The sequence below is a fragment of the Protomyctophum bolini genome, assembly GCF_963924005.1.
Source record: "Protomyctophum bolini genome assembly, chromosome: 22".
In the NCBI taxonomy this organism is placed as follows: domain Eukaryota; kingdom Metazoa; phylum Chordata; class Actinopteri; order Myctophiformes; family Myctophidae; genus Protomyctophum; species Protomyctophum bolini.
This window is the reverse complement of record NC_137883.1, coordinates 23,463,311-23,598,218: the sequence shown is the minus strand read 5'-3', so window position 1 is coordinate 23,598,218 and position 134,908 is coordinate 23,463,311. Positions and strand designations below refer to the sequence as shown.

General features: G+C 43.1%; 4 protein-coding genes across 22 annotated transcripts in view; 2 read left to right on the top strand and 2 right to left on the bottom strand.

Moving 5' to 3' along the window:
• The first annotated feature begins 23,774 nt into the window (after positions 1-23,774).
• On the top strand, positions 23,775-51,204 carry egfl7 (EGF-like-domain, multiple 7). Of its 4 annotated transcripts, none has more exons than XM_080756726.1 (10): positions 23,775-23,996; positions 30,608-30,911; positions 33,566-33,688; positions 37,083-37,195; positions 38,396-38,488; positions 39,472-39,538; positions 40,089-40,264; positions 47,287-47,363; positions 49,152-49,314; positions 49,990-51,204. In XM_080756726.1, the coding sequence occupies exons 2-10, from the start codon at positions 30,829-30,831 to the stop codon at positions 50,007-50,009; spliced, it is 915 nt and encodes a 304-aa protein (XP_080612852.1). In that variant the 5' UTR covers positions 23,775-23,996; positions 30,608-30,828; the 3' UTR covers positions 50,010-51,204. The 4 variants fall into 4 exon arrangements, with proteins under 4 accessions (XP_080612852.1, XP_080612849.1, XP_080612851.1 ...); XM_080756723.1 differs by having other exon boundaries at positions 38,393-38,488; XM_080756725.1 differs by lacking the exon at positions 23,775-23,996 and adding an exon at positions 26,518-26,781 and having other exon boundaries at positions 38,393-38,488.
• Positions 51,205-51,423: 219 nt separating this feature from the next.
• LOC308309537 (1-acyl-sn-glycerol-3-phosphate acyltransferase alpha-like) lies at positions 51,424-80,248 on the bottom strand. The gene is made up of 6 exons (XM_080755430.1): positions 79,637-80,248; positions 66,032-66,165; positions 60,301-60,476; positions 58,470-58,565; positions 55,886-55,958; positions 51,424-55,517 (listed from the first exon to the last, which is right to left on the bottom strand). Exons 1-6 carry the CDS (start codon positions 79,810-79,812, stop codon positions 55,339-55,341), a joined length of 834 nt encoding a protein of 277 aa, XP_080611556.1. The 5' UTR covers positions 79,813-80,248; the 3' UTR covers positions 51,424-55,338.
• An 8,698-nt stretch (positions 80,249-88,946) lies between these two features.
• On the bottom strand, positions 88,947-89,681 carry LOC308309713 (ubiquitin domain-containing protein 1-like; the record flags this gene model as incomplete). The annotated part of the gene is made up of 1 exon (XM_080755630.1): positions 88,947-89,681. One exon carries the CDS (start codon positions 89,679-89,681, stop codon positions 88,947-88,949), a length of 735 nt encoding a protein of 244 aa, XP_080611756.1.
• Positions 89,682-90,945: 1,264 nt separating this feature from the next.
• Positions 90,946-134,908, top strand: part of fnbp1b (formin binding protein 1b) — a gene marked incomplete at its 3' end in the record, with an annotated part of 101,696 nt that continues 57,733 nt past the window's right edge. For 9 of the 16 annotated variants that reach the window (XM_080755937.1, XM_080755928.1, XM_080755929.1 and 6 more), the window contains exons 1-4: positions 90,946-91,333; positions 127,025-127,140; positions 134,512-134,568; positions 134,859-134,908. The exon at positions 134,859-134,908 is cut by the window's right edge and continues 98 nt beyond it. In XM_080755937.1, coding sequence (XP_080612063.1) covers positions 91,310-91,333; positions 127,025-127,140; positions 134,512-134,568; positions 134,859-134,908 — 247 coding nt within the window. In that variant the 5' untranslated portion in view covers positions 90,946-91,309. Of the gene's footprint in view, positions 91,334-121,470; positions 121,962-127,024; positions 127,141-134,511; positions 134,569-134,858 lie in introns of those variants that run through there. The other 7 variants (XM_080755936.1, XM_080755933.1, XM_080755932.1 and 4 more) reach the window with 3 other exon arrangements.

Sequence of the window (134,908 nt, the reverse complement as noted above, 5' to 3'; positions counted from 1 at the left end):
TCGAACAGGGGTTTAAACCCCACCATTCTGATGAATATAGTGTAGCGGTGCGTTGTCATTAACATGCAGCTATGCCCTCCATGCCCTCAGTGCCCACTTACTTGAGTAACTTGACTGATTACTTAAAAAAAGTGAGCGACACCCACAGCCACAAAACTAGAGGTAGCATAAACAATGATCTGGTGCCACCCAGATCTTTTTTACCCAAAAAATATGGGTAAATTCACCTTCCGCAGTACTGCTATTCAGGTGTGGAATGCCCTGCCCTGCCGCCCGACATCAGCGATATGACATATGATATATGTAACATCATTGTGAAGCACAGTATTGAAAATAATCTTTTTCAACCTGGCATCCCTATATTTTGGCCACATTATTTGACACATTATGACCATCATATATTTGTGCTATTTGTCATATCAAGTGGTTAACATGTCTGAAAAACACAAGTGCGTGCGTGCGTATGTGTGGTCTCAACCTTTGTGAGATATAAGAAGGAAAAAAGTTTGGGAACCACTGCATTGACCATTGAGTATTAATCTCAGAAGAATGTGTAATAATAAAAGAGTAGTAATTTAAGTCAGGTGAGTTTAAACACAAGATAGAGCTATAGCTCATACCTTTTGCATACTAGAAGTAATAAACTTGTGCTGTAAAAGAAGAAAAAAACAACAAATTGGGGATTTTTTAACGTGTTCTTCTATGACAGATGTACAGTATATAAATTAGCTTCAGTCAGGTGATGTACGTTTTTAGATCATTCAGCTATGCTGATCGACTCAAGCTTATAGCTCGGAGTCAGACCAGAGATTCACAACCGAGATGAAACCATTTAGCTGAATTTATTCTCCATATCCGCGCCGTGTTGTGAGCTTGTACATCTGCTGTTTTCTGCGCACAGCACCGTCGTAGGACGAAGCATAAATTAAGCATTAAAGGGTTTCGTTTCGGCGCAAATCTTTGGTCTGAAGTTACGCCTCAGGAAGATGGGCATAAATCTGCCATCTATAAGCTGCCTCCAGAGGAGAATACACAAACAAAGGATCTGTATGTTCTGCTGTTTCTGTATTATTATTTTTTCTCCCTCACTTTCAGGGGTGGTGTGGCTTTCCTGACACGCTGAGGGGTCAAATGGTGTTCATTATGTTTCAGGATCAGGGCCCTTCCTTAGGGTCTTTGCTGTGGCCCATGGGGGTGGGGAAAGGGCACAGGGGTGTGTGTGTGTGTGTGTGTGTGTGTGTGTGTGTGTGTGTGTGTGTGTGTGTGTGTGTGTGCGCGCGCGCGCGTGTGTGCGTGTGTGTGTGTGCGTGCGAGCGTGCTTGAATCAGTTCTGACTTCAAAATGTCTTCACAAGCATGAGAAATTGACATTGTGAGGACCATTTCCTGATCCTCACAAGAGAAATTGTTGTTTAATGGTTAAAAAAAATAATATTTAGAGTTAAGATTACAAAAAGAGTTAGGTTTAAGGATTAGACATTTAGAGATTAGGTTCAGGGTGTTGGAATTAGAGTTTTGCCTGATTTATACTTAGTTGTGCTTTAGTGCCGTGCGCCGAAAATAGTTGTTGTGAGCTTGTAGCTATTTTCAGCTTTAGACTTTGGGTTGAAAATGGTGCGAAATTCCAAAAATGTAATTCACAAAATCACCATCCTAGTGAGTATAGTAATACAAACCTGTGCACGCACACGTGTGTGCGTGCGTTTGCTGAGGGAGGGTGTGTGTGTGTGGGGGTAATGAGGCCGTGGCCCCTGATGAAGCCCAGGCCCTTACAGGCAGAGATAAGTCAGGGGCAAAGAGGGATTTGAGTTTCCTTTGATAGTGCAAAAGCTGTAAAAAGAAGCAGCTCCGTGGACAGGCTGAAAGCTGAGAGGTTACATCCCAACACACACTCTGGGCTCCATTTTCGTCACCGCTAAATCCCTTATTCCCTAAACTTCTTTGCCTTTTTTTTTTTTTTACTATTTAGCAAAACATTTTTGAATAGTTAAAATGGCCAGTCAGAAAAAAAGGTCATTAGCTCTTGATGAGATGGGAAAGCGCCTCGTAGAGTTGAATTAATTTTTCCGTGAGTGAGAATTGTATTTGTTTTATAAAGGGAGATTTCCTCTTTTCTCTGAAAAAGTGTTCATATAAAAGCATTTGCATTTGCATGTGCATCTTTTTACATACAAAGCGAAATTATTTATTCACCATCCATCCATGGCATATTGATGAGGAAAGGAAAGGAAAGGTACTATGTTTACCCAGGGTAACTGGACTAAGCTCAAGAACTTGTTTACAGCCAGGCCCTGCTCATAGAACATTTCATGTTAGAGGTTCAATGCCTTGTCCAAGGGCACTTCAGAATCAGCGGTGGTAATTTTAACGTGCCGGTCCGGGGATACGAACTAGCGACCGATATCAAGACCGCTCCACAAACCGTTCGGCCACCGCTGCGGCTGTGCGACAACAGCAATATAATATACACAACATAATACTGGAGTTTAATGAAATAAAAAGAACAAGAAGTCAGATACCATAAAAACATAGAAATAAGGTTAAATAGTACTGGCAAATTGATCCACACTCTAATCCTAAAAGGAACATTAGCAGCGAAAGAACATTATGAGAAATGAGGATGTTCAGAAGTGGGGGGAGCGGGAGATAATTTAGTTGCCAACAGATATACAGGTATCTTGAAATCTGAAGGTTAGGGGTTCGAACCCCGGCTCCTCCTGGCTACACGTCAAAGTGCCCTTGAGCAACACGTCCGGCGACAACCTAGGTTTATAGTCCAGCCTGACAGCGTGTCGCCGCTTCGAATCCCGACCTTTGCTGCGTGCCACTCCCCATTTCCTGTCATTCTATTCATGTACACTATCAAATGAAGGCAGAAATAACTTTAAAGAAAAGAGTGTCCTAGATCTAGACTTCTAGAGCAAGACACTGAACCCCTAACTGGTTCGGATCAGATATAAAAAAAAGATGCCTCATTGGCCGCTGCAGTTCGTTGGAGCCATGTGTGTTGACGGGAGGGCGGAACATTTTACACTCTGGGGCGGAAGTGCGCAGAAGACATACTACGCCACGCTGCCACTCAAGTGACTACTGGCCAATCGCAGCGCATCTTGTCCAGGACTTGTCAGACCCGAACATCTGTTCTGTGATGTACACGAAAGCTTCCACCAACGTGGAAGCTTGGCCTCTCTTGAGAGCATTCACCCCAGAGCCGGAAGACCACCAAAATTTGGTGGTCCAATCCGGAAATGCGCCCAAAAAGGCAGAAATAGACGGTCCTTCCGGGTGCTTCAAAACGCCACTGAGCAACTTCCATGCTATTTTAGAAAAATCATGAAAATGTGTGCAAATCTTTGAATATATATGATATATTATATGATTTTTCTGAAAACTGTTCGGATTTAGAAGACATTTGTAGAATCGGCCTCAGGTCTTAATGGGTTAACGCATTTTGAGTGTACAAATGCAGCCAAATCTAGTTCTATTTTGTACACTCATCGGAGAACTCAAATGGATAAATGAACACTGGGAGTTTGTGTGTGTAGTCTGACCTCGAGTAAAGAGTAAATCTTAACAGGCACCCAAAGGAGAAGAATAATGTAGAGAGAAAACATTATTCGCTGTAGACATTGGAAAACCATCTGATGATTTTGGCTGAAGAGGAATATTATGTTTATACTTAAGCGCTTAAATTTACATAAAACCGAATGTGGTCCTCAGACTTGATGATCCGACTGTGCATATAACTATATGAAAACACTGGCTCTGTCACGTTATTTAGCAAAGTCTATAGTTTTATTTAGTTATTGTTTTCTTGGAAGGGGAAAATAATACATCTATGTCACTTTGCATCAGTTTCCCCACTAATTTAATTCTTTCATGTCCAGGAGAAAGGAGAGAGGGCATATGTGGAGGTCTAAAGGGGACGGGGAGAAGGTCATTTGCTAATCGCAGTATAAACAGAATCTATTAGCACTACAAAGACGGCACTCGCCCAAGTGCCCCCCTCTCTTCACCTCATCTAACTTTAGCGTTGATTAAACCAACCCCTTTGTAGTCCTGGTATGAATGAAACTAGTAGAATAGGACAAAAGTAAAGCTCTCCAGGCTAGATCGATGAGATCTGGTGAATTTATTAGAGCATCGAATTGGCATAAACATATACGTATAGTAGCAAAAGTACTCATTATGCACAATGTTTTACAAGGTGTAAGCATCTTTTGAAAATATAGCAGAACTTGTAGATCGGCTATTTTCAAATAGCAAAAGTTCAAATAGGGCTGAAGTGGTTAATGTATGTTTTGTAATAATAATGAAAATCTACAAAGTCACTCACTAATAACTTGTAGGGGAGTAAAAGTAAAAGCATTTAAAATTGTAAAAATGTAATTAGTTACTTTCCTGTGTGTGTGTGTGTGTGTGTGTGTGTGTGTGTGTGTGTGTGTGTGTGTGTGTGTGTGTGTGTGTGTGTGTGTGTGTGTGTGTGTGCTTCTCATTCGCTGGCGAATTTACCCACACAAGAATTCTGTAGGTAGATAAGATTACAGAAGAGATTATGTAGAAGAGAGTCTGTTTCCCTTCACAATGTCTGTCTCTATTTGACGAGACGTGGAGCATGGTGGGAATACCGGCCAGGGTATGTCCTTCAGTTATGGAATACCGGCCAGGGTATGTCCTTCAGTTATGGGAAAACCGGCCCGGGTATGTCCTTCAGTTATGGAATACCGGCCAGGGTATGTCCTTCAGTTATGGAATACCAGCCAGGGTATGTCCTTCAGTTATGGAATACCGGCCAGGGTATGTCCTTCAGTTATGGAATACCGGCCAGGGTATATGTCCTTCAGTTATGGGAAAACCGGCCCGGGTATGTCTTTCAGTTATGGAATACCGGCCAGGGGTATGTCCTTCAGTTATATGGAATACCGGCCAGGGTATGTCTTTGATTTATAGAATACCGGCCAGGGTATGTCCTTCAGTTATGGAATACCGGCCAGGGTATGTCCTTCAGTTATGTTTGAAACAAGCTCTTTCTATCCACATTTCAAGAATGTTTTCTAACAGGCCATCTGTCTCTCTGTGTTCTGATGCAGAGCAACTAATGAGCATGTCTGCTTGACCAAAGGCGCGTGCGTGCGTGCGTGCGTGCGTGCATGCGTGCGTGCGAGCGTGTGCACACACACACACACACACACACACACACACACACACACACACACACACACACACGCATGCTCGCGTACGCCCCATGTTTTTACTGTATTAAGCGCTGAATGGAAAAGAAGGAAAGCTTCCCAACAGCGTGGCCCTGGAGAAGAACAAGCACAGAGAGCATCAAACGGAGTAAGAAGACATATAGCTCATAGTGAGGAAGGAAACGTCCATTGGACACACATAAGCTGTAACACCTGTTCCTGTAAGCCTGTCTACTGTACCCTACAGTCTATGACTGTACCGGATGGCCCTTCTTCCACTCTGCTCCATTCACGCTCCGTCGCGCCCAAAACAGCCCATCTACAACAAGCAGTTTCTTTTTTAGAGATCTTTTTTGGGGCTTTTTCTGCCTTTATTGGATAGTACTGTACAGTGCTGTACACTACAGTATGGTGACAGGAAATGGGGAGAGAGATGGGGCGGTGACACGTGGCAAAGGTCGTCGGGAGTGGGAGTTGAACCCGCAACGTGCCGTCAGGCTGGCTTAGCAGTCTATAGGTGCCCGGACCGCTGCCTGCTACACTAGCCACCCGGGCAGACGCCTGCAGTTTTAAGCGCCATTCACACTCAGCACTCAACTATAACGATAACTATATCTCGTTCACCATTGTAGTTCTTTAATAGTTGGTGAATTTGCCGTCCTCTAGTTTTTAAAACTATATTGTTATAGTGATGCTGTGATCATGTCAGTTCTCATATTGTGTTTCTTGCTTGTATATTGGGTTTCTTTGCTTGTTTGTTTTGCTTCTGATCTGAATAGCACTTTGGTCAATCTTGGTTGTTTTAAACGTGCTCTATAAATAAAGTTTGGTTTGATTTGATTTGATAGTTAGTGTGCTTAATACAATAAAGATTAGTCATCCTATAGTCCTACATTCATAAACCGTTTAATACGTAAGAGTGCCATGTGATCCTGCAATTCAACTTTCATTTGAGTGAATTCCACGCCCACATTCCTCTGTGGCACACAGAGGTGTCGACATCGATGGACCGAAACCTAATTTCTCGTCAGAAGCGTTAACGTTGTTAACAACCACATCGAAGCATAACATCACATCAGTTCTGTTCAATCACCGCGGATGCAGCCTAAACGATTGGCCACGCCCGATCACGAGACACGCGCGTCCAATGCAGTGCAATGCATGTTGGGTTTGTTGGATGCATGACGGGATGCCGAGTTGAGGGTTTGTCATGTTAGACTTGAGCGAACCGGAGGCGCGAGAAAATTAAGTAAGGGATCCTGCATTCGTATAAGAATATAGAAGTGAGAGAGAGCCTGCATTCATATACAGCTTTAATATACGACACAAGTGGCAGATCCTGCATTCATGAGACGTTTAAAAAATACAATACAAAGTTTGTATTCTCATGCATCAAACGCTCTCTGAGCTAGCCTGTGTCCCCATTGTGTCAGCTGATGGCAGAGCCACCGGCGTCGGGTAAACATCCCCCTCATAATTCATACGTGCGTCTATATCGAGACCCAATGCAGGAAATGACTTCATGTCCCACATCCTGCAGTCTTCCTCCCCCTCTCTCTCTCTCTCTCTCTCTCTCTCTCTCTCTCTCTCTCTCTCTCAGGAGGCGAGCGTTCGCTGGGATGACGACGACTCACAGGAGAGAGCTCTCAAGACCGGGGGAAGATGGCGCTGGGAAAAATGGGCGGAGCCCACAGCGATGTGCAGAAGCTGATGTGGGCCGGCTTTAGCAATTTGGATGGTTTCATCAGCCCTATAGGTCAGTGAGGTTGACATGCTAATGGTTAATTGTAATTAGAGTATTTATTCAAAACTACGAATTTCAGTCAGTGCGTTGCCGTTTTCAAATGTAGAATATTTCCAATAATCATATGAAATGTTCAGATTCAGTGGACGGAGAGGTCAGGGCCCATAAAGACTTGAGATAATGAAATCATGCACTTAAATATTATTTGGACTTAGATAAACCTTTCTCCGTGGCTACAGATGGCTCCCTCTTTCAGTTGCTGTTCCTATTTGTACGTGTATTCGCTATGTGTACTGTCCTTATACTGTCCTATATTAGTATCTATATTGTGTTTTTGTATGGTTGTTTGTATCGTCTGTTGTGCGTTTGATTTGTAACAATGGAAACAAGTGTGTGTACAAGTGTGTGTGTGTGTGTGTGTGTGTGTGTGTGTGTGTGTGTGTGTGTGTGTGTGTGTGTTTGTGTGTGTGTGTGTGTGTGTGTGTGTCTGTCCGTTTAAGCACGGAATGTGATGAATGATGATATGATGATAAGAGCAACCCTCACTTTACACAAGTGTGATTTTTGAGGGGCTCCTATGCTCAGCTTTCCAGATTTGTGTGAACAAACTTTGAAGCTAAAAGTAAGGGAAGAAAATTGATGATGGAAATGTGAGGACGCAAATTGTGATTGGCCGGAATTACATTTGTGAGGATTTGATTGGTTGAGCACGGAATGTGATGTATGTATGACGGCCGAGCTACACCAGGCCTTTTAGCGTGCGCTTGCGCATTTACGCACAAACACAAACGCAGTTAACGCACTTATAGATCCAGTCCTATTTTAAAGTGAGCGTATGCGGGGCTCGTGTGTGCGTGTTTTACGCATGCACACACACACACACACACACACACACAATCGTTGTAGCTCGGCCGTGATAAGAGCGCCCCTCACTTCACACGGGTGTGATTTTTCTATTCTGTATCCATTTATGCGCATTCTGCCCGTAGGCCAAGACATTCCACGCCAAAGGTGGCCAATAACTCCTGAAACGTAGGTCATCAAATACAAATGAAAGTTTCCCTGGATTCCTTGGATTGTGATGCAACTACCATGTACAGTAGGCCATGGTCGTCTCCACCTATAACTGCATTTTTCACCATTTTGCATTTTCTTCATAACACACTTTATACTCCTACATATCCTTTGTCCAAAGCTCACATTCCGGGAGGGACCTATTTCTTCGTACCAAAGAAAATTACAAAAACAGGGTTTTGATATTCCATTTAGTTTGCCTGTAAATGGCTTCCAAAATTGATGATAGGGGCCTATTTATTTAAAAAAAAAATGCCATAAATCATTAACGCAACCACCAATAAAGCCCTAATTGTATAATTGTTTATTGAGAGGCCTCTATAGAGCACATCTGGGGGCACCACAAACAAAGTTACACCGTATGTCATAAACGCTACTTCCCCTCGCAGCTTCCTCTGCACCTGAAGGCTGCAACCTATGACTTACACCGGCCGCGCCGACCGCCCAGGCTAGGCAACCCAGGCTGGCAGAGACGTGCACTCTGTGGAGCACCACTTTCTGGCTCCTCTCTAAGTGCACTCTTCTGAGAGTGTGAAAACTCTGCACACTTGGACCTGGACCACACGGACCACAGGTAGGTCACCAATGTCACCAAACCCACCAACGCCATAGCATCGATGTAAATGTAAACGCTAATGAAGTTAAAAATGGCCATAACTCAGAATACAAGCAAGCCACGGCAACGGTCCAACTCTAATACTCTGGGTTAGTAAACCCACCGACATGTTTATATTATGTCCCAACCGTCCCAAGTTGGTGGCATCACAGGCGATTGGACGGGATTTAGATGAGGTCATCATGGTTACTATGGTAGCAGCCTGGGTTCCAACCATGCCCTAAGGACCAGGAGGAAGGCTGGTCTGTGACGAAGATGCATAAAGGAACTCTGTCTAGACGATAGAGTCTCTAGAGTACATGTTTATGGGCCTCTGGTGTCACCAAAGCCCAGAGGGACAGAGATACTTCGGGGCGCCTGGGGACATAAGCTTCAGGTGAGCTAGTTTCATTGAAAAGAGCGGGTGGGGATTTTCTGTGCCCTCTCCGGATCATATTTAGCTCAATGGTTCCAACGTAGGGTAGGGGGTACCCTCACAAAAAACATGCGGTAATCTTGGTCTCTATAATGTGGCTTCCCCCTGGTCAGCCCGGGCGTCTGATGGAGGGGAACCCCCCACCAGGTGATAAGAAGCAGCCTGCTCACTCCTCATGCATTGCTGCAAACTGATTAGTGAAGTGGGCAGGTGTTGTGTGTGCATGGTCAGGCAACTCCAGGGCTGATTAGGGAGTGGAGATAGGTGAGTTACTGCTAGTATTAAAGTGAGGTGGAATGCAATGTGAGAGTGGCCGGAGTAGAGAAAAAATAGCAGATCTACAAGCTCATATAGCGCGCCACAGAGTGGCGTGCTACGAGCTTGTAGGTCTGCTATTTTTGAAAAATCGAAGAACGAAAACTGTCAGGATGTAGAAGACATTTTTAGAATCTGATCTCAGGTCAAAATGGCAACACACACGCACGCACGCACACGGGTGGGAAGTCTTTAGCCTGATATGTTCATGCAACAGAATATGATTTGTCACCGACATCCTCAGACAAGCTCTTTGCTGTCGACATGTGTTTTTAAAGTTACACGACATGCTCTGAAACGCTACAGATGCAGTAGCAGGTGGCGGGACGCTGAGCACGGAGACAAATCTGTTCCACCATCATGTTCACTTTGTTTGGTATCCCTGAACGCAACTCAATCCAGGCTGAGGGTGGTCACGAAAACACTGGCGTTTGTTTAACTTGGGACCGTTTAAAAAAGAAACAAGCGTCTCAGTCGAGCTGCATGTTCACATGTGCAATCTATAGACCAGTTCTGGACGAACCTTTTCTGGATCAGGGCCTGCACTTTTCTGCCCACCATGACCACTTCAGTGGTCAGATTTTAAAATGCATTTTAATGGAATTTGAGGGTCAGCCCAGTCGGCCCAGTCCATCTCCTCGTCTATCAGCCTCCTGTGTGAGTCATGTATTATTGTAGCGTTAACACAGGGAAGCACCCGTCGGCCGGAAAATCTGCTTCTGGAGATTGAGTCGGTGGCTAAATGGCTCTTCCTGCCTCCCCACCTCTTATTCCCCTACTAATGTGACCTGTTAAACCTTTACATCAACAATGTCCTCATACTATAGCCTATGCTGACGCTATTAGTCTGCTTGAACTGGAGACTATACAGCCGCACGGCTATATAAGACGAGTAACGCTCCTTTGAAATGTCATTGTGCTAAATACCAAACGAAAAAATTCCAATTGTTATCGTGCATTCCCTTGGAATAAAATGTAACATATACAATTTAGTATTTATGTTTTGATCCTGGGAATAATAAACCACAACAGCAAAAATGCGATTGTACTGTGACTACTGTGACTTGTACTGAGATTTACTGTAACTGTGCGGGAGTAATTTGCATGTTCAGGCCGGGTTTGTGTCAATTTAAATCAAAGAAACCAGTCAAGATGAATCCTCTGTGGTCATTTATCCGTTTTTCTAAGAGTATACAAATGTGTCCATCTGCATTCAATGAACACGGATGATTTTACATTTTACGTCTCCCACAACAAGCCATGGTCCCCACAGCAAATTGGCATTTGAATCTGTGGAGAGCACACATTTCCAGTACAGTCAGCAATGCATGGCTGTCCCTTTGTGCATTCAGTGTGAAGAGAGAACATCATCTTCAGCGAGATCGACCTGTGTGTAGTGGTGGGTTTCTCCTTAATGGTTGTCATAACACAGCACGATTATGGCTTTAACGGGATTGCCTATATAAGTTTTGGTGAAGATGAAGAAGTTGATAGCCAATTCACAAGCTAAAAATAAAACTTTGTTTTAAGTGGACCAAGCACATACTTTAGCCATTTTCAACCTATAGCTTCATGCAATTCCTCACTGTGGCTCATGGTAGTGATGTGTGTGATATGGTACAATGTCTGCTCACCGTGTGTCTCAGAGGAGAGGAGTGCTGTCTGTGGACGGTTCGGAGGCCTATAGCTGCGCTGCGCCTACCAGGTATACATACATATCATCAGAATCAATCTTTATGGTCACATCACAAATATTCGTAGTTGTGCAGGCTCGTCACTGCAGCATACAGTACACAGCTGCAAACGTGCAACCGTGCCACAACGCCTGCATCTTCATCGGTAGACATCAACCTTTTCAACCCGCTGAAGGATATAACATATAGGGCTGTGCTCATTGAACACCCAGTGCAAACATACCTGGATGTGTGCGTTTTGGCTGGTGACTAGGGTGGGGCTTTCGGGGGGGAAGGTGGGGGGTTAGCCAGCCTGCAGGATTGAGATAATTTCAGAGCGGAGCAGATAGGAAGTTCCCTCACATCACTTCCTCTCTTTGTTTCGGGCTGCTATTTTCAAGGTTTTGGAATGCAGTTCCTGTCGAGAGGTGAAGGAATTCAAAACAAGTTCATTAACCCCTCTCTCTGTGTGTGTGTGTGTGTGTGTGTGTGTGTGTGTGTGTGTGTGTGTGTGTGTGTGTGTGTGTGTGTGTGCGTGCGTGCGTGCTGCTACGTTCAAAAAAGTTTGTAACAAATGTAACCAAAATGTACCAGAGAATTAGCTGTCTGCATTCTCCCAATGGATTGTAGTTTTAAACAGATTATTGCAATCACATGGCAATCACATCAGATTTATAACTCGGAGAGCATACAAACGCGAGTGACCAAATGGACCCGCACACAGGTCCATTTGGTCACACGTTTGTATACACTCTCCGGTCCAAGTTCAATTGACAGAGAGTCTTTGCCTGCGCAGCAGTAGGCAGTGATCTGTATGTATGGGCTTGTGTGGGAGACTGAGAAAGCGGCGTTACCACACCCTGCACACATCCTGTTGTACCAGCCCAGGCTGTCCTCGTGTCTCAGGCCAGGGTCCCCGAGCAGAGCAGCATGCATACCAGAGCCCTGCGAATCCCACAATCCCACAGCACGCTGACATAAACACAGAGCCCTAAAAGGAAGTGTGTGTGCGTGCGACCGTGCGTGCGTGCACAACTGTGAATACATGAATGCACGGTCGCACAGTGCAATAAAGAGAAACCGACTGTGAGTGTGTGTGTGTGTGTGTGTGTGTGTGTGTGTGTGTGTGTGTGTGTGTGTGTGTGTGTGTGTGTAACAAATAATTCAGGAATAGGGGGCCTCATCTTTATATCTATTAATCAAATTGATTGTATGTGCAACTTGTGTGCGTGTAATCCGTGTATGTTCACGCATACTTGCGTGAATGCATGTTACTTACAACTTAAAATATGTTAACATACAGTACTGTAAGTCACAAATTACTTATATACTATATTTCTGTACGAAGTTATGATGAAGATAAGATGCCTACATAGAAGAAAGGAATGTCAGTCACTCCTCAGAGATAAACAGACGTCCGCTTATCCTCACGACCTCGGCCCTCCAGAAAAAGACCTCAATCTCTGTATAACGACTCTCTAGGAAACTGCTTTCCAGCAGCCATGGGAGTCGAAGTGGAATACGACAGGCCTTTTTCCAAGTCCATTTTGAGTGTTGACATAGCGTCAATTTATAACTTTATGTGAGACAAATCAGGGACAGAAACTCCAGCGTGTGTGTATGTGCATGCGTCCGTGTGTCCATCTGTGTGCGTGCGTGGCATGCACAACGGCACACGCTACCATCTATAAAGGACGCAACGTTGATTCACAACTATTTTTACTATCACAACTAGACTCTCTCAGACAGTCCACTTGAGAAAACAAAAACAAAAACCCACTGTTAGAAGTACCGTCAGCAGGCACTTCTCTTGGTAGATGGTTTGTTTATCTTACCTGTGGACCTGTGAACTTTACTTCCCTTGTTTTATCACCTTCCCTCAGCCAGCGGTCACCCAGACCTCACTGCCCCGCTCTGTGACCCTTTCATCCCCTCCTTTATCGCCTCTCCTCCCTCCCGCATGCTGTCTGTATAGCAGTCTGCCCAATACTGTTGAACTGAAGATGGTTTGTTCACAGGACAACATGAACCCTATAGCGTTCACATTTTGGGGCGAACGTTTGAGGAAAAAGTGCCGATCTACACGTCACAATAACGCAATGCATTACTTAGCAGAGTCAAAGAGATAATAAGAAAAAGAACATCATAAGGATAATACTGGATGTAATGAAGTCAAATGTTTTATTGCAAATAAGATAGAAATATATTAAAGTAGACGGCATGATAACCTTAAGATGGCATGGAGCCCTGCATGGGGAACCGCTGTGGTCAACTAAGTATACATGGGTTTAAGTGGTTAAACACTGCGGCACATTAGAGGCCTACTGCTAATGTCTTTGACACGGTCATGACAGGCATGACTCATAAAGCTCACCACGGTATATACTGCCAGGCCATTACCAAAGTTAGCACTTATTTGTCAGGCTTGTTTGCAACCACAAGCATATTGTCGGGTTTAATAGACGGTCCTCGTTCACGCCTGTATGGGCTCATTGTTTCGACGTGACGTTTTAAATAGTTTCATCTAGGCGTCATTTTGGGCATTGTGGCCGAAACGAAATGTCAAAAGTGGTGCATTGATCTACCACAGTGGTTCTCAACCTGTGGGTCGGGGGCCCTAAGGTGGGTCCCCAGACTCCCCACATGTGTTTTTATTGAATTTGTGTCACGACAGTGAAGTGGCAATTTAAGGACTTTTAAAACCTTTATTACCTCAGACGGGAAAAAAAGTAAGAAATTAATGTAAAAAGAGCATTATTGCATCAAAGGTAATCAACAAACAATACTATAAAAACTCGTCAAACATTAGCAAAATGGTCAATTAATATTAGAAACACACATGATCTACAAGCTCACAACATCTCACAACACAGATGCATTGAGGGCTTGTAGATCGTCTGTTTTTGCTGCGCAACATGCTGGAATCATAATAACTATAACTATATCCTTCGTCGCCGGGTGGAGCAAATAAAGCTGAAACAATGTAAGCACACTTTTCAGCCGTGCTTCCAAAGTACATGAGATTCCATTGTGCTTCCATAATTATTAATAACGCAATGTGCTTCCAATGTGAAATGAGGAGCACCTTAGCGTCGAGTCTTCACTTCTCCATTGGTCCAGGGCCTACGTACACAAATACTGACCCACGAGTCAACCACATAATCAGTCATTATCAGTATAAATCTATTACTCTGAACATACTGATATCAATTATCATCTAACTTTCATCTCCATCCAGCATGATGAAAAGTATAAGCCCCATTGTCTCCATTCTCACGGTCCTCATTATTTCTTATTTTTTTCATTTACTATCATTATTATTACCTGTCTGATGGAATCCAAACAAATATAGTATTTAGTTTCTCTCAAACAAACACCCTCATGCCAACAACAGCAGAAACACTGCACACATTGCATTTAATCACTTAGGCTCTCTTTGTAAATGGTGCATTTATATAGCGCTTTACAAAGTGCATTACATCACACACACACACACACACGCACACACGCACACACACACACACACACACACACACACACACACACACACACACACACACAGAGCAGCTAAGGACACTTCAACACTAACCCAGGAGGAGCCGGCCTCGGGATCGAACCGAGAACCTTCCAATTCCCAAGCAGCCGCTGAACCACCCGAGCCACTGCTGCCCGTTTTTTTAAACTTGTTTGACAGTTCAACCAGAAAACATTTTTAAACTTTAATACAATTTATTCCTTATATATATATATATATCTCATGGCAATACATGTTGTATGTAAGAATAGAACATTAGATCACTTTCTAAGTGTAGGGGGAATTGTTCAGGATTGCTGCGGTCATGTGAACGTCTACACATATCAGGGTTCCAGCCAATAGCTGTGGGGAGATATTGGATCAAAGTCAACATGATCCAAGCATTAGCCTCATAGTGGGAGAATTTGATCACTTTTGTAAATAAGCCAATATATCACATGTGTTTCTGGGGTGCCAAAATTGATTACAGTTACTGAAAAGACCAGCTCAGTGGCATTGTGGTTAGAGTGTCCGCCCTGAGACGGGGAGGTCGGGGTTTGATCCCCGGCCGGGTCATACCAAAGACTGTAAAAATGGGACCCAGTGCCTCCCTGCTTGACACTCAGCATCAAGGGTTGGATTGGGGGTAAGTCCCTGTGACATACTAACGTCATGTCCAGGGGGTGTACTTGTATTGTCAAGGGGGTGTACTTGTACATCAAGCTGCCTCACGCTACAGAAACAGGAGATAGGCTCCTGCCCTGTGGGCCTCATGGCTCGGCAAGGCTACTTTACTACTGAAAAGAAGCACTGGGCAAGAAATGAATACGGAAGAACCATACAATATTGCATATTAAAAGTTACTTACATAGTACATTAATACATTATAGTCATTGATGGTCAAAACAAGACAAGGGTATTGATTTGTTTGTTCAATGGTCTGAAAATCCTATGCGTGCCGTTTGTCGTTTAAAAACATTAACTCATTTTTCAACACGCTTTTGTAAGATTTCAACACCCCGCAGGATTTGTTATAAAAGAATCCTTGAAGTCCGTTTATGTGCGGAACTGCTATTGTTTGGATTTCCACAAGGCATTAGGTAGTTATTGTACTGGTACACAGTAAAATCCTCAGTGTTACTTTATTCATTTTTAACTCATTAGAGTTTGTGGGTTCATTTGGTTCAATTTGTACACCGAGTTAAATGAACACTGATTTTACTGCGTAGGTGTGTGTGTGTGTGTGTGTGTGTGTGTGTGTGTGTGTACAGTGGGGTGACCGGGTTGGGGGAGGGGGGGGGGGGTGAGTATAGGCCTTGGCAGTAGGATATCCTCTTTGTCTGGTCAGCATGGAATACATACAGACCAGAGATCAATGTAGCATCACGTCAATCCACTGCTTTCTTTATTACAAAAACTAAAGGTTGTAGACAGTTGTAGTTAAAGCTAAGAATGTTGGATAGGTAGAATGTTGTGATTATATGATTTAGGACTGACATTTATCCGCTTGACCCAATAAATGTGTTGATGCACTCTCGGTTGTCTAGAAATACAGTACAAATCGTTGTGTCTGTCTGTCCCTTTTCTGCCCATTGTAGGATTCCTGATGTAATCAACTAGAGAGGGTTGGGCGGTTAAAGACAGATTTTTGGTTCCTAGTTCCTACCTACCCAATGAAGCCCCAGCGGAAACAAATTTCTTATACCGGTCTTTCTAGCCAGACGTTTTATACCGTAACACAACATCGCCATCTGTTCTGTTGATTAACTATAACTAAAAATACATCGCATGGATGCACCTCGGACGTATCCTCAGTGATGTATCCTGAGGTCAACGGGGTGTCGGGTCTACCAACATCATACCCCTCACTCATGCGACCCAGCCGGGGCTGATCAAATCCCGACTTACGTCTCATTAGCTACCCTCGATCAGTCCATCAGGGAATGAGCAAGTACCAGATTCTGGCGCATGGAAGGACTATAGGCTCTGTGGGTTGACTCCTGTCCGGGCCCCTCCTACGTTTCACCAGGTCCACTCCTGCTCTCACCAGGCCCAGGACCTGTGCGTTGCACCAGCACCAGGCACTCCATTCAGGAGTGGTGGATTATAATGGCCCTCCTAAAGGCCTCACCAAGGTTTGTTGGGCATCCTCCTCACGGAGGACACAGGCTGGGGCGCTAACCCATACTGCGGCAAGTCATTTTAAGACGATAATGTGGCTACTAATGTTCTCTTTGGGCTGTACATGACACGAAAACTACGGAAACAGCAATGGAGTAGGCTACAGACATTACGGCGATGGAATGCAAACAGTCAATCGCATTATAGTTCCCAATGGCAGTGATGGAAGAAGTATTGACATGAGTAAAAGTATCAATACTGAAACGTAGATAACGTATCGGCATCATGTACGGTACTTAAAGTACCAAAAATGTCCCATATTCACACATTGTGAGTTTGTACGGTAGATCTGCCATTTTCAAAAGGCCGAATTATAGGGCTGAAGTGGTTAGTGTGTTTAGTTAAGACAAGAGTAAAAGCACAATATTTGTCTCCGAGATATAGTGGACTAGAAACAAAAGTATTGAAATAAAATGCCTCATAATTGTAAGTACAGTAGAGCTACTTCAGTACATGTAGCCTACTAATAACTATAGTAACTACAAAGTACGTCTATAAACTCTACAGAAGATTACTATCAAACAACAACGCCACACACTAAAGCAACGTCTACTCCAGTAGTGTGCATGCAGACACTGACACACACAACAAGTATATTAAAGTATCACATATCTAAAAGCTCCAGAGAGTGGTAAACACAGCCAGTTCTGCTGTCTATGTTTGTGCCTTCACATTCCTTTATTTCTGTCGACACACCAACAGCCAGAAGAAGCTACAACACAGCACTGGATCCAAACTGACATGTTGACCCAGGGCTGCCAATCCCCCTGGATCCTGCAGGAGTCTCCTGGATCTCCTCTCCTAGCTAGCAGACTCCATTTCTCCTGGATTTGGTATAAGACTCCCCAAATTCACCAGAACAGAGGAAATTACATGTATTATGTTAAAATGGGCAGCGAATGCAATCATACAGAGATGTTCACTTATGTAATGAATGGTTGATTATTATGAACATTGCTTCAGTCATCAAATCAATTTCTGCAGACCTATTTTTTCATTACATAAAATAACATTGCAGGATCTTGACACAAGATAAGCAAGTAGCATACAGTTTAATGAACGGAGGCGTAACTTAAATAATAACGCATCAAGGTGGACATAGACATGGGGTTCTACCTCTTCACCCCCCCTCTTCGTTCATACCAAAATGTTTTTACATCCGCCGATACCGTCTCTGCCTTTGGTCATGTGACCAGGCTTTTCTCTTCGCAGATGAGTAAGCCTGGGACAGAGGCTACTCTTCGCCTATAGCACTTTGCCAATAGAAGCCTATGCTATGTATTGGACAGGCCCCATCGAAGTGAACGGAGTTGTCGTAACTCAAATAATAATAATAATGAATTGCATTTTTATAGCACTTTTCCAAGTGCTCAAAGCGTTTTACAATGGTTCATTCATTCATACATTGGGAGGTGAAGCGGCGAACAGTCGACGCCAGCGTCCTCACTTCCCACATTCTCACACAATGGTGGCAAGCTCACACTGACCAACTCATTGGAGGCAATGTAGGGTTCAGTGTCATGCCCAAGGACACTTCGACATGTAGACAGGAGGAGCTGGGATTCGAACCGCCGACCCAGGGATCATTGGACGACCTGCTCTACCTCCTGAGCCACAGCCACCATAATCTAACTCCACCCACTCCCAGCCAGAGAGTGAGGGGATCTTGTACAGATCTGAACTGCTCAGCCAGAATAGGGACGACGGCAGGGCTCATGTGATTATAGGTGGTTAAAAATTAACCCTGAGGAGTTACATTAACGCTGGAGGATTTGACTGTGTCCTAAAATAAGACCACATATCAGCACTCTATCTTGGACTGTCTCACTCATAATCAACCTCTGTATCATGGCCACAACACACCATACACCCGCACACCCGCGCACACGCACACACGCACACACGCACACACACACACACACACACACACACACACACACACACACACACACACACACACACACACACACACACACACACACACACACACACACACACGAGCGCACACGCATAATGCATACACGAACATGCACACTCATACAGGCTAAGGTGGGAAACCAAACTAAACCGCATGCACAATACACACTAAAGACCATTGTTGTGTCCAGACAATAAACAAGCAGTATGTGGTAGACTAGAGAAACTCCAGTTTCCAATATACGCTATGTTATATATTATATACTCTATGGGATATTTACTCTATGGGACGTCCTCTCCTTTCCCCATACATTTTGATGTGTTTTCTGCTTTTCTGCAATATTCTCCATCTTTACGTATCCTTCTGAATGTAATGTTATTCACTACGCTATTCTTCATTTGAACATTCACGCAGGTGTATCGGTGATATGCTTTGATTAAGATACTAGGTGTTAAATAGCTCTATATTCTGATAGTACCTCGTTGAGAGCATACACGGCCCAGGGGCCACATGCGGCCCCCACCATCACTTAATGCGGCCCTCAGGTTAATATCAGAATATTGATATTACTGACTTCAGCTAATTACTAGAACAATGTATTTGTATAGTTCATGAAGTTAACATAACTATAACAAAATAGATTTGAAATTAACTTTTCAGGATTACAGTTCACAAATAGCAAAAAGAAAAATCAGGATTTCAATTCAAATACAGTAAAAATAGCTGTAGATCGGCTATTTTTGTCACGACAGTATATGCAATGTGGCCCTCTGGAGTGAGTGTGGAACTATAGTGGCCCTCTGGAGTGAGTGTGGAACTATAGTGGCCCTCTGGAGTGAGTGTGGAACTATAGTGGCCCTCTGCAGTGAGTGTGGAAATATAGTGGCCCTCTCCTCCCCTGATATAGAGGGTTTGTTCAGTAACAGCCGTCTCCTTGTCTATCCAGCTCTTTAGTAAACAGACAATAAGCTACAATTTCTTCCAGTCGTGAAAATAGAAAAGTCACACAGGACACAGAATGAACACGTGAAATTGTGACGAAACAACAGCAGCGAGCAGCAGCAGGTCACATTTTGAACTGGAACACTATCAAATTGAAGCTGATAAATGGGTTCTTTCTCCTGATTGATTGGATACAATTGGTGACCTGAAAATGTATTTTCTTTTCATTAAAGAGCTGGAGGGAAGGGGAGACTCCTGTTACTGAACAAACACTCTATAGCAATCATTACTGAAAAAACTGAATATAGAGCATTTTAACACAAACATCTTCATTTTAACCAAAAAAACAAACAACAAAAGAAACAGTATATCTTTAAGCCAGCTCTATACGTTGTTGGATGCCGGTGTAGCGCGCCCAAAATAGCAGATATAAAAGCTCACAACGTGTCACAGACTCAACAATGTGGTGAGCTTGTAGATCTGCTATATGCACAACACTGTCATATACGATGACGTGCAAAATAAAAGGTGGGGTTGGCGGTATGGAGGGGCATGGCTGCCTATAGCTGCGCCTTCTGTTCATGCTCATGCCCCATTCAGGGTCACTGCTTCTGCCCTTTGGCGAAATCTGTCAGGCCCCCTTTGACGCATGTCCGCTTCCTGTCCAAGTGGGATTACTATTGTTCCAAAGGAGCAGACTCCAGAATCTCAGTCGCTCAGCCTTTTCCTGTTTCCTCTTTAAGAGGAAGTATTGCAATGCTTCATTCACCCCCCCCATCCCGCCCTGCCCCCCGCCACCGTGTTGCATCTTTTCTGGGCCAAATCTGGAACTCAACGACAACAAAACGTTGCATGTCGGCCAAGTCTTGATTTCAAAGAATGAAGAGAGAGGTTCTCTTAAAAAAGAAAAGGATATCATTCCCCTCCGTCTGCAGCACACACCCATGCATGCATGAGCACACGTGCACTCTCTCTCTCTCTCTCTCTCTCTTGCACTCACACAATGTATGCTCCATGGTATGCCAGTGTGGCACACCAAAAATAGCAGATCTCCAAGATCACAAGGTGTAGCAGGGCGCGCATTACGACATGCAGGCGTCGCTCTCACACGCACGCACGCGTCATTAATAGCTTTGTCCTTGGAGGTAGCAGGTGTGTGTTGAGCTGTGTATAGTCACCTGCGACCCCATATCGAGGCGGTCCCCATGACATTCCAGCACGTACAACACTTTTTGTTATCAAAGTGAAAACAGTTATTTTGTGTGCAGGGAGGAGGGTCGTCGTAGCGTACATTAATTCAATAGGTCCTTAACTGAACGCGAGCAATATAATACAGACACGGACAAAGCACTCTGAAACTCTCTTCTCTTGCACATTAGAGGTTACAAACATAAAGAGAAATTCAAGTGTGTGTGTGTGTGTGTGTGTGTGTGTGTGTGTGTGTGTGTGTGTGTGTGTGTGTGTGTGTGTGTGTGTGTGTGTGTGTGTGTGTGTGTGTGTGTGTGTGTGCGTGCGTACGTACGTGCGTGCAAGCATGAGGTTGGGCAACATACAAGACAAATGAACAACGGTGCGGCATGCATGCATGGACAGATTATCAACCAGGCCAGTAGAGCCAGTACCCAGCCAGGGGACCTTGACCCAGGGGGAGGTACCAGGAGGGACCAGTACCCAGCCAGGGGACCTTGACAACCAGGCACCCTTAAAAGATAATTGGCCCAGAGGCCTCTGTGACTCTTAATCCATCTCTGCATGCAATTCTTTATCTCTGGTTAATAAAGGACAGGGACGGCAACTTAACTTTGCATATACATTCGCTATCAAAATGAGAGTACATGTATGAATTATATTAGATTTCACTCAAACCCTAACAAATATTTTTGGGGGTTTTCTGAGCCTTTTATTAGATAGTCAAAGTGTAGAGAGCGTTGGAAACAGGGACAGAGACAGCATAGGAGACTGACATGCAGCATATGGTCTAGTCTAGCTGACCAGGAATCAAACCGGGGACTCCCTGTCAGACGTTAGAGGCTATACGTTGTATATGCACCCTGGCCATGACAACTCGGCTATCGTGTTACCCTTTCCCTTCTCTCTTGCATGATTTAATTCACACAATAAACAGAAGCAGAGCTCACATAATATGTCACGTGGGTCTTACAGAGATATGTGTTACAGAGTAACACATTGACAACTTCACATGCATGATGAATGCACTCACAGGCCCGTCACAAATATTACATAATCGTCTGATTGCAATTATTAGAGATAATCACAATTCCCTTTTTTTCTTTTTTTCAACATAATCGTCAAAATAATTTGCATGTTAAAGATGTTCAAGCAATTTCAAATATGGTCGAAATAGCAGATCTACGAGCTCAAAACGCATTGCTATGCCCTTGTAGATCAGCTTAAGTTTTATTATTAAGTTGTTAAATATGTCAGTCATTTCATTGTATAAAATGACTGACATCTACTGTAGATGTTATTTGTTGTCATTGTGTTTTTGTTGTTATCTGCCCTGTGAACTTTTTTCTTTTTTTTTTAAACTTAAATTTTATTTGCTGGTAAACAAATGACAGGCACAGTGCAAGGGTCCAAATACATCATTAATAAACAACGTATTCCAGTCCATTTATGAATGTCCATCATTGTTAACATCGGCGTCATTCTGTTGATTTCTATATTCAGTCCATTTCTCCCATTTTTCAATGAATAGTTCCTCTTAATTGTAGTCTCAATGTATGAGTTAGTTTCTCCATTACAAATATCTCCTCCACAATGCTCGGCCACTGCTCACAAACTGGAGGTTCTGGTTTGTACCATAGCCTTGTTGCCCTGTGAAACTTTAACGAAGCCTAAATGCCAAAAAGAAATGTAAATCGTTCATCGTAAATTATTTGAGTGGCAATTAACGGTCAAGTATAATTTCATAATGGTGACAGCCCTGTGCACCTCCTCAGTGATAAGAACTCATTACACACCACACGTCTCAGGTGGTCTGGGACGTACAATAAACTTAGCTAGAGCAAATTTCATGCAGAATAGAAACATTGCAGCCCCATAACATGACTGCATTTTGTCAAACTTGTCTCCCAGTTGCTATTTTGTTGATAGTCGAGGGCCCACGCGTTTAGCCAGATAAAGGCAGGATATGATTTGAAAGAGAAACAGACAGTGATTTTAGAGAAGTCACTGTCAGCTGCAGAGTGTCACACCTCTGGTAAAACACAGGAGAAACAAAACATAAAAACTAAATTCTCAGCAGAATCTTGTCTTGTTGCGTTCAGCCACAGTTTCACAGTTAACTTCACACAGATCTAAATCAGATTGTATTGGTCTAATCAACCGGGCTCTTTTTTGTTGTTGATTATCTGGCACGTTTTAACTGTTCTGAAAGACATTTTTTATATGCACACTGAAATGTTTAGTGATAAGTTATCCAGAGATTTAGGGGTCCATTTGGTTACATTTGCATACTCAGTCTAAATGAACATAAAACATTGTACTGTGCTCTGTACATAAGGCCATGGGCCATGATCAACCAGTGGTTGACAACATGAAAGGTTCCCCTTAAATCCGCTGGATCCGAAAACGTCATAATGTCCCAAGATCTAAATAGGGACTGAGTAGTAGGGAGTTAGTAGGGAGACCAACTACTGTAGACTGTAGGCTACATAACATACTGTACTCTTCCATACAGATGTACTAGTTATATGCTATTAAGATACTAATAAAGCCATATCGTGTCCCTATTCTGAGGGTGAACATTTTGGCAAAAATAGAAGTTCTTCGTCGTGAGAGCTCGGCTATTTTCGGCAAAAGGGATTCAGTATATGGAGTGAAATACTAGAGGATCCAGTATAGAGCCCTGTGGGACTACAGTGGACCAAGTATAGGCCATATAGGGTTTTTAAAAAGTGGTTGAAATCAGTTTCCTGCATTGATGGCAGCTTTAAAGATGCCTAATACCAGACCAGAGAGGACAGAGAGGTGCTTGAAAACGAGCCTCACAAAGCGGTTTGAGCAGGATGGGGAGTGTTTGTGCAGGAGAAGGATTTTATCAGCGCGAAACACTCACAGGAAGTCCGGTTTGGGGATTGTCCGTCCAATTCCTGCGTTCCACAGGAAACGCTGCATAAAAAGCAAGCGAATGACGCCCAAATACACCTCATTTCTCCGCGGCCGGTTCACGGGGAGCACCGACAATTAAGCACGTCTTGAGGGTTTTTTAGAATACTAATAATAAAAAACCCGTGGGATGACGGAGCTTTTAAAAAGAGAAAATGTATACGGTGGAAGAGTCAATCCGAGCCAGTCCACTGGGCCGGCACTGCAGAAGGCCTCTGACCCTCCGGGCCGACCCGCGCCCAGAGCAGACACCCACCTACCTGATGACTGCATACTTGGGGGGTAAGAATGTTACTTTGAACGTCTTTATCAGTGTTGCCATGACTGTCGGCTTATTATAAGCGCCTTTTTGGGCTTCTTTGTAATGTTTGCTTGTAAATTGGTATAGTGGTTGTGGGTCATTTAACCCCTTTCGACCTGAGATCAGATTCTAAAAATGTCTTCTATATCCTGACAGTTTTCTGAAAAAGCTATGTTTCTATGTCAGTCGTTCTTTGATTTTTCAAAAATAGAAGACCTACAAGCTCGTAGCGCGCCACTCGGTGGCGCCTATGAGCTTGTAGATCTGCTATTTTTCAATAGCTAAAGCATAACACCAAAAGGGGTTCCCGCGCAAATTGGGTTTTCTTTTAAACCATGTTCATGTCATGGACCCCCAAATTAAATATATTCGTCCCTCCCTAATCCCCATGTGAAAATATTGTGCGCCAGGCAGTCCCGTATACCAGATTTGTGTTGTTCAAAATGTTTAAAAAAATCGTCCAAATATTCCACATTTAATTTCAAGATCTGATCTACAAGCTCACTAGACTATATTCAAATAGCCGGTGCATATATGTATAAAGTGCTCATATGGCTTCTTTAAGGCGTGTTTTCATAGACCTATACTTGCTTATATTTCTCCCACAAATTCTGAAAAAACCCTGATGAAACCCCTTTCTGTATTAGACTATAGTAGCGTATACTATATTCGGCTGTTTCCCCAAACATGGGCTTTTCAGAAATGTTCAAAACTAGGGCTTAGTTAGTGGTTCATTCATAATGAACTTTGTATAAGTTTGTTTGTGTGCAGCGAGGAGACACTTTGACACTTTGAGACAATTTGTTCTGGATAGCCTATACTGTGTAATGCTGCCTGTTTTATCTTTTATTTTGGTATAGTGTAAACAAACACAAGAAGCATGCAAACGCCATGGTTTGGCCTTGAGGGTCAATTAAAGTAACATTAAAAGACCCATGGACCTACATCTGTAAAGCTGTCCGTGATCAGATTGGTCATGTTGGTTGGCCAATGCTTTGTTGGCCTTGATCGGCTCTAAAATGTATGTAGTTTAATTTACAGAATAGGCTATATATTAAGAGATAACAACCACACACACACACACACACACACACACACACACACACACACACACACACACACACACACACACACACACACACACACACACACACACACACACACACACACACACACACACACACACACACACACACACACACACACACACACACACACACACACACACACACACACACACACACACACACACATACAAAATGATGTCCATATGGCTTTAGTCAACCAATCAATCAGAGTAAAGCAATACCACAATGTAGAAAGAAATACAAAATGTGCTTGAGTAAAAATAGCCAGCTGATAAAGGTGGGGTTGCTTTTAATTACTCAGTGCCGAGTAGCTTAACCCATAATAATACATCACAATATAGGCTATCAGTTAATGGATGTTTTTACTCATATAAATCTACCTAACTATTAACTCAAATAATTGCAGTAAAGAGTAAAACGTATAGGTACTATATTTGTTATATATTTGCCAGGTGAAGTGAAGTATATTCAGAGGAAGTAGGCCTATGCATGACATTTTAAATACTAAAGTAAAGTAAAAGTTGTACTTTTAAGTAAATGTAGGCCTATCTGGTACTTTCTATCACTGGTTTAGCGGTGAGGGCTAAGCTCCCTTAGGACATCATTTCTACTTCTGGACAAACCCATGTATTTAGAAGGCTACATAGCTTGCTTTAGGGTTAGGCTGACTAGTGTTTTTAATTATTTCAGTCAGCAGATGTTTCCAGAAGCTGGCTGTGATCCTGGTTTGTATATAGGTCTATTTTATACGTTTGGAATGCCCCTCATAATCATACCCATTAAGCGTTAAAACCATGCAGGCTATACTTTGTTGTAAAACAAATAGTGATGTATTTTCTATTGTCCATCTTCATTTGCCATATCTATACACTCCGAGTAAGGGTTCATTATTTGGAATCCCCTACAATTCTACAAGCTCACAATGCAATGCACATAGATCTGCTATTTTTGTAATTCTTTGAACATTTAAAAATGTGTCTTTGCCAGGACTAAAGTGGTTAAATAAAGTCTATAGACATATTGGGCTCCACTTTTGTCACAGCGCTAAAGCCCTTATCCCTAAACTTCTTTGCCTTTTAAAAGAAAACTATTTTGCTAAACATTTTTGAATTGTTAAAATGGCCAGTCTACAAGCTCACAACGTGTCAATGTAAATTGGCTAGTTGAAAAGTTTAGCAAAATAGTAAAAAAAAAAAAGGCAAAGAAGTTTAGGGATAAGGGGTTTAGCATTGACGAAAATGGAGCCCCAAGGGTTCCCAAACCAACTTTTCCCCCCAAAAATGAAAATTAAATAATAACAATAATTTGGGGAAAACCACTGGCCTAACTCATGCAGTGACGTCGCGGAAGTGTCCCCCATCTGATCTAGCCTCTCAGATGCAGGACACCCACCCTAAAACCTCCATCCACCCCCATCCCATGCACGCTCCAGCTGTTCCACCTTACCCCCCATGCGTGCGCTGTGCGCTGCGCTCTGGTGACAGTCCGATAGATCTGGGTGGGATAGGCTGAGACTGTGCTGCGCGTGGATTCCGTGGTGGAACAACTGAGTTTGATGACCATAACAACAACAGAGCAAGCCGCAGATAGTGGGAAATTATTACACGCGGAGCCTGTGGAATATAGCGGGAATTACTTTGTTCAAGCACCTTTTCCAGTGGAATTAATCTTTGTTGTTGTATGTAAGTTGTGCGATTCGTTTATAAGTTCATTGATTTGCCGATTGCCCTGCAGACTCATATAGAGCTTTGACCGGCGTAGCCTAGGCTATACTGCTTATTATTATACTGATGTCTAATCCGTCTATATTATAACTTTTTATGAAAATGTTTATTTAGCCTAATTTGTGAACTAATTCGTAAGAGACAGAGACAGAGAGAGAGAGAGAGAGAGAGAGAGAGAGAGAGAAAGAGAGAGAGAGAGACAGAGACAGAGAGATGATGAGAAAGATGGAGAGATGGAGCTGGGGGGGGGGGGGGGTAGATTGCGTGTGAATTGCTACTGTATGAAAACGTGTTTGCTAGACATTATCTGGCCACAGTGTCCAGTTAAACAGCGCCACCCGTTGGCCATAGTAGCCTATAGGATTATAGGCTGTGTTCGGAGACTCCATTGATCTTTTCTTTCCATGTTGGGACGCACGGTGCTAACTACAGTATGCTGATATAATAGCCAATTAGTGAATTACAAACGCCCCCTCTATCGATGACACAATATTTAACTAGTCCAAGATCCGTGCAGAATGTCATAAAAAAGTCTGTTTTGGATATTCATTATATTAATATATAGCACCATGTGCACTCTTTTGATGACAACATTTTCCATCAGTTACAATTGTTAAGTAGGCCTATTGTATAATGCATGCCTCGAGTCTGAAATCATAGCCATAGACAATTGGACAGAGGAACAGTTCTACACCACATGCAAAGCTATTTGATGTGATTGCACTTTATGGTCAGAGTTTAGTGTGTGGCTTTTTGTATTGTCGTGTGTCTATTTTCAAACCAAGACGCAGTTGCAGTGCGCGCGCACGTACGCACACACACACACACACACACACACACACACACACACACACACACACACACACACACACACACACACACACACACACAGACACACAGAGACACACACGACACACAGTCAGTCACACACAGTCCAGTGAGTCTGGCTGCACGGTGATTTGTGAATGAATGCAGGCTATAGCAGTGCATGTCCAATCTCCAGGCGTTGAGCCAGCAGCAGCGAATCAGAGGAGCATGCAAACTGTCAACCAGGGCTTATAGCATCAATTGAATCCTCTGGCAGACCTCTCTCTCTCTCTCTCTCTGTCTGTCTATCTCTCTCTCTCCCTCTCCCTCTCCCTCTCTCTCTCTGTCTATCTCTCTCTCTCTCTCTCTCTCTCTCTCCCTCTCCCTCTCTGTCTATCTCTCTCTCTCTCTCTCCCTCTCCCTCTCTCTCCTGACCTTTACTATCACACCAGGCAGGCGAGTCCCCGCTGAACCAATACTATATAGTGTCATATGAAGAGCAGACTCCAACACCACTCTTCATTTAGTTTGTCAGACTCATATTTTCAGAGAGCTGTCTTATACAGGACGGAAGTTCAGGGCTTGTTTGATCCCACATGACATTTAAATCATAATATAGCCTATGAAATAGAGGAGGAGGGAACTGTAAATTGCAAACACACGGCCCTTGTCTTGTTGTTATTGCTCCTTCCTTAGTTACTGTACTTTCACTGTCCACACAGTCTGCAAGTGCGTGTTAAGATTGACTTCTCTGCATGCTGGAAAATATAGCCAACATACAGCGTGATCGAGACTCGTTGTGCAATGATGTGAGCTTGTAGATCAGCTATTTTCAGCAGCGGTGTCGCACAAATAAGTATAATTCACTTTGAGCCTTTTCATTTAGTTTGGTTTGTACTTTGTCCTCAGTAACATAGTCCATTTCATTTAGTTTGTCCTCAGTAACATAGTCCTGTGAACTCCTTCCTCCTCAGTATGAGCTTACAATGCTTACGTAGGCTAGTGCATGTGTGCCTATTTCTGTACGGGGGCCTCTGTGGGTGGGTGGGTGTTGAAGGTGGGTCACAAGTTCAGCATGAAAACCACTAAAACCGGGCTGATACCACAAAGCCACTTCCTGAACAACCAGCCGCACTCTAGGCCAGGCGGGCAGACACCCAGCAGCCAGCGGGGAGGGCCACGCCGGGGGCAAATAATGCCATGTTTGGGGAATAGAATTCTCTTAACCCATTGAGACCTGTCCTGTCCTGAGGCCGATTACGTTACTAGAAACATCTTCTAAATCAGTCTTCTGAAAAACGTATGTTTCTATGTCAGTGGTTCTCAAACCTTTTCATGTCAAGGACCCCCAAAATTATATGTATTTGGCCCCCAACCCCCATCTCAAAATAATCGAATACGTGCAGGAATGTTCACACCCCCAAAATGCGCGAATAAACTGTAATTACAGACATTTTTATTGTCAATGTAATTGCAACGATTTAATGACACTAAAACGACCAACTGTTGGAGTAAAAACCTTCTTTAACATTCCAACTGTGTTAATGTGGCTAAAAAGGAAAACCAAAAAAATAATAATCAAATGTAGTTTCATTAACGCCGACTTGTGATTGAAACCACTGGGACTGGTCACATATTTTGTTCCAGGGATCCCCAGAGCAAAGATTGGAGTTTAAAAAATACATTATATTATATTATATATAGCCTATATTCAAAGATGTGCACAAAATAGTTCACAATGTTTTTTTAATTGGCAGAGCCATAAGCTTATAGTGCGGCACAAAGTGAGGTTAAGACAGATTTTAAATAAAAACAAATGGGTTCCCACCAGACTGGGAGAGCGGTAATCTAACCTACTGAGATAAACTTGTAACTCCCTCCCATCATTAACACACACACACACACACACACACACACACACACACACACACACCACAGCGATATCAAAGTAAGTGCTCTTAAACAGAGCATGACGCGCAAATAATATGGCGTAAAGCGTTTTTACTGCCAGTCATAAATCAGACGGTACTTCCACCACCCTCCATCATCAATGTCAATTAATGTCCATGCCTACATGTAACAGTGTTGATCACATTAAAATGACTGAATATTTATAAATTCCAACTAAATATTATTAAAGGATCACTTTTCAACCTATCTTCATATAATAGGTCCTCACTAACAATCATGATAAAATGGCACGATTCTTTTCTACTCAGTCTGTGTCTCATAGGAGGGCTGTGGGCAGTTTACCGTCTTCCAGTGACATCATAAAAAGGTTTTAAATAAAAATTGCCATGCTACAAGAGCATAAATTGTTGACATGAGCTTGTACATTAGCTACTCTTCTACACTGCTACTGTATATACCGTATATACACTATGTTTATAGTTCAGTGGAGCTCCCCGGAAGACAGTGTTTGGCTGCACACAGATCATACAGTACAGTACAGTGCCAGGCCACGCATGGGGTCTGAGTTTCTGTTAGGATTGGCCAGAGCAGAGCTCTTCTCTCCAGTGGTCTGCCTTCAAAGCAATAGGAACTGAGCCAGACTGGAGATGATACGTTTACAAGGACGAGAATGTTGAAGTGAAATATTTTGGAGGATGAGTGGCATCCATTTTTTGTGTCCTTTCTTAATTTAGGCCCTGCATGTTTTTCTTTTTCATACATTTCGTTTTACGATGGTGTCGTGCAGCGAAAATAGCTGAAGATCCACAATGCACAGTCTGGCTTATTAGCCAGGCTACCACAATGCAACAATGTCAAAATTCAAGAGGTTTTTTTGCATGTGTATTAAAGTGCAGTGAAATGTGTGACGATTGGACGTGTCACTTCCTCTACTAACGGTTCCACTTACAGTACTACCCACGTAGATTTCAGCGTTTCGTTTTTGCTGTATGTCTGCGTTCTTGTCAATAAAAACAATCAATCAATCAATCAAAACTAACCATTGATCTGTCTCTGTCTCAGGTAGGTGGAGTCATCACCCCTGGAGGAGGAAGAAGAAGTCCTAACACATCATCCTCGTCTGAAGACCTCGACCACAGACGTCCCCTCCTCGTCTGAAGACCTCGACCACAGACGTCCCCTCCTCGTCTCGTCTGTCCTCCTTTGTGTCTCCTCCCGTCCAACTGGCAGAGAGAGAGAGAGAAAGAGAGAGACTGAGAGAGAGTGGGAAGGACGGAGAAGACATGTACCAAACACTGCTCCTCTCCTCCACTGTCTTCATCCTTCATGTGACGATGGCGTCTGCTCACTCGTCTGATCACCATGGGTAACTACTCTTTTCTTTTACTCTGTTGTTTTAGTCTATCACCTGTCACCTATACAGCAGTGGGGTTCAAAGAGAGGGAAACTATTAAATACATATTATTTATTGTGATTATTATGATTACGATTATTGTATAGCAATTGTGTGCGCAAGATTATTGTGCTAGGTTGACCACTCTCAACCCAACCAGCGTCCCTATTTTTGGCATCTCGTGATTGTCAAAACAATTAATCGCAAAACACTAGGTGTTATAATTTTTTTTTGTCAAATATGTTTTTATTGAACAGATAAATTATTACAAACATTATAATATGAAATACTGGTGTTATAATTTTTTATTGTTATTAATACATTTTATTCTCTATTTCACAATAGAGAATAACATTGGGCTTGACATGGAGAAGTTTGGGAACGCCTGACTAGATTGAATGATTTAGATTGACTTAGACACATTGACATGGTCCTACGTGGCTCAATCCGTAGTTAAACATCTTTAGTTCAAGCCTAAATTAGGCTGCTTTGTTTGCAAAACCCTATAAATGCTTGACCTGACATCCTCACCCTCAGTAAAAGTATGTCGAACGCTCAGATAACGTTACATATCTCTCTGCCATGTCCCTGACCTCAAACCAACCCTCTGGGTCATAAACTACTCATTTACGTTTTCAAGCTCTCCCACAAACTCCAAAATAAACTGAAAACCTTAGAGGAGGTCATAGAGAAATGACAATTAAGGGCCAAAGATCAACTTGTAACCACTTTCAATCTGGTGTCGCTATTTTGGGCTTGGCATTATAGGTGGAACATTCAGGTCAAACATTGTCAAGATTTTTCAAGAATTGTAAGAAGAATTTTAGCAGATCAAACTCAGTGTTTTCCTTGATTGATTGAACATTTTATTGGACAGAAATGCAAACAGCACGAGTACAGTCATACAGTTTGTCTGTCACAGACACAAAAAGGTCCAGTGGACTTGTTTCCATTGAGGTCCTACACAGTACACATTCAAATAACTCAGTTATTGTGAGTCTGTGTCCTTGTAGATCAGCTATGTTTGAGTATAGAGTATACGTGGTTTATGTATTGAGATGCATTCAGAATTGATCATAGGCCAAACAAAAGTAATTAACATATCAACTTTCAGAGGCACACAGAAATGTAAATCTTCAAATCTGTAGTTTGTTAATATTGGTGAAGCAGAGCAAAGCAATCTGTCCTCGGCATTCTTTGGTAAATCCGTTAAGATGCATTTTATATTCCAGAAACTGTCACAGCTCATTTTGCTGTTCAGTCTCTAGGAAGCCCAAGGCTAATAGTTTGGTTAGCTGAAGCTAGTGGTTTTCGTGTCAAGGATGCCCCAAATTAACCCCCAGATAACATTTGTGTTTGAACATTTTTCATTATATTTTAAATCTACAAGCTCACTCTACAAGCTCACAACGCATCCTATCACAACACGCTGTGAGCTTGTAGATCGGCTAATTTCAATAGCTGATGCATATATATAATATAGTTAAACTGACTTTGATGCTGTATTAAAGGAGTAGTTCACCCAGAAATGACAAGTCAAGTCCATACCCCAAGAAGCCTTGAATTCACAGAGATCCGTTTGTTTTTGTTGCATTCCGGAGCGAATAATTGGATGACCGGGTGGCTGGTCAGCAGGATCGAGACCCAATGGGCTCTCTCTATGCACACACAATAACTCCTCCTACTTCCGAGCTGCTTCCCTACTTGGTGTTATCGATGGTATACTAATTAAGGCTCTGTTCCATTTAGTGTGCAGTGGTTCTCAAACCTTTTTTAATTTCAAGGACCCCCCATAACTCTTAAGAGTGTACAAATGGAACCAAATGGACTCGTAAGGTTCCATTTGTACACTCTCAGAGTTACACATGCACGTACGTACGGGGCTATTTGGAACCCACTCAAGGGCACTTTGAGACCCACTGGTGTAGCAGAGTGTTTCCAGTGAGCCAATTATAACGCACACAACAGCAGCACCCTGACTCTGTCTGCCCAGAATGGAACAGCTAGCCTTCATTAGTATCAGCAGTAACACCTGTGAAGGAAGTAGGGAGGCCGGGAGGGGGCCCCAAGTTCTTTCCAAAAGGGTGTGTGTGCATACTGCATACATACTGTACATAGAGCCCATTGAGTCTCGTAATGGTCATCGGATCCCTGCCTAATGAGACAAATAAAACATTATATTGCCCTCTATAACTAAAATACAAAAATAAAAACACCATCAATATTTAATTTCTTTCATAAATAAAGGAACTTTCACTCAATAAGGAGCTGCTCCTGTCGCAAGTTGATGGTGTCATAATTATGTCCATGTGTGCCCTATGGAATGTATGGAATGCATATGCTAATGTAATACTTCCTAAGGATAATATGAGCATCAAAGCAACATTTGAAATACTTTTTATTAGCAAGTGCATTCCATATATTCCATAGTTATAGTTATAGAGGGCAAGTATAATGTTTTAAGGCATATTTGTCAGGGATCCTTTTAAGAATGCGACAAAAACTAAAACATTGGCTGGTGACCCCCTGGAACCCAACCGCCGACCCCTGGTGGTTCCCCCGGAACACACTTTGAGAACCAGTGTGCACCTGATGATGTTTTCCTTGTTTTCTTCCCCTCCACGCAGGAGGAGAGTGTGCGGCCATGAGGTGCGTCAGCGCGTTGTCACGACAACAGAGTCGTACATCCAGCCGGTGCACAAGCCGTATATCACACTGTGTCAGGGCCATCGCCTCTGCAGCACGTACAAGTAAGACTCACCGCACACACTGGGGCGCGCTGACTGACACACAGGGTTACACTTTTCTTTTTTTATAAACAAACACATTTCGTTTAATTTATTTGTTTATTTGCGAGGGACCGTATATAAGACCTGGAAAGCATCTGTGTCATTTTAGATCTTTGCTAAAAAAAAAAAGCATTATTTTATACTTAGTCTATTCAAAAATAGCAGATATACAATTTAAAAAATCTTGAAAATGTGTGATAAATCTTTGAACATGAATACATATTCTAAAGCAAACATTTTCAACTACAATATTTGCTTCTGGCTGTCCCTAGAAGAAAATATTTTGAGATGGCGGTCTCGGTGGCCAAATACATATATTTTGGAGGTCCTTGACATCCATGAAATAGTTTGAGCACCAGAAAACAGAAACAGAAAACTGTTATAGCGTTTAAAAGACAATTGTAGAATCAGCCTCAGATATGAACCCATTTAGGACGGTTGCACCTATACGTTGTTATACCTTTCAAGGTGGGAACGCCTCTGTTTCATTTTCTTTTGTTATATTTCGCCGTTGTCTGGCAGAAACCTCTCATCTCCATTGTTCTTTCATATCGTAAATTAATGCCCTACAATTAACCCTCTACTTGATCACAATCATCACACTACATGCGACACGCAAAAATAGCAAATTTGCCACAATGTGTTGTGTGTGAAAAAACCTACAACAAGGTTGTGCAAACAGGACACTTCTTCCAGCTCTGAGAAATGCCATGTATACATTCTGTGACATGTCGACCATAACCGACGGCTCCACCCGAAGACATCATGTCACACAGTCTCAACATGACCGTACTGATAACTGATATGAACGCTATCGTTAAGATCAGAAGATCATTTTGTTGAAAGAGTAAAAAAAGAGTTGAGGCTTGAGGGCCGCCCCATACCAAGCTCTAGAACAACAGTAACTATAATGTTGTACCAAAACAATATACTGTAAATATAACATAAAAAACAATACAGGTATATTGTCCTACTTGATCACACTACAGCGTCAAAGAAAAACATCAAAAGTAGCAGATCTGCAAGCTCTTAAGCACGGGGCAACGCGACACGTTTTGAGCTTGTAGATCTGCTACTTTCGCCATTTTCTAATTTGAATCGGCGAAAAGTAACCGTTTTTGGACAGAGAGTGGATATTCATATCAATAGTCATAGTTACAGTGTGTTTGTCTTTTCTTTTCTCTCGCAACGGTATACAGTACAGTAACAGTACACACACATGTAAATACTGAACTGGGTCAGGGCATCGCATCACATATTTGGTGGGACTCTAAATATCTAAGTGCTCTGTGTAACTACGGGAAATGAACCGCCTGCCCACAGAGACCGCAGCGTTGTTTATCTTGGACAACCTCTCCCTCCATGCTTTACGCACTCTCAATCTCTGCCCTCTCTCTCTCTCTCTCTCTCTCTCCCTCTCTCTCGTCCACACTCCCCGCATTCTCTCCCTTCGTCTCTTTGTCCCAGCCTTCCGCTCCTCTCTACATCAGTGGTTCTCAAACATTTTCATGACAAGGACCCCCAAGTTGACACCGATTAGCCCACATACCCCCATTTGAAGAGATATGCCAGGGACTCCCACCCCACATAAGAGAAGATTTTTACGGCTGACTCTCAACCCGTTTAATTTCAAGGACCCCCCGACATGAATTAGGCTACGCGGACCCCCATTTAATGGCATTTCTATCGCTGAGACCCCAATTTATATTGTAAAATCAATGTTGATTGATTTAACTCTCAGAGTGTACAAATGGAACCAAATTCCATTTGTACACTCAAGAGTTACAGACCCATAAGGGTCCATTTGGTTCCAAACTATCATTTAGCTGGGGACCCCCTGGAACTCCCTCAAAGACCCCTGGGGGTCCCCGGACCCCACATTGAGAACCAATGCTCTGTCTACACTCTTCTACACTCACTCTCTCCATTCTTTTGCTCTGAGACACACTCTAACAACTGTATGAAATTGCACAACTTTAACCATTTATTTGCTTTTAAGCTTTTAAGTCTTTTTCCCCCTCGATGTCTGTCTTTCTTTTACCTTCATACACACCTCATTTATTCTGTAGCTTAGCCTGTGCCAATTATATAATAAATCCTAACAGTTTTCTGAAAAACTTGTTTCTATGTCAACCATTTTCAAGGACCCCCAGAATTATCTGCATTTGGCTGCGAACCCCCATCTGAAAATATGTTGTTCCAGGGACGCCCCAGAAGCATTGAGCAAAACGTTCGCTCTGAAAGAATATATATATATATTCAAAGATTGGCGTCACATTTTCAAGATTTTTCAAAAAGAGCAGATCTACAAGCTCGTAGCGCAGCACCGGGTGCCACGCTACGAGCTTGTAGATCTGGTATTTTTCAAGAGCTAAAGTATAACATAATGCTTAGTTAAAACACCAAAAGGGGTTCCCGTACAGAATATAATATCTATCAGTGACATTTCCGCCACCAGCAAAAGCTCTGAAAGTAGATTTGGGCCTTGCATCATAAACTCACTCATTCCCTGTCGTCCTCCGGCCACTCCATCCTCTCCTCATCTCTCTCAAACACTCGGATGTCAGCGGTCTGTGGTCGAGAGGTCAGTGGTTCAGCTGTCCGTCACTGCCAAGCCAAGGCTTTTGGGGGAGTGCTTGTTTTGGTTCACTACACGTCTGCAGGCCGTATTATGCGCAGGGCTTTACAACATTATATCTGGTAAATGGTGCATTTGTATAGTTCCTTTCTCCAAAGCAATTTACGTTGTGCATTATGCATTCACACACACCACTGGTGGAGGAAACTCAGGAGTAGTTTGGGGTTCAGTGTCTTGCTCAAAGACACTTCGACAGTAACCTTATTTAGTTATTTAATGTCTACTGCTCTTACTGCATTTACGTACCTGCATTACCTGCATTAATGTATTTTTGGTGAGATGCGAAAATACCTTTCGCTGTACTGTACTGTACTGTACTTGTACATTGACAATACATTTAATCTGATCATCTCAAAACGAGGCAGGCTCACTGACAGCAGCCAGTTGAGTGCCTGCCCTGGCCTGCACAGAGCGGCGAGTGCACTGTCCAAGTTGGCAGGCTGCAGTTAGGTTTTAATGTGACGCGAAGCGAGCGCTCCCTCCGTACGTCACCCTGCTCCTTCTTGGCTTGAGCTTTGGCAGTGGCACACATGCAGTCATGCACACATGTGGCTCCATATCCATGTGCATTTCCATTCTCTCATTAGCATTCTTGTGGTCCGATATGACATGGAAATGACTAGCGTGGCCTTAAACCACACACCAATGGTGATGACAATATAATGAGTGACTGGTAAACCCTAGCCTAAACCCTTTGTTTCCCCCCGTTTTGAACAGGACCGTGTATAAGGTGGCATCTCGGCAGGTGAGCAAGGCAGTGCCGAACTCCCACTCCCACCCAGAGTGCTGCCCGGGGTGGCGTCGGTTTCACTCCCACAACTGTAATCAAGGTAAGTCTGAAAGACGATGTTATTAGAAGTATGTACATGTATGACCGGGTCCGGTTCAGGGTTGGATCATGATGTTAGAAGTATGTATGACCGGGTCCGGTTCAGGGTTGGATCATGATGTTAGAAGTATGTATGACCGGGTCCGGTTCAGGGTTGGATCATGATGTTAGAAGTATGTATGACCGGGTCCGGTTCAGGGTTGGATCATGATGTTAGTAGTATGTACCGGTATGACCGGGTCCGGTTCAGGGTTGGATCATGATGTTAGAAGTATGTACCGGTATGACCGGGTCCGGTTCAGGGTTGGATCATGATGTTAGAAGTATGTACCGGTATGACCGGGTCCGGTTCAGGGTTGGATCATGATGTTAGAAGTATGTACCGGTATGACCGGGTCCGGTTCAGGGTTACAGTATGTTTTCTGGTTCCGGTACAGTATGTATGACCGGGTCTGGTTCAGGGTTTGGATCATGTAGATAAAACTTAAAACTTGCAATCCGTCATTTTTATGTCTTGCCCGCCGGCCGCGGGATTTGTCTCTAGTCTCACGCATGATATCAAATGTCTAGCGGTCATCCACTATACGCAGTACTACTTGTCAACCACTAGGTGTCCTACCCAAGTAGGGAGACCATCTTCCAAGTCCAACCACTAGTTATATTGTATTAAAACCCATTTTGGGGCGGGAACCCCTTTTGGTGTTAGCATTATGTTATGCTTTAGCTATTGAAAAATAGGGCTGTAACTCTGAGAGTGTACAAATTAAACCAAATGGACCTTTACAGGGCTGTAACTCTGAGAGTGTACAAATTAAACCAAATGGACCGTTACAGGGCTGTTTTTGGACAGTTTTTTGCAGAATTACAGTATATTTCAAGCACAAACTCAATACAAAGACTGTTAACTGTGAGTGGACGACCCAATAAAGCATTACACTTGTTTACAAGAGATTCCACCTTGTTAAATTCATCAAAACATTTAGAGACGTACAAATAGACACTTCTATTGTATATAGCCAAAGAACAGAACAGAAACTCAGAGTGTAAAGGAAACCAAATGGACATAGACTCTCAGACCTAAGGGGACCCTTGAAATGAAAAGGTTTGAGAAGCAATATCCTCTTTAACATATTTATCTCTGTGTTGTTGTTGATGTGGAGGTGTTAAACTTGAAACACTCACTCTCTCTCTCTCACAGCAGTGTGTGGCCAGTCCTGTGCCAATGGAGGAACCTGTTTGCGACCCAACCACTGTGCATGTCCGCTGGGCTGGACAGGACAGCACTGCCAAACAGGTACACGCACGCACGCACGCACGCACGTGGTGAGAACCCAAATAAGCAGGACAGCCAGTCAGAATTTTGACTGGGGTTACAAGACTGACTGGGGTTACAAGACTAATATACACATGAGGGCTGATTACACATGGGATACAGCTGGGGATTAAGTCAAGGACATAGAACCAAAACAACAGGAATATAACAGAATTACAACACCTAGACATGCACACAAGTCTGTGACTGAGACACGCACGCACACACACACACACACACACACACGCACGCACGCACGCACGCACGCACGCACGCACACACACACACACACACACACACACACACACACACACACACACACACACACACACACACACACACACACACACACACACACACACACACACACACACACACACACACACACACTGTCTGCACATATTCTTGTAAACGCACAGACATGTTTGAGCAGCACAGTAAAATTGTCAGTCAGTGTTAGTGAACACATTTGGGTTACATTTAATCTGTACACGTTCAGAGTTAGAGGGCTTCCTGAGTACTGTTAGCTTAAGTACCTTAAAGGGATATTTCACTTTCATTCCCTTGGACATGTTTCAAGTGAAATATCCCCTTTTCCCACCCTGCTCAATCTGTATTTACTGCAGGTAATTGTTGCTAGTGTGTCGGTTTGTGAAACTAATCCAAATCAATCACAGGACCACTAGATTGTATTGTATGTCCTCGTGTGATGTTCATTAGAGCTGAGCCATTATTTGATCAATTGTTTTTCGATTAATCGAATAAACGAGAAACCTCTTTTAATTTTTTTGTGCCGTATTTCTTTTTTAGTATATACTGTACATCACTGAATCAACATGAAAAAAATCTTGTAGATTTTACATGATCGAATAAATCGTATACTTTAATCTTTATTTAACTTTATTATGGACTACTGTGGTTGCAGCCCTTAACAATGTGTCTTAACGCTGTGGTGTTTGTTCCAGACATGGATGAGTGCAGTGAGCAGCAGCCCTGTCCACAGCGCTGTGTCAACACGCCAGGCAGCTACAGGTCAGTGCTGATCTGAGGCCACTCATATAAAACTGTGACGGAATACCCTTTTTCACTGACGCAAACACAATACAAAATGTGCCAGGATAAATATACTGACAATTTGACTAAAATGTTAGGGAGGGACTATAATGGAGAAGAGATCATTTCATTTTTGGTTTCGGGTGTTTGCTCGGGCGTTCTGAAAATAGCACATCTACAAGCTCATTGAGAGCTTGTAGATCAGCTATTATTTTCAGCATGCAATCAAGTGTACAATCAGGCATTACGACGCCATCAAGGCCCCGGCAAAATGCTTCTTTGGTCTCGACAAAATCAACTGTAGATTTAGTCGCATTAAAATCGCATGAGATTTAGTTGACTTCACCAGACTAACACTAAAACATCTCAGGTGACTTAACCCATTTGTCAGGATATAGCTAGAAGACATTGTCAGAATCCGATCTCAGGTCAAAATGGGTTAAAATATGCCCAAAAAAACAAGATGAAATTGTATTAAAAAAGACTATGGCTAAAACTAAAGTTGCTGTCCAAATCCTCCCTGCTCCAGGTGTGTGTGTACGGAGGGCTTCACGCTGGCAGAGGACGGACGCTCCTGTCACAGACTGCACCCTAACGTCCTCGCCGCGTCCCCTCGCCATCATCATCATCATCCTCCCCCCACCACCACCACCCAGAACAGCCAGATAACCATCCACGAACTCAGACCCCACCCCAGTGGTTCAGGTAAAACTTCACTTCACTTCACACCTAGTGAGGGGGAAACTCTTCTCATGACGTAAAATAGACACTATGCCTATATTTGCTCAGACACTATGACGTCAAATTCTCCATTCATTGTCAATGGGAATTTTGTGTAGGACAAAGTTTGTTTACATACACGAAAAGCTGGATATAGGAGGCTCAAAAATAACCTAATACAGTAGGTTCTTCATGTCAAGGAGCCCCAGATGAATGTGTATTTGGCCACGGACCCCCACCCCCCCACCCCATCCTTTTGAAAAGGTTTTGTGCCGGGGACCCCCCCCCCCCCCCCCCCTACTAATTCCTTCTTCTTTTTTTTGGCTGCCCTGGGGATAATTTTTATCCCTGTCCCGGTCAGACTGAATTAAATACATGCATTAACTTCCTGGGATGAATGATGTGTTTGATATTTATGTTGGATCACAGTTCATCAATTTAATTAAAAATGTATCTTAACCACATTAACCCTTCTGGCCTCCTTATCTTGGGCTTGTGGCAAAAAAACGTATTTTTTTCTTTTTTTTAATATTTCAAATGTACGGTACTTTGTTGCACGACGAAAGTATTATAACTTATAAGTGGTTAAGAAAATGCCCCCACCTCCCTCTGTTTTCTTTTACAAATTGAATCCTGGTGCATACAGTGTGTAGTGTGTGTGTGTGTGTGTGTGTGTGTGTGTGTGTGTGTGTGTGTGTGTGTGTGTGTGTGTGTGTGTGTGTGTGTGTGTGTGTGCATGTGCATGTGCATGTGTGTGTGTGTGTGTGTGTGTGTGTGTGTGTGTGTGTGTGTGTGTGTGTGTGTGTGTGTGTGTGTGTGTGTGTGTGCGTGCGTGCGTGCGTGTGTGTGAATGTGTGTATTATTGCAGCCCGGCCTTTCAGAAGATGGGAACATAGCCAGCTTCGCGGTCCATTATTACTTTTGGTACGCGCTATGCCACTCTCAACTCGTACCGTGAGTAATAATGCACTGCGACTGGTGCCGACTGCAGACGCCACGTGACGTACGTACGTGGTCCAGACAACAGGAACGGTCGTGGGAGGAATTAACCCATTTTGACCTGGGAACGATTCTATAAATGTCTTCTATAAATCCTGACAGTTTTCTGAAAAAGCTATGTTTCTATGTCAGTCGTTATTCGATTTTTCAAAAATAGCAGATCTACAAGCTCGTATCGCGCCACTCGGTGGCGCGCTATGAGCTTGTAGATCTGCTATTTTCAATAGCTAAAGCATAACATAATGCTTACACCAAAAGGGGTTCCCGCCCAGAATGGATTATGTACATTTGACCTATTAACCCATTTTAGAACTGTGGACCTGATCCTACAAAATGTCTTCCAAATACTGACAAACCTTTTGAAAAACTTTATCAGTGGTCGTGCTCAAACATTTTCATGTCAAGGTGCCCCCACATAATTATCTGTATTTGGCTGCGGACCCCCCCCCCATCTGAGAATATGTTGTTCCATGGACCTCCCCAGAAGCAAATATTTGAGTTTAAAAACGTTAACTGTGAAAGAATATATATTCAAAGATTTGTGCCACATCATATGCAAATTGAATTTAAAAAAAGCAGAAGCTCGTAGCGAGGCACTCGGTGCCGCGCTATGAGCTTGTAGATCAAGTTACAAGTAGACTTTGTAGAGTTACAAGTAAAAGTCCTGCGTTCAAACATTTTGCCTGTCAAAGTGCAAACGTATTATAGCATCAAACTATACTTAAAGGACGACTTCGCCCATTTTAAACCTCTCTTTATATAATTATATGAAGATGGGGTGAAAATGGGCGAAGTCCTCCTTTAAAGTTGTAAAAGTCAAAGTAATCACGATGCAAGATTGTCCCATTTCAGTCCTTAATTTGTCCCACTGCATATTCGGCTATTCGAAAAAACAGTCGATCTACAAGCTCACAACGGGTCACATTGCGAGGCGTTGTGAGCTCGTAGATCAGCTCTTTTTGAAAAAATTTGATTCATAATTTGATTCATTATTATTACTAAATCCAATTGCTACAAAATAGTACAACATTTGCCTCTGAGACGTGGCAGAGCATAGAAGTATAAAGGAAGTGGCAGGGAAAAGTACCGTGCCATTTCACGTTGGCAAACGGATAAAAACGCAATAAAGCTAGCAGCTAATTTCCGCCGCGGTACTTAAGTACAGGACTTGCGTAAAGGCGCTGACTGTGGGCCGCTGTGATGTGGTCCAGACTGCAGACCAGTGGTTCCCAAACTTCTTCATGTCAAGGACCCCCAGATTGACACTAATTAGCCCACGGACCCCCATTTGAAAACATATGCCAGGGACCCCCATAAGAGAAGATTTTTATGGCTCTAGCAGTGATTCCCAGACCCCCAGTTTGACATGCATTAGGCTACGGACCCCCATTTAATGGCATTTCTATCTCTGAGCCCCCAATTTATTAAAATCAATGGTAAGCAGGGGACCCCCTGGAACTCCCTGGACCCCACTTTGAGAACCACTGGTCCAGACAACAGGACCTCAACTGCTGTTGTCTGGAGTCTGGACCACATCACAGCTCTGCATGTACAGTACAGTAGGACCTGGCTGGCTCCTACTGTACATGCAGAGAGTGTGATGTGGTCCAGACTCCAGACAAACAGCAGTTAGTTGAGGTCTTATACTGTATGCATGCAGATCCCATGCAGGTCTCATGGAACCCTCTGATAACGTCTGAGCTAACAGAGGCTGATGCAATGTAAATATACAGTTGTGAGCAAAGCAAACATCCCACCGACTGACTGTACTGTTACTGTACCACGCTGGAAAAATCCTGGGTGTTTAACTAACCCTTTTTTCTTTTTTCTTTCTCCAGTCAAAGCTTCTATATTCTGACAGCAATCATTGCTAAAGAGTGTTCGTTCGGTATAACAGGGGTCTCCATCTGTCCCTGTTTCTCCCAAGCTCGGAAAATAGAATACAGTTTCTGGATATTAATATCCGGAAATTAATATGAGAGAGAACAAACGCCACATGTATTAGCAGCTTCAATTGTACAGTTTTACAGTTCCAAATGAGTTCGCCTCGTTGTGTTTCATCACTTCACTTCAGTTCTCGATACTGATCTAATCAAATCAAATCAAACTTTATTTATGTAGCACACAGTGGTTTTCAACCCTTTTCATTGCAAGGCCCATTATTTATTCTGCATTTGAACCACGTACTGTACTGTACTGTACTTTACGAACCACCGTTTGATAAAATGTATCCTCTCAGAGGCAAAGTGTAGAATATTTTGTTATCGTTGGATAAGATTTTGTCCACAATTCCATGCTCTGTGGTACCATTAGGAGAGATAACTGTAGGCAAATGTTGATAACAATTCTTCTACATTCTCTAATATGTACAGTACTTGTAAATTAAGTAATGCAGATCTTAACAATAATTTAACTCTTGAGAGCATAAAAATGAAAGCAAATGGACCCTTGTCTTGCGGGTCCAGTTGCTTTAATTTTTCGCTCTCTAGAGTTAAAGATCTGATCTATATTCGGTTACCAAATCCATCATTTAGTTGGGGAAAAACCACTGATGTAGCACATTTAAAACAAACAGAAGCTGCTTTAAGGGTTGAGACAAACAGAGCATCGGCAGCGGCCATGTTGTGTTTACTAAAGAGATGGAGGGATTACAGCTACAGGTCTAGCGCTGTTATTGAACACTCTAGCACTGGTTCATTTTACTCACTTTATCCATTTATAAATGTTTGGAAACTCTTGAATAATTGTGTTGTTTTTAACACATATCTTATCTTCTTGGGGTTCCTGCTGGCACAAAACCTTTTCAAGGACACTATATGTTTGGCCATATTGGACCCCCAATATGGCCAAACATATCGTACATTTGGGGGTCCTTGGCACAAAGAAGTTTGAGAACCACTGCTCTATTACTATTAGCAGTCATTGTCATTTGGATATTGAGCTATTTAACACGTATTCCACGTTCATCCTGAGAGTGTGTAGGCTACACATGTAAGAAGATTCTCCCTCTCAAAGTTAAAAACAGATCAAATGATCTGTTTAGTGCAGAGCCTCTTTTTATTGACCATAGCGACCCAGGGATACTCCTCTCTCTCCCACTCCCACTCTCTCTCTCCCTTCCTCTCTCTCACACTCCCACACTCTCTCCCTTCCCAAAGCATTTATCTCATTCCCGTACTACGAGTGTTTACTGTATCCATAGCAACAAGCAAACTACGTTGTATAGTTAAAACCCAGGGAAAATCTCTTTCATTCCCACCGCATAATGTCAGCCCTATATATACTGTATGTGCACCTCGGAGGATTACATGCAAATTAAGCTTCACAACGCTCCTGGCGGGAAGACGTTTGGGGACGATGACGTTCCTATTATGTGTGGAATGAGATGAAAGAATTACTAGTAAGGATGTTCAATATAAACCCCGTACTGTACGTGTCCATGCATTTCTTGTCCCCTGTCTCCACTTATGGTTCCTCGACGCTCGGTATCCGTTTCTTTCAGCTCAAACGGAAAAGGTTTTAAATACCAGATTTACAGATGAATCTGTTTATAGCCAGACTGAGGTTGTTCGACCCCCTGCAGAGTGCTGGAAATGGATTGATGAGGGACATCGCTGTGTGTATAGAACTATTGCTTAATCAGCACACACACACACACACACACACACACACACACACACACACACACACACACACAGAGAGAGAGAGAGAAGGAACATTTCGTCTCTGTCGGGTGTGCGAACCTCATATGTCCCAAACTGCAAAAGTAGCTAATCTACTCAAAACGTACCGCCGTCGTGCCATGTTTTGAGCTTGTAGATCTGCTAATTTTGATTGCTTTTGTGTGACACTGTAGTATGATCACGTTTTGGTTTTTTTACGAAGAAACCCACGAAAAGTTAAAATACAGAGATAAGAGTTTTCTGCCCCGACACAGCAACGATATATTACAAAACTCAACGTGGCTAAACTAAACTCTAGAGTTTTGTTTTGGCCTGAGTTATCAGAGCAGCTTCTCACATGCAGGAATGCAAGGAGACAGCAACAGAGCTTTCACATCATTTTTGGGGGGGGGGGGAGCGTTTTATAACCTGACGCTGCCAGATGAGGGCGGTATTGCGGAAACATATTCCCCAACACAACACTCATCTGGGATCTCTGACAGAGTTGAGCCCTGAGTCAGATCTGCTTCGCACCGAACCAATCAGCGTGAGCTAAAGGCGGGATGCGGATGTGACGGTATATAGACACGTCGATATGATTGGTTGTGTTTGCACGCCCACACGGTGATAGACAGACGCTCCCATCCAATCATCTACCATGTATCTTGAAAAAAAGGAACAGCCCCGTCATCGAATTTGCTTCCGCGATCCCAGATCCAAATAAGCTGTGAAACAAATTTGTGTAGCAAGCTTTTTGGATCTGGCAGCGTCAGGTTAAGCGTTTTACCCATTCAATTAAAATGTGACATATTATTGCTTATAGCAGCTTTAATTGTTTATATGCATGTGAGGTGTTGCTAGTGATTACAAAGATAAACACACTTTTCTCCAAAGTTCAGACCAAAACAAAACAACAACCTATATCAAATCTGGCCATCTGACTCGCTCAACAGAATCTAAAGTCCCTAGTAGTAACTATAACTCACCTTTAAGCCTGATTTGAATGGCTTTGCGTGCCAAAAAAGAGCCGATCTGCAAGCTCACGACACGCTTTGAGCTTGTAGATCGTCTCTTTTCCAGCCCCGCGATAATGGCATGTAACAAAGTATAAAGAGTAATTTAGTTTCTTCTCTCTTGCGTGCGCTCTCTCGCTCTCTCGCTCTCTCTCGCTCTCTCTCTCTCTCTCCCTCTCTCTCTCTCTCTCTCTCTCTCTCTCTCTCTCCCTTCAGCTCTTGGCCAAGACTCGAGTTCTCATTCCAGCTCCATCAACCTTGTCTGCTGGGGGTCACCCCCCCTCCCCTCCCCTCCACCTCACCCTGTTATTCAACTCACTCTTGTCTCAGTAATGGCCCACATCTGGGAGAGATTCAGCCGTTTCTCTCGGTCCGACTCGACTCACGGGGGGGGGGGGGGGGGGGGGGGGGGCGGAGGACCGAGGACCTGGGGAGGGTCTCCTTATTTCAGTGTTCTGATCTGACCGCTGGCTCCCCCCCACCCCCTCCCCCCCTCCCTTCGGGGTGGAAGCAGACACTTGTCGGTGACATGTCGGGATCACGGACCAACATGTCCCACCTCTGTCCCCTGGAAAGTGATACGGGGTGAGAAAGGATGATGGAGCTGTTTCTCTATTTAGCGTGCGTGCGTGCGCCTCGTCATCGCCACCCTTTGGTCCGTGTGTCTCTGCTCGGTTTCTGGTCCGTGTGTCTCTGCTCGGGTTGTACTTCGGTGCACCTCAAGTGTGGCCATGAATCATCGTGGAAGGATTGATGATGTGGCAGGAATCAGGATGCTTTTAAACGTATGAACTTTGGCTCCGAATGAAGGGGATTAAACCACATCATTTGATCTACGGCCCCATCACCACCTTTTCCCCATGCATGCACTCTTCTAAATCAGGTCCGTCCGTCCGGGGACCCCCAGAGGGGGTCCTCGAGGGGGTTTCTTCCAGGGGGTCCCCACCCAGCTACACGATTGATAGTTGGGAACCGAAATGGACCACTACGACTACACGGGTCTGGAACTCGGAGAATGTACATTCCATTTGTACACTCTCAGAGTTAACTGAAAACTGATGACTTCACAGTGCGGTTTGGGTTCCTGGACAATAGAAAGTCATACAAAATGATGGACTGAGGTTTGATATGTACATTGTTGATGTCGGCAGGAACCTCTTATCTCCATATTCTGATGTTTTGTGTTTTTTTCTTTTTGTTGAGGGACGCTAGTAGTAGCTATAGCACTGGTATAGGTCCCCGGACCACTGGTTGAAGAAGTTCTAAAATCAATGAAAATAAATAGTGTATGTTAATGTCTATATGCTTCCATCTGTCCATATGTCGTGTGCAGATGAGACACTTGGCCTCGTGGAGAACGTGACAGAAGAGGTCCAGAGCCTACGCAACAGAGTGGAGCTGCTGGAGCAGGTATACGTTCTTCACACGCATGCATACAGTACTGTACGTGCACAGTGGAATGTATGCATACAGTACTGTACGAGTGTACGTGCACAGTGGAATGAAATGTATCTACGCAGTTAATACCCATTGAGCCCTTGATACCTGGCACCGGATTCTACAAATTCCTTCTAAATTCATGACGGTTTTCTGAAAACGTATATATATGTTTCTATGTCAGTAGTTCTCAGACTATTTCATATCAGAGACTCAAAACATTATACAGTATGTAATTTGTTTGCCGCCGACCCCCATCTACAGTATGTTGTACCTGCAGGGACCTACCCAGGCCAGAAGCAAAGATTTGAATTAAAACATTTGCTGTGAAAGAATATATATTCAAACATATTTTCAGATGGGGGTCCGAGGCGAAATACAGATAATTCTGGGGGTCATTTTTGACATGAAGAAGATTGAGCACCGCTGACATATAGAGCATGCTTATTTACACGCACCTCGGCAGTTGGTGCAGGGCCAATGAAGCAATCACAATATACTGACCTGACGAAGATCCATTTGGATCCAAACGTTGTCGAGATTTTTTCCAATAAAGTAATCCTTTTACCAAAAGAATGGTGTGCGGGCCCAATACCTCCTTGCACCACTGACATAGAAATATAGTTTTTCAGAAAGACCTTTTTTTTTTTAGAATCGGCCTCAGTCCTAAATGGGTTAAAAACTTTATTGGATATTCAAACAGAGCAGATCTACAAGCTCGTGCCATGCTGGCATTTATTATTATTATTATTATTATTAATTTTATTCCGGAAAAGAAGATTTTGAATAATTGTTGAACAAATCTTCTCTTCAGGGGGCCCCCAAATATAAACAATTTGGGGGGCCAAAAAAAGAGAACCAATATTTTGTTCCCACGCAGTAGCCCTTAAAAGAAATACTTAGTGTCTTTCTTTAGAATCATTCCTCTTCGCTCTTGGACCCAGTGGGACAGAAAAGTAAATACAGCAGTGAGGGATTGGATGAAGGGGTTTCAGTTCATTTACAGTGGTGGAAAAAGTACTTAAAAAAAGAAAAATACTATGTTTCAACTAAGTAGTAACGGAAATTCAAAATTGACTTGAGTAAAAGTACAAAGGTATATCTGGCATCAAAAGTAAGAGTACTCGTTATGCAGAATGAATGTCCCATTTCACAAGTTTTCACAAGTAAAAAAGAAAATAAATCTTTTGAAAGTAGCCAATCTAAACATGCCCACAAGGCTTGTGAGCATGTAGATATGCTAATAATAGCATATCTACATGCTCACAAGGCTTGTGAGCATGTAGATATGCTAATAATATTATTATTACTATTTTCAAATGGCCGAAATGTTATATAGGGTCGAACTGTTGGCATACTGTTGGTTAGTGTGTTTTGTCCTACTAATAGTAAAAATCACACCTGTGTTTAGTGAGCGGTGGAACTATACTGTAATTGTTATACTGTACTGAACTCCTGTACAGACATACACTTGTGCTGAAAAAGACTGGTGTAAAAACTCAGCTTCCCATCGTGCCCTTGTGTGAAGCTCAACAGAGCCACTTTCTCACCTGTTGGTACCCTAACCTAAACAGACATAGGGGCACACAAAGCTACATGTTGGAGACGGTGGGCCCACTCACCGCTCAAAAAATCTACATAGTAAAACTGGTGACTAAAGTTGTCAAATAATTGTAGTGAAGTAAAAGTACTAATATTTGCCTCTGAGGTTCATACTGTATCTCTGTACTTACTGTATAGATACTGTATCTCTGCCCACAGAAGCTGCAGCTGGTGCTGGCGCCCTTCAACAGTCTGTTCCCACTGTCGCTGGACGAGGGTCTGTCCGAGAAGACCACCTTCCTGTCCCACTCCTTCCAGCAGCTGGACCGCATCGACTCGCTCAGCGAGCAGATCGGCTTCCTGGAGGAGCGCCTCGGAACCTGTGAGTAGTAGTGGCGCCTCTTATATTCTATAAAGGGTTGAAAAACAAACACTGTCAAACACTTGCCAAAATGTTGCTCTTTTGACATCCAGTCATCCAGGTCTTCAATATCTAAAAGACAAGAGAAGTCATATTAGTGGACCCAAAACCTACAGCAGTGGTTTTCAACCAGTGGTCCGGGGACCACCAGTGGTCCTTGAGGGGGTTCCAGGTGGTCCCCAGCTAAATGATGGAGAGTGGTTAAAATGGTAACCAAATGGACCCATATAGATCTTTACCTCTTGAGAGCGAAAAATGAAACCAAATGGTCCATTTATTATTATTCTTGAGAGCTTATTATTACTCTTGAGTCCATTTGGTTTCATTTTACGCTCATTTCATTTTACTGTATGTTCTTGCTTTACAGTCAGTAGATATGTAGCCATGCCTCTCTCTTTCTTCCTATTGCTTTCTGTCTATACATTAATGTTGATAGATATAGAGTAGATACACTTCAATTATTTTGTCAACCTATTAAAGCGGTTTGTCTATCCTAGGAAAAGCACTGTCTATCCTAGGAAAAGCTGTAGTTTAGTTAAAAGGTTACTTTTGACCCCAGTCTCCCCTATGTATGTTTGTATACTTACTACATAATAATAATAATAAATACATTATCTTCTCCTCTTTCTACTGTAGGTGGCTGTCATGAAAATTAGAAACCTGGACACGGCTGTTTGCTCTTCATGGGATATTTGACCGGTTTCGCTTTTTGGGAGAATTGACCACGTTCGGCCACGTGGCGTACGTGGCAGCCATTTTGTAACAGTATCCTCGGTACAGTAGGGGTATCCTCCCCAGCACACATAATATGAATAAAACCACCCAAGCAGGGGTCTTCAATGTTTTTCAGGCCAAGGACCAGTTAGCCGAGAGAGATAAAGCACTACATTGTAGACAAATATGTTGTAGATTTAAACTTTTTCATCGATTTCATAGACAAACGTTTCGGCTATCCAGCCTCCGTCAGTGTGTGAATTCCCCACACTGACAAAGCCTGGATAGCCGAAACGTTTGTCTCATTATGATGTAAAAATACAATATGAAGAGATAAAACTCACTCTAAACGTTTGTCTCATTATGATGTAAAGATACAATATGAAGAGATATAACTCACTCTAAACGTTTGTCTCATTATGATGTAAAGATACAATATGAAGAGATAAAACTCACTCTAAACGTTTGTCTCATTATGATGTAAAGATAAATGAAGAGATAAAACGCACTCTTGCCGCCCAGTACCTTTTAAGGTAGAAAAACTATTTGCTTTATTTCAGACATTAACCACTTAAACCCTCAATAGTAAACTAAACTAAATGTGAAAACTTGACTTTTGCCTCTGTAAGTGGTTTGCTTCCCCCCCCCTTCTACACCAAACCTCTTTGATGAAGTGAAAATATAGCCGTTGTTGTGAGCTTGTAGATCTGCCATTTTCCACCTCTGAGAATAGGGACGCTATAGCTAGGGAACCATTGGCAAAACAAAGGAAAAAACCAGCACCCTCTTTCGTGAGTCAACAGTATGTCTCGAGAGAGAGAGACTACAGTTCATAACTTCCCATCACAAGATTTGGTCCATGCTTCATTTGTACGATGATAATGTGTATGTAAAACAGGCCTCAGAGTGGAACTGGACATGTTTGTGTCTCTATCCTGTTTCCATGAATGTTTGAGATCAGTGCAGCTGTTGTCTGCCCCCCCCCCACCCACCCACATGTCCAGGGGCAGGGCAGACGTGAACATCCGTATTTATCTATTTAAGTTATGATTAATTTTATGTACTTCTCACTTTGTCCAATAGCCTTTGTACTTTGTTTTTGTAAAATTTTCGAATAAAATGTGCTAATCGATATTGTATCGTGTGTGTGTGTGTGTGTAATGCATGTACAATCGGTGTAGATGTGACTCTACGTAGCCATTATTCAACAAGCAAAAATACTATGCAGGGGAAATAAAAGCAGGCCAAGGATAGAACACTGTGGGGCTCCTCCGGTCAACAACATATTGGGTTTAAGGTGTTTTAATAGCTTTGGTGAAAATCACATTTTTTTTTATACAAATACACCATCTAAACTCAACATGAAAAGTGCTTTATTTAGAATGTGAACACTTTTGAATCTTTTTTTTTCTCCCCTCTCCAATATCTTTTAAATATAATTTAGTCAACGGTCAGATCAACCAGCAAGGTTGTCGCTGAGCCCGTTAGCCATCAGTCATTTTCTGTTCATGAGACAAAGCTTACAAACCAGGAAATTGTATTTTACAAAATAACTTAAAAATGTAAAAAGAAAACAAGAGAGAGAGAGAGAGCGAGAGAGAGAAAAGAAAAGAGGGTCCAACAACTGCAAAGAAATGTTGACGGTTTACATTTTGGAAGAAAACCAACTTTTAGCAACAATGGTGAACATTCAAATCTCGTGGAACAATAAAAAAAGAAAAAAGCAGTTTATGTAGAATATACTTATAAATATGTTAAAGAAAAGAGAAAAAAATCACAGAAGTTGATTATTTGCTATTAACTGAGGCATATCCCTCCAATACACGGTGGTGTGCTGGCTTTGAACAAAAAATAAACCCGGTAGGAGCAGTTGGTATCCCCAAAATAAAAATAAATGTTATGTCTCCCTGGGACACAACGGATGAACAAGCTTGTGAGCTTGAAGATCAGCCATTTTCACTATACTTCTTAACCCATTTTGGGGCGGGAACCCCTTTTGATGTTAGCATCATGTCATGCTTTAGCTATTGAAAAATAGCAGATCTACAAGCTCATAGCTACGAGCTTGTAGGTGTGCTATTTTTGAAAAAATCAAAGAACCACCGACATCGAAACATAGCTTTTACAGAAAACCGTCAGGATTTAGAAGATATTTTTTTAATCTGATCTCAGGTCAGAATGGGTTAAAATTAAAAGTTAGATTTGGGGGTGGGGCGGGGTGTTGCAAATCTTTTGAAATAATATATTAAAAATAAATGTAGGAATCAAACAAACAAAATAAAGGGATATTTACTTGCGACCCACAAATGGGTCCCAACTCCCCACTGACGCCCCGAGGAGCACAGCGGCGATAAATAAAAACACTCTATGAAGAGCATGTTATACAGGCCTCTGTTTCTGTGCACATCAAATCAATCTAGGGGTGGATTTTTACATCTAAATGTTTCGAATATAAATACATTTCCATATACTTGATATCAGCTGTATGCAAGACAACATCCCACAGGAATACAATAAAATAGTTTTTATCCCATTAGTACACAAATATCCTGAATGTTGAAATACATTCTTAAGATGGTGCTGGGGGGGGGGGGGGGGGGGGGCTGCAAACCAATGCATCTTTGCAAACTTAAATATAAAGGCAGTGAGCGAAATAAAACGTCCCAGAGGCAAATTAAACAGATGCTGCATTTTTTCACGAATACATTTTCACTCATACCAGGTTAAATGTCATTGTCGATACATATTACAAAATATAAATCCTCTCATAAGTGTAATAGACTAACAGTCCAAAGTGACATGAAAAGCCAACTCAAATATAGGGACACAGCCTCCAGAATGAGTCAGTTATTAACCTAAAAAGAATAATGTTAAAATAAGAATATAGCAAATAAATGCCACGACTGGAAATAAATTTACATTTAAATTGAAATGTATTTGTATTTGTAAGCTGTTCTGTAATATAATTCCCTTCTCATTTAACGCAATTTAACAAGAGTATTTACGATGCCTCTGATAAGCTACTGTACTGAATTAGTAATCAGATACTTTTCAGGTTCATCGGAAACAGAAGAAAATAAACCAGCCGGATTGTTCGCGATCTAAAGCCCTGAACACACCAGACTCGACCAGAGGGTCTCCATGAAACTCCTTTAAACATGAAACTCCTCGCGACTCCTTGCAACCATTATTCCCAATGGCATGTTGCAAGAAGTTGCATTGGTGTGGTTTGTTTTGTTGCATCGGTGTGGTTTTGGCTTAATACACATAATTGCTCGTCTTGCTACCACCCACGTCTTCAAAGCGCAAAAAAAAAAATCAACTTTTGTTTATCAATGAAAACTGTAAACCTAAAAGGCGATTTATACTTATTTGCACGCCGGCGTCTTGAACCCGGAAACAGCCGATCCGCAACGAGGCCATAACGATGAGACACGGCGCACAACCACGTGTAAACCCGGTATAACTGACCTCATCACGACATAATAGTGGCTTATATGAAGATCCCCCCCCTCCAAAAAAATAAAAAAGAGGCAAAAAATAACACTTTGACATGACATGGCACAACAGGTACTGTAGCTCGCACTTTGGAACACGGAAACGATGGACATTGCACTTTATGAAATTACCTTTGACACGTCTTGAGAAGTTTCACATGGAGTTGCTTCTGAGGTGCGAAATGTGTAACCAAAACCACATTGTTTTTGTTTTTTTAAACATCAAATCAAGTCCGTTGGATGAAGAAATAAATATAGCGCACAAAGAAAAAACAAATATAGAGAACACAGCAAGAAGACACTTTCTCAATGTACCATGCAAGATTATTTCTCTTCCGTTAGAAAGTATATAAGACAAAGCAAATGAAAGAATGTATGTACAAACAATGCACATTGAATATTCATCAGTCAAACTAATTCAGTAAAGATCTGCGTTGTTGAGGTTACCTTAAATCCTTTTGCGTCGTTTTGGCGTCACGTACTGTAAATGTCATTGAGTTATTGGTCAGTGAGTTGAAAAGCCCAAAAATATGGATACAGTTGACTTCACGGAGACATATATGTAAAGACATCCCTGGTTCACCTGGTCAACCTCTCAACCTGGTCACCCTCTCAACGTCTCAACTCCAAGCCTTCACACTTCTCCTGGAGAGCCAGCTCCTCTTGTCTTTCACAAAATAACTCGGCAAGAGACTGGATTGCAGAAAGAGAGAGAAAGGAAAGGAGGGGCATTCTTATTTGGAATACATGATGAGATAAGGGGTACAGGCTTTAGATCGACAGTCATTAGATCGATAACCTATACCTCAAAACCCTAACCTGACCATAAACCGCAAGCACGGGAACAGCGCATGTTCCGAGTGCTAGTCCGACCGCTGTTCCCGCATGTCGGACTAGTAATGCTCCGTCGGAATTACTGTCGGATCTCCAGATACGAGGATAACATCAGAGGAACACAGGAAATAACCAAAGATTCACCATTCAATAGAAGCAGAACAGAGGGGGAAAAAAACACCCACGGTTCACAAACATAAAAAAGGACAATAAAAAAAGGAAAGGAAAACTTAAGGCAAAACGAATATACATGATGAGTGTCCAATTAAGACAATTATAAAGACGGCCTTTGACCAACTTTCAATCTGGTGTCCCTATTTTGTTTTGTTTTTTTAAGTTTCTCAAAAAAATAATCGAAAACAAAATAGCACAAATAGCAGATCTACAAGCTCTCGATGTGTATTGTAGATCGGCTACTTCCGTTATTTCTCAAAATAGGGGCTTAAAGCGGATTAAAGCCAGACATCAAACGAACAAAACCAACCAAGACAACGGAAGACAGAGAACTACCCCCCCCCTCCCCTCCCCCCCAAAAGGCATGCATTGATGAACGCGCGTCCGTCCTGTCGGAACCGGGCCGTCCGTCACTCCGCTCACTGGCGTGTCGTTGGAAGCCGAGGAGGAGGAGGAGGATCCCTCTTCGGGACACCGTGCGGATCGGGACGCGTCCCGGAGACAAAACGGACCCACGCTGTATAGAGGCAGATTTGGGGGGAACCAGGACTTTCAAATTAGAACCACCAAAGTTGAGATATAGCTTGACATGATATGACCGTCGGGTGTCATGTTGTTTCCTGGCCAGGTTGATTATAGGAACAAACGGGGGCGGGGAGAGAGAGAGAGATAGTGTGTGTGTGTGTGTGTGTGTGGGGGGGTGACGTGTGAGGGGGTGGGATGGGGGGTTGAGGAGAACATGGGGAGCGAGGTCGGTGGTTATTGTTCAATGGCACGTGGTGGGGCCGTTGCTCTGGGGCACGGCGTCGTTGGGCACGGGGAGGTTGGAGACCTCCAGGAAGTTGGCGCGCATCACCTCGAAGGCTTTGTCGGAGAGGGACGCCACGTCGTCCGACGTCATCCCCTTCGTGTCGATCTTTGGAAGAACCCGAACCCCGATGGTTCCTGTTGAGGTGGGAAAAATAAAAAACCTGATCAGTTTGCACATTTGCCCACATTTTGGACGGGAAGCCCTTTTGTCTTTTGCAGAATCAAGCAATAACTAGTATCCACTTTAGAATACCTACCTTAATACTGATTTAGGAATAACTTATAAATGATGAGAGCTGGCCTGGGCCATGGCTTAATGGTCCAGGCACCGTGGCTGGTAATCCAGTCTGGCAGTGTGCCGCGGGTTCGTCTCCCCCCCCCCCCCCCCATCTCTCTCCCCATTTCATGTCAGCCTACTGTCTGTCCCTCCATAAAAAATATAAAATAAAGCCACAAAAAAAAAAACATTAAAAAGAAAAATGATGAGAGCTGATTCCAAGTACCTGATTTAAACTGCTTTTCTTTCCGTAGGTAGAAGCTGCTGTACGACGAGAACACAATAGGTATGATGGGTACCTGGAGGCGGGAGCACAGACGCATGGAAAACAACGGTTAACACAAAAATAAGAAAAAACTGAACTAGAGTGAATTTACAGGAATTATGAAATCAACCGTGATATTAACCCATTTTGGGGCGGGAACCCCTTTTGGTGTTAGCATTACCTATACTTTAGCTATTGAAAAACAGCAGATCTACAAGCTTGTAGGTCTGCTGTTTTTGAAAAATCGAAGAACGACTGACATAGAAACATAGCTTTTTCAGAAAACTGTCAGGATGTAGAAGACATTTTTAGAATCTGATCTCAGGTCAAAATGGGTTAATTAGAGCAACGAAGTCTGACGTAATTTACAAATCCTACCTGTTTTTTTTCTTCATTTTGAATTCCCATAAACCATATCGCGACTGTTTTCCAAAAAATATACAAATGATCCCGGCGGTCGTTCTGAATGTAGCTGTTCTTGTGCACGTAAATAGAATATAAATATATTGTATAGGAACAATATCAGCATCACATCGCCGCGTATTCGTGCTCATTCGAATCATCACCGAATGTCCGAAAGGTGGAACTCGGCGTTGCAAAAGAATTATAGCCCACCAACCAACTATGATAGAATGGAAAATAATTGGTCAACATTTTACTTTCCCCTCACTTATGACATATTCTGTTGGACAATATACAATATATGACAACCTTTCACATGATCAGCTGCTTTCTGCGAGCACAAAATGTGCACAAAACAGTCGAGAACAAACTTACGCCTGAAAAGAACTAAAAATGTGCGTGGGGAAAATGGCGGACCGGCGACTAAAGGCTCATACATAGTCTGGATTTTCAGTGGTTAGGTGACCACCCAACTACAACATGACGTCACGAGCCGCGGTGAAGAGCAAACCACCGCTCCAGCCCTTCTCTGTTTTTACTCACCACCGCTCAACGTTATTTCAGCTCCGGTGGTCACCTCACCACCGAAAATCCAGACTATGAATAGGCCTTAACACTTCCGGTTCAAGTGAGGACACAGCAGAATAAGGACCCATAATGTTCCAGTGCTCCTAATAGAGAGACAGGGGCCCCAAGTGGCCCTTCATACCGGTGAAGCCAAACATGGCGCCCACTGGGGGCTGTCCCGTTTCCACTGAATACACAACGGACAGGCAGGGCTATGCTGGGCACAGGGACATTTTTTGACAAGTTATCTCAGCTGAACGAGGCTGAAATAATGTAGCCTCGAAAATAGGAGACCAAAACGGAGAATATAATTCATCCAAAAAATATCTTAAACAGCAATACTCTTTTTGGGGTCCCGTTAAGTGTCTTATGTCAGTATATACCACAGTTCTAATAGAACTCTAGGATTTGTGCTAATAGGGAGCAGCAGGTATTCATTTTTGTGGTTCCTCGCTGATGCCAAACAAAAACCCACTGCTTCTGCCTAGGGGAGACCTCCTTGTGCTTTAGATTAGAGCCACGGTTTGATTGAAAAATTACTTTTGTTTACTCCATTACTTTAATTCATACCACTTGCATGATCTTAAATGGATGCTACAAGTTAAACTATTAAAGAACTATTAAAGAAGACCACCCAAAATATACATAAACAAGTCAAAACACTTTCTATATGAAAAGTCTATGATCCAGTACCTGTAGTTTTTCCATAAACTCCTGTCTTAAACCCTATATATGTTGTTAACTGGAGCGCCACATGGCTCTACACATAGCCCCCCATACAATTATACCCCCACACCAAATCTCTCTCTCTCTAAAAAAAAAAAGGGTCATGCAAATACCTACTTTTGATGTTTTTTTCCCCCCACTAGCATGACATTCCCAGAATACAGTCGATAGAGTTCATGTGGTTAAAAAAAAGGCTCTCTTTTATGCCACAAAAACCCTGCCTTTCCTGATTAGAATGGCAGAGCCTGCAAAAATAACCAGTCATGAAATCAGTTGTATGTGATGTTGGCTCCCTCAGGGCCATGTCAAAGAAGAGAACAACTCCAGAGGGTCATGTGCAGCGGGAGCAGGGAATAATGGTCTGACCGTACCAATGCTATCAATTCAACCCAGCCCTCTATAGACTTTAGCATCAGTGGAGAACATATTGTTAGTTCATAAACTGCTTAGTCTTTTAGGTGTATTGTTGCTAGCTCCCTCGTGTGTCTAAAAACTGCACAACACAGGAAAAATTGACCACTCTACTAGAGTGGTCATTTTTGCCTGTGTTGTGCAGTTTTCAAACCACAAGAAAAAGCATAAGGGCCCTTGAATAAACCCACAGGGTCAGCGACCTTTTGTGGCATGTGTATAATGTGTTAATAGACGACATGTCTCACTGGCATGCCCAATAAGAGAATTCACCTCTTTGTTCTCAGACCGTTCCTTTGGTGGATTAAAAACTAAATGCCAAGGAGGAGAAAACTACTTGCGGCCACAAATAAAACATGCACACGCAGGCACGCGCACGCACGCACACACACACAAACACAGGGTGCAATAAAGAGGGATTAAAGCAGAGTTAACCAACTTGTGCCTGCACCGCCAGGTGGAACGCCCCCTTCTTGAATGGCAGCAGGTCTCCTCTCTGGTTGCGGGTTCCCTCTGGAAAGACCCAGAGCCGGATCTGTGGAGCACAATTTGGTCCGAATTTAGACTGACTGAGGAAATGGGAGACAGAGGGAGAGAGATGGGGAGTGACATGCAGCAACGGTGGTCGGGATCGGGATTTGAACCTGCGACACTCTGTCAGGCTTGCTTTGCACGACTAAATCTACAGTTGATTTAGTCGAACAAAATGTATTTTGGCGGGCCTTGATGCCGTCGTAATGACAGGTTTTTTGTTTTTTCACTTGCTGAAAATAGACGATCTACAGCGTTGTTTGCTTGTAGATCGTGTATTTTCAGCATTCTACTAATTGTAAAATGACTTATACTGGATCTCTTGTCCACTAGTCCCTTCCTAACATTTTAGTTTAGTTTTTATTTGTTGACGAAATTGTCAGTATATTTAGTCTTAGTTTTAGTCGTCATAGCTTAGTTTTCATTTAGTTTCCATGTAGTTTCCGTCATTGAAAAAAAGGTAGTGGACGAACATTTTTCGTCTTGGTTTTAGTCGACGAAATCAACACTGCCCGGACCACCACCACCAGGCCGACGTCATCTTTTAGGGGGTTCTGTGCACCAGTGGGTCTCAACCTTTTAGGGGGTTCTGTGCACCAGTGGGTCTCAACCTTTTAGGGGGTTCTGTGCACCAGTGGGTCTCAACCTTTTAGGGGGTTCTGTGCACCAGTGGGTCTCAACCTTTTAGGGGGTTCTGTGCACCAGTGGGTCTCAACCTTTTAGGGGGTTCTGTGCACCAGTGGGTCTCAACCTTTTAGGGGGTTCTGTGCACCAGTGGGTCTCAACCTTTTAGGGGGTTCTGTGCACCAGTGGGTCTCAACCTTTTAGGGGGTTCTGTGCACCAGTGGGTATCAACCTTTTAGGGGGTTCTGTGCACCAGTGGGTATCAACCTTTTCAAGCTGCTACACCCCAAAATAATCATCATTGTTTGTGCGGAGGCATTCGGTTCCACAGATTAACTATTGTTGGAAAGAGCCGATCTACGAGCTCATACTGTAACATCTCTGGTAGATTAGCCTTTTTTTTGTAGATCAGTTATTTCTTTATATTATTTGCAGTTTGGCCAATGTTTCACCAGTTTATATAGTATACCAGTAGTTTGATTACTCTTGATTAGGGAAGTGCCGATGAGACATTTTGTCCGATATCAATATCCAATATAATTAAATGCCGTTATGGCCCCGATTACTATACTGATATTACCAATGTCGATATGATCTCATTCTGTGTTAAAAATAAATAAATAAATTGTCCATTCTGAAAAATACACGCAACATGGTGTCTGCACTGCAGGCTTAGGCAAGTCAGATTGAACTTTAATACCTTAGCTTGTTCTGTTCAAGCTTGTTTATCTGTAAAGACAATCGAACCGATGAATGAATCGGTCCGATTGATTAATCAGAAAATCTATGTGAATACAAGCAGATTAAAATCATGAATCATGAAATCATGAATCATGAAGGTTGTTTCAAAGATGCAAATATAAGGATGTCCTGAAACGGCTGAAAGAGGAAATAGATTGACGGAAAGAGGAAACACATTCACAGAGATTAACCACTTCATCTTATTTCAAAGTTTGACATTAACGTTTTGTTTCGCCGCATATCGAGCTTCCAGATCTGCTACTTTTGATACTTTGTGTTTGACGCTGTAGTCAAGTATAGGGTATTGAATTAAAAAGATTATACAAAAATGCAAATAAACTTTCTGCCCGATCATGGCATCATGGCAGGTTTACCTGGTCGTCCAGCATGGTTTTGGCGGCTCCGGCCATCACAGTCTTGGCGTCGTTGGTCTTCTTGCGGTTGATGAAGACGATGCCTCCCAGCCAGCAGATGATGCCCACGGTGCCCGCGTAGATCAGCTCCTTCTTGGCGATCATGGTACAGCGGTCCGGAAGCATCTCCATCAAGCCTGACCAAACACAACACGTCATCCATCAAGCAGTGATTCTATAAAACCTCTTCCCCGTCTCAATATAATAATATATTGCCAGTGGTTCTCAAACGTTTCATGTCAAGGGTCCTCAACTCCATAGGTATTTAGCCTCGGACTCCCATGTCAAAAGATTTTGTGACGTGCCGTGAGCTTGTAGATCAGCTATTTTTGGCAAATATTAGGCAAAGTATAAAAGAATGTGGTTTAAAAAAGTGATTTTCAAGTGATTCAAGGATTCCTTGAGAATGAGGATGCATTAGGCCACGGACCTCCATTTGATAAAATTCATTTTATCATTCGTACCTCCGTCAGTGCTCAGTGTACAAAATAATAATTTATTTAAACAACTTATTTATGTGAATTCCAGGCTAGTCCAAATCTACAGTACATAAGTAACACTTTAGAGCAAGGATTCTACATTAACATTGCTTTTGAATTATATGCCCTAGTGGACACAGAAACAATGCAAGTAGGAAAGAGGTTAAACATTTCCCAATGGTTTGCCAGTGTCACACATGAACACATGAATGTAGCTATGTGTAATGTAAACTGTACCAGCCGACCCAGATGAACTTTGGCCATGCAATTCTTATCTCCACCACACAGTCTTATCAATGTCATCGGGAGGTCTGGTGATGTGCTGCTGGCTTTGGTCTCGCCGCAAAGCAGGTGCCTATGGGCTATAGTTCCAAACATTGGAACTGTCCCATTGGGATAGAATGAGCACTTCCGCATTCCATTGTTACAATGGGAGTCAACGCTAAAGTGTCGCCACTCTCTTACTAGATTACTCTCCGAAAGGCCACACGTCGAGATGAATCCAACACAACGCTACACAATGATAGTACTAGATTACTCTGAAAGGCCACACGTCGAGATGAATCCAACACAACACTACACAATGATAGTACTAGATTACTCTGAGAGGCCACACGTCGAGATGAATCCAACACAACACTACACAATGATAGTACTAGATTACTCTGAAAGGCCACACGTCGAGATGAATCCAACACAACACTACACAATGATAGTACTAGATTACTCTGAGAGGCCACACGTCGAGATGAATCCAACACAACACTACACAATGATAGTACTAGATTACTCTGAAAGGCCACACGTCGAGATGAATCCAACACAACGCTACACAATGATAGTACTAGATTACTCTGAAAGGCCACACGTCGAGATGAATCCAACACAACACTACACAATGATAGTACTAGATTACTCTGAAAGGCCACACGTCGAGATGAATCCAACACAACACTACACAATGATAGTACTAGATTACTCTGAGAGGCCACACGTCGAGATGAATCCAACACAACACTACACAATGATAGTACTAGATTACTCTGAGAGGCCACACGTCGAGATGAATCCAACACAACACTACACAATGATAGTACTAGATTACTCTGAGAGGCCACACGTCGAGATGAATCCAACACAACACTACACAATGATAGTACTAGATTACTCTGAGAGGCCACACGTCGAGATTAATCCAACACACAATGATAGTGCTGTCAAACAAGTCTATGAAGCGCTCTATTAATCTCTGAAAAGGTTTAATCTGCAACACATGTAGTGGGGGTTCCGGCTTCATCTCTCCCTCAGTTAGGGGGTCATTTTTGGCCTGAATAAACGTTGAAGACCCCCGCATTAGACCATTGAAATGAAACTTGAAACATACAGTACTGTAGGGCTGAATTATGTTAAAAAACGGCTTCACGGCTTTTTGTTTGTTTTGTTTTTTTACAGCTGTATTGTATCACTCTGGTGTATTCAGAGTTTAGAATTAAAAGGTGTACTTTAACTTGTCACAATGTCATGTCAACTTTTAAATGACCCTTGACGTTGACAAAGACGTTGGCTGCCAAGTTATTTGTGTCCAAAGCTGACACCCCAAACTACATAGTGCTGCAACCCGTTCACTTTCACTGTTTTATTTTGGTCTTCAGTTCATGTACATAATGAAACAGTATATACATAAAGATACATTTATATGACCAAAAAAGGTGTAGGCTGAATAATAATAATTAGCTTATTTTGCCTACCCTCACCAACTACAAATACTATATGACACCTGATATGCAGGTGTATATATGTACATATACATATAATATGTAATGTCACAATATGAAATACAAGATCATAAGATCATTCAGCACGGGAACCCCTTTTGGTGTTTTAAGCATTATGTTACAGTGTCGGACAAATCGTGAAAATGTGGCACAAATCTTTGAATATATATTCTTTCACTACAAAAGTTTTTAACTCAAATCTCCCTGGAACAACATATTTTGAGATGGGGGTCCGCGGCAAATTACAGATAATTCTGGGGGTCGTTGAGTGATTGAGTCAAGTACCACTAACATAGAAACATAGGCTCTCACACACAGCAGTATCAGGGCCTCAGAAAGACCGCAGACTGACAGGATGTGCCAGCCACACCTCACTGTGTGTGTGTGTGTGTGTGTGTCTCATCGGAAATAACAGATGAGACACAGACATCTGTCTCTCGTGTCCTGTTGTGCATTCTTACAGTCGATGCACCTGGCAGCAGAGAAATCTGTTCCGTTGGGCTTAGTAAACAAAAGTTGCGCAGGGCTGAAATGACAAACTAACTGACACATTTAATAACTTCATAAACATTAGTGGAAATAACTAATCTAAAACTGTCGCACCATGACACGTTTTGAGCTTGTAGATCTGCCATTTTCACAATTGTTTTACATGTTTGAATGTTTTCAACATGGATATGATCGTGACGCTTATATAAAAAAAACAGTAGGGCAAATGACAAACTGTTAACATTTTCTCAAACATTAACTAGAAAAAGTGCCCCTCGGGGCACAGGTCTCCACCAGGCCAGGTCAGGTTGTGGCCTCCTGGTGGCGCTATAATAGGCCAATGTGAAAAGGGTGCCATTGCTTCTTAGGCCTTGGATGGCAATTGGATGATTTTAAGCATTTTGTTCCAAAAATGTGTTCCACCTGTTGTTGGCGCTATAACAGGCCAATGTGAAAAGGGTGGGATATATTCCTCAGCCTAGTAGGAAAGTCTGTGAAAGATTTCACGTAAATTGCACACTGCATTCATGATTTGAGGCTTTTTGTTCCGAACGGGCCAATCCTGCAAACTTTGAAAGCCAATGTTAGCCAATTAGAATGGAATATGAAATATCGGACAGATCCGTCTTGAACACATGACTATAGAGAGTGTGTAACGATTTGCAGGATTTTTGGACAGAATCTGGAGGAGTAATATTTTTTTTAAAAAATGGCCACCTGGTGGTGCGATAACAGGCCGTTCTGGAAAGTTTGTGGCAGAGGTTCATCGTTGGCATCCAGGGAGTGTGTGCGCAAAATTTGGCATCGACCGGGTTAACGGTGCCGGAGATTAGCTGTACACAGATGGATGGATGGACGCACACACAGACGGAGTGCAAAACATACTTTCTCCCCATGCCTTCAGCCTGGTGGAGACCAACATACTCCTCCCTCCCCATGCCTTCAGCCTGGTGGAGACCAACATACTCTCTCCCCATGCCTTCGGCCTGGTGGAGACAAACATACTCTCTCCCCATGCCTTCGGCCTGGTGGAGACAAACATACTCTCTCCCCATGCCTTCGGCCTGGTGGAGACCAACATACTCTCTCCCCATGCCTTCGGCCTGGTGGAGACAAACATACTCTCTCCCCATGCCTTCGGCCTGGTGGAGACAAACATACTCTCTCCCCATGCCTTCGGCCTGCAGGTGGACACAATTAACCCATACATTCACGCTCACGGATGGCGGAGACAACCACATAAGGCACCGAGCTGCTCATGGGCAGCAGTCGTTAGTTAGTTCGTTAGGGGGTTCAAGTGTCTTTCTCAAGGACACAAAGCCATGCTGTGAAGCGCACGGAGATAAACACCCTCCATGATCATCATTATCTTGTATCATTTAACCTATTTAGGCCTGACGTCGAAATTAAAAAAATGTCATCAAAATTTTGACAGTTTTCTGAAAAACCTTATGTTTCCCTATCAGTGGTGCTCAATATTTCATGTCAAAAAATATATGTAATATGCCCCCCCCATCTGAAAATATGTTGTTCCAGGAACCTCCCCAGAAGCAAATATTTGAGTTAAAATGTTCACTCTGTCATAATATATATTCAAAGATTTGAGGCACATTTTCACGATTTTTCAAAAGTAGCAGACATACAAGTTCATAGCACTCGGTGCCGCGCTATGAGCTTGTAGATTTGCTGTTTTTCAATAGCTAAAGATTAACATAATGCTTTAAAACACCAAAAGGGGTTCCCGCCCAAAATGGATTAAGATCAGCCGATATAATTGGCTGTGTGTGCTAAGACCAGCCGATATAATTGGCTGTGTGTGCGCCACTGTACAGGAGTTGGTATGGTAACCCAGATCCCAGATCAGCCTCCCGCCGAGTTTCCTTCAGGCCCAGTAATTACATGAAGTGTCTCTCCCTCTGTGTGGCTCTCCTCTGGGCTGCAGCCAGGCCACATCACTCAGTAGTGACTGCCATGCCACACACGCTTTATGGTGTTATGCCGACAGCAAAATGGGGAGAGAGAGAGAGAGAGAGAGAGATGGGGAGCGATACACAGCAAAGGCCGTCAGGATCGAGACTCGATCGGCATTGTAGCCTAGTTGCCCGGACCTCAATCGAACGTTTTTAACTCAAATCTGTTTAAGGTGGGTGTTGGCGGCCAAATAAAGTGTCATTTTGGGTGGTCTTTGACGTGAAAGAAGTTTGAGAACCACTGCAACTTTTTATAGCAACAGAAAAGCGCACTAGAAGTTTCATCCATTACCCTATTTTCCAATGGACACGGGGTCATATTATAAATCGGGGACTAGACTATTTGACATTCAATGTTCTTTTTCTACAAATGAGTCTTAAAAAAAAATGGGGCTCGTCTTATAACCAGAGTCATCTTATATTCGGCACAATACGGTATTATTTATTCATTTCTTAATACCGTGACAGAAATGACACATTTTTTGACTAGTAGTGTTGTTACAATGACGGATCAATGAAACCCAACAATTACAATTTAGGCATTTAGCAGACGCTCTTGATCCAGAGTGACTTACATTTAAGCTAAAACAAAAGCATGTCATACTTCACATATATAAAAAGTAGTTATCATGAATCAATAATCATGTATAAACTAAGAACGTAACAGTGGAGTATCTATGTGTCAACTATACATACTATACTATATTATATATTATACAATATACATGTGTACTATAAATTGCTATGACTACATACCAGTAAGACGCGCAAACGCGGGAAGCGAACACAGCTCGTACATATTTGGGTTTTGGACGTATAGCTGCTTTGGGGACTCCTTATATGGTTATGGCTGAGTCATGGTGACGTAATCATCGTCAAAAGCGGGACAGACGGACACACACACACACAGATATGATCTGCTAGGTCTCATAGTAAGTGCTCACTGCATTCGCAAAAATGCAATTCTAGTACTACCCACCTAGAACATCCAGGGAGCTCTGGTGGTTGGAGACGATGACGTAGGGTCCTTCCGTCTGCAGATGCTCCCATCCAACGACATCAAAGCGGAGACCCAGGAAGTACTTCACGTGACGAACCAGGCCGCGGATTATCCTGAGGGAGGAGAAGGCTCATTAATTAACGACGTACAGATTAAGGTATGGTTCTAATCGCGCAATACATGTATGTATGGGCAACTGGAGGCCCAGGGGGCCACATGCGGCCCCCACCTTAAACTTAATGTGGCCCTCAGGTTCATCATCAGAATACCGCTATATTATTGATTTTTCAGCTGTTACAATTCCAAACATGCAAACATGACCTGCTTAAATTACGTCAGTCTAAAGTAGTAGTTTAAGGAATAGTATTAAAATGCATCAGTATTAAAATCCCCCTCCATCAGGGGCGCCTGATGTAGGGGAAAGGAACTGTTTGGAATAACGTGTTCCTTCCACACGCTACGTCCAACCAGGGAAACTCCCCCTTGTCAGGTGTAAAGGAGCAACTTGGACACTCAGGTATGAAGGAAGCATGAGTTCAAGTCCGTTGCTCTCCCCATGTCCCTCATATATGGGGACTAGGTTGGCGGAGGGTGTGTAGAGCCCAGGATCACTTTAGATAATTGACACAGGGGTGAAAAATGGGTTACAAAATCGTGGGATAAAGATTATAAGTAAAAAGAAAATGTTTTTTTTAATGTCCAATGTATTTGTATTTAGTTTACATAACTGTAATTAAAGGCATTTGAAATACAAAATATATATACTTTTTAGGATTGAAAAATAGCAAAAATAATTCAAATAATAGCAAAAGAGCTTGTAGATTGGCTATATTTGCTACAACAGTAATATGCAATGTGGCCCTCTGGACTAGTGAGTGTGGAACAATAGTGGCCCTCTCCATCGTCAAAGATGTCCAACCCTGGTTTTTCGTGCAATACAACAGTACACTACAACCCGTGCTGCAATGCCTGAACATCCAGTGAATGAACCAAGGTCATAACTAAAGAAATATTAAAATATATTTCAAAAAGGGACACAAATATAAATTCTGAGCACAAGAAAAAACCAGAGCGCTAAATCTAGGCTAGACGCACGCATTGAAGCAAACGCTTCAATGAGTCTTATCAAACCAAGTGTTACCATCTGTCTGACATCTATATGACTCCATCTGTCTGACATACTCTATAATAAGCAGGCTGATTCTGACACACTGCATACATATAGGGCTGTCACAATTGCAAATTTAAGTGGACGATTAATTGTCAAATTAATGTGATTACTGATTTAATTGTGGGTTTTTTTTGCATTGAACATTGGAACTTTACAATTTGTATTTCCGTTTGCCTTTTAGGCTTCATAATCACAAATTGCACAGGGCAGATATGACAAATAACTTGAATATACACAGAAATCCCTGACACATTTCATATATTTTTTTTTACAAAATTGCGGAAATAGTTGATCTACAGGCTTACAACACGTGTTGTAAGCATGTGTTGTAAGCTGTTGTAAGCTTGTAGATCAACTATTTCTGAAAAAAATGTATGGACATTTTTCAACATGGAAACGATTGACGATTATGCAGAAATAATTGCGATTATCTCAACTAATTGCGATTAGGCAATTATGTACTAATAATTGTGACAGACAGGCCTACAAACAAACCCCAAGATTCAGTCAACTCATTAAGCCGTCTCGACATCCCAATTTGCCAAATCAATACATGACCCGAGAGGGATGTCAGAAGTACACAAACATGCGAGTTTGACCTGCTCTGTGTAAATATTTTTGCACAAACTAATTATACTGTGCAAAATGTCATTCTGAACTTGATCCAACACAGATTGTAGGAGGGGGCGTGCAGTGCACACAATGATTATATCATTTCGAGGAATTGGCTGACGAGTACAGTATAGTATTGGAATGGTTCCCTCACTACAGATTTATCCTTTCATCATCTACATTGCACCAACACTGCATTAAATTCACGGGGTCAGAACTAGAAGATAGGGCACTGATGCTTGCCTTCATTAACCCATTTAGGACCGACATCAGATTCTATAAATGTCTTCTAAATCATGACAGTTTGCTGAAAATGTTGTTTCTACTTTCTATATCAGTGGTTTTCAAAATATTTCATGTCAAGGACCCCAAAAATTATATATATTTGGCCACTGACCCCCTTCTGAAAATATGTTGTTCCAGAGACCCCCCCCTTAGAATAGAATTTGAGTTAAAAACGTTTGCCACATTTTCATGATTTTTCATAAAATCGCAGACCTACAAGCTCATAGCGCTGCAGTGCCGCACTATGAGCTTGTAGATCTGCTATTTTTCTAGATAAAGCATAACCATAATGCTTAAAACACCAAAAGGAGTTCCTAGAACAAGTTAAAATACAAAGCTAGACTGTAAAAATAAAACCTTGCATTAGCCAGAGAATCATGAATCAAAAGTAGTATAACTCAAGTACGGCGACGTACAACAAGTTAGAAAGTAGAAACTGTTAATACAAAACAGTTAAAAAGCAAAAACAATAGTACAGCTACTACGGCTTGCAGCAGAAATATAAATGTCTGTGTTTCCGAGGCTAGCAGCAGATGGACACAGAGGTCAGGCCTGCCTAAGCAGGTGGGTTTTGAGGTGGGTTTGGAATAACGGTGACCGAGTCCATGTTTCTAATATAATCAGGGGGGAGGGGGGAGTTCCAGAGGTGAGGGGCAGACGAGCGGCTGAAAGCTCTTGACCCCATGGGTGGACAGACGGGCTGGAAGGACATTCAGATTGATGGAGGAGGCAGACCTAAGAGAACGGGTGGGAATGTGAACAAGGTCAGACAGGTATGCGGGGGCGAGGTTATGAAAGGCCTTGGATGTATGAAGGAGGATCTTAGAGTCAATGCTGTGTTTGATGGGGAGCCAGTGGAGTTGGTGTAAAACAGGGGTTCTGGTGATGATACGGGCAGTACCAGCGTTCTGGACCAGTTGGAGATAAATATGGAGATAAGCTTTCTGCCAGACAGTGACGATATAGGATAAGGGGCTTTGTCGACTTTTATTCAACCGTTTTTATGTTATGCAGCTTATGTTTTGAATTGTTTTCAAAGGGAGCGCCGCGTATTTATGCTATGCTGTAAACACCAGCAGCTTGACGAGGCAATGAGCGCCTATTCTGCGTGTTCACAAATGTTTCGTATCTGGTCGCACAGTTAACTTTTTTTTTTTAAACTCTTTTCAGTTGGAGGAGGGAAAAAAATAATACTTTGGTTGAAAATCTTAAGCTGTATAAAAGTGGTTTTCATACCAAAGTTCGGAGACCACTAACATGGTACCGTAACAATGGTTTAGAAGAAGGAGAATACCAGCACTCACAGAGTAGTCCTTTAAGACACTTTATTGTTTCATCTTGACATGGGAAGGAATGCTGCAAGCAGCAACACAACGGACGCGTTTCGGCCAGGGGCCTTCGTCAGCGTTGTAAAGGCTCTAAACAAAGCGGCGTGTCACATTTATACTGTCAGACGGTGCGACATCCTTCCCTGTCCGGGTAGATACACACCACAACCAGCTAAACCCCTTCACTATTAAGTATATATGTATTACACATTTTTACATTTAAAAACCTAAAAACTGATACCAGCAGTTGGTGCCTTATGACTCTTATGGACAAACAGACTTTTTGAGTGGTGCAACCAATCCAAGGAACAGCAATGTCCGCGTTCACCTATGTGTTGGTTCACCTATGTGTTGGTTCACCTATGTGTGTGTCCGCCTATGTGACATTAATGAGCACCAGTATGACTATTAGTACCAGTAGGGGCGCTGTTGTGCCAGAAACAGAGAGAGATATAGTGCTGCACTGTTGCCTGCTAATGAGAGAGAGAGAGAGATATAGAGAGAAGAGGGGGGAGAGGGGAGTTGCACCACTCAGTTCACACGGGTGTGATTTTTGTTAATCATTTATTTTCTGAATATGTAAATTAATTGTGTTTGCACTTTCGTTGTGTTGCTGCTTGCAGCATATTACTTAATAGTGAAGGGGTTTAGCTGGTTGTGGTGTGTATCTACCCGGACAGGGGAGGATGTCGCACCGTCTGACAGTATAAATGTGACACGACGCTTTGTTTACAGTATTTACAACGCTGACGAAGGCCCCTGGCCGAAACGCGTTCGTTGTGTTGCTGCTTGCAGCATACCTTCCCTTGTAAAGATGAAACAATAAAGTCCCTTTTAAAGGACTACTGACTACTCTGTGAGTGCTGGTATTCTCCTTCTTCTAAAGTGTTTCCTGACCGTGCACCTGGTAAAATGTTCCAAGAGACTGAGATAGCTGGAGTTGTGCGTGCTTCTTCCTTTCGAAAAAGTATCATGACACTGACAACTATTGACAGAAGTCACAAGCAATCTGTCATTCGTTGAAGTCTAGGGTCAGCGGAGTGGGAAGAGATGACAGGAAATAATATATTCGATGACAATAATAATAAATAATAATCTTTATTGTCCCGAAGGATATTTGTCTTCACAATCTGTTCAACAGTTCAACACCCACATCAAAAACAACACAGAGCACATAACACCAAGACAGTACAAAAAACAAAACATGAGGTCCCCACTGTGTACAGAATGAACAATGAACCAGTGTTACCAGATTTTGCGAGAGAAATAAGCAACCAGGTGTATGAAAACAAGCCCCCCGAAAAAAACGACTAGGCTACGGCTATTTGAAAACAGCCGATCTACAAAATGCTTAAAAAAAATATATATAAAAAAGAAATGAAAAAAGTTAAAGAAGAAACGCAGACTCCTCATGCATTAGAAGGACCCTCTAATGCATGAGGGGCCGTATTGTTTTTCTTTTTGAAGTGAAATAATCCAGAGGACAAATTTGTGCAAATATACGTGACAGTAATTATACCCCTAAGGAGATTATTCATTGATATTCACTGAAGAGGACATGAATTATTGACAAATTATTGTTATAGTCCTTTCTAGTTAAGCCCTACTAATTCTAGTTATTAAAATAGATTTAATCCCAGTGCATTTTGTGCATAATGGAAAACAACAGTACACCTAAAAATAACATAATTGATTAGACTGGGTTGTTGTGCCAGCTTGGCAGGTGGCTCCAGGGCAAAGACAACTTACCGTACTTATAGTCAGTTTAACCCATTTCGGGCGGGAAACCCTTTTGGTGTTTTAAGCATTATGTTATACTTTAGCTATTGAAAAATAGCAGATTTACAAGTTCATGGCGCCGCACCGAGTGTCCCGCTATGAGCTCGTAGGTCTGCTATTTTTGAAAAATCGTGAAAATGCGGTACAAATCTTTGAATATATATTCTTTCAGAGAGAACGTTTTTAACTCAAATCTTTGCTTCTGAGGGGTTCCTGGAATAACATATTTTCAGATGGTGGTCGGTGGCCAATTATATAACATTTTTGGGGTCCTTGACATGAAATATTGAACACCACTGATACAGAAAGGCCTAAATGGGTTAATTGCTTGGATTCCCAGACACTGGGCTAATGCACAGAAAACAGAATGCTAATGTCCTAACTAGCATGATTAGCACAAGAATGTGTAGGGCATTGTTCAAGGTTTAATGAATTCAATCCACACGCTGCTGGGTCTGTGCTCTGCGCTGAATCTGCTTACATGAGCTCAGCAGCTGGCATCTCTCCCAAAATGTCCTGATTGGAATGCAGGAATTCATTCGGGAACGTATGTTAGTTAGTTAGGCTTTAACAACCCGTTAAAACCAGAGACCGATTCTACAAATATTTTGTTCCAAAAGCAAAGATTTGAGTTAAAAATGAAAGAAAATCCGTCCCTCATCGAGGTAAAAGTCAAGTGTAATATTGTTGCGGCTAGCCTCTGACAAGCATCACAGCTGAATGGTTGAGAGGCTGCCTGGTATAGTCAGAAGAAGGTCCCAGGTACCCACCCCTCTTAGGGCTTACTTACTTATAAAACATGCACACATTTTTACCAATGCATTTCCAAATATCAATAGCCAAAACAATGCATAACTATTTTTCCCACAACCCTTGAAAAATTCCAAACCTTTTCCAGGACTAGAAAATGATATAGGCTAATTTCTTCTAAATTGAAAACATTTCCAGGAATTTCATGACAATGGGAATCCTGTTCCATTGAACGTGGCTATCACCGAACCCAGGAAATGCAAAAATCAACAACAACATTGCAATGTAATTCAGTTTTTGTCATGTAAAATAACTGGATTGATTCAAACAAGCCCCTATGACCGGCTCTAACATGTATCTAATGTTTATGTACCTTTCGCCACGGAATTAGGACAGAGGAAGAACTGCAGACAGAGCATTGACTTTACTTCATTGGCCGTTAGACGGAGTAAAACAAAAAACACACTTCTAAACACTTCTGTTTAACACATTACTACAGTATTTATGTAGGTATTTCCAATGACCGTTTCGCAAGCTACTCTACTTACTCTAGCGTGGGCTAGAGTCACAGTGTGCAATCCATCACAGGACATAGTTCTTGGCTTGCTTTCAACGACATCAACTTGCTCTGGCCTGCATTCTCTCGCACACTGGTATTTGGTACACGCTTTGGCTGCACTGGCTGCTTGCTTCATGCCATAATGAAAAACACTATTTTTACTTACACACGCACGAAAGAACGCACAAACACACACACACACACACACACACACACACACACACACACACACACACACGCACGCATGCGCACGCACGATCTGGGAAGGCATCGGTGTGTCATTTTAGACTGCACATAGCAACATACTTTTTTCAGAAAACTCATTAAGATTTAGATTAGAAACAGTGGCTCTCAAAAATGGCAGATGTACAAACTCGCAGCGTGTCACATTGCGCCACAAATGACCAGGGTTTCAGTCACAGTCACACTGGTGTTTCAGTAGGAACATCGACTAAATGGGAAATGGGAAAGACATCAGATGAATAGACTTAGAAAATTGACTCAAAAGCCTTTGATGACGGTAATGTCAAATGTGATGCTCCAGCTTTAGCGCTGTATGCAACAAGGCAAAACAGAAGAGTAAATCTTCCCCAGGTGACAGAGTGACAATGCAGGACATAATTATTATTATTAGTCTGTGTCAGCAAGAACAGGCCGTTGACAACTACAGAGAGGGACGTTATAGTAGGGTTGCCTGCCGTGCATAAACCCTTCATTACAAAGACGAATGCACTTAATTGAGAGTTCAGTGTTGTATAAATCATAGGCACTGGTCAGTGTTATGGTCAAATGTAGGGATGGATGGGACGATAACAGTTATCGTTTATCGTGGTATAAAAACGATCACAATAATCTTATCTCAGACATTTTTATTTATCGTTAGATTGTCATCCGTTTTGTTGAGCTGCAAATTCAGTACCACTTAAAGTCTTAAACCCTCCATACAGGTCCTGCTTATTCTCTCTCTACACAGATGTATTTACCAAAAATATCCCATCTACAAGTTTGTAGATCTGCTATTTTAGGTGAACGTTCCCAACAGAATATGAATGCTGGTGGTTCAAGTGGTTAACAAAAGTTGTTCAGCATTTAGATTATTGCGATAATATCATTAACCACAATTTATTTTTGTCACAATAATCGTGACATGTCATTTTCATATTGTCCCATCCCTCCCTCCTTAGGGCCAACATGTCATACACAGTGCTTTCTCCACCACCATCGTCAAAAGAGCAACGTTTAGTTAACCCGTTTTGGGCGGGAACCCTTTTTGGTGTCATGTTATGCTTTAGCTACTGAAAAATAGTTCATAGTAGATCTGCTATTTTTTGAAAAATCGTGAAAATGTAGTGCAAAGCTTTGAATATATTCTTTCAGAGCCAATGTTTATAACTCAAATCTTTGCTTCTGAGGGGGTCCATGGAACAACATATTTTCAGATGGGGGTCGGCGGCATATTACATATAATTATTGGGGTCCACTGATTCTCTGAAACATGAGGTTTTTCAGATTTTTTTTTCTTTTTCTTTTCAACGTCAGGCCTAAACCTAAATGGGTTAACTCAGAATGGAGTTCCAGAGACTTCTATCTATCTACCGGTATCTATCTATCTATCTACTACACTGCAGTATGCCAAGGCACAATTAATCCTTCCTGGCAGCTCATGGTATCACAACACCTTACACATAATTTACACGGTTTCCCACAGTAAATGTCTCACTCGTGTCACACACATTTTTACCAATGAATTTCCAAATATCAATAGCCAAAACAATGCATAACTATTTTTCCACAACCCTTGAAAAATTCCAAACCTTTTCCAGGACTAGAAAATGATATAAGCTATATTTTTTTCTAAAATTGAAAATATTTCCAGGAATTTCATGACAATGGGAATCCTGTTACATTGAAAGTGGCTATCACCGAACCCAGGGAATGCAAAAAAAAGACACACATATATTAACTGTAGTATCTCAAAATATGTAGTTCCCCCCAGAAGCCAATATTTTAGTTTAGAATGTTCGCTCTGAAATATATATTCAAAGATTTGCACCACATTTTCACGATTTTTCAAAAATAGCAGACCTACAAGCTCGTCTATGAGCTTGTAGATCTGCTATTTTTCAATAGCTAAATTATAACATAACATAACATAATAAAGGGGTTCCCGCACAAAATGGGTTAAGCCCGAAGGGGGGAAAAAAGCTGCTGCTAGTTAGTTTCTCACAATATGGTATACAGCAGAGAGTCACATTATTAGGCTACAAACTTTCGGAAATATTTTCAGAAATGTATGCAGCCAGCCATATCCGATAAGTGGTTCAGCTTGGAGCGTTCGGATCCCTGGCTGCTGGAAAACGTCTTCCGTCCGGTATTCCAAATGACTAAAATATTTAAATGGTTTTTTTATGTACTCTCTCGTCAAGCTTCAGGACTACATTTAAATCATGCTTGGAAAATGGTAAACCTAGATCAGTGGTTCTCAACCTGTGGGTCTGGACCCCCAGGGTGGTCCCCATGTGAGGTTCACAGATGACAGCAAATTACTTTTATAAATAAATAATGAAATGAAAAAAGACCATTACTGCATCAAAAGTAATCATATACTATAAACATCATCTAAGAAAGAGGCAAACATCGTGAAAATAGCCGATCTACAAGCTCACAACGCTATTTTCACAATATGTATCAGTGTGTATAACGTCGGGAGTCAAACTAAATGTAAGTAGATGCAGTTAGATGACCGTTTTTTTTATTCGTTTTTTCAAGGCAGATGTAACTGATCTGATCTTAAAGCTTTCAGTGTTTTAAACTAATGACAGACATGTGAGACTTTTTCCACTTAGCCTGTTTCGGATTGTCTCTCTGTCTCATGACTCCAATTCAGCTTTATCCTCACACATTACTGCCATTACTGTGGCACATGAACACATGGACAATATGGCACTGTGACACACAAACACATGGACAATAGCCTGCAATTTACACCTCATTGACATAAAAAACAATTCATTCACAAGACATTTCAAGCCAGGCACCCATTATCCGTCAAGAAAGTGTGATAAAACATCTAGGCTTAGTGTTGTACGAAAGGCCTCTTTAGTGATGCAACTACAATGGCTCTAGCAGGGCTGAAGCAATTTATAGATTTGTAAAGAGGAATGAAGTGTATTAACTGTGCACCGTTATGTCAAATCCATTTAACACACTCCCTTTGATTTATTTTAGGATCACAAGATAACCTTGCTGGTCAAACGTTACACATTCAAATTGGCTTAAAGGGATATTTCACTTTAAAAGGGTCCATTTATCATCTACCCAGGCTTTTGTGAACACCCCAGTAGGCCTGTCACAATTATTACATAACCGCCTAATCGCAATTATTTCAGATAATCACAATTATCGGATGTTATGGATGATATTATGGACACAATTTTACACAAAAGGGGGCATAGTACACAATTCAGCGCACAACAAACTAGGACTTAAGACAAGTTGTCAAATGATCACAACTCGTTATCACAGACACACTAGCATAACGGTGTCAGGTCTGTTGTCATGCAGTTGTGACCACCAGTCTAACTTCCCCGCTTGGTCTAGGTTCCCAAAAAAGTAGGCAGAAACCTGGAATGAAGGCTTTCTGTTCCCCATAAGAAGGCAATTATGTCTGCGACAGGCTGCTGTGTCCTTAATGAATCTGTGAAGTGTGAAGACTTTCTGTCTTTTGCACCCTATGCCTGGAGTGTCTGGAATAAAGTTGGAAATGAACCGACCGCATGCTTGTGTCTACAACTCCATTCTCTCCCTGTCCTTCATTAGTCACAGTGAATGGGTTCCAGATAACCTTTGAACTAACAGAACGGTGCGTTGGGTGCAACATGACACCGCCACACCGGCCAACATGACTGTGAAACAGTTATTCTAAGGGCACTGGGGGGCAGCCAACCAGGCTGCTGTTGTTACTGACAGAGCCAACAATGTCCAGGAGAACTGGGCATTGATTACTAGGGTTGTACTGGGGTGGGCTCCAAGCCTCCAACATCTACACCAAAAATGTAAAAACCTAGCGAAGAGGAACACATGATCCTCCCCCTGGCCAGCCGGGGCGCCTGTTGGAGGGGAAAGGAACTGGTCGGAATAACGTGTTCTTTCCACGTGCTACGTCCAACCAGGGAAACTCCCCCCTGTCAGGTGTAAAGGAGCAACTTGGACACTCAGGCATGAAGGAAGCATGAGTTCAAGTCCGTTGCTCTCCCCATGTCTCCCATATATGGGGACTAGGTTGGCGGAGGGTGTATAGTGCCCAGGATCACATTAGATAATTGACACAGGGGTGAAAAATGGGTTACAAAAAAAAAAGGAACAGATGATCTGACCTCTTCAACCAAATTAAATGCAGTTACTCCATGTCCAACAGTCTGAGTTGCGTCAGAGTTCCTCTGACGCAAAGTGGAAGTGGATACTGAGACTGAAGGCGTAACATCTCTATATCCTGGCCTGGGCAGTTGACCCAGTAAGGTAGTGGGTCAGGTTTGAGTCGTTTGACATAACAAACTTCCTTTAAACATTAAGAACATAAGCTAGTGCAAAACCAACGCATGGACCCTGGTACCTGTGAAAACAGTCGATCTACAAGCTCACAGACCTGCTATTTTTGGCAAAGAGATGTGGTGTACAAGGAGGGGCCCTAGTTTAGACCCCTGGTGGACCCTAGTCAACTAAGTAGGCGGGTTTAAGTGTTTTTTTAATGAGGCAATATTGTTGGCCTCACACATTTGATAAGGGTTAACGGATAGGTAGCACGTCACACATTAATATTAGCCTTTGTTATCACCAACCATAATGCTGCTTACATTGATAACATTAACAAGTTATCAGGGTAATAGCTCGCACGACTCCAGTTGCTTTTAAACACTTTGAGCATCTTTACCGTGCGCGGTCGGGTAAGTAACATAACAGGAACATTTCTCAAAGAGAAAACGAGCATTTCGGCCGAAACGCGCTCGTTGTACTGCTGCTCAGCGGCATACTATGTGAACTGATACAAGAATAAATTAAAAGTGCCTTAAAACGAGAGTTCCGTGAGTGCTTTGAGAAATGTTCCTGTTAACATTAACAAGTGACAAGTAATGTGGCTAATAGTAATAGATTTACAACCACCAGGGGAAACAACTAAAAATGTTAAGCCATGTAGGGTGGTTTAGAAGGAATTTAAAGACATGACATAGACATGTTGCATGAACTATTTTGTCAAGAAATTCTGTGCATTGTGAGTGTTGTGAGTTTGGAAGCACTTGTTTTCCTTAACGCAGCTTCTTCCTGCATTATGTGCAAATTCGAAACAGGTGGCACACAGAGCCACTGAGTGACTTCCAACGAGCTCTTCCAAACTCCCACAATTTATCGCCTGCACGGAATTTCTTAGCAGAAAGTAGCTCATAACATGTCTAGGTGGATTTTTATGAAACAAACACTGGATAATTCAAGCTTTCCGTACAGCTGCAATGTTGGTGAGTTTAACATGGTTTAATACAATCAGCCCATCATGAATGGGCTGTCAATGGTTTTTGTTGCAACTCTAGATTTTTCTAGTGTTGCAAATAGAATAGATGAGTTTTTGGAAATAATTAACTAACACGAAAAACAAGTAGGCATATTATTCGAAACAGGTGGCATACTATTAATTGAGGCTTATTTTTCTTATCTTATAATTTACAAGATTTGTTGGGCAGCAACTTTGCCCTTTGCCCCTCTCCTGATAACAACTCAGCCCTGGCACTTATTGGTCCTTGGATACAAACAATAGTTATGTTGTCATGAATGTTAGCCTGCTAACATTAGCATTACAACATGGATGTCGAGGTAAATCAAATGTTAGGTTTTTAGCTCTAACGTGTTGCCTCTGCATACCTCCTGTCATCATAGTTTTAACAAAACATCACTCAATCTGTGCACGTCCATTGCTCATTTACATTCCAAAAGGGAAAGGTTTTTTTTTTAGCACTTTGGTTGTAAAAGCTCCACCACAACCAACACTAGTACCATTTACACCCACCACGTAAACGTTTTTTAAAGTTATACAACGTTGCATAAAAGTGAAAGCATGTTATGTTGTGTGCATTGGTTTAATGTTTTATAACGCGGCTCGCGGGCTAGCCGAGTGGCTAACAGGCTGTGCTTTAATTAACCAGGCAGGACCATAGGGCAGGACTGTGTGGGGAAAAAAGCCTGGTTCCCATTCCCGTTGTAACCGGTGGCATCCGGGCTAGAGAGGGAACCCGCCTACTCTAGTCTACAGTGTGTATCCCAAAGGTAGACCAGTGGTTCCCAAACTTTTTCATGTCAAGGACCCCCAAAATGACACTAATTAGTCCCGCGGACCCCCATTTGAAAAGATATGCCAGGACAGGGAACCCCCATAAGAGAAGATCTGGCAGAGATTGTTTAATTTCAAGGACCCCCTGTTTGACATGCATTAGTCTATACGGACCCCCATTGGATGGCATTTCTATCTCAGGTACCCCAATTTAAATAGTAAAATCTATTTTAATTTAACTCTGAGACTGTACAAATGGAACTGGTCCATTTGGTTCCATTTGTACAGTCTCAGAGTTAGACCATTGCAGACATTTTGGTTCCGAATCCAAACTATAATTTAGCTGGGGACCTGGAACTCTGAACTCTCTTCCCCCTGGAACCCAACTTTGGGAATCATTGTTGGTGTATCCCAGATTCCCAACTCCTGACTGTATATACTAAGTTGTATACTTTCCATGTTCAACTATTGTTATTATATTTTGACACTTGCTTTGGCAACGTAAACGTATTTACTCTTTTCTCATGCCAATAAAGCTTATTTGAATTTAATTGTGTATCCCGTCCACGCACATTCATCATTTCATGCAAAAAAACAAACAAACAAGACAGTTTCCGTATCCGTCCGATTCTCCCCGGGCCCGGATACGCACACACAACTGGTCAAAACGAATTGAATCCCAACGCTACGGTAACAGTACACTGAGCTCCTCCTTCCTTCCTCACGCCTGTGTATTATAGCAACAAAATATACATATAATAATAATAACAACAGCAACTCTTACCTCATGTTTTCAACGTCTCTGCCGCCGCTCTTCAGCACGCACAGGGGAATGGCCACCAGGGCCAGGCACATCATGTACGCCACGTAAAAGCACTTCTTGAAGTAGAAGACGAACGTGCTGCTGCTAAACATCAGCAGCGGAACGACCAGCAGGGGAGTGATCCACATCGCATCCATGCTTGCTTTGCCTTTAGCGGCGGCGATCGCAGCCAGCCAGCGGGTGTACGGTCCACCAGGCAGCCCCGTCCACCAAAACACGAGCCCCCTTAGTAGCCAGGAACACGCACCGTCTGACGGGAGAGTGGCGCAAGCAGACCCCGCCGCTGCTTGGCTGCTGCTGCCTGGCTGGCTGCTGCTGGGTGCAGGGTGGGTGGTGGTGTTGGTGGCGGTCGTTGGCCACTACTAACTGTCACATGCGAGGCGATTATAGCTGCTCGGTGGTCCCCCGATGAACATTACAAGTTGAAAAGTAAAAGTGCTCTCTCTCCTCGATGTTTGGAGCTGTTTACATTACATACATACACCACATGTAAGAAGAGAGAGCGAGAGAGAGGGTCGGTAGTGTTGGTTGGTTTGGTCATATAAACGTTCTGAGTGAGTGAGTGAAAAATGAACGTGGTGCTGCCTGCCTGGAAGTGTAAAGCTGTTCATCTGTTGCTAAATAGCATCATCATGAGGTGGAGTCAAAGTGCAGGCGTCATCATCATCGTCGGGCTTGGAAGTTTTTCTTCCATTTCCGGTTGTTGCAGAAATGCAGATGTGTGGTGGACCGTGGTTTGAGGTAGTGTTGTTGTGACAGTCACAGTGTCGGTGTCACAGACAGTCAAACGGTTTAATTTCGCCATAATAGACCCGTAACTGTGAGGCCCCCTTTGGAACACCCTCAACTTCCTCAAGGTCCCCTGGGGGTCCCCACTGATACGCATCTGTTTTTACTTTTAGGTGGTACTGGTGAATGGTGATGGTGATGGTGATGATGCTACTACAGATGGATTGTGACCTCGTTTTAAAAGGTGTTGTAACTGAAGTGATATATGTTTGGTTAAAAACACAAAGTTTATTGTTAAAACAAAACAACTCCATATTATAGAGTTCAGTAATATTGATTGATAATTGAATAGGCTACTTTTTTATCAATATGAAAAAGGTAGGCCTACAGAAGTCACACACGTTCTTTTGGTGGTAGCCTACTTTTGTACTGTCTGCACCTGTGATGCAGACAGATTAACCACATTAAATCTGGTGTCCCTATTTTGGTCAACCTCGCAAACATTTTCAAATGATTTTCTTCAAATGCTTTGGGAGCTTGTAGATCAGCTATTTCCGCTAATTTGTCCATTATGACAAGACAAAGTATATTAAGTAGTTAAAACTGCCATGATGCACAGACACATTGCTTTGTAGAGATGTGAGTGGAATGAGACTCCTTGTGTCACTCCTTGTGTCCTCTCAGACTGGCTTTCTAAATTCTGACTGTCACTGTCTCGCCCTGTCCAGTTGTAGGACATTAAAGGCTATATTGCTTTCTTATTATTTTGTATGTTAAGCACATCATGAAAGATGCGATTATGCCATCACTGGACTCTCAAATGCACTCTCTGGACAGTTATACTGATAAAATGATTACATGAGTCCGTTTGACAGACAGATTACATGTAATTAGATTAGTGGTGATAATCCAGTCCTCGTCTGTAATCTGACACTGCAGTAGCCTAGCCCTGTCAAGTAGACTCAATCCACGCAGAACAGATCAAATTGAAATCATTTCGAAGCTTAGGATCAATTGGTCATTAATCCTAATGTAATACAGTAATCCTAATCGTGGTGTGTACCATCAACTGAACTTGGCATCAGTTTACTCGAACACAAATTGCATGATAAAAGCTAATGCATGATACTCGACTAACTCAAAACTAAGACCAAGAACTGGATTTATCTTACAATATTGATCAATCAATATGTGTGCCACAGAGTTTTTATGAGGAAGCCTGTATTGTAGTAATTAGCAAAAGGTAAAAAAAAAAAAATGTTACTGTACTCGGTGCAGTACAGTACACTACTGTGTACTACAGTATGGTCTATGCCTGGTTATGCATGACCGTTACAATTACGCCTATATATTATTCATATGCATTGCATGACTACATGCACTGACTGCATAAACGTTTAGTCTTATAGTCTTAAATGTTGGTGTTTATTCATAAAACAAAACAAATATGATACGTTTTTACTAATTGTAACAATTCACTTTGCATCCTTTACTTACATTCAAAGACGGACTGGCAAGTTTACACTGTTTGGATGCCAACCTGTAATGTGCCTGTACTGCACTAGTTCCAGTGATGTGTCATGAACGAGAGACTGGCTGCTACAGAGCCTTGAAGAACTCTTTACACCATGGGCATCTGTACGTGTAGAGTTATTGTTATTAGAAATGAAAACAAAGGAGCACCACAGGAAGAGGAGGGCTGAAGGAGAGTAAACGATGGGTTCCCAGATTGGAGTTAAACTAATTGATGATGTTACTGTGCATTTGTTTTACAGTAGAAGGGCCCCTGTTACTGGAGGAGTTGATGTTTGCCACAGGCCTGCTGTCAGTCCCACCTGTCGGAGGAATGAGTAAGACCACATTTATACAGTTACAGTAGTATGCAGATGCACAATTGCACATAATAGGCACGGCCATTTTATTTGTGCAGCACATTTAAAAAACAAGGCAATTCAATGTGCTTTACACAGAACATCAAGCAAAAATACAATTAATTAATTAATTAATTAATAAAATGACATTAGGATCCATACAACAAAAGAAGTAACAATGTATAGATCTAGTTACAGTGCAGAAGAGAAAAGAAAAGAGAGAAAAATAAAATAACTCAATCAAAGGCAGTGGCAACCAGAAAGGTCTTAATTTGTGTTTTAAAATAAATAAGAGTGGCAGCACACCTGCAGTTTTCTGGGAGTTTGTTCCAGATACTGTATGTGTTGCATAAAAACTAAATGCTGCTTCCATGTTTATTTTTGGTTATAGGGACAGAAAGCAGGCCTTTCCCAGAGATGCCCTTAGAGGTCTGGATGGTTCATGATATTGTACAAGATTTGATATGCTATTGGCACGGACATGGAATACATACACAAGCGCCGCAAACCCCACCAAACTTCCACTCCACAATGCATGGTCTTTTCATCTTTTCAATGCCAATATATGGACTTTGGTATTCAAACCTCAGCAAGTTTCGGAATGGATGTCTGTGAAAAGTACAAAGATTAGTTCTACTTATGCTTAATTTATAAGCGTCCTCCAGCGCTCTATACTTTTACAGTATTTTATCCCTCTATACACCAAACCACTTTGCTGAAAATAGAGGAATGTTCACCCCAGAGCAGGACTGTAGGGTAATGTTTCAATGTAGTTAATCTGTCTTTCTTTTGGCTACCTTTTGACTGTAAAACCTTACAAGTTTCTTATCAGAGACAGAAACCCTGAAGTATCGTAAAAACCTCATGTGTGGCCGTGTTCCTGTCAGTTTGAGGTGGCTGGGGAGAAGCAGTTTGCTCTTTGTTGTGTCATCAAACTTCTTTTTCACAATTCACCCTTATCTAATCTCTCAAGACAGATCCTTCAGTTAAGATTTCAACACAATCAGTTCCCAGAGTGACCCCTTTCAGAACGTTTGAATGTCCAAAAACATTACTTTTCAGGAAATGGACAGCCTTAATTAGTATCATTGGTAACAGTATGTCCCACGGCGCAAGTTTGGGTTATTGTTTTATTTGTGTAATTATTTTAATATAAGTTATGCTTTAATTTTATGGGGAAATGGTGTTGTACGGAGACGTTACCCTCTCCTTATTGCTCCATTTAAAGCGAGACATGCCAGCAGTGAGATCCATTTAGTACACTGAAACATGCCAGCAGACGGTCAGATTCATGGCCATTGGATGATTGGAGCCTGGTAGGATGATGGCAAGTTGCCATTACTGTACTTACAGTAGCTGCTAAATTTTGGTCTTTGGTAGATATCACACCAGAGAGTCTGTCAATAGGGCCTGGGTTCAGTTTTAGAGCAATGATTGATTGATTGATTTATTGATTGAAATCTTTATTTCACAGTATGCCGAATGGGTACATTTCAAAAGACAGCACAAGTCAATATAAAAACTGTTACTTTGTGGACGAACCATGATAAAGCACTAAACTTCTTTACAACCAGGGTCCACCTTTTTCAATTCATCAGATGTCGGCATTAGCTGGTGATACAGTGTGTGTGTGTGTGTGTGTGTGTGTGTGTGTGTGTGTGTGTGTGTGTGTGTGTGTGTGTGTGTGTGTGTGTGTGTGTGTGTGTGTGTGTGTGTGTGTGTGTGTGTGTGTGTGTGTGTGTGTGTGTGTGTGTGTGTGTGTGTGTGTGTGTGTGTGTGTGTGTGTGTGTGTGTGTGTGTGTGTGTGTGTGTGTGTGTTTTTTAGCTGCTGTGAGGCGTAACCGTCTGACGTCTGTGGCCATCGACAAAGACGTGTATTCAGACATCAAAGGATGGCTCCATCTGGCTCCTGACAGGGCTGGCGGCAGGACAGAGCAGAGAAGACGCGGAGAAGACACACTGCAGGATGTCCAGTAAGAGAACACATATTGAAGTTGTGAACTTAGTCCAATATCTCCACACACATCCTAGGCTCTTTTCTCTCCTGGCTCCCAAACAGTGGAATAAATCCAACCAGGGCTGGATCCTGAGTCCATCCATAGGCCCCTGGGTGGGTCTGAGTCTGAGATTGCCTCAGAACCCCCTGACCTGCATCCCACCAACACACAAATGCACTATGGTGACACGCACAGCCAGAACCAGCCTACATACTCTTGAGGGCTCTATTTTCGTCCATGCTAAACCCCTATCCCTAAACTGTTTTTTAACTATTTTTTCAAAATAGTAAAAAAGGTTTAGGGATAAGGTTTGTGAAAGATATTACGATAACTAATATTATAACTTGTGGAAAATAGGTTTACAAAGGGCTTCACGATAGTAAAGGAATAGCCAAAAGGAATAAATATAATTTGTTTTCTTATGCTGAAATTAAATTAAATATATCGCGCTCTCTCTGTCACACAATGTGGTGTGACCCGATATATATACTGATACTATAGCAGAATATATGTCATGTCACACATTATACCCTGCATCTGAACCCATTTGGGTTGGATGCACACACCAGTTCACCTTTTTTACAACCGTCTTTGCAAGTAACATTTACTTAAGTATTTCCAATACCTTTACTTCTACTCCACTACATCTCAGAGACACACTTTTACTCCACTACATTTATTTGAAAACTAGTTACTAGTTAGGCCTACTTTATTATTACGAAAACACTCATTAAGCACATCAGCCCTATATACATTTCGGCCATTTGAAAATAGACGATCTACAAGCTCACAATGTATCATGCGAGGCATAAAGACACAATTTTGCATAAAGACACAAGAGTACCTTGTACCTTGTACTTTTACTTGTAACGGAGCAGTTCTACATTGCAGTATTGATAACTAAACGTCATTGTGACCAACTATTCACAACCCAGGGCAAAGGAAAGGCAAACACACGGCAGCTTCCTTAATAGCTTTATTCCTCCCAAGTGTGGCATCAACATTTAACGGTCGTCCTCAGGAGCATAAACAAATTAACTAGTCACCGAGTGACCTTAACAAAAGTCCAGTAGCATGGAACTCAAACAGTGAGTCCAGGTGGCCAGTCGTCCAGGTGTGTGTGTGTTCAGTGGAAGGGGGAAGTGATGTATATTGCATCACAGCAGTTCTATAACATAGTGGAGTTTCATAATAACTGTAGCCTACATTTAAATTGTGCAAGTGTATTAACGGTAAGAAAATGAATTGCATTTCGCAGAAAAGCATCTAGCTCTGGTCTTTGCCTGGTGGAAAAGGACCAGAGCTAGAAAGCATCTATCATCGCATAGGCATAATACTTGGCAATTTATGTTTAAATTGTGGAGTTAGTTTGAGCTTGTGTGTGTGCTGTGAGACCCTGGGCGAACAAGTTCATTAACGGTGAGGAAAGCAGCTATCATTGTAAGCATAATACAATCTTTGTGTAAAATGTGGAGTCATTTTGAGCTTGCGTGTGCTGTGAGCGCTCTTCCGAACTCCATAGTGGCTGTTGTCAATCAGTAGTAGGGATGTGCTGCAGGTGTGGAAGTTTGTGAAACAATATGAGCTTTATTTTTTAAATGTAATTAATTATAGCACTCGCTCTGGCACACAAGTGGCTATCGTGCAAGTGTATTAACCCATTCTGGACGGGAACCCGTTTTGGTGTTTTAACTAAGCATTATTTAGCTATTGAAAAATAGCAGATCTACAAGCTCGTAGCGAGCCACTCGGTGGCGCTTATGTCTGGTCAGTCTGCATGTACCCAGTGCCAGACCTACCACCCCACTCACTGTCGGCACCTAGATCACACCCCCTGACACATATGCCCAAAACTGTTACTTTTGGGGATTCAAAAATACCTGAGGTACAAAATCAAGACTATTTCTGCGACTTTCATGTGACACAGTTTTCCACTTGACAGCAGGGTTGTGTTCTTTGCATCAGGGACAATCTGGTGCAGGAAGCTCAGAGGACTGTGGGCTTATTATTTACACCAGCTCTGTCTTTTAGCTGTGAGGCTTAACCTAACCAAAGCTATGCTAAAAGTATAACCATTTATTGTGGTCCAAAATACTTCAGCACACGCACGCACACGCACACACACACACACACACACACACACACACACACACACACACGATTTACAGTAGCCCTGATCAGCAGAGCCACAGAAGACAGTCCCATATCAAAACTACAGGTAATAACTTCTTATAACCAACTCCGATGACTATTCCGACAGTCCTAGAGACCACCAATTGCAGATGTTTTGACCAGTATTTTTGAGGGCGCTAGCCCATCCTACAGTATGCCCAGCTTTGTGTGTCTGTGTGTCCGTAGCACCGAGTGTGATGATTTGACTGGCTGAGCACGGAATGTGATGATGTATGATGATGAGCGCCCCTCACTTCACACAAGTGTGATTTTTGTGGGGCGCGCTGGCCCCTCCTATGTCCAGCCTTTAGTGTGTGAGCATAAACTGTGTCCTAAACATTACATTACATCCACATTGACAATGAATGGACAACTTTTCTTCATAATCATAACACAAACATTGCGTAACACAAACATTGATATGTTGTGTATATAGGAGTCTTTCAACGGCTTCTGACATACATAATAGAGCGAGTCCGAAAAGCAGAAGCCAGAAAATCTCTCCACTAGTACTCTGGGCGATTGTTGACCAGCTCTACAAGCTGATAAAAAAACACAAATAACGTTTTAATGGATAAATGTTAAACCCATAAAACTTAAAGCCTTATTTTATTTAGTTAAATCGTGTCCAACAATAGCTCATCTACAGTACAAGCCCCACAGCATGTTGTGAGCTCGTAGATGTATTTAAAGTAAAACAATTGAGGTATCTTTAGTCGAGTATTTCCATATTTTCAATACTTTTACTGCTCCACTACATCTCATAGGCAAATACTGTACTGTACTGTTTTCCTCCACTATAATTATAAGTACATTTGGAATACTAGACTTCTTACTTGTAACGGTGTATTTCTAGATTGTGGTAGGCCTATTTATACTTTTACTTACTTACTACCCATTCAAGACGGGAACCTTTTTGGTGTTTTTGTTATTTGAAATTCTTCAGAAAACGTAGTTCAGTATTTAGAAGGCGTTTTTAGAATCGGCCTCGGTCCCAAGTATAACTTCTTCCACACTGGTCGAAACTGTTTAAAAAGTAGGACACATCGGATGCGTAACTGTCAGTATCAATGTTGTCACAAAAAGACATGACCAATAATATCTTATAATGGTCAATGATGAAATAAACAAAAAATAGTCCGGGTCTAACAGTTACCCATGTGGATCTCAGTCTTCATGTGGTCAGTCTCTGACATCAATAATCATCAGTAATGTTTTGATGAGAGTAATCAGTAATTACCCCCAATGGAAACAAGCCAATAGGTTGTCCTTTCTTGGATTCATCCTTTTAGCAGACATTGTATTGTACTGTGTACTTCCTTCCCTGGGCGTGTCTCCATGTGGGCAAGGTTTCAGCCAGATCTGAACATTAACATCTATTCTAAAATGAAAGTTAAATATTTTAAGAAAATATAAAACATTACATGTGGGGCGAGGGAAATTATGGTGATTCTTCCTTGGCCTATTGGCAGAGAGCACAATAATAGTGGCATTGATCGGTCCAGTAGTTTGCACGCTGTAAATGAAATGAAATGAATTCAGAGGCCCCCCTTGTTCACTATGATGACCTGTATAACGTCAGAGGCCCCCCTTGTTCACTATGATGACCTGTATAACGTCAGAGGCCCCCCTTGTTCACTATGATGACCTGTATAACGTCAGAGGCCCCCCTTGTTCACTATGATGACCTGTATAACGTCAGAGGCCCCCCGTGTTCACTATGATGACCTGTATAACATCAGAGGCCCCCCGTGTTCACTGTGATGACCTGGATAACGTCAGAGGCCCCCCGTGTTCACTATGATGACCTGTATAACGTCAGAGGCCCCCCGTGTTCACTGTGATGACCTGGATAACGTCAGAGGCCCCCCTTGTTCACTATGATGACCTGGATAACGACAGAGGCCCCCCCGTGTTCACTATGATGACCTGTATAACGTCAGAGGCCCCCCGTGTTCACTATGATGACCTGGATAACGTCAGAGGCCCCCCGTGTTCACTATGATGACCTGGATAACGTCAGAGGCCCCCCTTGTTCACTATGATGACCTGGATAACGACAGAGGCCCCCCCGTGTTCACTATGATGACCTGGATAACGTCAGAGGCCCCCCGTGTTCACTATGATGACCTGGATAACGTCAGAGGCCCCCCGTGTTCACTATAATGACCTGGATAACAACAGAGGCCCCCCCGTGTTCACTATAATGACCCGGATAACGTCAGAGGCCCCCCCGTGTTCACTATAATGACCCGGATAACGTCAGAGGCCCCCCCGTGTTCACTATAATGACCTGGATAACATCAGAGGCCCCCCGTGTTCACTATAATGACCCGGATAACATCAGAGGCCCCCCCGTGTTCACTATAATGACCTGGATAACATCAGAGGCCCCTGTGTTCACTATGATGACCTGGATAACATCAGAGGCCCCCCGTGTTCACTATAATGACCTGGATAACATCAGAGGCCCCTGTGTTCACTATGATGACCTGGATAACGTCAGAGCCCCCCCGTGTTCACTATAATGACCTGGATAACGAAGTCCTTCTGGAACTTGGTGTCCTGCAGGCGGCTTTCATCCGTCAGCAGCTTCCCGAAGAAGTACCAGCGCTGGTGTGACACGTGGATGCCCTCTTGTGCCTGGAGCTGAGTCTTCAGCTCGCCGATGGTGTCCGTCATGCTGGCGCTCAAAAGCACGTCCTTCGCCGTCGACAGACGCACCTTAAGTTGAAACTCCTTCTTGGGTGCTAAGGTGGGGCGCTTGGGGCTGTCGCTTTGGTCCTTATCTCCTGGCTCTGGGATGAGGTTGGCGGGTGGAGCCAGGCAGTAGCCAGGGATCTGGTAGCGGTTGCCCAGCTCGTCGTAACAATCTGCCAGAGTCCCGCGTGGCAGCGTGATGCAGGCTCCGTCCACTATGGCCTGGGCCAGCTCCAGGTCGTTGCCCTCCAGGGCCGAGGCCGCGGCCCTCAAGGCGTCCCAGATCTCCTGGCGGCCCCCGAAGGCCGGAGCCGTGTGCCAGAACTCGTCCCGCTTGCTCCCGAGCTGCGCCTCCGACATCCGCTCGTCACCGTTCCAGTTGGGACGGACCGTGACGACCCGCTCGTTGGGGTGCCCCTTCTTCAGAGGCTCATTACGAAATCTGCATTTCCGGAGGCCTCGCCCTCCGTTGTTCCTGGACGAGCTGTGGGCTAGCGGTGTGTACGCCCATCCTATCCTGGCCAGACATGCTCCCATGGCGAGAGCTGGATATTCTTAAAGTCTCCCGCTGGCTGTTTGTTCCCCTGTTCTCCGTGCAACATTAAAAAACGTGAGCCACTACTAGAACCTTCTAAACAGCCTTTTTGAATTCTTCACTTTGGTGTGAAGGACCGGGTAAGTGGGTGTCAATTATGAAGGATCTGACTTATCACACTGTGTAGTGTAGACATCAAACATGACGTCAGTCTTGCCGGATATGGAGTTCCACAAGGCTCCATGACTGGCCTTCACGTTTTGTTCGGAACTGGTTACTACTGCTGCTCTTCTGACATCATAGACTACATATATGAGCATGGCTGACTCGCAGTGACACGAGCATCAAACAGTAATGTGACGAGACTTGACTGAGAGCCTGCCATCGCGCAAATTCCAGCTTTTCACTAGAGGAGAAAAACTTGTTTTTTCCCCCCAAAATAGGTTGATAGCACAGTCAGACTCTTTACATACTAGAGCATGTCTGAAATAAGTGTCGGAGCTGAAATCGACATGTAAATATGAAATAAATGCTTAAACATGTGTAATGTTAGAGTCCAGAGAAGTGAACCTTTCAAGCCTGTTTGAGCCTATTTGAAGCTATGATTCCCTGCTTTCATGTGACATGACAAAAAGAAAATTCAAAAAAATCCAATGGCAGTCCCTCAGTCAAATTTGGTCACATATAAGCAGTCGTAGTCTCAAGAGATAAGCATACCGCTGGCCTCCACTGTTCAACACTGTGGAACTCAGAACCAGGACAAGCATCCTGCAGTAGGAAAATCAAAACACTAGATGGCACTGTTGTACAGTATTACTCTGTTAGCAGGACTGATGATGATGATGATGATGATGATGATGATGATTTTTGACCATTCTGAAACGAGATGATAGTTCATAACTAAAGTCAGCAGCACAGAATGAACAGCATGTAATCCAGCAGTCAACAGTCACATTGCAGGGGACCACCCCGTGCAATGCCAAATTGTTGTGGATCATGTCTATAAAAGGAACTAGCTTTATTATACAGCCCTAAAAATATATTTTTGATTAGGCTAATTTATGGGAACATCATAATGATGTTTGAGGGAACCTTCAACCACTGAGTTCCAGAACATCACTTTCTTTGTGTTGGTAAACACAACCTACCCGCGGGGGGGAGGGGGGGCATCCCCCCTGCGGAGAGAGAGATAGAGAGAGGCAGAAAGAGAGAGAGAGGGGAGAGAGGCAGGGAGAGAGGCAGAGAGAGAGAGAGAGCGAGAGAGAGGCAGAGAGAGAGCAGCTGTCATTTGGTTAGGGGAGGCGGGTGCCCGCTCAGCGCATAAACTACTACCCCACCGTTTGAAGATTATGCAGCAGGCAGCTACTGGCCATCTTGTATCAGACAGAATGAGGAGGTAAAAAAAAGGAAGATACAGACAGGTTCTTTTAATATATATTAATATAATAGGAACCCAGATAGAAGCTATATTCTGAAAGGCCAGACATATAGCCTATAACAAAATCTGCCGCGGTGGGTTTTATTGAAATAAATAAACCCACCCCCCCCAAAAAAGCCCCCCTATACCCATCGGAGCTGTGGATTACTTTACTACGGGGGCTGGAGAGGAGAGTGAGACCGCTTTGGAACCATGAGTTGGGGGACAGAGCTATGGGTGAGTGTTTTAGAGCACTATATCATTATTCTAAAACAGCTTCTTCTTTTTTTTTTAATCTGCACTGACTGGCGCGTTTTAGAACGTAACGGCTCTCTGACTCACAGTCGCAATGGCTCAAAATCACAATGCATGCATTGCTGCTGCTGCTGCCCGGGGGGCTAATATACACAACACCGTTTTACTCCGAGAGTGTAGAGAAATGCATGTCTATTTATTTGGTTATAGCTTTCAATGGCTGCATTTTTTTTTACTCTTCATGGGGTTAGAAAGCTTTAAATCATTAAATGAATGCCGAGATTTGATACTGTCTGCGGGGAGCATGCCTGCATGCTGCAATAATCGCGGTCGCATTTTACTCGTAGGCTATTTGGTTCTCACGCGTGATGATGAGAGATTATAGGGCTATTATCCATGTTCTCTTGACTGGAGGAGGCGTAATTATACTGCTTATTAGGCTACAGCTACACATCGCTATATAAAAAAAAATAATCACGTTATTGGTGGTCTAGTTAGTAGTCAAAATGGTAGCCAAGAAGATAATATGAGCCTTCATCATCATCATGCACAGTACACACCCCCTCTCAGATATTATGTGCAGAAGAGGATGGACTGTAACGCTATAGCTTCACCATGACGTTATTGTTTGTTATGGCACAGATGTGCAGCTGGCTTCTTCTTGGAGATAGAAGTTCAACATGCAGTGTGCCAGCTTCTTCACAATGAGAGAGTGACGTTATGTCACTGACATGACAGCCATGGAGGCAGTTTAAGAGTTCTTTGATGTAATATTTCTATAGTATTATAATATGGGCTATTTCTTGTGTCATTTGGTATTTGTGATGTCAATTGACACAGGTGGCAATTTAAACAATTTTACCAGTGATGAAGAAGTAGGCTACTCGACTCACATGCTTTAGGCTAGTTAAATCAAAGTATCACATAGAAATGCTTACAATAAAAGTCCTGTATTCAAAATGTACTTGAGTAAAAGTATAACATTATTGGCATCAAAATTATACTTACTAAAAGTAGGCTACCATAAAAATAGAAGTACACATTGTTGTCCAAAGTCCCACAAGTTGTCAAATGTTTAAAATGTATATAAAATATTTTGAAAATAGGGGATCTACAAGTTACTTTACAGTTACACCACTGCAATTCACAACACCTGACCTACTGTAGGCCTAGTAGTACCTATTGCAATGCAGCCCTACTTCTTTGCAACTTTGAAAAAAAATAATAATATGCCTTTTAAGTAGAAAACAGTGCATATCTCCACCAGATATGCAATGCTATTGGGCCACCTGTAAGTTTGTGTCTAGTAGTCAAAGAGGTGTTTTTAGCCAAATTCATACATCGTCATTGCAAATAGTTGACCTACAAGCTCACCACGCAAATGTAGATATGATGTGTTGTGAGCTTGGAGGTCTTATCTATTTGTGGTGTGCAATGCCATCATCCGACAAATTAAGCATTACAATGAAATTTGTGCGGGAAGACATTCATCCTGAACTCTTGTAAATTATGCAATAACTGTTGATGTTGTGGTTGACGCAACATAAGAAATGTGTTGTGTTGACGCAACATAAGAAATGTGTTGCGTTCGAATCCCGGCTCTTCCTGTCTACATGTCGAAGTGTCCTTGGGCAAGACACTGAACCCCAAATTGCTCCTGATGTGCTGGTTGGTACCTTGCATGGCTTCCGCCGCAATCGGTGTATGGATGTGTGTGTGTGAATGTAATGCACAATCTATGTAAAGCGCCTTGGATAAAGGCGCTATATGAATGCACCATTTACCGATTCAGTAGAGGTTTAACTTGGGCGTCATGATATTCATCCTTGAGGATATTTCTGCACTCTTTCTGTCTCCAACTACAACCTTTTTATGTGGCTCTTTAGTATACCATTACATCGCCAAATGATCATGATTCATTTCAGACAGCTGTCTGCTGCATGACACTAACAAACATGAGTCCAGATTCATGGATCTTTACAACAGGAAGAAGAGAATGCTAAATTGTAGCCCTTACATGCAATGCACCTTACAATAATACATTCCAATGCTATGATGTCACCAGTGGTGGGAAAAAGTACTAGTTTTAAGGAATAGAAGTACTCTGTTTGTTACAAATCAATTTAATATGTAAATTAAACATGCACTTGAGTACAAGTACAAAAGTATCGGCTTTGGTACTATAAGTATGTTTTGACGCCAATACCTTTTGTACTGTAAGTACAATTTTGAATTTCACGTTTAAATTGTGGTATTTCTACTTTTACTTAACTACCTATAACCACTTCCAGATAGCATGCAGCCTTTATCAGAACAACTCTAAGAAGAGCCTGCAGTTTATTACGCCTGGCCTGCTAGATCTGACAACACGTACCAATCAATCAGCTTCACTTCTTAACCACTTAAGCCATATACATTTAGTATGTGTATTATGACTTGCATGACTAGTAGTGAAAATAGGCAGCCGATCTTTACACGCTCAAAACGTTGTCGACCATGCGACAGCTTGTTGTAGACCTGCTATTTTTGCTAGGCATGGCCATTATACATTTTGTTTTGGAAAATGTTTGCATATAATGTCGGGACAGCGGGGTTGAAAGTGGAACACGTTGTCTACATAGGAGTTCATCTGGAACACTGTTCGTGCCGTGTTGATTTCCCCCTGTCCTTTCTTCAGCTTCATCAGTCATAGGAAGAGTCTGGTCTGGAGATGGTTAACCACATGAATGAATGAATGAACCCTAGCCTTCCTATTCTGGGGTGAACTTTTTGCAGAAATAGCCAATCTTCAAGCTTATTGACATGCTGTAGTCGTGCATAGAATCCTGGGGGACTCTGGACAATAACGTTTGACGTTTGTACAGCATAGGCTTTAAGTGCTTTAAGTCTATAACTATTTATTTATTTGAACAGTTGACCAGATTGTCAGTGTTTTCTTATGATTATGAATCATGTCAACCTATGTATGTTTCGTACCACTGACTCTGACCGTGATGCACAACTATTCAGGCTATGGCACAAACGTACTAGGCCTACCTGAGAGTGTTTTATAGGCCCTGAGTGCTCGGTACAAACGTATACTAGGCCTACCTGACAATGTTTTATAGGCCTTGAGCGCTTGGCCTCTGACGAGCCTTTTGAAACAGAAAATAACGTATTGCAACCAGATGCTCCCCTTCTCCCCAGATTGGCCGAATGGAATCCAGACACTTGTTGCTTTAATCTTATCTTCTGGACACCAAGCTGTAATCGAGCTGTATTCCATCCATACAGTTCAACACAGGAACCCTATACTTCCCATTGGGGTCCATTTTTGCATATACTGCAGTTAAAGGGACACTGGGAACATTTCTGTGCCGGTGGTCACAGTTTGAGAATGTAAACATCTTGTTTGATCAATGGGGAAAAACAGAAAAGTAATTATATCAAAGTGGCGGTTGTGGCATTCTCATATACCTTCTTCTGAGCAAGAACAGGGTAGCTTGTGGCCACCGGGCACACAGCAATAAGGCTTAATGTATTTTTTGTATTGCCTATAGGCTATGTTGTTTCACACCAAAAATAGACGATTGACATGACAACATGACGTCACATCATGACTCCATGACATCACATCATGACTCCACATGACGTCACATCATGACTCCACATGACGTCACATCATGACGTCACATCATGACATCACATCATGACGTCACACAATGCGTTGCGAGTCCAACACGTTGCAAGCTTTTAGATCGTCTGTTTTTGCAGCAGTGCAGAAGTTAAATTATGAATGAAGTCATTGTCTTTGCTGAGAAGAGGAAAGTATGTGATATTCTTGGAAATGAGGTCTCAACCTTTGATGAACTTCATTGCAAGTCATCCTGTGATATTGCTCTCTTGTTTTCCATTTCATAGTCTACTTTAATTGACTACGGCGGTGCCCGTTGGGCACTGTCCTACTTGGAACGACGCAAGTTGGAAATGCATGCTTTTATGCCCATTTATGGAGTTATTTGTCAGGCATGCCCAAATGTGGAGTCTATGCAGATGTCAGAACATTATTGTGACGTCAGAACAGGCCAGCTCCATATATGGAGATCTAGGGGTGATCAGGTGTGATCAATTGGCTAATTTGGGATTACAGATGTACATACTACACATACAGAGACGTGGTGCATTTATAGATAGATAGATGGATAGATAGATACTGCCGTCAGTTCTTATTTACCTTATTTAACATGCTGAGGGGTCAGAAACACTACAGGTCACGTGGTGCGTGTATCGTGTGTTCTTCATCATCACCCAGGATGCAACATCTGTAACTACACAGACACTAGAACTATACAGTAGTCGTGTTTGTAACTAAGCACTAGTGTTTGGAACTACATGGTAATGTTAGAAACTATACTGTAATGTTTGGAACTATTATACAGTAGTGTTTACTATTCGTTGTCCAATGGCAAGTGTTACTTCCACATTCTGGTAATTATCTCTTATATAAAAATAATATGAATATTCCTCGTTCACATGATCTGTTATTGCTGTAAAATAATTGGGCTGATGGCGTGAACAGAGATGATGCAACACTTTCATTGGCTATGGACTGTACTAATGCAGTCACTGAAGAAGGAAGTCGATTGTACTAAAATATGTGATTGTGGAACATGCAAAGATAATAAAGAACTGGACCTGAAAAGCCTCTCTGGAGGCCAAGTATAACTTTGGCTAAATTAGCTGTTGCTTAAATGTCACCAATTCAAACCTATACAATGTTTGACAAAGATCTTTGGGAATGAACAACTTGAACCCTATATATAGCTCTTGACCGGAGTCCCCCAGGGGTCTGTACTTAGTGGGAACAATATACACCTTATACCTAAAAAGGGAAACGGGACATTAAGTTAACCGTGTCCCCTGATGTTAACTTCCCCACACACACACACACACACACACACACACACACACACACACACACACACACACACGCGCGCACACACAAATCAAATGTTTCACTTCTTTCAAGTGATTTGCGCGTGTACGACTGTATGTACAGTGCGTTCTTTGTCATTCTCACACTGAGACATAGCCGGTCTAGGCAGACACAGCGACATTTCATCCACACTGATGAGCCAAAATGGACAAGGTTGAGTTTCTAGTCAAAGAGCAGCAGCTGAAGGTGAGTTTGTGCACCACGTGTCATCGGCATTAGCCTCGTCAGGGCGACACTATATAGGCCAAAGTGTTTCTTTATTTTTATCTGTGACAGCGTAGAGTGTAGTCTCTCAAGACAGTCTGTTAACTCGCATCAAATTCAAGGAAAAGAGGCCACTGTTTTTACTTACATTTTTGGCGATGGGTTTTCAGATTAGTGACAGTGTGACGCTATACAGGCCTGGAACTAGTATTGACAGCGACGCGGTGGCAACTGGAGCGAGGAACGCTACGGTTGCTCTTGTAATCTTCTGTTGGCCCTTCAATGTACAGTACATGCAAGGGTGACTTGATTGGAAAGGCTACGTGCGAACCACTTGAAGCACATCGTCCCGATTGTGAGGCGGACATTGTTAACATTCTTTCTACTTGCTGCGTTGTGCCGCATTGTGAGCTTGTAGATTGGCTATTTTCAGTGGGTGTGTTTGGTCCGACGTACTAACAGTCCGACAGACCCTACCCAAAACCCTAACCTAACCCTAACCTCACAGGGAAGCCACAGGTTAGTTTTAACCTGCCACGCATGTTGGGAGCCACAGATTAGTTTTTACCTGCCACAGGTTCGTTTTACCGGCCACTCATGTCGGGAGTCACGGGTTAGTTGTAACCAGGGGCGGCAGTGGCTCAGGGGCGGCAGTGGCCGCTTGGGAAGCGGAAGGTTCCCAGTTCGATCCCGGGCTCCCAGAGAGTTAGTGTCGAAGTGTACTTGAGCAAGACACTGAACCCCTAATTGCTCCTGATGAGCAGGTTGGTTTCCTCCGCCATTGTGTGTGACTGGGTGAATGTAATGCACAATCTGTGTAAAGAGCCTTGCATAAAGGCGCTATATAAATGTACAATTATTTTTAACCGGCTTAATGGGTTAGTTGTTGTCGACGGTGGTTTCGGTCTAATGCCTGTCGGTCTGTTAGTATGTCTAACCAACGTATGCACCCATTTTCAGTGTTGAGACAAAACTGGAGGGGGGGCGTAGTGTGGACCCCTTGAGTGGTCCAGGAAACTATAAGTATAGGATATACGGCAAAATAAAAACATCACTTTTTGTTCTCTTTCTTTCTCTCTTGTCCACTTATAGTGAACACATTAGACACATGCAGGGACACAGACAGGCTTGTTAAATCAAAACCTCATGGGTTTGCGCTGGTTAAGAATTGTATTGATTCATTGACGGCTGTGATATCAGAGCTAAGTTCCTGCCAGGTTTTGTCTGAGCCATGCAAAGCCCACGCATCAGGCTAAACCCTGCTGTCCTGCAAAGCTGCCCGGTGAAATCCTCAAGGTCCTTGCAGACTGGACGCATTTTTTGGAAAACCGGAGGAAAAACACTGCTGAAAATCCGAAAAACGCAGCAGTGTGCACACTGTGCAGTGACCTTTACTGTTAATGTATCCATTTGTAACGGATCCAGTAGGAATGCATTTGTACACTCTCTGAGTTAAATGAACACTCCGGATTTTGCAATCCGATGCAATTCGATGTTGTGGCTTCACACCCTTGCCTCGTCCCAGAAGCCCCTAGATGGACCTTTGTGACTTGACTGGATCCTAGGCTAGGATCCAGTCAAGTCACAAAGGCCCATCTATCATCACCATCATCCGTTGACCGCAGTTGATATAAAAGTCAATCTGACACGCCACTCTGGTTTAACTGCCATTACTTTAGCCAGATGTTTCACTTGGAGGCCAGTGTCTCTGGCAAGAGCATCTATCGTAGATACAGTATATAAATGGACTTCTTCCTCTACTTGGGACAAGGATAAGGACATGTCATGATCTGGGTGTTATCTCAGACTGTGGCCATGTCCAGCAAAAACAGCACATCTTTGGGGGACTGTATAGTGGAATCTGGTGCCATGTCTCCTCCATACGGTATATGTAGCCATCGACACATTTCTAAAATTCCCTCTTTATTTTCCATGCATGCTTCAGAACCACAGGATACTTTAAACACAGGCTTTTTTTTTTGTCTTAAAAAAAAAGAAATCCTGGTAGCTTTGGACACTCTTGACTGGCATATTTTATGTAGCCTGTTGCAGGCTGCCCTGCAGGCTTGACCCTTTCTAAAGGAGAAAGTCCTTTCTCCTGCCTGTCATAAAGAACCCCCCCCCCCCCTCCCCCCCTATAGGGGTCCAGCCTGGTCCCAGAAGCCCCGGGGGGTCCAGTCTGGTGCCCTGCTGCTCACTTGACATTCAGGGCACTTCCAGGACTGAGTGAAACCCGAGCCGGGTTGTTTCCTCCTGCCCAGTGTCTGTGTCAGGGGTCAGCGGTGGCTGAGTCCTGGCAGGACAGGGTGGGGACGTACAGTACGGTACGGTACGGGGGGAGCCTCGCTCCTCTTGTTTACATACATACACAAATCAATCGCTGGCCACCTGCTGGCTCTCAGAGTGTTATTTATGCTACAACACCCAAATGTTCCCTTTACATCGTTCTTTTAACCCCAAGAGGGCGAAACCACGATGAATGGGTCCATTGATTTAAGTGGCAAACGTACATTATACAGGAGAGAGGTGGAGAAGTTACCGGTCACTGAAAGAGTGTGTATAAATAAATCAATTATCCAGGAGTCACTGGCGTAGCAATCATTATAAATCGCAATATTGAGTGACCAATAGTACAATGTTCATGCCACAAAGCACAATGCCTTTTTTCTTTTTTAGAAGGAAAATAAATCGCTGATTTCTCTAATCTTCTAGTCTGGTGCTGTGCTAAAGCATGACCATTCCACGAGTACAGTGAATGAAATTAAATGTGGAAAGCTCATAATTATAGTTTCTATGTCAGTCGTTCTTTGATTTTTCGAAAATAGCAGGCCTACAAGCTCGTTGCACGCCACTCGGTGGCACTCTATGAGCTTGTAGATCTGCTATTTTTCAATAGCTAAAGCATAACATAATGCTAACACCAAAAGGGGTTCCCGCCCCAAAATGGGTTAATAGTTTATGGCAAAAATATTGAACATTACTTATTGTCGATAACATGCCCTATGAGAAACATCATACAGAGGAAACCTGCAAGGAATTGATATTAGTTTTATAGTAGCCTATGCAGACAGACGGATCATTTTAACTGACTGACATGGAGAGGACACCGGACAGCACTGCATGTTGATAAGCCTTAATCTTCCCAAGACTTGGCATTACATTCAAAGGCATGCGGACATTTCAGCAGTCTTTTTTTTCTCCCCGCCCCTCCTGTTTCTGACTCATTACTGACTCAGATATCCAAGGCACTAATCTTATCGGACGTGTCCCTTCTGTTCCGTGAAAAAGGTGTCATCATAGCTGCTTTCATGACTGTGACACACTGGCCATTATAACACTGTTACTGTATGTGAAATCCACGTCACCGGAACACCGGCTTCTAACTACCTGTAATCACAGTGACCCTGCTGTGGGATATGACTGTCATTTGTTAGCTGCAAGATTCTTTGTTTTGGACAAAAACAATATAAAAACAAAAATGGTGATCCTCTGGCAAACAGACAAAAGAGACAACAGGTTGAAGACTATTGTAGCTCTTGAACACACAAGCACAGTATAGGCCTATGGTGTAGTATAGGCTACTTCAGAGCATACCTATTTACACGCACCTCGACAGTGGGTGCAGGGCCGATAAGGCAATCATGGAAGGAGGTCAGCCAAGTCAGTATACTGACCTGACGAAGATCTAGTAAAATCGAAACGTTGTCGTTTATTCAATAAAGTAATTTCCTCCTTCCGTAGTATACCGTAGGCTACTCACACATGCACTGACTGCATACAAAAACGCACGCACACACACATCTTACTTGGAGGTTATTGGATGAGATGGCTATAGCTAGCTGTCTATACATTTCTCTCTCTCTTTTCTTTCTCGGCAAAGGAAATGTCCTAATGATTGCATCAGTTCCAGAAACACGTCTCAGTTGCTGAAAGAAAGACACATTGAGGCCAACCTGTTCATTTTAACGCTCTGGGATGATGTTCAAACAAAGCTCACGTCATGCACACAACACTAATTCAGCCGTAGAGAGTTTGTGATAGAGTTTAACAGTGGTTAAATAACAACTTTAAACCTGGTGACCCAATGTCATCTGTCATCATGACACACACACACACACACACACACACACACACACACACACACACACACACACACACACACACACATACAATATTATTTCCTCAAATCTTTAGAGATAGCAGAAGCTTAATTACTTCTGCTGACTGACGATGCAACACTATTTTTGATATTTTCTCTTTTTATGGCAAAGAATAAAACTGAGCTTAAAGGACCACTTCACCACTTTTCAACCTATCTTCATATAATATGGCACAGTTTTGGCACTCGGTCTGTGTCTCATAGGAGGGCTGTGGGCAGTTCAGAAACCGTCTTCCAGTGATAGGTTGAAAAGTGGTGAAGTGCTTAAATTCACATTTAGAATTTTTTTCAGATGTCAAGATTTTCTGAGATGATAGAATGGTGATGGATGATGATGCTCATGGAAGGGGAACCTTCTGAAAGCTTCATGGGCAAAGATAATCAACTTCAAAATATTAAAAAAACAGTCAAAATGACCTCTTAGACCTTCTAGTGTTAAGTTACCGGTAATTATGTATTTGACTGTGTAACTTAGATGTTCCTGTTTTGGTGATTTCACTTCACCTGGCTAACTTGAAATCTGAAATGTCTCCCAGTTCCATATTTCTACCTTTTAACTTCCATATTCCCCCTAAACCCATAAGCCTATACCGTACAATTTGATTCCTCTTTTACTTGGTCTATAGTGAAAACCAATTGCCACATAATAAGATACTGTACAAATGTCATAGATTTTCCTTTGTGATTACAAAATGAGTTGTTATGAAAGAAGGAAGGCCTGCTCCTCATGCTAGTCTGTTACTACAGGCAGCCTTATACTCATTAACATCCTTTGGGTGTAAATGCTTAATTTATCCACTTTCACGTCTACTCTGGCTTTTCGGTGCACCCCAGACAATCTTTACGTTGCTTGAGTCACTATAAATATCATGATTTTTCAAAAACAGAAAAAACAACATCTACAAGCTCGTATCGCTGCACTCGGTGCCGCGCCATGAGCTTGTAGATCTGCTCTTTTTCAACAGCTAAATAATGGTTAAAGTGGTTATTAAAAAGCTATTAAAGGCGACACAGACACGTCCTCGGGTCTAAATGGGTTAAAATGACCCCAGAAGTGTTTTTAATCCCCAACTCAGTTATGATCAGCATGCCCAGCTATCTATTCTGCACCATCAAAGCCTTTTTAATCTCAGCGACGACGGCACATTTTTGACTGTTCGAAGTCGAGTGTTTACTTTTCTAAATGAAAGAGGACCGCTGATTGGTCTCGTGGGAGAGATCCAGGCCCAGCGGTGTCTTGTTTGCAGTTTGCTTGTAGAGAAGCTGTCAACATTATACTCGCAGAGGAAACGGCAGATGCAAACAGGAAGTTGTTGCAGTGGCTTTGATAGCTCTGCTCGTTTTCAGGGGAATCCTATTGGTCAACAGAAACGCTCTCTCTCACAAGCAATAGCAAAATCACAGTAAAATTATGATCTTTACCTTTTATCATGTCAATAAAAAGCCAGGCTTCTGCACACCTACAGGCGACAGGTGCGTAGGAGAGGGTACGGTGCCCAAAATTGAAAAAGGAACAAACACCCGCACACTGTCTTCAAATGCAGTGACCAACTTTTAATTAACGGCAAATTAAACAAATCAATTGTAAAAATGTTGATTAACTTTTGGCAATTAACTAACATCAAACAGAAGAAGAGAGACATGCACATGCAACTTAAATTATGAAATACAGCTGGAGAGAATTGTTACACTCTGTGAACTGCATGTTTAAAGATGACCTTTATTTATAGCTGTATGGTGTTTTAGTTTCCACAGTGATTCCATAGCTTCATAAAACACAGTAATGTGATTGGTCCCATTTCGCCTGTATTCTCAGTCTCTCTACTGGATCATTCCTCACCGATGAGGTCATTACCTGGCGGCGTGTCTGAGGCTGTTCAAGCGTGGCGTGCGGAGAATGGGTTTTTATTGTTTCAGTCATTTCTAAAGAGCTCGCATAATGATACACAGAACTCCTCTGGATCAGTTTAAACGTAGCCTGGCCCAGCCTGTAGGAGTTCTGGTCCAGAGGGGGGGTCTGAAACGGGCGGTGGATCCTATTGGTTCACCGATCTGAGCGCCCGCCCCTCCCCTGCCCCCCTCCCTAGTGTGTGTCTGTATTTCAAAGAGCAACCATTAGTAAGAAGTGTTTGGTATTAGAGGCACTAAATGAGCACTTTTTGATTGTGATTTGTGTTCAATAATGAGAGACCCAGTTAGAGCCTGCACCCCTTGCCTATTTTAAGGCTTCCCATTTTTTGATGGCTTTCACACGTGACGTCATTTGACACTGTTTAGTTTGTTGTGATCCGTGAACGCATTGTCGGCAGTGCTCGCCTCGGCACAAAGCCTAGATGTAGGGCCATTTGTCCTCCCCTGTCTAGCATCTATTTGAACACCTGCGCTCTCATGCCTGCTTAAGCTGCTGCTATTTTTGTCGAATGTTCGCCTCAGAATTGGGGACGCTAGTGGTTAATAATTGCTGAGCCACATGAAGCCTGCTAATCACCCTGGAACTGTGCTGCTAATGGACTGATGTGGCTGGATTCATTTCACTGACAACCATCACATCCTCGTCTTCAGTCATCCATAGCCACGCAATCTAATTTAACATTTGTGGAGTTGGTCACCTGACCAAAAGCGGTTGACAGAAACTGGTCGACATGTTCTGTTGCCCCAACAGCGGCAGAAACAAGGCCACAACCACGCTATTTACACACACTACAACTCGCTTACAATTCGCAAACCTGGCAACACTGCCCTGTGTTCATGCTGTTGTCAGAGGCCCGCCCCCGGCTCACACGTCACTATTTTCTCCGTCTCTCAGCTCGCAATCGGCAGCCATCTTGCTTTTTATTTATATGGGCGACTGGCAATTTAATGCAAATAAATTAATTATAGGTCCAGCAAGCAAATCATGATGGTCTGTAGGTCTCAATCACATTCCGATTTTAGGTGTTGTGTTTTGTATGACATTTTGGCCAGTAGTTTTATATCTATCTCAGCTTTTGCCTGATAGCACACATGCTAACAGTTAGCAAAAATCAGCGCCGTTTACATCCAAAAATAATGTGTCACTTTCTCGGTTCTGCACCGCTTAATGGAGAAGTATAGCACTGGCAGCGCTACGAATACCCCCCCACACACACACACCCCAGGGAGGGAGGGGGGAGAGAGAGAGAAAAGAGAGAGAGAGAGCGAGAAAGAGCACGCACGTCTTCACCCCAGCGAGGGAGGGAGACGGAGAGAAAGGGACAGAGCTCATCATCTCCAGTCCAGTAGTTAGCAAAGGGAGCTAAGTGCTAACTATAATCCAAATTGTTAGACAAGTAGTGTGCCCTGGCCTGACACAACTTTCTTAGAAATGTGCATGTTGCAGCCAGCCAGTAAGATGAGCCTATGGCATGCATTTCACGGTTTTCGGGAGGGCGGGGGGGCAGTCGGTTTGGGGGGGTTCCCGACGGCTGCGCGTCGCTTCCTCCTCTGACAGAGGGGAGGCGAGTAAGCGACACAGTCAGAAGCCCCCTTTGTTCAATCGAAGGCCCCCTCACTGCAGCTGTGTAGGGGTGAGGATCGCGTGGTGATTCTAATGTAGGCTACAGAATTCTATAAGTCACCACTTTTGGTGTGACACACAGCTTCTGTTTCTGTTTACAATGCGTTGTCAACACGTGTTGAGTTGACAAAGATTGACAGATTTCGGATAAGACTGATAGTGAGGCACACAGAATCACACTACTTTTGGATTTATTGGGATTGGCTTTTTGGGGAAAAGAGGGGGAGGAGGTGATCAAGCAGCTCCACAAGACCACAACATATTTGGTAGGCTCACGGCTGCATTTATTTTCCTTTTTTTTTCTCTCGAGGGTGCATGGGATGATGGGAGCCCCTCCAGCAGGCTAGGGAGCTCCGCTCAGGCTAGCGGAAAATGACCGCGGGCGCGGGTTGCCAGGTTTTTTTATAAGTAAAAAAAAATAAAAAAAATAAATAAATTAAAATTAAATTAAAAAAAATATTAAAAAAGATGGGGATCGGAATCGGCCGATCTTTTTTAAAAAGATCGGTGATCGGGATCGGCCCCCAAAAACGTGATCGGAGCATCCCTACTAACAGTGCTGACCACAACGTTAGCAGCATTTGATGACAGGTTGCCATAGCAAGTTTAGCAACGTACAGTGTGCGCAGACCTAACGTGAGCTTCTGGGACAGAAACTTGCGTTTTCATGTCAGCAGCAGCTGCTGCAGCCTCTGATAGCTACTGTGCTAAAGATGCTAAAGCAACACAAAAAAACATCCACACGCAAACCAAAACAAACCAGGGACCAGGGTTGCCACATACCGTGGATGTGAGAGTGAAACAAGCAACCAGGTCTATAAAAATGTTAAGAGGCCAGTTCAAAGTAGGTAAATCAGAAATGCTCCGGAAATTAGTCTTAAAATAATCAATTATAGTGTTGACTGTCAAACTTTGTTGTCTAATGTTGTTTCAGAGCAGTGGAACTCAAACATTTCCATGTCAAGGACTACCAATAGATAAACAAGTCCAAAGTAGCTTATAATGATCAGACTTGGCAACACTGTCTCTAGGTTGAACGTTCTACTTTACAAGCTCACACATATGAAATATGTTTTTTTTAATCTTCAAACTGAGACATATTTTATGATAATACTGTTAGCACAGTCATCATACTCCAAGAGCATACACATGGAACCAAATGGACCCTGATTTTCCCAGAGAGCAAATGGTATCAAATGGGGGTCTGTGGCCTAATGCATTTCAAACTGGGGGTTCTTGGTATTATATTCTCTGCATATCTTATCAACTTGGGGTGAATATTTCACCACAATACTTTACTGAATATTTCACAAGAATATAACACAAGAGTCAAATGTACGGTCAAATGTAATCACAATATAGGCTACAGATGTAAATATTTATGACACAGTAAAATGTCGAAAATTAGTGCTATCCCCCCCCCACACACACACACACACACACGACAGGCAAGGCTGTTGTTTGCATCGTTAGCAGGCAGCAGCTACCTTGGCACTGCTCTCTGTGACTGTAGTTGTTTCACCATGTTTGCGTATTTATGAGAAATAAAAAACACTTTCTGTTATTATAATAATTCTGTCAACTCCCGCAATTTCCTTCTTCCCATATTGCGCTGCAATGTAACTAGGATTCGCCGGCCGAAGGCCGGCGAAATTCTAGTAAGATTACATTTACAAAGAGGCTTACTGTACTAGCAAAGCGTTTTGTCTCAATGTCCCTCCTTGCTCACCGATTGATCAGGCTGTCTTTTTCATGCCTTCCAGCATGTTTATCAACAACTTAAACCCTATGTACCGTCCTTGACCCCACCCCGGGTTGCCCAAGGGTCCGGTATCGGGTCCCCTCGATCCTCCTTTACTCCCTCTACATCTAATCTCCTCGCCTGAATTACCCAACCTACAAGCTCACAACGTGTTGCAGCAGGACCCGTTGCAAGTTTGTAGATCGGCTGTTTTTGCGGAATGTGCACCTTCATTTTCAGCATTATGACCATTGTAATAGGATGCTAGGGTTCTATAGGATGCTAGGGTTCTTGGTCTTCATCATGCCGTATATCAGTGGTTCACAAACGTTTTCACGTCAAGGACCCCCAAACTGACACTAATTATCCCGCGGACCCCCATTCGAAAAGATTTGCCAGGGACCCCCATAAGAGAATATTTTTACGGCTCTAGCAGTGATTCTCAACCCATTTAATTTCAAGGACCCCCAGTTTGATATGCATTAGTCTACCCCCATTTAATGGCATTTCTATCTGTGGGACCCCCGATTTATATTGTAAAATCAATGTTAATTTTACTCTGAGACTGTACAATTGGAACCAAATGGACCTGTTTGGTTCAATTTATACAGTCTCAGAGTTACAGACCCATAACGATCCATTTGGTTCCAAACTATCATTTAGCTTGGGACCCCCTGGAACTCCCTCAAGGACCCCTGGGTGTCCCCGGACCCCACTTTGGGATCCACTGTCATATAGGACCATAGGATACTTTAGATTCCTACCACTACCAGAAACGTTAACCCAACGTTCTCCATAATTCCAGAGCATGTGTTACATAAGAATTAAAGAGCATTATCTTGTTAAAAGAACAAAAACAACCTCGGGCAGAACAATGGGTAATGTGTGTGCTTGCTGGCCCAGAATGGAGTGTAATCCTGGAGGTGTTTTATTGGGTGGTAGGGCTAGTTAGTGGGGTAAGAGTTCTAATCGCAGTGTAATCAGATTAATGGCATTATCAGACTGAGGCATGCAAGCCTGCAGGACACGTTTAGGAGAGTTGCTAGCACGGAAGGTTGATGGCCGCGATTTGTCTTTCGAATTCAATTTGTGTTCCTTTTTGTTTTCAATCGATCTCCGTGAATTTAATGTGTGAGTTGAGAAGCAAAATGTGTGTGGGCTGGAGTTGAATGTGTGTTTGAGTTTATAAGGCATCGAGGTTCCGTTTGAATGCCCTGCTGCGTGGATTACGTTATTTTCTAAACCCAAGCTGAATCTTCTGGAATTGGAATAACTTCTGGCTTTACCGAATTGTCTCATGAGGACCGTGGCCATGTTGAGTAGACGAAGTGAGTTCTATGTTTTCCTGGAGAGCCTTCGCTCCTCGGTGAAAACACAGCCTTTATCACAGGGGGATAAAGATGAGCACCAGCTAGCTGGAGCTGAGGAATACATGCACTCGGCCCTGCATATGAAGATGGTCACTGCTGTAAGTGGTCAAGTTTTTATTAGATTTTTTGTTTAAAAAGGGCTTTCCCCCACCCCACCCTCCCACCCCACAGGTTGAACAGCACTGCTGTGTAAGTGGACAAATGGAGCATACCGTAGTAGCCCTCATTTTAGGATTAATATGTTATCAGTGGTGTACTGTACTGTACTGTACTGTACTGTATTTATAATTTTGAGCAACTTTTTACTTTACTGTAGTATTTCCAATTTTCAGTCAAATCAAAGGAAATCACACAAACGTGTGTGAACTGAGCATGCGTGCGTGTGTGCGTGCGTGCGTGATAATCGATCATGTCAACAGTGCTCAACTGCGGTGTACTGCCATGGGCTGACTAAATGAAAAGCTGCTGCAACACAGCCTGAGATCAGTTACTGTCAGTGGTGTAAAGTTACATTCTACTAATGTAACATTCTAACAGAGGCCTTTCACTTGTAACTCAGTACTTCTATATGTGGTATTGCTACTTTTACTTAAGTAAAATATGTCTTAGTACTTCTTCCACCACTGGTTTCGGTTCAATAAAAAGTAATAATCCTGAAACTCAGGATAGGTCAAAGGTCAGGGCTTCAATGTCATGAATGAGTCGACTAGCCTTCTTCCAGTTACTGTGACTCAATACCAGTTTCCTGTTGCTCAACCTCTGAGTGTGAACAATGTACGGGTGATTTATAGTCGTGCGCCATGTTGTTGAAAATAGCAGATCGACGCGCTGTGTGTGAGAGCTTGCAGATCGGCTAGTTTCAGTTTGAACCCATTTAGACGATTCTACAAAAGTATTCTAAATCATGACAGTTTTCTGAAAGACCTGCTGTATGTTTCTATGTCAGTGGTACTCCCCCAAAATATATGTAATTTGCCACCGACCCTCATCTGAAAATATGTTGTTCCAGGGACCTCCCAGAAGCAAAGATTTGAGTAAAAAAATTTCGCTCTGAAAGAACATAATAATCAAAGATTTGTGGCACATTTTCGCAAATTTTCCAAAACACAAGCTCGTATAGCTTGTAGAGCTTGTAGATCTGCTATTCTTCAATAGCTAAAGTATAACATAAAGGGGTTCCCGTCCAGAATGGGTTAAGTCGAGCTGCCGTCACACTATAGTGAGCGTCGATACAGGCAAATGTTATTAATGTTCTGATTTCGTTCATTGATAAAATACGGCTATAGAAAAGGCATGTACTGTTACTGTACATGCTGGTGGTGGTGCATGTGAACTGCAGAATTCTACATGTGTCTGTACGCCAACACGAACATTTCTGAGCAGCTGTGGTGGGGTTTTCTATAAATAGCCGCATGCCATGGCATACAAACAAGTGCACATTAAGGTCATGCACACGCTGCCCCAAACGGCAATTCATATGGCAAGACAAGAATGTGTTTGTGTGTGTGTGGCATGTGCACAGCACAGTCACGTGAGCGTGCGTGCATGCATGGGTGCATGGATGTGTAAATTGTAAATGGTGCATTTATATTTCATTTAATTTAGCGCCTTCCTCCAAAGCACTTTACATTACAACGTGCATGAATTCAGACACCGACGACGGTGGTGGAGGAAGGAAGCCATGAAAGGCACCAACAACATGCTCATCGGTAGCAGTTATAGGGTTTCGGTGTCTTGCTCAAGGACACTTCGACACAGGGCCAGGAGGAACAGAGGATTGCACCCCCCTCCCCCTGTGGGTCGGTCCGTCCGTCTGTCCGTTGGTGTGTGTGTGTGTGTGTGTGTGTTGACAGAGAGCCGTATAGGGCTAATTGTTCTGCGGTCTGCCTCACTTATATAAGACTTTATATTATTATAAAGTGAGAAACATTTTGTATGTGACTCTCTCTAATCCCTGTTTGGTTTGGCAGCCTTCTCATGCAGATTTATCGTCACCTGCTTAGTTACATCGCTGCTCTTTTTCAGTTCACACAGGAAACCAGACCGAGATGTTGATCTGACTTGTAAACATGCAAGTCTTGACCATAAAACTGAAATATTTCACATTGTCACGCTTTTGTTTTCACTCCAATATCCAGAGTTTATACAGGATGACTCACAGATGTCTTGGAATTATCGCCCCTTCCTGAACAAACTTAGTTTTATTTTATTTTTTATAGCCATTTTAGGTATTTTGTGTGCAAGGGAGTACACCCCCAGACCCATTTTGGGCGGGAACCCCTTTTGGTGTTCGCATTGTGTTGTGCTTTAGCTATTGAAAAATAGCCACCGAGTGGCGCGCTACGAGCTTGTATAGGTCTGCTATTTTTGAAAAATCGAAGAACGACTGACAGGATGTAGAAGACATTTTTTAGAATCTGATCTCCGGTCAAAATGGGTTAACCCGTTCAGTCCGGGAAAAGATAGGGGTCCGTAGCCATATATATAAACATTTGGGGGTCCTTGGCACGAAACAGGGTTGAGAACTGATTGCTTTAGAAGGCATTGGTAGAATCGGCCTCTGTAGGTCTTCATGGGTTCAGAGTCCAGACTCTTCAGATAGGAAGTGTCTCAAGTAGCCAGACTATGTACAGTATGACCCAAAGCATTTGGAGATTGTGGGAGGCAACGGTCTGGCCACGTGAGACTAGGAACTATACACTATAGTGTTTGGAACCATACAGTATAGTGTTTGGAACTATACAGTAGTGTTTGGAACTACTGTATCTACAGTAGTGTTTGGAACTTTAGGATGGCAAGAGTTACTGATGGCAAAGTGCTACTTTTGCAAGTTGACTTAAGTCAATAAATTATGCTTTGTTTACAACAAGTAAGTCTATATGGGAGTGTTGTAACTCTCTCTCTCAATGTCTCTGGGCTGTAGTGAAAGCCGAGTGTGGGAGGGAGCGAGGATAGTGTTTATTGAGTGTGTGACAGTTGGGACATGCCTTCCCAGTTCCCACTGGGGGCTGCACAACAGTCGGAACCAAAAATATTGCAACATTGACTAAACACAATATCTGGGAGTTAAGAATCAAACTTGGCACCGCCGGTGCTCAGACTGGCTAGCTCCCCATGCAGTGCATGGGCTCCATTCCTGGCAAGCGGTGCCTCTGGCCTGACGGGGAGGGGAGCTCCAACAAACACAGTTTGCCAGCTGGTGTGTGTGTGTGTGTGTGTGGTGTGTGGGTGGGAAGAGAAGAGAAGAGAAGCCAGCAGGGCATTGTTGTGTTCTTGTTGCCGCACAAGCAACACTGCGTGTTGTTCGGCAGTGCAGGGATAGGAGGGAGGAACTGGGAGGGAGAGATAGCGTGAAAAAACCGCTGCACAGAATGCTAAGCTCTGCATAACATGGTAAAGCTTTATATATACTGTACGAGTCGCTGTCATGTTGACAACAAGCAGCTGGTGACTCGATTCAATTCACTGACTCCAGGTATCAGGGGAGGCATGGTGGCCTAGTCTATACCTTCCACGACTGTAACATGACTGTTAGCCGGCCACAGGTTTATCTTCTCCTCATCTCAAATGTGATCCAAACGTTGATATCATGGTATCGTAAGCTGGTGAATACGACCTTTTTTCTATAGATGAGCCTCATCCCCATAACTGTTTTATTTAGCAATATTGAACAATACATCACAATAATATATTATTATGTAAGCTCATAGCGCGCCACTGAGTGGCGAGCTATGAGCTTGTAGGTCTGCTATTTTAGAAAAATCAAAGAGCGACGGACATAGAAACATAGCTTTTTCAGAAAACTGTCAGGATGTAGAAGACATTTTTAGAATCTGATCTCAGGTCAAAATGGGTTAATCCAGAATAAACCGATAACCCAAAATCATATGCTAGCAGCTGCAGACGACGTCCTGGGCCACATGCTTTGATCGTGACGCATTTGTGACACATTTTACGTCATATCATAGTTTGTGAACGTGACTCAAACTGGAACAAACACTGGAGAAAGGGACGGCTCGGGGCCTCTCTGAGTGATCCGAGGTAACGGTGATTTAGAGCAGGAGGTTGAACGGGCATTTAAGTCTTCTTTGACTTTTACGGCACAAATTAAAACGTTTGTGGGAGAGACTCACTGGTTCAGCACAATGCTGCTCAATGTGGGCCTGTGTGTGTGTGTGTGTGTGTGTGTGTGTGCGTGTGCGTGTGTGCGCGTGCACGTGCACTACAATACGAAACGGGAACATCCAGTGAGAGCCGCTGGACTGCACTTAGAACTACTGTGTTCACTTGCATTGAACTCAGTTTTCCCAGAAGCCCTAGCAGCTCAGAGCATAGCTTGATTTCCGCGTTTTGTCATCTTAACGCGTTACCGTGGGTCCGCGACAAATCCGCTCTTTCGGTTTAAATATAAAAAAAACGCGAATTAAACACATTAAACAAATAGCGGGCTTAGCGTATTTATTACGCAGCACTGACACATGGATTAAATAGCAGGGAACGCGGGTTACGCAGTAGAACTGAAAGTGAAAAAAAATAAACATAAAAACCAACATTGAAAAAAGAATCGTGATAACATTGTGGATCGTGATATCGTGATATAATATCCTTCCATATCGCCCACCCTGCCCTAGCGCGTGCGCGAGCGCGCGCGTGTGTGTGTGTGTGTGTGTGTGTGTGTGTGTGTGTGTGTGGTGTCCACTGTCTGTCCATTAGTTTACTGTCCATTTTCCTTGGACTGCTCTCTGGCACGTGGAGGACTGCTACAGTGGGGGCCTTATGGAAGCATTGTTCTGCACCAACGTTGTCGGACAAAGACTCGTGTGTGTCCAGAAGAAGGTTCGGCATCCCCCCCCCCCCCCCCCCCCCAAATATTTGTCCTTGTGGTCGGACGCCCACTTCTGTGAGGCACGCTGAAGAAACGCATTGACCGACTCGCTCTTCTCCGACTCCTCTCTTATGGTCTGGTCATTGAGGGACACAGAAGTAAACTCACATTTCTTTACTTGAATTTAAGTAGCGATATTGTTGAAATACTCTGTTTGACCCATTTTGACCTGAGATCAGATTCTAAAAATGTCTTCTACATCCTGACAGTTTTCTGAGAAAGCTATGTTTCTGTCAGTGCTATGAGCTTGTAGATCTGCTATTTTTCAATAGCTAAAGCACAACATAATGCTAACACCAAAAGGGGTTCCCGCCCCAAAATGGGTTAAAAGATAAGTTCTGTATTCATGCATTTACTCAAACAAAGGCATCAAAATATAATACTTAAAGTACCAAAAGTAAAAGTAGGCATTGTGCAGAATGTCTCATTTCACGTTCACAAGGTTTTTTAAAAATCGTGAAACGCATCACGATCTTGTAGATCGGCTATATTTGAATAGATTTGTAGAAAATAGGGCTTAATTGGTTAATGTATTGTTTAGTGATAATTAATTATCCTCCAAATGGAGTAAAAAGTACAAGAGTTGCCAGTGGACATCATACAGTATACTCAGTACTCAATACTCGGTAGTAAAAGTACCTCAAAACTGTACTCGAGTACAGTCAGTAATTGAACAAATGCCTATCACCCCACTGGTTGTGCTAGCAGGAATTAAATGGTTGCTAAGAGAACAACCGCATGGGACAGACATTTGCTCATTTGCTGAACCATGCTGTTTTTGGAGTAGTAGTTTAATCCATTTTGGGCGGGAACCCCTTTTGGTGTTAGCACTATGTTATGCTTTAGCTATTGAAAAATATCAGATCTATAAGCCTACAAGCTCGTAGCGCGGCACAGAGTGGTGCGCTACGAGCTTGTAGGTCTGCTATCGAAGAACGACTGACATAGAAACATAGCTTTTTCAGAAAACTGTCATTTTCAAACAGACATTTTTAGAATCTGATCTCAGGTCAAAATGGTTTAAGTCCAGTTGATTCATGCATTTTCTTTTCTTCTCATTCCGTGTGCAATTAAGAGCATTTTTATTAACGGACTGGGTGAGACTGGGAGGCCGGGGGGTTGAGTCATACCAAAGAGTCTAAATATGGTGCCAATGCCCCCGGCTCCGTGCTTGGCACTCACTCAGCATCAAGGGTTGCACTGGGGGTAAGTCCCTGTTACAGACTATACATGCCAGGGGGGTACATCATATGACATCCTAGCCTCACGTCCAGGGGGTGTTCTACTGCTCTTGTACATAATAAAGATGCTTCATGGCTCGGGAACGGTTTGTTCCAGCAGGGGCTAGAGTTCTCAAATTCTTCCCAAATCGGACCATACCCGTCCCAACGTTTTTTGGGCCGGGCCGGGTCCAAAATGTATGCTAATTAGTCGGGCCAGAGCCTTTTGTGTTCCGTGAAAAAAACGAACAAAATCTACTACCCCCAAAAAATTATGTTTTTTGGGGCGGTAAGGCTGACAAATGGAGGTGGATGTGTTGGATTTGTCGCCGTCCCACCTTCCTAGACCGTGGTATTAAAGAAAAACAGGCGACAATGGCCAACACTTAATGGCAAATCTGCGATCGAAAATTGACGAAACTGGCCATTATCTCCGGAACGAAAGGTTTCATCTGGTCAGTTCAAAGCTTGTTTTGATGCGTGACTTTGAGGACATTAAAGTGCATATTGACACACGGTTTTCGGGCCTAAAAGTATGGTAATTGTTCGGGTCCGGCCAGGCCAATCCTTGAGCCGTCCCAATAAGGGCCCAGTTAGGGCAAGGCCTTCATTTCCAGGCCTGTTGAGAACTCTATCCAGGGCTACGTATACTTTAATAGAAGTACAAAAGTATTGACATCAAAATGATACTTATAATAAATATATGCCCCAAACATATTTGAGTGAACATGTGGGGGCAACATTCTTAACCACTTGAACCCTATATTCCCCAGGGGGAAAGAGGGGGGGGGGGTCTATACTTAAGTTGTGCCCACTTGTGGATCGTCTACTTTCAGCAAACATCTGCCGAATGTGACGATGGGTTCCATGCGGTCAAGTGGACAAAAGAAAAGAAAGGGAGTGACTCAGACAATAGCCTCCATAGTCCGTGTGTAGTTTGACAGCCATTGTCCTCACTCACTTCACTCCAGCAGCCAGTTGGAACATCTGCTCAGGCCTGCTGTGTGTGTGTGGCTATACTTTCAACCACCTCTCTGGCATCTGCTCTCCTCTCCTCTCTTCTGGACAGCTTTCCTGTCAGAGGGATAATCTTAAAGCCTTCTTTTGCTTTTGTTTTCGGAAGACTATCACTTTCAGACTATGATCCATGTTTTTTTGGCAGCATCCCTTATTATCACGGTACCGCATGTGCAGTGTTCAGTGTGCACGTATTGTTGCGTGTCGCATGCAAAGTCTGCATAGTACCTATTTTAGTACCTAATTACAGATTTCTTATTTTCAAAATGTGCAAAAATTGCACACAGTAGTTCACAACACGTCACACTGCGGTCCCATGTGAGCTTGTAGATTGTCTATTTTGCCTATTCATTGTACAACAATGTTTACGCTGTAGAAAAACATAATAGCATCGCCGTTTTCCTATTCATTCCCCTGAAACAACCATGAAAAAAATAAAACATATTTTACTGTCATATTCCTTTCTTTGTGTGCTGCTCAAAGCAGTAAAGTGACTTGTGCAGACTAGGTACTGTAATACAGCGAAGACCGTCTCAGGATGACCATGCCTGTTCTTTGAGGGCTACAATAGACATTCCTGTGATGTCATGCGTCTAGCGATACTGCTGCTTTGAAGTGTGTTGTTCAGCTATCGGCTCGTCGCTTACAGTTACAACACCTTACAGTTACAACACCTTACAGTTACAACCCACCATTTCAGAAACAAGGATGGCACTTAGCAGGAAGTCTTTGAGTCTGGCACCCGACAAGAACTCCATTAAACGGTACACTAGTCTGGATGCTATCGGTTTGTTTCATTATAACGTCTGTTGTTGCCTTTCATGTCCCAATGAGAGGTGTCCTTGACGTGACGTCACCAGCACAAGTAGTTGATGTATAGCATCACAATCATTCTAACCACTTTATCCAATTATATGTTGGCTATTCAAAAAATAGCTCTTTGTGAGCAGTGTGCAAAGAGACATGCAGGTGAGGAGATGGAAAGTCCATCTAACTAACAAACATGGCAGACACATGCAGTGTCACCAGACATGATGATGTTGTCAGAACTGCGTTGTCGAATCAGCTGCTTCGAATCTGCAGTCAATCCTTCAACGTGGATGTTAAGGTGTGATTGGTGCTGGAAGTAGGAAGAGTTATTCTGTGCACCCGTGTTGCATAATAGAGCCAATTAATCTGAGGCGATGGCCGAGTGCGAGTTGGATGTCAAATTGAAAGAATGAGAAGCAGGGGGGGGGGGGGGGGGGGGGGGGGCGTTTTGGTGCCATGGAGGTCAAACCAGCGCCCACCAGCAGCGCCACAGGCCCGTGTTGTGTTCCCATGATGCAGCACCGGTGCTTGCCCAACAGAACCTTTCAGTGTTCATGAGTGGGAGGGCGTCGGGGGGAAATGCGTCCTTTCCTTTACCGCTGAACCTGTGATCCCTACAGGTTTGATCCCGGGGGGGGGGGGGGGGGGGGGGGGTGTATGTGTGGGATATAGTGTGAACCTCTGCATGTCCATGTAAATAATAATAAGGGAATCCCGCCAATACTGTACCTTGTTATAATAATAATAATAATAATAGTTAGACCTATTTCATCCAGCGTGGGGGAATTCAGTTTTCAGCTTCACCCAGGCCCAGCTGAGTGCTTTTCTTTTCTTTTTTTTAATAATTTTTATCCCACAATTTTTGTAACCCATTTTTCACCCCTGTGTCAATTATCTAATGTGACATGGGGAGAGCAACGGACTTGAACTCATGCTTCCTTCCGTCCAAGTTGCTCCTTTACAGGGGGAGTTTCCCTGGTTGAACGTAGCGTGTGGAAAGGAGCACGTTATTCCAACCAGTTCCTTTCCCCTCCATCAGGCGCCCCGGCTGGCCAGGGGGAGGCAGTTTAGAGACCAGGATTACTGCATGTTTTTTGTGAGGGTGCCTACCCTAGGGGACACGGGGAGAACATGCTGAGTGCTTTTCACAGCTAGGGGAGTGCGGGGATCACTGGGGTTAAGTAATCTCTTTGCCGATGGGGTTAAGTGTCTTGCTCAAGGCATCTGGGGTGCCGCGCTAAGAGCTTGTAGATCTGCTATTTTTCAACAGCCAAAGTTTAAACATAATGGTTAAAGTGGTTCAACGCTAAGGTGACACAGATGCATTCACGTAGTAAATGTGTTACATTTACAGTGGCGATTACCGTATACTGTATGTAGTTATAAAAAGTATAAGGCCCTCAAAACGCTCCTATTGATTTTCATCCCCATATACTTGATCTGCTATTTCAATCAAGGGATCGGATTGGCGCAATGGGAGGTCAAATAATGCGCATTAGTTGAGATTAACTGGCACCGCACGTGCATTTAACAAAAAAAAGGAAAAACTGTAATCTCTGTGACCAGTTGGAAAGGCTGAGAGGCCAGTGGGTTGATCCTTAAACAAGCAGGAGTTGTGTTTGCTTGTTTTGGTTCGTACAGTATGTTGTACAGTATGTGTATCCTGCACATATCCTGGCTGTCGAGTGGAAACCTTGTATGTCCAAAACCCTCAGTAAATGGAAACATAATAGTAATAACCTGCCAATGTGGTTATTATTTACTTTTGTATTGGTTAAATGTAAATGGTATCATGGTGCATTTATATAGTGCTTACTGCTTTTATCAAAGGCGCTTTACATACATTTTGCATTCATTCATTCACCCATTCGCACGCACGCACAGCCACCACACACACATTCATACACCGATGGCGGAGGAAACCATGCAAGGCACCACCAACCTCCAGTTAGGGGTTCAGAGTTCACTTTCAAAATGTTTCGAATCTATCTGTTTTCGAATCTATCTGTTTTCGAATCTATCTGTTTTCGAATCTATCTGTTTTCGATCTACAAGCTCACAACACAATGTCCCGATGCCAAGCGTTGTGAGCTTGAAGATCTGCTATTTTTTTTATACAAAGTACTAAAGTAGACTAGTAGAGCATTCATTTACAAACAAAACACATTAAAGGTTACAACAGGGATATAAGGTTTCTGCCCGACAGTCAGCAACGATATATTTAGTACCACTACGTGCTATGAATCTCCTTTAAGACCGCAGAGTTTACAAATGCATTCTAAATCAGTGCTTCTCAAATGTGTCAAGCCCCCCCCCCCCCCATCTGAAAGTATTTTGTGACCAGCTAGGGACCCTTCCCCCCTGCCCAGAAGAGAAGATCTGCAGATCTGAAGTTAAAAAAAAAAACTCTTTCAAGATTTCTCCATAAAATTGCAGACATGCAATGCAGACGGGAGTTGAATTGGCAGCCCGAGGTGCCCGGACCGCTAGGCCGGCCTGGGCCAGTATAGCTAAATTATAAAATGACACAGATGCTTCCCCTCACTTCTAATGGGTTAAGAGAGAATCCTGCATGAAGCAGCTGTTGTTATCCTCATTACTTTATCCTTTTATTACTTCCTATGGTTTATCTACAAAGCATGAGTCACTCAATGATTCATTCGTACTAGGAGTCATTCAGAACCGTAGAGTACAACAGCCGCTGCAATAAGTGTATTTAAATTACAGCAACAAACCTGAGGTACCCTCACAAAAAACATGGGGGGTGGCGGTGGTTCAGGGGTAGAGTGGTTGGATGGGGAACTGCAAGGTTGCCAGTTCAAACCCGGGCTCCCCCAGAGTTAGTGTCAAAGTGTCCTTGAGCAAGACACTGAACCCCTAATTACTCCCGATGTGCAGGTTGGTGCCTTGCATGGTTTCCACCGCCATCGGTGTATGAATGTGTGTGTGAATGGGTGATTGTAATGCACAATCTATGTAAAGCGCCTTGGATAAAGGCGCTATATATATGCACCATTTACCATTTACATGCAGTAATCCTGGTCTCTATACTGCCTCCCCCTGGCCAGCCGGGGCACCTGATGGAGGGGAAAGGAACTGGTTGGAATAACGTGTTCCTTCCACACGCTACGTCCGGCCGGGGAAACCCCCCCCCCTGTCAGGTGAAAAGAAGCAGCTTGGACTCCTCATGCATAGAAGGAAGCATGAGGTCAGAGAGGCTAAATCAAAATATTGTTTAGTTTTCGATCTAAGAGGCTAAATCTCATCAAATGGTGGTCCGTGGCTTAAATGCCAAATACATAATGGACCTTGATCTTGATATGCAAAAGGTTGAAAAACACTGCCCTAAATCCATATATTATAACATACTAAGACAAAATATTCACATGCTATAGTTTGTGGGGTTTTTCTATACTCAACAGTATCCCAAGTGTATTCTGTAGTTCTCTCTCTGTGGCTTTCTTGATATTTTCCTCACCATGGTTAATAATTTATTAAGGTCCACTTTTCTCTTGCACTCGAGGGCTTGTCTTGTTACCGGTGAATTTTCCCTTTCAGTGGAGCAGGCATCTCTCCCACGCCACGCCTCCCATCTTCTGTCTCACGCACAATGATTTGTTTGTTCAAAAAGCAGACGTCATCGCCATACATTATATCAGTGCTGTATGTAGTGGAGGTTATATGGACAAAGATAATATGCTGTAGTACAGTAATTCTCTGCAAAAGGGCCAGGGACCCAAACCAGTGAAAACAGCAGATCTACAAGCTCACAACCCCGCCTGGATCCCCATCAAGGACCCCTGGGTGTCCCCAGAACCCCCACATTAAAAACATCCGCTGCAAATACACTCACTAGTGATGCACAGGTCTACCCACAGGTAGCGTGGTATTGGTCCGACCTCCCGTTAGTCCGAACATTACTAACAATATCCCTAACCTAACCCTAACCTCACAGGAAGCCACGAGTGATTTGTAACCCGCAGCACGAGTGATTTGTAACCTGCAGCACGAGTGATTTGTAACCCGCAGCACGAGGGATTTGTAACCTGCAGCACGAGTGATTTGTAACCTGCAGCATGGGTGATTTGTAACCCGCAGCACGAGTGATTTGTAACCTGCAGCACGAGTGATTTGTAACCTGCAGCATGGGTGATTTGTAACCCGCAGCACAAGTGATTTGTAACCTGCAGCACGGGTGATTTGTAACCCGCAGCACGGGTGATTTGTAACCCGCAGCACGGGTGATTTGTAACCCGCAGCACAAGTGATTTGTAACCTGCAGCATGGGTGATTTGTAACCCGCAGCACGGGTGATTTGTAACCTGCAGCATGGGTGATTTGTAACCCGCAGCACAAGTGATTTGTAACCTGCAGCACGGGTGATTTGTAACCCGCAGCACGGGTGATTTGTAACCCGCAGCACAAGTGATTTGTAACCTGCAGCATGGGTGATTTGTAACCCGCAGCACGGGTGATTTGTAACCCGCAGCACGGGTGATTTGTAACCCGCAGCACGGGTGATTTGTAACCCGCAGCACGGGTGATTTGTAACCCGCAGCACGGGTGATTTGTAACCCGCAGCACGGGTGATTTGTAACCTGCAGCACGGGTGATTTGTAACCCGCAGCACAAGTGATTTGTAACCCGCAGCACGGGTGATTTGTAACCTGCAGCACAAGTGATTTGTAACCTGCAGCACGGGTGATTTGTAACCAGCAGCACGGGTGATTTGTAACCCGCAGCACGGGTGATTTGTAACCCGCAGCACGGGTGATTTGTAACCTGCAGCACGGGTGATTTGTAACCCGCAGCACGGGTGATTTGTAACCAGCAGCACGGGTGATTTGTAACCCGCAGCACGGGTGATTTGTAACCTGCAGCACGGGTGATTTGTAACCCGCAGCACGGGTCTGACTGGCGGGAGGTCTGACTTAAGAGCAGTCCCCGACGACCCACCCAATAATTTGTGCTTAACAAAGGCTGCTGATGACACCATTACTGGCTAGTACACTATATCTGTTCTTGAGTTGTACAGCAAATCATACAAATATGATGAGCCATGAGACGGATGAATAAAACCTGAGTCAGCGTTCTTCTGCGCCACAGAGTAAAGAGCAAGCCACTCTCTACAGTCTACACAGGCCCCTTCTGGTCGGCAGCGTTCTACCAAGAAAGAACACAATTTGCCACTTTGCAGCAGAACATCTGAACTCCTGGGATGAGGATGTGTGGAGTTCTGCTATACTCTGCCCTGCGGCTGTTTGATGTGGTGGTGTAAGGGCTGTGTGGGTCGGCTCAGGTTCAAGTGCTTAACCCCTTTTGGTGTTTTAATCATTAGGCATGTTATACTTCAGCTATTGAAAAAGAAGATCTACAAGCTCATAGCGCGGCACCGATCTGCTAATTTTTTTAATCGTGAAAATGTGGCACGAATCTTTGAATATATATTCTTTCAGAGTGAGCGTTTTTAACTCAACTCTTTGCTTCTGGGAGGGGGGGGGGGGGGGGTGGGGGGTCCCTGGAACAACATATTTTCAGATGGGGGTCGGCGGCCAATTACATATATTTTTGACATGAAACTGTTTGAGAACCTCTGACATAGAAACATAGGGTTTTTCAGAAAACTGCCATGATTTAGAAGGAATTTATAGAATCTGGTGTCATGTCTAAATGGGTTAAGGAAGGCATGCATATTTCTGCATATTAGCAATAATTTGATGAGTCTATCCGGTACGAGCAGCCACTCGGTCATCAGACTATTGGCTCAGGAATGTGGTATAAAACTAAAAATATATAATAACAATAATATTAATAATAATGGATTTGTATTTATAATGCACTTTACATTTGTGAAAATCTCAAAGTGCAAAGCTACATGAATTAATTCACGGGTGTGTAATTTGATAGAAAATAAGTACTATTTTGGGCTGAACTATTCTTTCGAAACCAGGTTAAATATGGAAATCTCACTCGCCACACAGGATGTTTGTATGTGTTATATTTATCCTGCAATGTGGGCTAATGCTTCACCACAAAAAAAAAAAAAGTGTCCCATCAATTTAATCTCCTCCCATAATCCCTCCTCTTCTATTCTTTGCGCGGTGTACTCCCTTTTGTTGTACCTCCGGTCTCTCTCCCCCTCTTATTCCCCCTTATGCCTGACGGAGCATTAAGCTCCAACGCTGCCTGGTGGGAGGCTCTGGGGCTGCCCCTGACCTCAGACGCAGTCAGTGTGTGTGAGAGAGAGAGAGAGAGAGAGTAGCGGTCCCGGCTTTTGCTTCCTGCTTGGAATTCTCTCCGCTTCCCGACAATCAGGGGTTACTTACTCACTCAGGCAAACCGCGGTGTGTGTGTGTGTGTGTGACTGTGTGTGTGGGTGAGTGGGTGGGTGCTGTGCCTTTGTGTGGGAACGGGGTCATGGAACCAAGTTCCTAATCTATAACGGGGGGTCCTTGGAATCTTTACAGCCCTCCTCGCTCCGTTTCGGATACACAGAGAGGATATGGGCTCACCGCGGATACCCTTTCTAACCTAGACCGCCGTACGCCGTCCGTCCGTCCGTCCGTCCGTCCGTCCGTCCGTCCGTCCGTCCGTCCTGCTTCTTTGGAAAGGGAAGAGGGTGGACAATCGTTTGGGATTTTGGATAACCGTGTGAGACACATCGGACACAATGGTGCCCCTGCAGAAACGGCCGGTAATCTTGACTTGTCTGTGTGGAGAAATGCACGTGCGTGCGCGTGCACGCGTGTGTGTGTGTGTGTGTGTGTGTGTGTGTGTGTGTGTGTAGTACTGTGTACAGTACTGTGTCTTTGTGGCCAGGGGTTTATTTAATATCATGATGAGACCTTCAGGATTAATCAGGAATGACTGACTGCTGCCCAGCGTTTAATGAACTAAATGCTGCAATAAAATGGGCTGACTGTGTTTGAAACGTAGGTGGAACAATGGGAACACACTTTAAGAAGACAGATACTACTTGGAGAGAATGACAACAACAGAACAAAAGAACAGAGAAGGCTTAAGCCTTAAGGAGTGTGTGTTCAGTCTATTTGTTATAACTAACTATATAATTTGCTTTGGTCGACGTACAGCAGACATAGCCGATCTACAACCTCACAACTGCCTCCATGTGAAATATTGTGAGCTGCTATTGTTTTTGAGAATTCAGGGGAGTTTGTTTTCTCTCTTTCTCTTTTTTAAGTCGTTTTGTAAACCTAAGCTTATAGTGAGTAACGCAATGCCCAGAATGGATTGCCAATGTGAAAGGGGTTATTAAACAATGTGAAAGGGGTTATTAAATATTGACTAATTGTTTTTGTTCCATCTTGCCAAAGTTGCTTCCGCTGATTACCACCGAGTAATGACATGGAATAATGATGATAATAATAACTGGAATACCCCCCCGTTCATCAAATCGGGACTGCATTTGTTATCATTTTCTGTTTAACATAATGTGGCCTAAGTCTAAGAGACCAACATTGGTTCTCAACGCAGGGTCTGGGGACCACCAGGGGTCTAACATAGACACTTCTCTGTGTTCATTTGACCCTTTTCGACCTGAGGCAGAGTCTGCTTATAATAATTGAGAAACACTTGCTGAGACTATACAGTAGATGAAACAACTGGTATCAGTGATATGTACACTAGTACTTAGTTGTATGATCCTTGTAGCCAGATTAGCCAAACAATATGCTCATTGTGGCATGATGATACAACATGGGCTTGTTGAGCAGCAGTGTTTTCTTGAACTTTCCCTCTTCGACAACCACTTCCTGCATGTGTCTCAGTCAGTGCAGTGTCAGAAATGGTTGTATAAAGGTGTACAGATGGGGTTAGTTAGTGGTAGTGTGCAGGAATAGTGCAGGCTTACTGTATGCACCTCCTATTGTTCCTTCTGACTGGGCTCAGACGGGACGGACCGGTGTACTACAGGAGGCGTCGTTGGAACCCGGAGGGTTCACAAAGAAATGTTAGTAGCGAAGATGGGGGACTGTTGGAGCCAAACCAAGGTCATATTCAATTATATCATAGCTCGCATATCATCATAGCTGTGTTTCATTTTTATGTTTTCCTAGGTGTGGCTTGGAGGTGATTTGTATCATATGTATGTCGCTGTGTGGACGTGTACAAAATGTATGACATCCTTTTGGTATAACCAGCATTCACCACCGATGGTAACGTGTAATGATGGCCTATTTGCGCTGTGGTGAGTTTAGCTTAAAACAAACTAGGCTTGAGCTTTTTTTTTTAGAGGTTTTCTAAATTAGATGGCTGCTTATTCTATTCGATAATGGTGGTGAGGGGCGGCAGGGGGCTCAGGTGGTGGAGTGGCCGACCGCCTTGGGATCGGAAGGTCCCAGATTCCATCTCCCTGCTCCTTCTGCTGGCTACGTGTCCTTGAGCAAGACGCCAAAAACCCCTAACCGTTTCCGATGAGCAGGTTGGTTTTTTTTGCCACAGACATACAAAATGAGTGGACAATAAAATGACCAGAAACACAAATTGATAGCCCTGAATAACAGGTCTGTGACTCTGAGAGTGTTCAAATGGAACCAAACGGTCCGTTTGTGTACGGACATGTTGGTGTCACCTGGGTTGGTGGCTTGCATGATTTTCTTCGCCTGTGTGTGTGTGTGTGTGTGTGTGTGTGTGTGTGTGTGTGTGTGTGTGTGTGTGTGTGTGTGTGAGTGTGTGAGTGAAAATGCATACATTGTAAATTGCTTTGGAGAAAAACACTGTACAAATGCAGTCAATTTCTTTAGAGGCTTTCTAAATGAGATACTCATAATAACAACGTCATGCAGCCAAGGGTTTGGAGATCACACATGATGTCTTTATTTCCTGGAAGCTACAGTTTACAGTTTACACAGTATCAAACAATGCTGCTTTGCCGTGATGCTGTGGTACGAAGCGGAGAGACATTGTCTGGCTCTGCACAGGAAACTGTTGCAGTGTGGGGGAGCACATGTGACGGCCACGATAAGAGAGATGACCTCAAGCTGTCGTCACGTCAGCCATGTGATTTGTGCAGATGTCACAGAAGAACAAACGACCCCACAGCTTGAATAGCTCCACGGGTTATTAAATCTGTAGGGCAGGGGTCGTTCTTCAAGCCAAGGAGAGAGAGAGAGAGATGAAGCGGGGACCCCCCACTACATGTTGTATACAATTGTGTTGCTGTTGCACTGTTGCTGTTGCACAACTTTTGGCACTGGCCTACTTGGAATGATGCAAGTTGGAAATGCATGCCCCACCCAGTTATTACGTCTGTGTCCCTTTTAGGCCCATATATGGAGTTCTTTGTCAGGCTTGCCTTATGGAGTCTATGCAGATGCCAGAATTTCATTGTGATGTCAGAACAATTTGTGATGTCAGAACAGGGCCACAGGCCTGCTTCATACGGTATATGGAGATTAAAGCCCACCACACACCGGCTGCGTCCGCCGCGCGGCACGGCGGACACAGCCGCCTCCATTGTTTTCAATGAAGCTATCGAACACCGGCTCCGTCTGCCGCGTCGCGCCGCAGACGGTCGCAGACGGTGTGCGATGGGCTATACTGTAGGCGGTGATCAGGTCCAGTGTCCGGACAGAGGCATTTGTGCTGGTTCTGGAAAACCCGCTATCCGATGGACTTGACACCGAGCACTGGCTGCACTCCCTGTGGGGGTGTGGAACAGTGGACCGCGTGTGTCGAATTTGAAGTCGATGTGACAAACGGTTCTCGGGTTACAGTACATGGATTACAGACGTACGTACTGTACAAACAGAGATATAGATTTCACAGATAGCTTCATAGTGTTTGGCAGCTCTATCGTTGTGTTGGATTCACGTTCATGTGTATAGACAGTACAAGGCAGTACATCGGCTATGTTCGGCTAATAGTTTGAGTAGGTAAATGTAAAAAAAAGTACTATCGCACAAATATTTGGCGGGCCCCTGTAGTAGCTCTGAGGAGTGAGGACGGCCCTAAGTCCTAGGGGGTCCTAGGGCCTAGGACTAGGGGGTCCCGGACCCCTGTTGAAGACCCCTGCTGTAAACTATCAGTGCCCTAGTAATGTAACTAGCCCTTAGTTACATTTGCAAAAAGTTGTTTAGAGATAGTAGAGGTCATTTGCCTTTACCCACTTCGCTTCTGCTTCTGACGAGTGGAGAGATAAATGATTGCTCGTTGAAACTGAGTAATGTCATTAACTAGAATAGGCATTATTTCTGTCTGGAAAGCCCCAAACTGATGTCTTTGATCACTCCAATTATAACCATCACACTACTGTATGTGAATGGCCTGCGTTCCTGCTGCGTCATCCATTCCACATTCTTCTCTATTCATCAGAATGTGGACAAGACTATTGTTCGTCTTTCTTTACCCACTTAGATAAAAATTCCATATCAGTAATGCCTTTAGTTTATAATATAATATCTAACAAAACTCTTGCTGTGTAAATGTTGTGTCAACAAACCAGCTAGTCTTCAGGTATTTGGTTTAGCATTGGGTTTTTTTGTCCATAATGCCCCGGCTCTAAGTGACTTCACGTTGGTCCATACAGAACATGTATACTTCTAGTATAGCCTACATAGTTGTTGTACTGTATACGGTTGATGATTGGCGGCTGTGGCTAAGGAGGTAGAGCAGGTCGTCCAATGATCCATGGGTCGGCGGTTCGAGTCCCGGCTCCTCCTGTCTACATGTCGAAGTGTCCTTGGACAAGACACTGAACCCCAAATTGCTCCCGATGTGCTGGTTGGTTGGTGCCTTGCATGGCTTCCGCCGCAATCGGTGTATTAATGTGTGTGTGAATGGGTGAATGTAATGCACAATCTTTGGATAAAGGATAAAGGGTAAAGGATAAAGGAGCTATATAAATGCACCATTTACCATTTATGAGTACAGACGTAGGCTACTGTTGCATTTTGCACAAAGTGGAGAGATAGATAGATATTTTTAGACACGCCTTCAGGCTGGATTACCGGCCTAGTTGCCGGGACCTCTCAGCCGCGGCCCAGGCCAGTTTAAAACTGAGATTTATTTATTTATTATGAATATAAAGGTTAAAAAGCATTAAAAAGGTGTCACTCACTGGGAATTATAATCCTTTGTTATTACACATAGCCCATCTGTAACTAAAACAGGTGTCCAGTTCGTAGTATAAGCCATAGCCACACAAGCTTCTGCAGCTAGGCTTAAATAATATAGTAGTACTAGGGAGCGTTGCATAATATTATTCATTATTATTTAATTTCTTATTTCTCTATGCTTCTTTTCATTATTGCAGTGGATGATGCAGCAGATGTTTGATCAGTTATACCAGTGGTTTTCAACCAGTGGTCCGGGGACCACCAGTGGGCCTTGAGGGGGTTCCAGGTGGTCCCAGAGTTGGTAACCAAATGGACCCTTATAGATCTTTAACTCTTGAGCCGGGTCCATTTGGTTACATTAATGTTACATTAATGTTAAACATCTGCATTATTTAATTTACAAAAAGTGTACACAATTCAACGTTTGCCTGTTATCTCTCCTATATGGCACCAACATCAATACAGCATGGAATTGTGGACAAAATCTTGTCCAACGACAACAAAATATTCAACATTTTGAGGCTAAATGTCATCAAATGGTGGTCTGTGGCTCAATTACCCAATAAATAATGGGCCTGGATAAGGAAAAAGGTTGAAACCCACTGATTTATACTATCGCCAACACTGCTCTCTGTCTTCGTCGTGTTCTAATCGTCCGTTCTGTCTTTCTCTCCTCCTGCAGGATCAATTTGACAACTTGGAGAAGCACACGCAGTGGGGCATTGAGTTTGTCGAGCGGTACACCAAATTCGTCAAGGAGAGATCGGAGATCGAAGCCAGCTATGCAAAGCAAATGAGGTAAGCACTTATAGGTCTTAGGAGGAGGAGGAGGAGGTCGTGATTCACGCTGGCCGTGTGAGCGATAGTGTGTTCGGTTCGGCGTCCATCACCGTGCTGCACGTACAGTACTGCTGTAACCAGGGTGACGGTATTGGATCGGGTCTGTGTCCATCACCGTGCTGCACGTACAGTACTGCTGCAACCAGGGTGACGGTATTGGATCGGGTCTGTTTCCATCACCGTGCTGCACGTACAGTACTGCTGCAACCAGGGTGACGGTATTGGATCGGGTCTGTTTCCATCACCGTGCTGCACGTACAGTACTGCTGTAACCAGGGTGACGGTATTGGATCGGGTCTGTTTCCATCACCGTGCTGCACGTACAGTACTGCTGCAACCAGGGTGACCTTATTGGATCGGGTCTGTGCCCATCACCCTGCTGCACGTACAGTACTGCTGCAACCAGGGTGACGTTATTGGGTCGGGTCGGTGTGTCCATCACCGTGCTGCACGTACAGTACTGCTGTAACCAGGGTGACGGTATTGGGTCGGGTCTGTTTCCATCACCATGCTGCACGTACAGTACTGCTGCAACCAGGGTGACGTTATTGCTCCTCGGTGAGAGATGGCTGCTTCTTTATCCAGGTGTTGTAACGAGCTATAGGCGATGTTATTGTTCCTCAGTGAGAGATGAGTTCAGGTGCAAACCTCGGCCTGGAGCATAAATCTACTGTAGCTCCGGCTCTTGTTTGCTATGCCTCGATCTGCCTCGCTCTCTCCCCCTCTCTCACTCCCCCCCCCCCTCACTCACTCTCTCTCTCTCTCTCTCTCTCTCTCTCTCTCTCTCTCTCTCTCTCTCTCTCCCCCTCTCTCACTCCCCCCCCCCCCCCTCACTCACTCTCTCTCTCTCTCTCTCCCCCTCTCTCCCTCAGTCCCTCAGTCCCTCTCTGGCTCTCTCCCACGTCTCTTTCTCTCCATCTCTCTCTCTCTCCCTCCCTATCTCTGTCTCACTCTCAGTCCCTCTCTCCCACCTCTTTCTCTCTCTCTCCATATCTCTCTCTCTATCTCTCTCTCTCTCCCCCTCTCTGCCCCCCCCTCCCCTCTCTCTGTTTTTGTCACTGGCGTGTGCTTCAGGCTCTGAGAGGAAGTCAGGTTAGGTTAGTGGGGGATGGGGGAGGAGCTTGTGTTTCCATGGTGACAGTGGTATCAGCGTTATCATCCTCCAACTGTCTGACCCACATTTGTTTCTCCCTCCGACCACAAGTGTTGCCCCCCCCCCCCAATCACATACTGTGCATGCCTGACGCCTCCACTGGGTTTACTGGCGAAGAGACGAGGCGTGTGACTGGTCCCTTTGCTCTGAGAGATGGGCCAATGGGCTTAGGAGATCCCTCTCCTACTGCATTTACATCCCAACAACAGGCTGCAGGAGACCCATCCTTAAAACCTATTAAAAAAAAACCCAACCTAAAACCAAGTATTATTTGACCCAATTCCATATCGTCTGACCGACATATCTATACCCATTCAGAATGCCAGATTGTCTACAGCTGTGGTTGTCAACCAATTGTACACACTCAATAGTTAAATTATTGTTAGAAGTCTACACAGTTAGAGAATGTGAAGAAAGTGAGATGAGAACGTTTTGGGTCTGAGAGGCAATGTCATCCAATGTGGCTCAAATGCCTAATAAATAATGGACCTTGAAAAATAACCATGCCATGAGGTGCGCTCACCACTGGCATCACCAGGAATACTGGTCCCTCATTGCCTGTTAACAATGACGTTGCCAGAGATGCTGGTCCCTGATTGGGCTACGGTCTTAAACAAGAGACACCGACATACATACCACGACATACATACATACCCAGACGATCGCAGTACTTGCGTGCTCTGCTTGTGCAAGTAAATATTGAAAATGTTAGGAAAATATTGAATTTTCTTTGTTTTATATCTATAAATCTTATAAGTCTATATAAATCTTCTCTTCTGGTGGTCCCTAACACAAAGCCTTTTCAGAGGATGGTCTGTGGCCAACTTCTGGGGGTCCCTGTCACAAAGCCTTTTCAGATGGTGGTCTGCGGCGAAATACGTATAATTTTGGGGGTCCGAGGTTACAGACCCGTAAGGGTACAAATTGTTGTTCCTAACTACCAATCATTTAGCTGGGGACCCCCCTGGATCCCCAGGGGGTTGGAGGTTTTTTGACCCCCAGGGGTTAGCTGGGGACAGGGAAGAACTCCTTATGAGGCTTATATGGTCAGCACACTCGGGAGGGAGGATTATCACAACAAAACAAAAAAAATAAGCAATATTTGAATTAAGTGACATCACTGAATATACCTTTAACATTTGACTCTTTCTACATTGAAATATAGGTCTATATATACCATAAGTTTACTGGCTAGAGTTTCCTTTTTCTAATTTGACCTTCATTCTGCAAAACAAACATGGCAGTGTGAGAAGAATACTTGAGGTGCACTCATAGACACACAAGTACATACTGTACTGTACACACTGTACTTATAGCCTACTGTATGATACCTTATTGGTTACGCAGACACACACACACACACAAAAGAGGAAATTACGTTTGACAGAGATGATGTATGTCAAAATATAGCGTCTACTGTATGTCGAAAACTGTTACTACTCCATGATTCATATTCAAAGGTTTTCTGAAAATCACATTCACATTTTCACGATTTTTCCAAAATAGGGTGCAGCGCAACGTGCTTGTAGATCTGCTATTTTTCAATAGCTATAAAGTATAACATAATGAAAAAGGGTCCCCGCCCAGAATGGGTTAATGGTATTGGCCATTCCACTTTTGTCTATTCAATTTTATTTATTAAGGGCGTCAGTGGCTCGGGAGGTAGAGCGACCGCTTGCCTTGGGAATCGGAAAGGTTCCCGGTTCGATCCCGGGCTTCCCATGTGTTGGTGTCGAAGTAAATAAAACGTCTGGGTTTCCGAGGCTAGTGTCGAAGTGACGTCCTTGAGCAAGACACTGAACCCATAACTGAACAAGACACTGAACCCATAACTGCTCCTGATGAGCAGGTCTGTGCCTGTCTCATATAAGCAGCGGGCACATTAATATTTTTGGCTAGTACTCAAAGGAGCACCTGTACGTATCCTGCCACAACGTTATGCTGCTTTCACACGGGAAAATGCAAAAGATGCAAAGCTGCCCAGTGTATTTGTAGTCGTTAAGCAGCAGGAGGATCCCACTAGCAGCAGGTGTCCGTTTATCATTAGCACAACCACAAACGTCCAACACATATACAATGAATTACTCACCTAATGCTGCAGGTTCCATGTTTAATTCCGTGTGTAAGCTACATTGTTTAAGTGACAGATCATGCATAGTTTTCATATTGTAGACAGCCTATGGTCGCTAACGTGGCGACTAGCACTTTGACAGCTCATCCATCGTAGCTTGTTTACAAGTGAAACGGACTTCCTGTGCAGAAATTGCCTCATCAAAATAAGAGCCACTTGAACAACACTAGTCCTGTAAATCTACTTACAGGACGTTAATTAACATGGATAATATATAATATATAAATGTAGCATTTACTATTTTATTTTGTAATAAACCCTTAGTGTTCCTTTGCTTTTGTCATTATCAGCATCTTAATGAAAGACGGGTTGAGCGTTCTGTATTTCATGAACATTTTAACCCACGTGAACCCATGAGTCCCTATTCTGGGCATGTCTTAAAAGGTGAAAATAGCGGATCTATATGCGAGCTCAAAAGTTGTCACAATGCAACGCGCTGTGCGCTTAATGTGTAGATCGTCTATTTCCAACAAATACAATTGACCACGTGAACCCTATTCTAGGTGAAAAGAGCAGATCTACAACACGTCGCGCTGCGATGTGTTGTGAGCTTGTGAATATATAAATATATAAATGTTACAGACAGACCACACTAGAACTGTGCTAATGCTTTTACTATCACCCACCAATCTCTCTCTCACACACACACACACACACACACACACACACACACACACACACACACACACACACACACACACACACACACATGCACGCACACGTGTGTAATCCAGGATTAATCCTCTTCCACTGTAATGGCCTCTATCCTGGTGCAGGGCAATGTGAATGACCTTCCTCCCCCAAAATTACACTGACCTAATAATCCATAGTACAGTAGATAGAGTACAGTGGTTCTCAAAGTGTGGTCCGGGGACCCCCCCTTTGGGGTCCTTGAAGGGGTTCCGTTCCTGAGCTAAATGAGTTAAGAGAGAGAGAGAGAGAGGATGACTGAGAAAGGAAGAGAGTGATATTCTGCCTAGCAACAGAGCAGACAGGGAGGGGTGTAGTAGAGAGAGGAGGATGGAGTGCAAACAGAGTGCCAGGGCAATACTGTTTTGGAGCATGCATTATTAATTTCCGTTGGAATTATAACCATGCACCTCTACAACAACAGAGTACGCTGTAGACATTCAGTTTAGTGTCCATTACTGTCTAATCCCTTCAGTGCCTGGTGGTGGTTGAGTTATTGTATTTTCATGTAAACTGGTGAGTGCCTCATATAATTAACTGTTGTAATTATGGTAAGGGTTTCATCAAACATTTCAAACGTGTCTCGGAAACACTCTATAGTGTCTATATATTCTGGGGTAAACATTCAGTGAAAATAGCTGATCTACCATGAGGCTCACCACTTTAGGATCTGCTATATTTCCGGTGAGGTACGAAAAGTAGGGAGGGGGGCCTAACGTAGACCCCTGGAGGGTCCTGGTTAATATTAATATATTACTGATGTCGCACAGATACCTCGTATCTCCAAATTGTCATGTTTCGTTTGTGTAAATGAATACCCTATTTCTTCACCCAACGGTGTCGTCGTGTGCATAACAAGTGTTACTTGTTACACAAGTCTTGGCTGGTATAGATCATGTATTTTTTGTTATGTTTAAGATTTAACATTTAACATTAATTAAAGTGAGACCCTTCACTGTCAGGTGAAAAGAAGATGAGTACCGGGTGGAGAACCGAGGTTATATCTTGACCCTCCCAATGACTTATTGTGGCGGTCAGCAGAGATGGAGCACTCGTAGAGAGGCTGGGGAATTGGGAATTGGCTTACATACCAATTGGGACAAAATCAATCAATTGGGAGAAAATTATTTTTTTCTTTTGTCTGGGTGTGGCATGTGTTGCTCAACAACATAGTCCCCCCCCCCCCCCCCCCCCCCCCCGAGATCTCTTGAGATTTCTGAACATTTTCTAAATAACAACGACACTGGTTCCATTGGAACACGTACAGGGCCTTTTCTCAGTTTTCTGAAAAGTATAGCGGCTTTGAACAAGGTTTCCACCCGCCAGCGCTTAACGGGTTAATGAGAAACACAGTGACATCATGCATCAGACGACATCATCGCTGTGCGTGAAGGCCAGAGTAATATTAGTAAGAGAGTGGCGACACTAGCGTTGACTCCCATTGTAACAATGGAATGCGGAAGTGCTCATTCTATCTCAATGGGACAGTTCCAAATGTTTGGAACTATAGCCCATAGGCAATAGTTCCAAGCGTGTCGCTACTCTACACTCTGGTGAAGGCTACACATTGGTGCTTAGTTTTGATGTGTCACTATGTGATGTGTCATTATGTGAAATGTGTCCTTATGTCAGACATGTCCCCCTATACCTGAATGCTCACCTCTCATTGAAAATTAATGACTAGGCGGCAAGTGTGTTCAAAGGCCTTCAGGCACCTGAACAACACCTGGAAAGAGACAAGAGTATACTATAAACCCTTGACTGTCCCACAAAGTCTTGGGAAGAGGCCTCTAGGCGTGATCATTAACCACGTCATTCAACATAACGTCGTTATCTAGGCACAGATTTTCATTTCAAACGATCCCCACTACATTGTGCAGGCTCTGGGGGCGTGTTCATCAGTGCCAATACCCTTGGATAAAGAGCATCTGCTAATTTGTAAATTGTATGCATAGCGGCACACTAGGGCTTTAAGCAACTAGTCGAATAAAGGAAAGGAAAGGTACTATGTTTACCCAGGGTAACTGGACTAAGCTCAAGAACTTGTTTACAGCCAGGCCCTGCTCATAGAACATTTCATGGTAGGGGTTCAATGACTTGTCCAAGGGCACTTCAGCGGTGGTAATTTTAACGTGCCGGTCCGGGGATACGAACTAGCAACCTTCTGATATCAAGACCGCTCCGCAAACCGTTCGGCTACCGCTGCCCACTATTCAACTAGTCGACTAGTAAATCCACTAGTTGACCTCGTTGTTCATGAAAAAGAAATCTCCTGTTTTTGTAAAAATATTATATATATTCTTTTTACATAATAGGTTGGACTAGTTATACGGAGCGCTGTCTCAGCCATACTTGTGCCACACGCTGCCTGTCCATCCATCATCCATCTCCTCCTCCTGCTTCGTGACAGCTGTGTCACCATGGCTGGCCTGGCCTACAATTCACTTAACTCCACGCCACGGGCCCAATGCCACTCAATGTCAAAATGGGGACATGGCCAACATATAGTACTGTGTACGGAACTCCTGCTGCTCTCGTTCCTGACTGGTTCTGTATGTCTGTGTGTGTGCTTCTCCTCTTGAGTCCTGGGGCGATGACTTATACTGCTACTGGAAGAGAGGGGGGGGGGGGGGTCATTCATTAATATGAGAGAGTAGTACTGTGGCAGACCAATTCTGCAGTGGACCATGTGACATGTGTACACATTCACAAGGACAGTAATACTAATAGGACGAAATGCAGTTAGCATAATAAGTGACCATACCATTAACATCCTGTATAAGGCAACAAATAAATCAAAATGTCATCATGTGACGTGTCAAACTATAGGGGGTTTTCATGATTATGAATATGAATCCATTCCAATCATTAGTTTTTCACAAAAACACTCCTTGGGCTCAAATAGCCACTTTTTTTAGCATCATAAAAAACCCCTAGTTTGACACATCACATGATACTTAAACAGCCTTAAGCATCATGCCTTGATGTTAATGGTATGGTCGCATATTATGCTAATTACTCACATTTCTCAACGTGCAACTTTTAGCAACCAAGCTTAATATCATCTGCTAAGCCTATAGATGACATTTGAATCATAAAAGTTTAAACTAACCCACATTTCTGGGTCTAACATGGTACCTATGGTATGGGCTATGGGGGCTTCCAGTAGACTAAGTACGTTTGTGCAACTGTCTCTTACCAATGAACGGAGAAAGTGTGGCTATAGTGATTCTCAGCCTTTTGGATTATAGTTTAATATCCGGTAGGCTAGTGGTTTTCAACTTTTTGTTGTTGTTGAGAAACAGTGGTTGTGTATTCGTATTTCAAAACTCACTGGATCTTTTTTTCCTTACAGAAATCTATCAAAGAAGTACCAACCCAAGAAGAGCTCGCGAGAAGAGGAGGAGAGCAAGTGAGTTTATTTTCATTTTTCTACTTCCGTGTTTTTTAGCAGACAATCCAGGATTTATTTGAATGAATACAGCTACTTGAACTTTGAGTTAAAAATGTTCGCTCTGAAAGAATATATTCAAAGATTTGTGCCACATTTTCACGATTTTTAGAAAATAGCAAACCTACAAGCTCGTATAACAATGCTTGAAACACCAAAAAGGGGATCTCGCCCAGAATGGGTTAAAAATGTTCATACTGTAACTGCCTCGCCACCTAATCGTCTCTGTGATGTCACTTCCTGTGTTACAGATACACATTCTGCCGAGCGTTCCTGGCGAGCCTCAACGAGCTGAACGACT

What these genes read in the sequence shown, in the direction of transcription:
- egfl7 (XM_080756723.1), top strand. Translation starts at nt 30,829, where the DNA reads ATGTACCAAACACTGCTCCTCTCCTCCACTGTCTTCATCCTTCATGTG. An exon ending in CGCCTCTGCAGCACGTACAA is followed by an intron (nt 33,689 to 37,082) that starts GTAAGACTCACC and finishes CGTTTTGAACAG; the next exon opens with GACCGTGTATAAGGTGGCAT. An exon ending in AACACGCCAGGCAGCTACAG is followed by an intron (nt 39,539 to 40,088) that starts GTCAGTGCTGAT and finishes TCCCTGCTCCAG; the next exon opens with GTGTGTGTGTACGGAGGGCT.
- LOC308309537 (XM_080755430.1), bottom strand. Translation starts at nt 79,812, where the DNA reads ATGGATGCGATGTGGATCACTCCCCTGCTGGTCGTTCCGCTGCTGATG. An exon ending in AGAGACGTTGAAAACATGAG is followed by an intron (nt 66,166 to 79,636) that starts GTAAGAGTTGCT and finishes CTCCTCCCTCAG; the next exon opens with GATAATCCGCGGCCTGGTTC. An exon ending in AGAAAAGCAGTTTAAATCAG is followed by an intron (nt 55,518 to 55,885) that starts GTACTTGGAATC and finishes CCACCTCAACAG; the next exon opens with GAACCATCGGGGTTCGGGTT.